This window comes from Electrophorus electricus, chromosome 4 (genome assembly GCF_013358815.1).
Source record: "Electrophorus electricus isolate fEleEle1 chromosome 4, fEleEle1.pri, whole genome shotgun sequence".
NCBI lineage: Eukaryota > Metazoa > Chordata > Actinopteri > Gymnotiformes > Gymnotidae > Electrophorus > Electrophorus electricus.
This window is the reverse complement of record NC_049538.1, coordinates 28,723,665-28,849,360: the sequence shown is the minus strand read 5'-3', so window position 1 is coordinate 28,849,360 and position 125,696 is coordinate 28,723,665. Positions and strand designations below refer to the sequence as shown.

Sequence of the window (125,696 nt, the reverse complement as noted above, 5' to 3'; positions counted from 1 at the left end):
GAGAGAGAGAGAGAGAGAGAGAGAGAGAGAGAGAGAGAGAGAGAGAGAAGTGGGGAGGGAGAAGGAGGGCCTGGCTGTCTATTTACAAAGACATGTTTCAGTGCACATGGATTTGATGGTAAAACATAACTAGGGAATGAAATCTTGGTTTGATGGTAAAACCAACCCTCAGACAGAAATATTAGTTTTTACTGCCTGGATTCTCATTAGGCAAATTATTTGTAAGATCAGAGTGGCTCAATGGTGCCTCAGGAGCTAATGAATCTCACACCTACTACAGATTTAAACCATTTCAGTTCCATCTTGTTCAACGCATAAGCCAAGCAGCAGGTGCGCTTGGTTACAGTGTTGCAACCAATGCGAGCCAAGACAGCTTAAGTGGGCCAATGCAAATCCATCATGGAAAGCCCCACCTGGAGAAATGGACCAGAACACAAAAATATAATCATCGGAACTCTACAGACAAAAAGGGCAACGGCTTCTCCTCCCGTTTATTTGGTGTCCGGTCCCGTGAGGGTGTTATATTTGGAAATGACTGATATCTCTTTGGCTTCATCCCATGAAAACAAATAGGACTGCATTCACATTGACCGCAAGCATACACTGGTATTGTAGGACCATCCCGCTATTTGTGTTACCATGTGTGGTCCTGGCCATACGTGACGGCAACAGTAACAGCGTAAAGTTCTCCTGCAGAGTCCAGAAGGTTAACTCTTCCTGCGGGCAAGCATGATGTCATGATCGACAATCTGATACTGGCTATCAGAAACGCAATCTGTAATTGAAAACAATGACCTTCTGGCTGCAGTTTGGCTACATGACACGTGACCAACAATAATAATTTGTGCTGGCGGACAAAATGGAGAACAGAAGGGATGGAATCAGCAGCCTACCTGCAGTAATAACATTTAAGTTGCATTCATTGCAGGCTACTGAATGTTTCTGTCCCATGTCACATAAATGTTATCAATTACAAATTAACACACAGGTAAGATTCTGTGGCCACTGTAAAGGCTAAAGATGGTGTCCAGAAAAAGGATCTGTGCCATTTAAATTAAAAATGCTCAATGCATTTTAACACAGCATATCACACTGGGAAATTGAAATTATGCCCGTTCATTAACCAGGGTCACTGAAAAAAAAAAAAAAAAGATTCTTGATTAGCCAATTAGCCTAAATCAATTTTTAATAATAAAAATGTAACAGAATCAGGAGGTAAGGCATTCAAACTTGGGGGAGAGAGGTTCAGTAGTACTGTTCAACCACTCCAAAAACTAGAAACGACTGGATTCTATTTATTTATTATTTCTTTAATTTGTGCAAATTGTGCAAAATTAGGCCAGCAACCACTTCCATTATGAGCATGCACTTAAAACCACAGCAACCTGCTCAATGTATTAAGAAGGACAGGCTTAATTTAACCCCTATAGATTTTGCAGATTAACTCACCTAATATTCAACCCAAGTCCATATCCTGGAGTGAGGCTGAAGTGATTAACTCTGTATGAACATCAGGGATGTGCCATAAATGCGGCACGTCGTATCCGTGACACTCTGGGTCCTTAGTTCATGATGATTCTGCACAGTTATCACCAGCAGACTACATCATCTCTGAACCCTGGCAGCATAACCTCTTGGATATGTGAATATTCAGGAAAAAGAACAAAGTTCAGCTATGATCAGTGGACTATGGGAAAACAAAACTGTAGCTAACTGAAACTGTTGACTTTACAAATCAAACTAATAATACAGTTTCAGTATTAGTTTTGTTTTTTCCAGGATGTTTTATTCTTAAGGTAGGTAAGCAAAGTAGGTTTGGCATTGCATTAGGTTAAGGTTAGCTATGCCAGTTATATGATGATGCATTGGCAACAGATGTCTTTGTTTTATGCCTAAATCATAGCCATTGACATTTCTCACCTGGAGAAAATTTTTATCTTATTTTTATCTTATCAGACCCATAGCCAAATGTAATTCTTGTAACTATTCAAACCAATTTTAACCACTAGACAGTTTATGTCTTATATTTGAGTTTTTAAAGATTATAATGTTAATTTGCCACACACTCACTTTATTAGGTACAACTTGCTATTACTGGGTTGGAACTTTTGCTGTCAGAACTAACTTAATTCTCCATGGCATAGATTCAACAAGGTGCTGGAATCTCCCCAGAGGTTTTGGTCCATATTGACATGATGGCATCACACAGTTGCTAGAGATTTATAAGCTGCAAATCCATGATGCAAATCTCCTGTTCCACCACATTGTAAAGGTGCTCTATTGGATTGAGATCTGGTGACTGTGGATGCCATCTGAGTACAGTGAACTCATTGTCATGTTCAAGAAACCAGTTTGAGATGATCTGAGCTTTGTGACATGGAACGTTATCCTACTGGAAGTAGCCATCAGAAGATGGGCACACTGTGGTCACAACGCGATGGACATGGTCAGCAACAATACTCAGATAGGCAGTAGTGTTTAAATGATGCTGAATTTATATTAATAGGCCAAAAGTGTGCCAAGAAAATATCTCCTACACCACCACCAGCCTGAATCCATGATTCAAGGCATGATGGAGCCATGCTTTCATGTTGTTTATGGCAAATTCTGACCCTACCATCTGAACGCCACAGTAGAGCAGACCAGGCACTGTTTTTCCAGTCTTCTATTTTCCAATTCTGGTGAGCCCATGTGAATTGTTCTTAGCTGACAAGAGTGGCACCCAGTGTAGTCTTCTGCTACTGTAGTCCATCTGCTTCAAGGTTCGACGTTTCCAGAGATCCTCCTCTGCATACCTCAGTTGTAATGAGTGCTTATTGGAGTTACTGTTGTCTTTCTATCTGGGCATTCAGTCTGGGCATTCTCCACTGACCTCCGGCATCAACAAGGCATTTTCGCCCAGAGACCTGCAGCTTACTGGATATTTTCTCTTCTTTAGACCATACTCTGTAAACCATAGAGATGGTTGTGTGTGAAAATCCCAGTAGATCAGTTTCTGAAATGCTCAGACTAGCCTGTCTAGCACCAACAACCATGCCACGTTCAAAGTCACTGAAATCACTTTTCTTTCTGTTGTTGTTTTTTTTTTACTTCAGCAGCTCATCTTGACCATGTCTACATGCCTAAAGCATTGAGTTGCAGTCATGTGATTGGCTGATTAGATATTTACATTAATAAGCAGTTGAATAGTTGTACTTAATAAAGTTGCCAGCAAGCGTATATCTATGGTTTTGTTTATTTATTTATTTTTCATGTTCTTGTCATCATGTAATAATTTTTAGCTAGAATGCTGGCTAGGTTTTAACTCATTTGAAATGATTTAATGTGCGTTTTCAAGCCAGCAATATTACATAGCGCTCTGTGTAGTTAAATTGAACCATTTTTATACATGCAACATATTATATACATATTACGTATGTTCTTTTATTTATTTTAGTCATGGTCAACGTTTGTTTAAATAGCTCTTTTAACAACACATGCTGTCACAAAGCAACTTTACAAACGTGTGGGGCCAGATCTCTAACGAGCCATCTGAAGGTGACAATGGCAAGGAAAAACCCTGGTGGCATTAAGAAAGAAACCTTGGGAGGACCAAGATTCACAAGGGAACCTAACCTACATTGGGTCGGCCAGCCAGTAACCGAGCCATGTTATTTTTAGTTCAAGTAGCCACTTCAGTGTAGATGTGGTGCCTCCGTTACTCCAGTGGGTCTAGAGTGGGTGGGCTGTTTCTGACATGGCAACATCAGTTCATCTACAGGCAGGACCAGGACTTTTCTTAGATGCACCAATGAGCAGGTCTAGTCCAAATTTAACATCATCTCTGCAATAGCATGCAAATAAATCAGAAAGATGCAGGTTACATCTGTAAAGATGAACACCACATGGATAGTCCATATAGAGTACATCTGCTAGTGATTAGGATGTAGCTTTGGCAGGACTATCTGTAACAGCAGAGCTAAAAGGGAGGGCCAGAGGATGAGTATAGTCCTGAGGACTATGTGAGACATTGCATTCCACCCATATCATCATTACAAATCTGAGGTGAACACATGAAGTGGCTGGACAACAGCATCAACATCTTAGATCACCAGAAACACCACAACTGGAGCCCAGGCTCTGTACCTTTATATTATGCAATGTATATAATATTGCCTGGCATGGAAATCTTTTTAAATGAGCAATGACCAACACATGGCAAATGAATTATAAAAAAAACATAACTAGACAAAATCAATCTTACTAACAATATCTGTCATAAATGACATTATTATTTATATTTAAAATGGCACATTATTTATATGTATTATTTTTTAAAACCTTTTTGTTTAGCACACTCATTTGGACTAAAAAAAAATGCAGTGGTAATTTATAGTTCTAATATTATTTAGTAAAATCTTGCAGTTATATTTGATTACACTTATTTAAGATGTTGACATGAACATAGTAGTGTGATATGTTAGCCTGGTTAGCTTTCTTGAAAAAGCCATCCTAATTTTCTTTTGATGAAGGTGGTTTGAAAGTGAACTTTCTATTCTTCTTCTCACACAAAATTCCAACAGCCTCTCCTACTACAGCCTTTAAGTTAAGCTTTGCACACAGCTTCTAGCTCAGCTGGCTTGGGATGCTTTCTGTCTTTTTTTTTGCTGGTATTATCTATAGTGTTTGAAAAAAGAGAGCTTTATACAACCTTTTCCTCATTGAAATACACGGCAGAATGCGGAGAAAGGAGACGTTCTAACTGCTGCAGCTAAAGTCATAATGGCTTATGCACCGAAGTGAACTGACATCTTTAAACTAATCTTTGCTGCCTTAGTCCTCTTTATTCACCAATTTCATTCTACCTGTGCTAGTTCCCCCACTTTACCTTGCTTTTCTATTCTTCCATTCATCTAGCGTCACCATGGTAACCCCATATAGCTTATCCCGCTCTCATCCTATTGATTTCAATTTCTTTTCCAAATTTTGACAAATGTTCCACTTTTCAGTTAACAGCCACCATACTTTATAGGACTTGATAGCATGTTAACGAACACTCATTGCAAGACATCCTGGACACCTCTTTCTCTCCATCTCTGTATTTCCCTATCTGTCTCAAGATCCTCTGTGATGTCCTCAGGCAGACTACCCCACACCAGCACCCAGGTCCACACAGTTCTACTGAAATCTTCCACCCCTGCTCTCCTCTAAAGACGTTATAGCAGCTACTAAATATTCCCCCACTACTTTAAGTATTCCCCACTATCACCCATGTGTTCCACCCTCTTTTATTCATTTTCCTTATTTACTTGCATCACTCTTGATTTACAAGGGCTCTTTTACTCCATGAAGGCTTGAGATACCGTCACCACACTGTCACCATACATCATATTATACTTAGGATGATGTAATCCAACATTCATAGTAAAACAACCAAGTCCTCAGCCCACTTTTTGACACCCTTTCATCTTTCCTTCCCCCATTTACTTAAGTTCATTTTCTTAACTACGCCTGTTCTTTTACTGTTTAAATAAATGCCATTATATTTCTTACAATACTTGTGGACATATCACCTACAATACTCATTCAGTGACTTAAGCTGGGTCATCTCTTCTATCTTTTTCATCTCTCTTTCCTTCTATTAATTTCATATACAAATGAATGCCATATCACCTAAAGCATGTTGAAAGGCATCTAAGATATTCAAGATTTCCCCCACATATCATTAGTGCTGAATGCCATAGACATGGGTCACACAGCTCTAAAAGAACCAGTATACTGATCTCCTCCTCTTCTGCTCTGCTCTACAGTAACTAACTCTAAAGTTAAACACTATGCGTTCATGTTCCCGCTACCATTCTTTCATTTTATTTATTTACTTCCATCCCTATTGATTTACAAGGGTCCCCACTCCCAGAACACACAATCTCTCTCCCTTTCTCTCGCTCTGCATTACCCTTATCAAGCCATACAGTTCTACCTATAGTAAACCTTCCAATCTTTGTCATAGTACCTATACAAATTTTTTGGTTTTGTTTTGTTTACTGAAGATAAACTGCAAAGCCGATTTGCAAATATTTGGCTTTTTCAAATCAACTTGTTTTTCTCTCCCTTTCAATCTAGATTAAATATAAATTATTTGAAAAAATAGTTAATAATGATTAGCATTTGAACAAAAAATATGCTAAATATTAACAATTATTTTAAAATGATAAAAACAGCTGTTAAAGAAATAAATATACAAGCAATATTCCAGGGAGCACACAATTTAAAATGGGAATGGAAACAGTGATGACAGTGATAATATTGATGCTGATTTGTATGACAGTGATGCTAAAGTCAACAGTATATAAAGAATAAACATTGTTGAAGTTCTAACGGCTGACTTACACAAGCATTCTCTGATTAGATTTTGATATTGATATAGATGTTTTCCTTTTCCTGATAATGTTCTTTTTTTAGGTTTCTTTGGTTTGTGTCTTGCTGGTCAAAGATAATTTGAATGTCCTTTAACTAGGTCTAAGTAGTCATATTTTTCAAGTAACCTTAGAAAGATTCATGGTCAACATCCACGGAGATCTAGGAGTCTCAACAAAAGAAAAATGGGGCAATGAACAACTGCATGCAAGGGAAGGAGGGAGGTAGACAGAGACAGAGAGTGTTACAGTCTCATCTAGGCTTAAGCAATAACACAAAGAAGAGAAACGGAAACAGGAGTCGCAGTTAAAAAAGTGATACATATAAAGTATATGTGTGGCAAGGGATTTAGCTTCAGGTCTAAACATAATACACAGAACCCAAAGCTAGTTCGAACAGACCAGGTCTACCTAACTTAGCTGAAAACTACCCTAACTCTCAGAAATAGCAACCAGACCCTGTGCCCCACTGATGTGGTCTTTACACAAATACAAAGTGAGTGTTGGAGCAAAGGTGGCTATTTACAAATATATTCTGTAAGAAGTACAAGTGTCCAAAGGGCAACCCTAGACAGAGTCAAACATATGACAAGCCATTAAGCAAACAATGACAAGAAACCATGTCAATCAAAATGACCCCCCCCCCCACACACACAAAACTAAACAAAACAAAACAAACAAAAATAAGTTGAACAAGCAGTAACTTAGAAGGCCACAGCAGTCCTTTTATACCCCACATCAGGTCATGTTACACCAGTCATGTGACACCAGTTGGAATAGCTGCAGGGAACAACCGGACAGGAGTAGATTGATTGGCCTGAGACAACCTGCAGTACACGCATAAACACACAAGAGATCGGCAAAGAAGGAGAAAGAGAGACTGAGGGAGAGGAAGAGAAAAACAGAGAGATATGCAGTACAATGCAGTACAGTTCATGTACTGTGTATTGCATATTGTATTTGTGCGTGTGTGTGTGTATACATTATATACCATACAGTATAGGGTATATACTGTATATACTGCTGTTTATTGCTCTGTTCTTCATCTGTGTTTGTATACATGTTACTGTCCGTGTACATGTTACTTCTGTTTATCATTTTCTGTAAATGCTTTGGCAATACAATATGATTTTGTTATGCCAATAAAAAAAATGTAATTTAAAATTGGAAATTGAGAGAGACAGCGATAGAATGAGAGAGAATGACAGAGAGAGAGAGAGGGGGCACCTTAGGAATGGTTAGTTAAATAGCAAGAATTAGAAATGTATTCAGCTGAATATACAGTACCTGAGAAAGAGAGAGAGAGAGAGAAAGAGAGAGAGAGAGAGAGAGAGAGAGGGAGAGAGGGAGAGAGGGAGAATGTGTTATATGGCATCTGTTATATGACCTTGCATGTTTGCTGCAGTGCCAGGAGAAAACTGGAAGTGTGTTCAGACAAGTTGCCCCTACAGATGTGGGTCCAGTGTGCAGGTTGCCATATGAGGCTCCACAGAGATGGGTAGGGGGTTGCTTTTTGCCTGCTGCAAATGTGAATGAAATAAAGTCCTGGAAGGCAGAGTGGGAGAGAAAGCTCTTAATGATTTGCATTATTAGACCTTATTTCAGTTTCTGTTCAGTTTTTTTATGACTATTTTTTTAAATGAAAATGTTTTTATAAACTTTACTTAATATATGTAATTGCAATTTAACAATTTGATTTACGATTTTTTGTTTTACCTGTTTGTGTTTTCTAGTCTCAGACCATAAGGCCAGTTATAACATCTGACCACTTTTTTTTTCTGAGGCATCTTGTGCTCTTCATATTTGAAGCAAATATGAGGTTAAATAACATAGTTGATAAAGAAAGTGCTATAGCTGTCTCCCTAAATGCTCAAAACATAACGTGTGGTCACCACAAGAAATTTAACTGATTTTTAGCAGACTACTGAGTAAATTAAAAGGGTAGTTAAATTTCATAATTTATGATTCATCTGCTGAAGAATTTATATTTAATGTTATTTCATCCTGAAAAGCTGGTATAGCTCTCAGCACATATTTGAAATTCTGGACTTGAAATCAGGCACAGACACGAAAACATTGTGCACAGGTACATTCACTGGCACTGATGCAAAAGGGGAAATCACTCATCCGACACCAATCTTCCCCGATCCCCTTCACCCATACATTGTGGTCTAAAATGGTAGTTGTGATGACCTGAAAATGGCAGCAAGCAGGTTCAAAACATATATATGTATTAAAAATAATTTATATTAGCATTTACAAATAGTTGGATAAAAATAACACACACTCAGATTTTACAGCAAATTTCTTATGTTCACATTGCTAGAGGTGTTCTTTCTAGTCATTGCAGCTAATGCAGAGAATGACTGTTTGTTGGACTTCTGGGGCTGAGAGAGATAATGGAAGCTAATTGTTATGTTGTTTGAAAAATAACATATATGTCACATAATAACATATATGACATATAATAACATATATGTCACATAATAACATATATGACATATAATAACATATATGACATGTAATAACATATATGTCAAAATGGATGTACCAATATCTTTACAAGCAAACTGTCTCCTTGATATTATGAGTTGAGCTAACTCATCTATCAAAGGAACAGCATCATTTATTTTATTTATTGGTAATGAAGACAAGTTTAATAGTACCTCCCTGCCGGTAGCCTTGGTTATACAGCGTTGGCTTTGCACGTGGCTTTGTTTATGTTTTTTGTCTGTTGTTGCACAGTTCTGCCTGTGTTGATTGTTGCCATGCTGCCCTCAGGTGGTGTGTGTTGTGCCTCATTTGTCACACCACCTAAGGGTTGTTATGTTGTTATGTTATGTCCTTTAAAAGCCCTCTGTGTTTTGTGACCATTTGCCCGTCATTTAATGTTATGTTGGCTTCTTCTGTTCTTGTTAGTGCAGTTTCATGTTCGGTTTGTTGTTTGTCATTCGTTTCATTAAAGTCTTCCGTTGGAGACTTGTGTTTGCTTCCTCCTTTTTCCTGCACATTTTATGCCCGTGACAGAATGGCCATCTCTGTTTTGTTTTTTCTCCCTTTTTCCCTTTTGTGTGTCTGCATGTTGTTGGCTCTTCTCTCTCCATTTCAGTCATTACTCGGCAGCCCTGTGTGGTGTTCCTCTGAGTTTGTTGGGAGCTCATTCTGCCCTGAAGCTCTCTGTGTGGGATCTCCGTCCAGCTCTCTGTCCAGGAGTTCCCGGGAACCCCAAAGATACCTGGAAGATGTTGGCACCACCTCCACCTCATGCCAGGAGATGTGTTACAGCTTCTTTGTCTGAGGCAGCAAGAAAGCCGCAACCCAAGTATCGCTTGAGCGAGAAGAGCCCACACCAAAGTCTTCAGTAGTCTGTCATGGATGACCTAAGGCTGAGGTTTTTGATCCTCTCTCAGCTCTGGGAGGGGTTCCCCCAAGAAACTTTTTTGGGGGCTAGTAGGCCCCTGGGCTTTGCTCACCCGCTGCAGACCGCTGCAGACACCTGATCACTATGTTGGCAGGCTGGTCAGTCTGGAGGCCGCCCCGAGGCATTATAATGTGCTTTTAATGTTTGCAGGCATGCTCATGGTAGTGTCACTCGGTCAACAAGGGAGCGCCGTCGATGCAGACAGGTGTTGGCTCTACGTCCAGCTAATGAAAGGGGGTAGAAGGCTGAGAAGGCTGATATTCCCACGCAATGTCTGCATGAAGGAGTCCCCACCGATGTAATGGGGAACCTGATCAATGGAAGGGGCCCTGATGATGAAAGGGGGCGCCGTCTCCATGCCCACTGACAAAGAGGGCCCAAGAGAGGCTTCATCAAGGGAATATGGCACTGTTTCTGCATCACTATGTGCAGCCACCCCAGAGGGCCTTGTCGAAGGCATCGTCCTCCTGCCTCCTCTAGTCCACTAGAGGGGATCCCATCAAGGAATAAGGTGGACGCTATGCTCTGAGCATGTGCTGCCTTGCCTTGGGAGACGTGGTGTCCTCTATGTTCCAGGCTCCAGATAGCGTGATGCTCTACATGACCTCGGCACGAGTGGGCATGGTACCTGCTGTGTCCTCTTTTTCATATACTGCCACTGCCGCGTTTTGGTGGAGATACCGCAACAGCGTCTCCCTGCCAGTAGCAGTGGCGTTCCATGTTGCTTTGTTTATGTTTTCATCTGTTGTTGCACGTTTCTGCGTGTGGTGATTTGTTGCAATGCCACCCTCAGGTGTTGTGTGTTGTGCTTCATTCACTACACCACCTGAGGGTTGTTATGTTATGTCCTTTAAAAGCCCTCTGTGTTTGTGACTGTTTGACAGTAATTGAATGTTATGTTGGCTTCTTTTGTTCTCATTACTCCACTTTTATGTTCAATTTTATTTTCGTTCATTTCATTGCAAACTTCAGTTGGAGACTCATGTTTGTTTCCTCTTTTTTTCCTGCACTTACTACACCCATGACATGTAGTTACATCCTATGATGCAATATTCAGTTTTCTGGGGATCTAATGCCATTAATCACATGTAGGCCAACTTTGACAGAAGAATATGTGCAGTGGAATTTCATATAACTTGTTCTGTATAGCACACAATTTGAGAAGTAAGTGATTAAGGTATGTGATTTGTAATTGGATGGTTTCCAGTTCAAGCCCCACCACTGCCAAGCTGCTACTGTTGGGCCCCTGAGCAAGGCCCATAACCCCCAATTGTTCAAGTTATATTCAGTCATAATTGTAAGTAGCTTTGGATAAAAGCATCATCTAAATGCTGTAAATGTAAACTTGAGATGTGGACTATTAGACAATATAGTCTGAATGCAGTAAAATGCTTCTGTGTCTAAACACGATTTGAGCTATTACATTTAACTAAGAAAGAAAGCTAATATTTTGCTGCACAACAATTTTGGTCACTCTAATTTAAAAAATCTAGCAGTAGGAAAATCAGTTCCTCCAGTTTTCTGGAGGGTTAAAAGAAAATATATGCAACAACATTATCAGTGAAAAAAGCAAGTAACATCAATGGGTCAAAGGCTGAAACTTTCAGTCAGATTTAGTGGCTTGTGCCTGATGCTTGAAAATGAAAGGGGTAGCAAATAAACCTCATTACATAAGATAATGGAAGCACGAAAGGAACGATAGCGGGATAAGAGGAGTGCTATTGAAATGGACAACAGTAAGATGCATATGGGCAAAGTCTGAAAACGCATGGCTGCTCTGGTACACCTGTGCATGTTGGACATTTAGTAAAGGGCAGGGACTGTGTCATCTGCAGAAGCTGCTGTAGCTGCAGACTGTCAAACTGACACCAAGCTGGTGCACATGCAATACAACTAATCAACTGCATATGAATTATTGTCTTATTTAATACTTAGTCTACAGGGCATTTACATTTTTAGTTAGGCTTTTAAGGTTATTGAATGTTTTGGCCAAAAATCAGCTTTGCACAACGATGAACAATTGGTGGACCAAATGTTATTGTGTTACTGAGGGAACCTTCGCCAAAATATATTCAAAATCATGCAAGGATAAATATGTTCACAAAAATGAAAAAAGTAAAATCCTTTTGTTTTAAATTGAAAATAGCCCATTTGATGCAAATATTCTATCCTTATCAATGATCCAAAAATATATATTTCTGTAGCCCAGGTTTGCCATTACCAGAAAAAACTTAACACTATGAATGCTACTGTTAGTTCACATATTTTTACTTCTGTGTTTAAAAAGTGTTTTAGCCATTTCTTAAGAAACTTGTTCTCTCTTTCTCTTGAAAGTTTTACTTGGTCTGTTAACATTCTTACCCAGCAGTAAGGAGAATCACAGAAGCATGTAGTTCACATTGCAGAGAAAGTGAAGGCCCAGTATACTGGCTACTTCCTACAGCCCTTTCAAACAGGAGTTCAGGACAGTTTTTTTTTATCTTCCCCATGAGGTAGGATCAAATGCTCAACTGCTCACAACAATCTGTTGTTCAGCTTCAGATTACGCAGTGGAGTTTCATATGTTGGTAGAATGGATGGAATAAGACTGCCTTATTGGTTGCATATTGCAATGGTCTACAAACTGACATTCTGTTTGAATTTGCCTGTAAGGATGAGGGGATGGACTTGGAGAAGCTAATCACCCTCACTATTCCCTTGGATCACATCCTTTCTGCTCAGAAACAAAGAAGAACAAAAGATTCCCTGCTCTCATCATTCTGCCAGATCCAGCCTTCAGCACACACCGGTGCGCCATCACTCAGAGTCCATGGAATCCGACTATCAGTCAGATGCCATGATTGTTGATTCGTTCCATTTGTCTCATGAGGAAAGACTCCACAGACTACATAGTAGTCTCTCTCTCTACTGTGGTGAACTGCGGCACTCCTGCCTGAACGTGGATCAAGGTCACTCCGTCATCATGCGCCAACCCCTGGGCAGCACATGGAACATGCTCCATGTGCTAATGTGGTGAGTTTCTCAACCAAGGGATTGTCTCGAAGTCGTTTGTAACCACAATTAAATTGTACAGCCATAATTCTGTCTTTTAGCTTTGATTGACTTTGGTGCTGAATGGAACTCCATGACCAATTCATCCACCAACTTGGTATTCCAGTGGATCCTTTAAACACTCCCATGAGACTGTCAACTCTGGATGGAGAAATGGTGCGAGAGGGAGTTGTCTCTTCTGACACAAGTCTGAAGGGACTTCAGTGTGGCAGTGTGCTCTACTTCGAACTCATCTAATTCTTTGTTTTTGACTCTTCCAGTTATTCAGTTATTCTGGGACTCCCCTGGTTGCAGAACCATGATCCCGCCATGATCCCTCCATTATCCTTAGATAATGTTATTTAGCCCACTTTAGATATTGTTACTTGGTCACCTTATTGTTTTGAGAACTGTCTGACTCGCCCTTCTGTGCAATTAAATCCACTTCTGTAGAGAACCCCCTGTCCTATCTTGTAGACAAAGTGCCTCCAGAATACTCCAATCTCACATAAGTTTTTACTAAGACTAACAACACAAAGCTCCTTCCAAATTATCCTTGCAATAGTGCTAACAACCTTTTAGGAGGCACTATTTCACTCAAGTCTAGAGTTTATACCCATCCCCTGACACAAACAGAACAAAAGGCCATGGATGCTTACATCCACGAGGCATTAGCCCAGAGCTTCATTCAGCCATGCACATCTCCAGCAGCAGCAGGCTTTTTGATTTGTTAGTAAGAAGGACTGTGGTCTCCTTCTGTGTATAGATTATTGTGGCTTGAATGCTGTCACTAATAGATACATCCATATTCCCTGCCTCTGGTCCTGGAAGCATTAAAACAATTTCATGGAGCAAAGTGCTTCAGTCAGTTAAATCTCCACAGTACTTATATTCTTGTCAAGGAGGGTGATGAGTGGAAAACTGCATTTGTGACAACATCTGGATATTAAGAATATTTGGTTATGCATTTTGGCCTGTGTAATGCCCCATCCAGCTTCCTAAGATGATGTACTCCATAATATGTTAGGTAGATTTGTGACCTACATAGCCTTACATTTTGGTTTATTTTCCTGACTTGAAAACCCATATCAAACACATCCACCAAGTTTTCAATAAGATGTTAGAAGATAAATTCTACATTAAGGAAGGGAAGTTTGTTTCATTTGCAAAAGATTGCTTTCCTTGGTTATGTCATTGGTTCTGACGATGTGGTCATGGATGATAGAAAGATAGATGCAGTAGCTAAGTGGCCTATCTCTATCAAGGAGCAACAGCAATTTCTTGGCTTTGCTAATTTGTATCAGAGATTTATCCAGGATTATAGTAGTATACTGACCGTTCTCCTTCAGTGAGCTCCTAAAAGCATGTGCTGGAATCTCTAGACTGAAATTATGCTTGACTTGCAAGAGGTGTTCACTTCTGTTCCCATACATAAATGTCTGAATCCCTCTGAGCATTTTGTGGTAGAGAAAGACACCTCCAATGTAGGGGTAGAAGCAATTATAGTCCAGGATACTCTAAAGCTCCTGGCTGCCTTTTCTCATGAGTTGACTCCCAAAGAAAGAAATTGGCATTGGTGACCACAAATTCCTTGCCATCAAGCTAGCACTTGGGAGACGTCTGGGAGTCTGGTCTAGGAGAATACTTACCAGTGCATTGAACACATCCTCCAGTGACACAAGGAGCAAGCTGACTGATGCCATCAGGAGGCCCCCCTCCTACAAGCCAGGTGTCTGGATCTGGCAGGAAGCTGCAGCCCAAGTACACAGGCCCATTCAAGATCAAGGTATGTCACATGACTCACCTGCTCAGTACTGAGGGATGGTTATGGTATTGAGGAGAGGTGCTTGGTCCTGGTATGGGATGTTCTGGTTGCTGACTACCACCGACTCCATCCCGGAAGGCCACTCTCATGCTCCTTCCAAAACCTAACATCAACCTCTCCCCTGCCTCAAACTCTGTTACCAGCATTCTCCTGCCAGCAACTTGTCAGTCACACGTGTTCATTAGTATCTGCAAGCATCTTGTTAGTGTTTGTTTTGTTACAATGAAAAAAAAGTGCATCAGTAAATGTGCAATCAGTAAATGTTTTCACTTCTGTAATTTGTAAAAAAAAAATTGATTGAACATTTGAAAATGGTAATTTTGCAAAATTCGTATTTTTACGTACATGTATGACATTCTAAACTAGCTTTTCTTCAGCCACAAAAAGACAAATTATCTACATTCATGAATAATTTTTTAAACCCCGTAAGTATTTATATTATATTAACTAAAATCTACTCTTGCATCTGCAGTGCTTGGCTTACTGTTCTTCTACTGTTCTTTGTTGACTCTTCATGTTTGTTTATGCCTACTGACTATAAAAGCAGTTGTCAGACTACAATGGATCATACCTAGTGTTTGTGTATATTCAATCAGTGCATCCTGATTGAAGATAGCAAATTGCCCCTGTACTTATGTTGCCTTAAATGGGTGTGGATAATTGCAGAATGTTTGTGATGGGACAGACAAAGTTTAAATACATCCACTTAAAGGATGCATTCTTAATGTTTGTCTCATTTTTATTTATAATTGAAAAATATCCATGGATTTAGTACACAGGTATTGGGGAGTATGCTAGCAATGGCTGTGACACTGCTCACTCAATAGTAGTGCAGAATATATAGTGTGTCATGTATATAGCTGCTCAGTTGAGCAGTGGTATCCTATATGTGGTTTGCCAGTTGTGACAATTCATGAATAGGGCTTTTATATGAAAATCAGTGTAGTAGAGGTTCAGTGTTTTGGGGAATGTTTGATGGTTCAGAATTGTGGGTAAATATGTGCATGTTTAAACTGACTTTAAAACATTAAATGACTAAATCACTTTTGAGCTTATTTTTTCATTCCAGCATATCTATTTAAAATAAGATCCTCTGCAGCTGTACTTCTTACATTTGCTAACAGTAAGAAAACTTTAGAAAAATAATAATTTTCTGGTCACTTACTATCCAAATAGCGCTTTCTGCTTATTATATTCAGTTTCAGTTTTCAGCTGATTAATAGTGTGGTTACACAAATGATCTTGGCCTTCTCTTCGTCGTCTATGTCTTCAAATTATTTTCCAAAACTTCTCCCCATGACTACACTCTGCAGCAGACTTCAGGTTATGGCAGTTCTGTGGTGCTGCTTTTGATATGTTTATTCACTAACTACCAGCTTTCAGGCTGCAAGCCTTTGAATCCAATTCAAAAATTCAGTCCATCCTTTCCTTCTTTATTCCCTACATCTTACAAAGAGACTTTGAGAAGTAGGTCATCTCCATCTCCTAGTAAGAGTCTTGATTCCACACAAAACTGAAACTAGATGAATTAATCTTAATGTGGAACAGAATTTTTATTTTTTTTTATCTGAAAGGCATGTCAATAAAAGCTTCATATTCCAAAAAAAAGAAGGCTTTGTCTAATAGTCTGCCTGCTTTCTCTAATAGTTCTTTGTGAAGCAACCTTGGGTACAAGAAAGGCACTATATAGGTTGAACAATTAAATAAATAAAATAAATAAATAATCCAGCCTATGAAGATCTGCCCCAAGTTATATCTCTCACACCTCATGTAACTAATCACAGGTTTTAGGACAATACTAGGTCAAATGTAATATTTAGCCATAACTAAACTCTGCAAGATACAGATTGGTGGCCATTAGTGTTAGTTTATCTCTTCCTAAAACCTTCTTTCCCCAAAAACCTGTGAGTTATAAACACGACACTTAAAAGAGCCTCAATAGGTGTTTATTGTTTTGTTTAAGTGAGTTGTTAATTTAGTTGAACTTTCACCTAGATTTTTAATTTGTTATAATTTTCTGTATTGTTACAACCTTGGTCACCAATCCTTCTTCTGCAGAAACAAGTTTATTAGGGCTTGTCCTCCATTAACACATGCTGATTCATACAATAAAAGTGCTGAATTAACACAGATGGTGTTAAAGACCCTGCACAATATTTTTTCCTCCTTACTCAAAATAAATTAGCAGGAAGTATGTGATTATCTTCATACTTCTGCTTCAGTCCAACATTTACTGGGTGCTGCAGAGTGCATAAAATAATCTTTTTTTTTTTTTTTTTTTTTTTTTGTATACTGCCCCCTAACCACCGTTTAGGATTAACACTTTATTTCGTGTGATTTTAGACATCATAGATAACATTGACTAAGCTACCTTATATTGCATATTCATGAACTGTGAAATCAACTCAGATTTCTTTCTGGGGTTGAAGTGACAACCAATACCAGAGTTTGTAGCAGGTATTTTACTGTGGACTCATTTGAAAATTGGGGTCAGTACAGGTCTGGATTTGCCAGCAGGCTCAAGCTGAAATCAACCGCTTTCCCGGCACTTACTGGAGGCAAAGTGGATGTTAAATTGTTAAGTCTTTATTTTTAAATAATAACCATTGTTTTATTCAATATTATAGCAGGCAATAAGACCGTAACACAATTTGCAGGTACCAATTTGCTAATTTTATAATGTAATTAGCTCAGCTACAAATGCATTTTTATAACGTTACATACACTGACATTTTTTAAACTGCCAATAGTCATTGACTTTCCCACATTAAGCTCTTTTGTGCATATTCAAACCCTGTTAGCTGGACCTGGTTAACCAGACAAATATAAACTAGCTAACGTTAGCTAACATAATGCCTTTACTGTAAAATTGATCAGTATGTAACAAATGCACATGCAAAGATGATGCCACTATAAAAAAGTTCTTAAAATATGAATTGTTAAATTCTCTGATTTATCTATCCTTTCACCTCTTCTGGTGCAGACAAGTAAAGCTGCGTTGATACGAGCCGATTTCACCCTGCGTCATTACTGACTAGGGTGGTTAAGTTTGACACTGAGGCTGTCAATCAATCCCCCACAAAGCAGAATGGTAAAAGATGACAGAGAAAAAAGAACATTCAAAACATTGCTTATTATGTCATTTTAGGAGGACATTAAATGTAACTGGAATATATAACATTATTTGCAGTAATAATTATTTTTCACAGATGTTAAAGAAATGTGTAAGACCTTTAAGTTACCAGTGTTCAGAGTTTTCATTTATGTCCAGATGGGCTTGTATAAACACTGTAGACTGTACATAATGATAAACACAGTGATGAGGTAACAGGAGAAACTAAGACCAGGAATAAAGACTTTGTAGTGCAATACCGCATGAAGACCAGAAGCAAACAAGAGAAAATAAGTCCACAAAGAAGATAGAGGTGTAGATGGGAATTAGCAAGAGGAACCAGCTTCTAACAACAACAGCAGCAGCAACAACAACAACAATAATAATAACAACAACAACAACAACAATAATAATAATAGTCAGAGTAGTTCAGAGTCTATTAGCTCTGATCTGTCAACCTACTTGTGTTGTTATACTTTTAATAGTTTTCAACAGCATTGCAGTGGTAGTGCTTTCAAACTGCTTAATATTATTAATGTAATCTTAATATAATCTTATTAAATCACTCCCTTTCAATGTTAAGACTCTCCCACTCTAGTGTTAAGCATCCTGTTCAAGCTGTTTCCAACATACAAATTTGTTAGCACTTTTTGGAATGGATGGAAGAATATTTAGCCTGAGAAAAATATAACTCGATTAAATGACCACATATTGCAATGGCAGTAAAAGCTCAGTGGTGAACCCTAATGTTATTTGGACCAGAATAACTGACATTTGTTGAATGCCTTAATTCATCAGAACACCCAAAGAACTCTCAGCTGGTACATATGAGATTGTTCATGATACTCACAACACATGCTAAAAAATTGTGTGATTCAGTAGAGGACTCATCGCAGCACTCTGTACTATCATTATCGCAAAACTCAATACTGCAGTAACAATTAGGAAATTATATATTATGCAGTCCCAGTTGATACACTGTGTCAAATTGATACAAAAGTTTGTATTTTATAATTATATGCTATTGTAATAATGTAAGGTGCATTAAGACAACAAACACTGCTGACAAATATTTTTTCCTTCTTTTTATTGGACTGAAATAACATTGCTTACAATTTTTCCCTGTAAAACTTTACGACTTTGTCAGATCTATGCTTGTCCTCCAATGGCTATTCTACATGTTTCTCGCAGAGTAAAGGCTTGGCAGTCTGTGCTGTCCTTGACTGCTCATTGGTGCTTCAGCCTCAGAGTGCAGATCACCCCTGTGATGGATGTGCTGATACTATGAGCACCTTTTTATAGCTGTCTGTTTCTCTGCACTGAAACTAGCCTGGACCCACATTGGTTTCAGTACTACGTTGCACTGCTGTGGTGTTAGTTCTTATTCAGGGCAGGTGGGCCCTTGACCACCTAGGATATTGTGTTTTCCATGTTTTTCTGGATAAAGCATTGGGCATGAAGCTACACTGCCCAAACATAGTGATGAGAAATACTCAGTGCTCAACTATAGCCCTCACATCCAAACACAGATACAGGTCTTCAAGGTCAAGGTCAAGGTCCTACAGATTTTCCACCCTTCCTTTATTTAGGAGTCAGATGATAATGTGGCCAACCATTCTTTAATTACCAGTGATTAATTACGAAATCCAGAACTGGATTTGGATTTGAAGATCAGGATCGAACACCATTGCTGTGTAATATGTGTGTTTATGTGTGCCATTGCTGTATTTACTGCATGCAGGAAAACACTGTTTACTACTGTCATGGAGACCTTGCTCCTGACCTAGATTAAAGCCTCAGCCTCTTCACAGATGCAACCTCAGACACCCCATGTATCTGACATCTTCTCAATATTTCCTACTGCTGCTGAAAATCCTGGCCAGAGCTGGCAGTGAAACATTTCTCCACACTGTGGGCAATTAGTTTAATCTAGACCTCTCCAAATCTCAAGCCCAAAACTTGATTCTTTTCTAAATGGTAGTGCTAGTGAAGGGTGATAAACAAGTTACTCATAATGGAAGAAGCTTTCACCTTGACATATCTAGGGTTCTGACCTTAATGCTTTAACATCACCACCTGCATGCTAGAAGGCTTTCACTGTGTCTAGGCACTGTCCAATGGCATCCACTCAGATTGTATGAAACCGCAGATGCATTCATAACTCAGGGGTCGGACCCTGTAAACAGCCAAGCAATGTTGAAATTGTAGTCCTCATAACAGGAGCCCTTTTACTACTGCACTAATGTTAGTGAAGTGGTTAGTGCTTCAACGTCAGACAATAGGTTTGGGGTTAACAGCTATCTAGAGGAAGCCTCTCAACAGACTTCCCAGACCTTTAACTAACTTGGGCTTCGGTCTGAAATTTCCTTGCAAAGTGAAATGCATTTGAATAATTTTACACTTTTCAAATATAATGCTGCCAATTATGATTATCTGCTTGCTACATTCACATAATTTAATGTAATATTAAAATTTTCAGAGATTAAGGCACAGATCCAAAATATTATATAACTTCATTGTGATTTACTCCTATTAAGCCCAGAGGACATAAAAAAATATATTACTTTTGTGCTTAGTTCATGACTGGATGTTATTTCCAAATTGGCATGAAAGTCAGAAATGTATGATGGACATGGAATGGTAGATAAAAATAAATAAAAATAAAACAAATGTACTGTACTGTAAATGTAAATGCCATTTCAAGTAAACCCCAATAGCCTTTGATCAATCCTAGTTACTCTTCTTTAAAAATGGGTCTCACTTCTGAACTATAACTAAGTATGAGAAAACCGCAGTGCAAAGAATACTTCCACTAGATGGCAATATTTAACTCCAGACTCTCTCTCTCTCTCTCTCTCTCTCTCTCTCTCTCTCTCTCTCTCTCTCTCTCTCTCTCTCTCTCTCTCTCTCTCAGTACGTCTGTTGTTCTCTCGGTTATGCTGTCATTAATATTGCTTATGGACCATCATAGAGTGGGAAGTGAGGGGAGGTGGGGTTAAAATAACTCAAGCCTTGAGGTGTGTTTGCAACACTTTCAAATCTGATGGAAATCTGCTTAATATATTGTGCATATCTGTGCATGGTTTAGCCACAAGATGGCAGCAGAAATACATAAATATAGATAGATATCTGAACTGACGTGTAGAGCTCTGATCAAACTCTGCTCTGATCTCTTATAACAAATTGCACATTACTTATCTATTCACAGATTCAAAGCATTACACACAGTAAAGTTTCTGCAGTATCACAGCAGATTCAATAACATCCCATCGAGTGAATTTTGAAGGCCTACAAAGTCTCACAAAACCAACAAATGTAACACATTAAGCAAAAACACCAATTCCTAGGCTCTGCTCTAAAACATTTCCTCAGAGTTTCTTTTTCAACTATAATGAATTATGTGGCTGATGTGTTCAAGTTTAAATGGAAGTTGTGAAGTGGCTGCATAAATAGCTCTATCAGTGTTAGACAAATGCCGCTTTGCCAATGAAGGCTAATGTTGTTTACCACTTTCAGTAAGCCCTCGAACAGCTTCACCAAAGCATGGTCACCTGAAATGTGCTTTATTGCTTTATTGTTCTCCAACCTTAAAATACAGAGCAGTAGTGAATGTGTGTACAGTCAGTGTTGCCCACTGTTGACTCCACCTCTCTCTGCTCCCAGTAGATCTTTTGACTGTTCTGGACTAAGAGTTATTGGAATCCTGAAGTCATGCTGCTTATGCAATACAGACACTCCCAGCTCTGCACATGTACATGCACGCAGACACACACACACACCACACACACACACACACACACACACACACACACACACACACACACACACACACACACACACACAGAGAGAGAGAGAGAGAGAGAGAGAGAGAGAGACATATATGCGTGCCCCACACACGCATGCACAAACACACACACATGCACACTCACACAGGTACACATGCACAAACACACACACAAATGTGCTTATGCTTAACAAAAGGCTTGCTAGCAGCGATTTGGATGGTTTTTGAAGGGCAAGAGCAAACACGCTTCAGAGCTGCAAGGTAATGCCTTACATACGTGGAAGAGAAAAAAACCCTCCAGATGTGAGCAAACCTCATCATCTGTCCACAACCTCATATTTTGGTGTTTGGTGTTTTTTTCTCCTCTTTCATTTGTTGTTGTCATTATGTCATCAGTACAGAGGTTGCATGTGCATGTAGAATGCGCTTGTGGAAATTATGGTCAATTATTTGAAGCACTGATTCACTAAATCATCACTGTAAAATATGTGAAGTGGTTTATTGCAAAGCATTATCGTTGGAAGTGACAGCTAGTGGTGACTTGTTGGTAGTAGCTGTCAGTGCCAAACCAAAAGCCCAGCTTTCCCCTGAGAAGCGCTCATGTCAGCTGACCTCATGCTCATCCATACTTGAAGGAAAAGAAAAGTCAGCATTATATGCAGCCTTCACATTATTTTTAGAACACTTTACAAATATGCAAGGGCAAATGTATAGCCACACATGCATTCTTCAACTCTGATCCATCTGGCTTTTTATGATATTAATTAGCCCAGCCAGGTGCAGCATACCAAGTCATCTGTGAACCTGCAGAGCTTGTGGTTTGTGTGCTACAGTCTGAGAGCACCAGACCAAGCTGGGCTCTCTCAAAATGTAGGCCAGAGGGCCAGGTGTTTCAGGGAGCCAACAAAGCTGGAAGGTCTCGCTGGTTCTGAGGCCAGGCACACTCGCTGTATAGGAACCGTGGAATTTCCTGACTTTGGCTTGTGCCTGATGCCGACAGACCTGCCTGGATGTGTTCAAAGTAAAACTTTACTGCAGGGTCAAGTCACTTGAAGTACAATTCACTGTATTTATGTGCATCTCTCATTCAGTGGGCATGAGGCCATAAATTACATTATTAAAACTGCATGTTTTGTCAAATTATTCATTTCTATCCTTCCATCATGGAACAGAATGATCATCTTAATCATGAATTGTCACATTTCTATACAGTCTAACAACACATGACCAAGATCCTTGAGGCTATGAGCTGCTATTCATTTTCAACAGAAGGGTGGGATGTGAGGAAACATCACCCAACCAGCTGAAGTAAGATAGAAGTGTTAGAAAAGCACTATATTGGACACACTTTTACTTAAATAGTTAAGCCACAACCAATTGTGTAGCCATAATTATACATTCTTTTCACACTAACAGGACAATGGATATTCCAGATATAGAGTGCAGATACTCAGATGAATGGGTTTGATGGAACTGCTCTAAGCATTTTGCTTCATGGCACCCATATCCTCTCAGTTTACTTGGTTAATTAACAAGTCTGCCGAGCTGATTGTTTGGACTGCTTTGCTGAAGTGATTTGTGAGACATGCCTATGGAATTATGATTTCTAACAGAAGCTGCATGCCACAAAAGGAGTTTTTAGTGTAAATGGAAAAAAAAGTGCTATAGGTTTTAAAAGAGACTTTCAGTGAGAATGCTAAGATTGCCAACAGTGAATAAAACCGAATTCAAATTTGCATATGCATTAACAAATGACATCGAGGTAGTTCTGGTTTAAATTCATCATCAATCATGTGAGAATGTTTCGCAAAATTAATCATTTTAAGCATTGAACATGAACATTGTCTCTCTTGCTCCTGTTTAAGTCATACAGTTTATTGACCTTGGAAAAGTACAGACTGCCCCGTAACTCTGTAGATATGGAACATGGTGAGTTTTGTTTGGAACACAGTAAGTTCTGTTCTGTTCCTAGGTTACAGTTTCACTTACATAGATGTAGGCCTGATGATGCAACCTTTGATTGGTTGCAGTCAAATGCTGTCAATAATAGTTCCCAGTGCCATGTTTCCCAGTAGAATAAATTAACATGGAAGACAAATGATTACTGAATGTGTCTTTTTTTTCATGATGTTTCCATTGTATTTGTGCATAAAAACCTTTTTCATTAGACTAGATTTTCACTGCAATTACATTAGACTAAATTAGATTTTCACTGCAGTTACACTAGACTAGATTAGATTTTCACTGCAGTTACACTAGACTAGATTAGATTTTCACTGCAATCACAGAGAGAAGAAAACAAGCAAAACAAAAGAAAACACCCCAGCAGACTCACACCAGGAGCTGGCTATGGCAAGTTGTTCACCAGCTGTCTTCTTCATAGACTGCGTGTTACTTCAAAACTCTCTCATCACGACAATTTCTATCCTCTCATGATGCCTTTATTTGTTTCATTTGAAGGAGCTTGGACTTAATTTAAATCTACTTATGTGTTGTCTAATGTGAATCATAACTGGCACTACTGTCACCTCATGATGACATGAAACAGCTAAACTTAAAGGACATACCAGGTCCACACTCTCTCAGTCCACTGTAACTGAATCAGCGTGAACCACAGAAACCCATGTGTGCAGATGTTGAAGATTCGTGAACATTCGTGAGTCATCTTGCTCACCCTGGGCTCACCCATATTGACTTAATAAACACAGACACAGTGTTTACTAGAAGGCACTGAGAATAAAACACACTTTCAGTTATTTTCCGAAAGGTGCGCCCTCCCATTCTGTTGAGCTCTTCTGCATGAAAACGGGCAGACGGAGCTAAAATATGATTTGTAAGTAATGCCAAACATTAGAGGAGCCGCAGGACAACTAGCTCGTGATCTGCGTCCACACAATGTGGAATCCAAGGCTTGTGTAGTTTAGGTATTTGAAGTGTTAGGTCTGCTTGCTCCTTGCGTTTCCCCAAATGTTTTGGATAGAATGAATTTTGGGTGTGTTGAACAAATTAGAAATGTTTCTTTAGTCAATTGCAAGCATATGCAAAACATAAATATTGCTGTTCTACTACATACAGTTTGTGCCTTTTTCAAAGAACAAAGTGGGAAAACGATTTTATAAAAAAATACTTTTTTGTCTAGAAATCTTTAACATGAGGCATTTTTGTCTAAAAGTCAGTATTCTAATATATTTAGCACATATTTATCATATTAGAATAATGACTCAGTGTTATTTTCTGCTGCCTGAAGAGACTGCAGTTTAGCAGTCCCTTAAAAGTTGTTGGGTCTTCACAGTCTGATCTGGCAACAATAAACATTGAATTCTTCTGCATTCCTGTCCTCCTCTGGCCTAGCTGGAGTAATGCATGGAGGTGGCGGTTGAAAGAGTGTTCTGCTCTCTGCAGGTGTTCCATCACAGCCCAGAGCTTCTACAGATGCCCGCACGGATCACCGGCTGTGTCCCTGCCATGACGAAAGAATGTGGGATAGATGGTGTATTGCCGCGATCAATTCATTTCCTTTCACCGCCTCTTAACTGAGAGTCTGCCAAATATAAAGTCGGCTGTGAATTTTTCCTGATTTTGCTCTCCTCTATGGACCGAGGGCATCCTCTGAGACGTGCCTACGCTGTTGGGTTCATTATAAAGCAGCGTCCCACAGCTTTGGCATGGCCTAAATCAAGGCCATGCTCATTAGGGCTTGGTAGCTTTGACACTTCCCCCCGCAGCTGTGTGCTGCTCAGGTTCTTTGCGTTAAAGGTCAGTCTCTGGCACTCCAGCTGGCCCCCGCACCACCCTCCGCGCTGTGAAAGGCCCTTTTGTGGCAGAGCAGAGGAGGCGCAGGGCCCTGAGAAACACTGCCGCTACCTGTGCCCCTGTGTGAGTGCGGGGGCGTCTCGGCATACCCGGATGGCCGCTTCATTCCCCGGTTAGCACGCAGTGGTCTGCTTTCTGTGAAATGTGAAATGTGGACACAGTTATAATTCAAAAGAGTGGATTATTTTCTTTTAACTGAGCTTTTTTTTTATTAGGGTTTAACAGCATGACTTCATGCGTATACAGGAAGTCTGTCCAAATGTGTGGTGTATAAATGCATAAGAATGCATTTTTGTGTAGGCTGGGGAAGGATCCCTATGTTCACTTATTGAGCCTTTTCCTAGAGAGCCAATCAGTTAAGGCATCCTGAAAGTGAAGACTGAAGTGATACCCAATGCACTTGTACATCACTGAAAAGCCTTACTGTGCAGGCACACGTGGAAGTCTCCCACCATTTGGAGAAGTTGAAGCCAGGTGCGGCCCTTCTGGTTTTGGGCAAGTACTGAGAAACGCATTCTCTAATATGAGAAATTAAACAGCTAGAGTGAACTTGTGAAAAGCTGCTATGACAGGTTATTTGCGAAGGAACAGTAAAGCAAGTTTCCACGAACCTATCCATGTAATTTAATCTGCTTGTTAATTCCTCTGTGCGTCTCTGTGTTTGGCATATTCAAGGGATTCAAGTCTTCAAGTCTTGTCTTGTCTTATGTCAGTGCATAGCGTCCTGCGTAATTCATTAACATTAGCTCATCGTGTTGCATGTCATTCATGGTGCATGCTGGGTCGTGGCTCTACAGGAGTAAAAGAGCTGATTACACTCTGCAGAAGAAGGTCAGCAGAGATCCTGTCAGGGGGCACATACTTTATGAGAAGTTTACCACTGATCCTGAGCTGGCACTGTGGGTCCTAGGCCACAGCTCGAAAGCCCTGCACTGTAATCACTGCCGACTTTAACATTTTCTGTAATGACAGAATTTAGCTGGATAACCAGATTGTTTACACAAGCACAGTGCTTGCAGATCTAGACTCTAGAATTTTAAAGGTCTCTGATTTGCTGATGTAGCAGTCCCCTTTACCTTTCTTTTGGAGAAAGAGTCCTGTTCCAAAGTGCCTCAGGATATGGGGGAAGCTTTGTGGGCTTTCTTAGAAGTGTATTTGATCATATTATTCACCTGAGAGAGAATCCATGAATTCAGATTTCATGTTGTGAATATTATCTCAAAGTCAAGTCTTACCTTTTTATTTATAAAAAATGGCCAATATAAAGTGTTTTATACTGTTTGCTTCCCAGCATTGTCAAATGTGTTTCAGGAGTTTAAATATTCCATCCATCAGACCTGCCCCCCCTTCCCCCAAAAAGGCGTACCATAGGAAGTGTGGCCAGCTACGTGACTGATCACTTAAATGTTTGCTGTCAGGTGCCCATGAAGGTTTCCATGGCAATCTAATGGCCATTTCATCTGTAAGAGGCCACCTGACTCCCTCAGAGAACCCAACATGTGCAGAGTGCTTTTCTCTGTGCATTTCTTCTCCTCAGCCCTGCTCTGTCTATGAGATTAAATAGATTACACATGAGAGAAATGTCACCTATATATACAGTAAGATATATATTTTAAAACTTTACACGAATCCCCCTCTCCCCAAAATAGTAATGCTTTATTACTTAGATAATATTAATGTATCAGTCATAGATAATAAACCATTTATTATCAAAACAAATAATACATTAAATAACATTAATAAAACAAAGTAAATTGAACAGATCATCTGATAAAACGGTATAACATTGATTAATAATTTACATATAACTAGTGTTTAAAAAACATGCTGATTTCACTTTTTACAGCATGTACAGTGACACTAACTCTATTATATTGATCACTTCCATCTTCAACTTAATGACAGGACACAGTGTATCGATTGGCATCTGCAACAAACCCTGTTAGCTACTGACAGACTCCCTAGCATGTCAATGACTGTCCTCCTGGTCAGTCCAGTGTCTCACCAGCCAGCACTGCCAGCCAGGCAGAGAAACAGAGAGCAGATGTGGACTGAGCCATGGTTTCCGATTAAATGACTGAAAGAATCTAAGATGGTTTAGACTGACCTATGACTAAACTTGACTTAAATAATGCTTTCCTTTCTATATATGCCTTACAAAATGAGTGAGAATTTCTGAATAAAAGTAATTTAATGAACTAGCATGGCAATAAAATATAACAGAGCAGAATGAGCCAGTGTGTCTAGGTGTTACCAATTTGTCTTTGCAGTGTACCATTAAAGTAAAACTAGGCTTGATGAGACTATCTAATAAGCCACAGTATCATTTCATCATATAAAGAAACCGAACATGGATCAGGAATGCTAATTAACATACTGGCTATGTTTAGACCTTACAAAAAAACCTCAAAGTACAACTTGTAATGTGTAGTCTCATTATACACTTCTTCTGAGTCATATAAACCAGACAAGTCCCACATGATGCATGTGTAGGACTGATAATGAAACAATTACCCATGTAGATAACACTCTCCAGACCTGTAGCACTACCAGTGGGATGTAGCATCGTGTCACAGTATTTGTGTAGGAAGAAGATTGGGGTCTATAGAGTGGTGATATATTCAGATCTAGGTTTAATTTCCATAAACTCTGCTGACAAGCAGCAAGTTGTGACACAGCCTATGAGGTCTGAAACCTGGTGTCAGCCCAAGCCCTGTACCAGTAGTGCTCAGAAGGGCAGCGGCTCCCTATCGTGGCTGACTCCTCGCTATGCCTCAAATGTGTGACACTTACAGGCAGCTGTGCCCGTGATGCCAGGCGTAGCTGCCCAGCACAGGCACATCTAAGGAGCACTCAGAAAAAAAACCTTTCATAAACACAGACCTAACCCTGGGCTCATGGAGCAACACGTGGCACTATATGCCACGCAAGGTCATGGGAGTAAAGCATGCAGCGTGGTCCGGGCTTTAAAAATAACAGGGCTAGCTGAGGACTTTCTTAGGGCAGACAGTATGACAGCTGTGACTGACTGAACTAGCCTCTAAGAGGCCTTGAGCCAAATGTGAGATCAGAGCTTGTGAAGGAAGATGAGGCAAAATAAATCACAGATTTCTATTGTGTTTATGAACAAATTGAACTTAGCCGCATCCAGACAAAACTAAAAGGAGTAAAAATAAAGTTGCCACATTATGTCTTAGACTGTAATAATTACATTTTGCTGTCCCATTTCAGTGAACCGCGGGTTAGAGGATAGGTCAAGCAGGAATCGCCTCTCTGCTCGGTGTTGTATGAGGTACCTTTTCTCTCTATAACCCCTCCCTCTGGACCATGACCAACAACCAGTTCAGTAATAAAATCTCCTGATTCATGTGTCTGTCTGCCTGGTTTGGATGAGACGTATAACAAAGGGACTTTGAGAAAGCGTAGTCTTCATGCAGTCATGTGCCAGTAAGTGACTGTAAGAAGTTTCTAGGTGCCATGGGTCAGTGCAATGACTATAGCGTAAAGAGTTTAATGTTGTGCTGTCTGAACAATTAACAGATTTCCCAGAAACAAGAGGAAACAAAGAGTCATCTGAGCATGTCTGCTCCTGTCTGTTGACGCAGAAACCCCTGTAGACGTGCTGATAAAACTGCCACACAGAACAGCAGGATCATACAACACTGACCTGGTTATTTTCCACAGCACCATTCACTTTAATTATTGGAAACGGCCTTCATATGGCCATTTGGCACAATCTAATCTGCAATAGGAACAGTTCCAGTTGTGCATAGATCAATAAAAGACAACTGCTTGAAGTTTTTGTACTTTGTGAATCTAGATATTAAATAAGAGCTTGCCGTTTTATTCTTCCTGGCAATGTCTCGTAGCCTATTGAGTTCTAGTCTTTTCTCAAACTAGGGATTCACGTGGAATAGCCACCTTGCTGATATTGTGTAATGCATCAGTCCTCAGGGACCATGCTGGTTCTAAACAGTCTTGGCATAATCTTAATAGAGAATTTTAAAAACAATCAATTGTATTTATTGCTATATTGACATGTGGCATTGCAGTACCTCTTTCTCCCTCTCTCCGTCTCTCTCCCTTCCTGCCCCCTCTCTCTCTCTCTCTCTCTCTCTCTCTCTCTCTCTCTCTTTCTCTCTCTCTCTCTCTCTCTCGTTCTCTCTCTCTCTTCTCTCTCTCTCTCTCTCTCTCTCTCTCTCTCTCTCTCTCTCTCTCTCTCTCTCTCTCTACTCTCCATCCCACTCTTGCCCTCTGTGTTGACAGCGGGATGTAAAAGCTCCCAGTCAGCAGTGTGACTGCACAGATAATGTGGGGAATAATAACTCTGTCTCAGCTGTCACGTCCAATCTGTGTGCAGAACCGTGTAAAGTGTGGGGAAACTAGTGAGAAAAAAAAAAGCTCTGGGGTCCACTGCACAAATAAACCGCTCATGGGCAGCGTGAGCAAGATATCGGCACCTGCATAGGCAATAGACTTCCAGGCTTCTATTTTTACCGATGCACCATGAAGCAGTACTGTTCATGGAGCTTGTCTGGCTGGGTTGGTTGAGTGCGTGACTGTGTGGGAGTCAAGGGGCTCCGATTTTTCTTCTCTTGAAAAATGTACATTGATCGAAAGATCTAGTGCTACTTGTAGGTTTAAGATTTTGAGGAAAATGTTAAAGAAGTAGGTGCAGCAGACGCATAGCTCAAGCTCCTGTGCTTAAATATGTCTGGGCAGATTGTAATTTCAGCATTAGTTGAATCCTTTTAATCCCCTCCTCTTTGCCTAGGCCAAAGAATGTCTAGAAAGAACATCTATTGTTACTGTTTATAAAGATGCTTATATTGTACATTTTGCATAAGTGTTGTGTAAGTGTACATTTTACATAAATATTACTAATTGTTCACAGTTTTTTTTAAATTCAAACAGATGTCTGTATGGCTGGGAAAATAGCACTTTTTCAAAATTTTAAAAAGGTGCTTTTTGGACTTTCTTTGTACAGTACAACCTCAGATCTCAAAGTCTTCTCAAACATTCTTGTTTATGTACACTCAATAAGTGGTTTATCATCTTAAGTACAAAGTCTGCTGAACTCTCATAATACTCTCCATCACTGCTCTACTCAGCCAATAGGTGCATATAGGATCTGATTGATTTCTTTCCACAGAGCCTAAGAGTCACTAAAACTTCAAAAAACAAAACAAAGCAAAAAAACCCCCCAACAACCTCTGTGTGATAGGCAGGCCTATAACTTCCTACTTTGAGGATACACTAAAATTGCAGAAGATATTGTATATAGATCACTGTGGTTCACCTACAGTCAGAAGCTGGTGGTATGATTTTATGGTGTTCTTGTGGAAGTAAGCATGTTTTTAAGAGGTCTACAGAGTGAGACAGAGAGTACATTCTAAACTCTTATCGTGGTATAAATCAATATTGCAATAGAAGTATAAAAGGACATTTTATCACTGCATTTTACCACAATATGTCAGGAGAACAGCAATATGTTCTAACATTACTAATAGTTGTTTGTGCTTACTAAAGTCCACCCATTTACATTTACATTTACAGCATTTAGCTGACCCATTTCACAGTAGGACAGCTGAACTAGCCTTTCCTCAGGCCTTTCCTGAATAGAATGATTCAGGAAATAGAATAGAATGATTAGACAGGCTTGTTTTGTTTTGTTTTTTGTCTAAAAGAAACCTTTTTTGCTCCTTGTTAGTAGTTAGCCCCACACTTTTTTTCCCCCTTAAACCTTCCTCAGACTTTCTTCAAACTTCCAAGAATGTTACTTTGCACAAGCCAGGAACATTTGTCTTTGGCTGTGCTCAGGGCCAGGGGAGGAGGTGTTTGTTGTAAGAAAGCCATTATAGCCAAATGATTGTCAAATGATTATTTACATGTTCAGTGGAATTATGGGGGTGTGCGGATGAACTAGCTGTTCTCTGCAGTACAAGTAAGACGTCTTTGATGGAGAAATCACTTGGCTCCCTAAAGCGCTTGTCAAAGTAGAGAATATCGTGGACAGATTTGGGGGGAATCACAGCTCATGCAGAAGCTTGCCCAGAAAGACTTTTTGTCTTTTTTTTTTCCTTTTCCCTCTTTTTTTTGTTGTTAAAAAATTATACTATAGCAACAGTTAATGAACTAATGCAACAGCAGTACATGCAATGGTGGAACATGCAAATGCAACGTGAAATTAAGAATATCATTTGTTATTTTCAATGAGTCATATGAAGTTTTTATGGAACTCAAGTGTAGTTGTTTTGCAAATGTGCTAAGCTTGTTATGGGCTCTATGACACCTGGGTGGAGCTCTTGGAAAATCATCAGAATCAATCCCATTTTTCCCCAGTGGCTATCTTTGTTCAGCAGACCAGGTTCCAACCCGTGCTTTATGCCTACAGCAAACCTTTATCCATCTTGCTAGTGTGTTCAAGCAAGTCACTCCAAGCCATGTGTTCACCAAATAGAGACAAAGAGACACTGTCCGCTTCTTTCGTATCCTGTTAGCCTGCCACCCTGAGTCACTAAAGAAAAGGACCTCTTTGATAAACCAGATGACCATCAGAGTTCTCTAACCAGCCAAAAGCCACACGTTTTGCCCCCAGCTTCCTTTTGGGCACATTTAACCCTTGCTCCCAGCCTAAGAGGGTGAGTAAACTGGCCACAAGTAGCTCCCTTGCCAGAGTGGTGCGAAAGAGCAGGGTCTGTCCAACAACAACCATTGATGCAGTTAAGTACTGGTCGCCAGGGTGCTCGGAGGCTGCAGAAGTTAATGTAATGCTCATGTGGATATGCAACTCTCTGAAAGACATAGCATTTTCTAACACCTGGCTATGGTGTTGATGATGTCAACTGAATATTAAATTCCAGAATCAGTTTTATTTGCCAGTAAAAACAGATACATAATAGATTACAGTAAAACTGCTATATAATAGAACTAAGGTAGAGAGACACATGCCACATTGTTACCTACATATAATACATATATACAGTTTATTACTGAGAGAAATGGACATTTGTGCATAGATACAGTGCTAGCTGGAATGAGACAGATGACATATTTGACTAATGTGCAGTCCTGATTATATGATGGAGTTTGACTCATTCCTATGAGGTGGAAAAGCAAACCAAATTATTATATAGGAGGTGAGGATGGAGTCATTGCTGCAATTGCAGTATAGAACTGAATCACCAGAGCCTCTAGAATGTCTTCAGCTGCCTTACAAAAGCATCATCTGCTGTATTCTCTTGGAGATGGAGACCATGCTGTCCTCAGAGTTTAGGGCCATGGGTATGGTGGTGCCAGGGAATGTGAACGAATCCACAGTCAAAAACTACAGAACCGCTGTACAGATGAGGGGGAGTCAGGAGGGGGCATTCCATCTAAAGTCTACAGAAACAGAAAATAGAAATGGAATACAGAATTTTCAATTCTTGTAGCCTGTGTCCTTCAGATTTTGAGATATTTTTTTCTTAGTTGATCCATCTGTTCTGTAAACTACCAATAATTAGAAATCTCAGATCAAAGGTATAGCATTAAGACATCCCATAATGCACCAATAATTAGAAATCTCAGATCAAAAGTATAGTAAGATAACCCATAATGCTTTGCATGTAACTAAGAATGTTAGACTGTGATGTACTACAGCAGGACTTTGTTAACAATCGTAAATAACTTCAATAATGAGTGGCATTAAAGTATGGAACATAGCAGCACAAATAGATTGGCAATGTTGCTATACATGTCATTTAACACCAAACTCACTTGCCCTTGATCTCAGGAATCCCACACTGACATTAGTTTCCACTGATTCATCAGTGCAGGTGCTATTCCCCTCAAAGAATGTGTTGTCTTTGATGTTCTGAAAAAGATATTTGATGAGTCCAGAAGGGGGAAAAGGAACACTACATTTAGCTGGAAACTAACCTGGATCATATTAGGTTACCTGATAGGCTTGGCGGAGTACTCACTGTGGCAGTTTTCATTCATTCCCTTTGATAGTAATCTGATCTGTCCTCAAATCACGTTGTCAAATGTGACCAGAAACTCATGTATGTTCCTTTCAGATGTTTCAACACCTACCATTTGCTTATAAAAAAAATGTGAAACAAAAAAACAAACAAACAAACAAAAACAGCCCCCACACCTCATGTGAATCCAGAGGATTCCAGGATCTGTTTCTACTGTTACTACTGTTACTTCTCATGTGGAGGTTGACATTTAGCCAAGTTGCAGCTCGGACCCTCATGGGCTGAAGTGGCGGAATGCAGAGATCGCTGTCGATTTCTGCAAGGCCTTTCAGTACTGGCTGAGAGGTGTACAGGCACGTTGATGTAATTGCAGAACTTTGTGCTTGATGTGGTGGAATCAAAAGCTTAGTCACTTTTTGAGCCAGCTTCTTAGCCTTCATTTGAGATGTTTCAGCAGCCCCTAGCCCCCACAATACTAGAAGGCATGAGAGGGATTCAACAATCCACGACTGCAGATATTGCCTAATAAAGAACAGTGAAACTTCTTGTACTTTGTACTTTGTGTATGTTTGAAATGGAAGGCTGCATCTTGGGTTGAGCAGCTTCATGTAGCTATCATCCCTCACACTTTTTTGTGTGAGTATCCCAGAGCAACATAAACAACGTTCTGTCTCTTTTTCATTTCTTATTTCTTGGCATCTTACCTGGCCTCATTCTTCCTCCCTTCAGATTTGATTAACTGTTTTTCTCCTTTTCTGACTGGAAAGCCTGTTGAGATCTTACTGGTCCCTTGTCATTGTCCCTTAACGGTGATTAAGATTAGAGGATCCCATTGTAGTTCTTGTGATTGTCTAATTCTCTTTTCCTGTGGTGTTATCTTTCTTTTTGTGTCTTTTTTCACACCTTAGAAGCCATCTGTTTCAGAAGCACAGTCATCATACTGAATAAAGCTCACAGTGAAATGCCTCTCTGGATTAGCTCCTTCATAAGGAGAGCCATGTGTTTTTAAACACCTCATTCACGCCTACCCAGGCCTTGCCAGAAGGTTCCTGTTGATTCATGGCCAGACAAAACGTCAGGAACTCCTGGGTGGTGTTGTGCCTGTCTGACAGGGTGGGGTTCAGCTAGCACTCACCCTCCTCCAGATGGGCTAGCTCCTGACGTTTTGTGTTGTTCTGGATAGTGCTGAGGCAATAGCAGGGCCACTACACACCCAGCACTGACGCGACTCGTTTCTCTTCCACTTTTACTAATTCCCACTTGGCCATCCAGCTGCAATAACAAGTTGTAATGCAAAAAGGTCTGAACACGTCATGTTCAGCCCTCTGCGTGGGACAGCTGAGCACGATTACGGAAAGAGAAAAGAAAATACGTGTGCATGTAAGTGTGCACGTTTTTGGGGCTTGTTCCACTGTAACTTCTGGGAAGAACTGCTGAACAAGTCTTGTCATATGTCTTTTTGAGGACTCTGGTGTTCTAGAAGTGAAGTGTGGAGAAATCGTGTTAGTGAAAATAAGATTAAGATGGATCTTTCTGGGGAGGGTAAGCAGATTTGTGGCCAGATTTACAGAACAAAAGGAATTAAGATTTGCACGCTAAAGGCGGCCATACATACATGTTTAATTATACCATATGAAGTCAGTGCTACAGGGTAAGGAAGACAAAGAAAGAATTCACCTCAAATTAAACAAGGACTATAGTCTTAGAGAATATCTTTCAAACCATCGAGGGGATATTCTAGAAAAAGACCCAAGCCCTTATCGAAACAGGTGTAGCCCTAAGTTGCCAAATTAAACATGCTTTAATCAAACCATCCTGAAAAGCACAGGAGATGAGGCGATAATGTGGTTGGCGTCCGTTAGACAGACAGAAAATAGGCCCTGGATCACAGCATGTCTGTGAAGGCTCAGTTTTGACAGTTTTTCTCTCAAAAGCTTCTCTAGTGAGTCACCGAGTCCCTCTTTCCCTTCCTCCGCAGCTGTCGTTTCACACTTATGATGCCGATGTAATAGTGTGCTTTGTGCTTTACTTCACTGAAGGTAAAGGACACCACAGACTTTGGCCTTATTTGTAAAATAATTTGTAAAATGATTGCTATTGCAGAGAGTTCTGTATGTGGGACAAGATTGTGTAGACTGAGCTGTAAGTTCTGTAGCTATATATTTCCAGGGTATGCTTAGTGACAAATAACATAAGTAAAGTTCCTTTTTTGTAACCACTTGCCCTACTGTTAACGTGTTTTAGTCTTCTTAGTTCAAAATATGTATTTTCTTAAATGTGCTTTTTTTTGTAGATACTGTTCTAACACCTTCAAATACATTAGGAATTTGCTGTATTAAATGAATACTTATGACATTTATGCTTGTACTTTTATAAGCCAAATTATAAAAAGAAAATAGAAAAGCTAAAACTGCCTGTTATAAATATATGCTGCTGTTGTTAAGTATTGCACATCTTCAATATGTTGCACAACTTCAACTTTAATGCAACTAGACAGTGTGCATTTTAGCCCCATTCCTGTTATTCCAACTTTACACCTTACACTCTTCTGCTTATTCTTATTTAGCGTTATTTATTATTTATTAATAAAGGATGGACTAAGATGAAACATTACATACCCAATTCCAGAAAGATTAGTTTTGTAAAGATTTAAAGTTTTATGTAGTTCTAAGAAACTAAATTTTGGTTTATGCTGACTAAGTTCTCCATACTTTTTGTAATTGGTTTAAAACTATATATATATATATATATATATATATATATATATATATATATATATATATATATATATATATATATATATATATATATATGTTAGCATACATCTTTAGAATTATTTTTCCTCACGAGCTTAATTATAAAGAGTATTTATTTCGTTTTTTTTTTATTTCTTAAGTAAATTCAGCCCATGTTAAATTGGAATTACAATATCATGTTAGCATGTTAGCAATGTATGTCTGTTGTTCCACTTTGTGTCAACAGTTTATTCTATGACCCCTTTGTAGAGCACATTTCACAGAGGTTGCCTCCACAGACAATGTTCGTCTTTGTTCAAGTGTATGTGCACAGTGTTATTGTTGTGGGGTAGATACACTAATGAGCTTTGTCCTTCCCTTCCTAACCTATAAAGCCCCTTTTGATCAATGTGATTTGTTGTGGGCCAAAAACTCAATTTCAAAACCTCAAAAAACGTTCAGCAACCTTTTTATGTCTATTGCACAGTGGCGTAGAGAATAAGTGTATAAGCTTTGTCTCTGTTGTTTAGCTGTATCCAGCAGAATTACACTAGCCAACATAAATAAATTGATGAATGTTGAAATTTTGACTTATGTTTAAGATACAGCATTGTCAAAGGACAACTACAGTGGGGGTCTCCTACTCAGCCATGAATTTGGCTTGCAATTAAATTTTTTTTTTTGCTTGATATACATGTAAAATGATTAACCTTAGAAGATGAAAAGCTGCTTGCAGCGGTTCATGCATGTTATATGTGCTCTATCTGCTGAGGGACCACCTGGCTCAGCAGAGCAGGCTCAGATTACAAATGCTTATGTGTCAATGTTCATTGGCATGCACCTGCATGGAAGCCTTTGAAGCAGGAAATGCTATGGCATCTATTTCCTTCCCGTAGCATTAGCCAGATAGAGCAGCCCTAGACATGATTCTCTGCAATGGGCCAGATCACACAGTCCCTATTTCCTTGTGTGATGTAACACAAATTACGCATAGTTAAACAGGTGAAGTTCTTGCAAAATCATATGAATTCAAGATCTCTGTAATCTTGTGCAACAACAATTATGCGGTAATGGCCTAGTTCCAGCAATTGCATAATAGATAAATTAACTTACATCTTCAGTTTGAATGGTAACACTGAAGTTTTTTCCCTTATGAGAATGCCACCCTTGTACTTTGCCTTGTACTTTGAAGTACATGGCAATTTTTTTGTGCATTTATTCACACATTTATGTATATGAGTTTGAAGCTCTTCACAGAACTTTGAAGCTCTTGACACCCTTGGATGGCTGACATCATAAGCAAAACAATAACACATTTCCTGAAACTGAGAATGTGTGTCTCTTTACTGGCAAACAGAGTCAATGTGTGCAGATTTGTAGAACTCACACAGAGAGTTCCCCTCATGCACACTTTCACAGAAGCTCACCGCCCCCGGCATGACCGGCAGGGTGTCTAATAGATCAAACTCAGTCTCCACCAAGCCTCATCAGCAGTCTGTTCTTATCATGTCATGCTCCAGTGAACTGACCTATAATGACATGGTTAGGACATGGAAAGGTTTGGTGTCGCTGCTATTGTCATGAGAAAGTAACCATGAGCTCCACATTTAGAAATTTTTCCCTGCCAGAATACTTATTTTCTGCGATACTTTTTCCTTTTTTCTTTTGCTGGGTACATCACAGAAGCTCACCTTTGTGTGAAGCTCTATTGAGTCCCTTTGACCACTCATAAAAAATGTTCTGTACTTGACTTTGAAAAAGGATATGCTTGGTAGTATGAAGGTTTTAATAGATGACATGAAGCTGACTCACGGTGTGTTTCATGTTACCTCATGGCATTGTCTCAATGCCTCTTTAACATGTGTAAAATGATCCATGAGAAAAGATCAGTCAAGTGTGCATCAGTTAGAATGAGCCATAACTTTTTGCTGTCAACCCTGAGACGCAAGGACATGAAGCTGTCATGCGCAAGTGGAGCCCTAGCTGATTAACACTGCATCTATATTCAAGCCATGTTTTTATTCTCCCATTTTTTATTCTTCCTATTCTCACACTGTAAAACCTGCCTCAGCTCAGACATTCCAATACAACATTCGTTGGCAGGGCTGAGTCATAGCTTTTCCAGTTCGGCTGTGCCGAACTTCCGTGCGCTCAGCTTGGAGTGACTTCAGTGCTGCTTTTTAGGATCTTTTCCTTCAGTCCCAGCAGATGCCGACAGATTAGAACTGTTGACACAGAGTCCTTCTATCCACGGTCCTGCTCCTGGAATGCGAGCAGTTGTCCAGAATCCTTGAGTCTTTGAAGGAGACCCATGTGACATGGAGCAGGCCAAATACTTGCTCCGTTTCCACCTGTATGTCATGCCAGGCTATGTTTAGTACACCAGGAGTCTGGGTCATAGTGGATGTTGCCAGCTGAAGGATCTAGTCATATTATTAGGTTCTGATCTGAGGCCTCTCGCCAAAGCAAAGACGAGCCACACCTTTGCTGCTTGGCCCCTTCAGTCTCTGCTAAAGTCATTCCTCACTACCTAAGTTACTAGCATGTAGGCTGTAAGTTAATGGTTGTGTTGCTTAAGTTACTATATATATATATATATATATATATATATATATATATATATATATATATATATATATATATATATATATATATAGAGAGAGAGAGAGAGAGAGAGAGAGAGAGAGAGAGAGAGAGAGAGTAACTTAAGTTTTAATGTATGAAATGTATCTGTTGGTAGAAAAGAATATTGCTGACCAGCAACATGGAACAGGCTATCATGCACTACACTTCACTTTAATGGTTACTGCTTTTATTCTTGAACAGACGATATTAATAGTTGATTTATTCTTAAAACGAAATATTATATATATATGCTGCTGTTGTTAAGTATTGCACATCTTCAATATGTTGCACAACTTCAACTTTAATGCAACTAGACAGTGTGCATTTTAGCCCCATTCCTGTTATTCCAACTTTACACCTTACACTCTTCTGCTTATTCTTATTTAGCATTATTTATTATTTATTAATAAAGGATGGACTAAGATGAAACATTACATACCCAATTCCAGAAAGATTAGTTTTGTAAAGATTTAAAGTTTTATGTAGTTCTAAGAAACTAAATTTTGGTTTATGCTGACTAAGTTCTCCATACTTTTTGTAATTGGTTTAAAACTATATATATATATATATATATATATATATATATATATATATATATATATATATATATGTTAGCATTTATTTAGATTTATTCTTAAAACGAAATATTTCCTGTAAGCGTTTGTCAGTCTGTGTTTAGAATGATTTCTAATTTTGCCATTTCAATTTTAGCTGGAGTTAAACTGATTAAAGGAGATGTCAGTGACTTGTGTTCTCAAATGCACTTTTTTTTCTAAAGGTCAAGATCTTGGCCATCCACCATAGCGTGTATGCTGGTTGGAATACTAACTGAAAAGTGATTGGTCTTGGTCTGGGTGCAGGAGACCCTCTTGTGATCTCCTGGCTGTTCAGCTAACAGTGAGGGAAAGATGGTGGCTAATGTGTCAGCAGCTGCTTGTATAATTGCTATTTCTCCTGAGGCATCACAAACACATCTGCCTTCTCCCACGCCTCAGCTCTGAGATGGAGAGTGTAAGATGCACACACAGACAGAGAGAGAGAGAGAGAGAGAGAGAGAGAGAGAGAGAGCGAGCGCAAATGAGCTTCTCCATAAAAAACGGAAAACTACGTGTTTATCTAGAATACTGACGCAAATGCTGCTCATAAGTCTTCAGTGACAAATCTCCATGTTGTGACCAGCCGTGTCTCATCTAGTCAAGTCTCTCATAGACATTAATGATCACCCTGGTGACACACCATTAAATCAATGCCTTCTTTGCACTGCCTTGAGTCAGTACAAAGAAGGAACATACAATTTGCTCTTTCCTTCAGTACATTCCAAACCACAGGAGTCTCCATATAGGTGCTGATATTACAACATAGAGGTGTCCCAATGTTTTAAACATAGGATCCTTTCATATTTTTTTTCCAAGGCAAAGCTCTGCTTTTGCAGTTTTACCTTTTCATCAGTATCACTGAGTATATGTAAATTTCAAGCTATAATATGGACTTATAGACCTCATAGTAGAAAACAGTGGCACATGTGGGGAGCTCTAAGACCACAATGTGGGTGCAAGTGTGTATAAAGATTTACCTATGGCAGCAATGCAGAATTAGGTAAATAAAATCAATTTTTTTTTAATTATTATTGTTAAATGCACATGCTGATGAAGTTTACAATTTAAAGACAATTTACAGTTAAGACTAATATAGGATTAAAAGGCCAAATCTTCGAAAATGTTCAGTTTAAAATCAAAAGCTCAATGACAGAAATGTTCTCTAAAAGTCCCTCTAATATGCAAAAGCATTTCATGTGAAGGAGAAAATAAGCAGTTTCTTTGGTATTGGCAGGTAAGAAGATTCCAGGTGAGTGTGTCTATCTATCTATCTATCTATCTATCTATCTATCTATCTATCTATCTATCTATCTATCTATCTATCTATCTATCTATCTATCTATCTATCTATCTATCTATCTATCTATCTATCTACATGTATATATGCATATATGTATAAATATATATCAGTATGCCAGTGATCATGTTCTACACCATCCTATTTCTCCTGCATGTGCTAATGAGGAAGTATGCATGTTTGACACTTCTAACATTTCAGAGCAGCTTTTCAAAGCATGGCCTATTCATTCGTTCAGCTGTTCAGAGAACTGCTCCTGTAAGCCACTGGGCGAACTTTTGTGCACCACAAGAACCAAATATAGACACAAAATTCCCCGCCTGGAATCTTCAAACAGCGTCTCACTGTGTGTGCAGAGAGCTAGGAATAAAGCAAGGTGTTTTACCCAATTAGCACTTCAGAGTCACTGGGAGTGAACGGGGAACTCATTTTGGCAGCTGAGAAGCAACACTGTACATAAGAGCGTCATCGCTCGAAATCACACCGAAAGCTGAGGATTTCCTGTTTTGTGCCTAATGCTCCTATGTAGTTACAGCTTAAAGCACTTTGGTTCTAATCTTATGATGTACTTTGCTTACAAAAGTAGGTGTGCAGTTTACCTGGCAAAAACGTCAAATGCTTATTCTAGTCAGTTTTTTTTCTCCAAATGTACAGTAGTTAGAACAAAAGAAAATGCCACTTCACAGCACTTTCAGCAATATGTTTATCATAGCTTAATCAGAATATCCAGACATTTAAAATTCAAATATAGTTCTGCTCCTGTTCCTGGACAAACAAAGAAAAGCTAAAATCATCCACTCGCTCCTTTGGTCGGCTGCGGCAGACTCTGAACGCTGGGTGCATGACTACTATTACACCTCCCCTGTCACCTCCTGGGCTGCCATGCTCAAGATGTTGCCGAGGCCTGAGCAGCAATCACAGCTTCCTGACGGAGGCTTCTGTCCCTCCCCTGGGTGGTGCAGGGTGCTACTACACAGCTTCTGCACTGCAGAAGCCCCTGGACTGAGAAGACTCGTGCTCATGCATAGCATCTGCACAAGTCTCTGAAGTGCAGCAGTATTGTTAATGTCCAGGCTGGGCTGCAACACAGCCAGAGGTCTCAGGGATAAGTGCACCATGTTCCCTGCCAACTGGAAATATGGAATTTTATGTCTTGAGATACAAGTGAGTAACATTTTTTATTTTATTAAGCCTTTTTTTCTTAGAAGAGATGCAGTGAGAATTCTCTTTTAATTTCCCCCTGCTTATCACTTTTCAGGGCACAAAAGCCTGTAAGCTACAGCCTTGTGAATGTCCGATAAAAGCCCCACTTCTCATCTGTAATTAGTCAGCAGCCCTAACCTCTGATACCATTTCAACGATCCTGATGGTATTGGTTTCTGTTTTGTCCTCCCATTTTAAAATCTTTAGTGCATAATGGATTATGTCAATAAAATCTAAATATCCCAATGAATATAATAAATCAGATAATAAATTGGAATTCTACAGGATCCAGACACAGCTCTCCAATGTTTCTTTTTGTACACATTTCAGCGCTACAAGAAACCCGGCCTTTGAGTTCTGAAGAGGCCTTCAGGCTTGCATGCGATTTCATGGGTCACACTGCACATGCACTCAGCTAGCTGTACACAGCTACACTACACATGCACTCAGCTGGCTGTATGTACCCACACTGCACATACACTCAGCTGGCTGTACACAGCTACACTGCACAAACACTTAGCTACACTACGCATACACTCAGCTATCTGTACGCAGCTACACTGCACATGCACTCAGCCACACTGCACATACACTCAGCTGGCTGTACACAGCTACACTGCACAAACACTTAGCTACACTACGCATACACTCAGCTATCTGTACGCAGCTACACTGCACATGCACGCAGCCACACTGCACATACACTCAGATGGCTGTACACAGCTACACTGCACAAACACTTAGCTACACTACGCATACACTCAGCTATCTGTACGCAGCTACACTGCACATGCACGCAGCCACACTGCACATACACTCAGCTGGCTGTACACAGCTACACTGCACAAACACTTAGCTACACTGCACATACACTCAGCTATCTGTACGCAGCTACACTGCACATGCACTCAGCCACACTGCACATGCACTCAGCCACACTGGATGTGCACCCATTCTTTACTTCCATCCCAAAAATGATGGCCTCTTAAGCAATCCCCCCCTGTCCTGTCTGAGAGCCAAACCCCAGTAATCACCAGATCGCTTGTCACCTGGGTCAGTTTGACAATGCTGCCAGCCACACTGTGTAAAGTGCCTAGTTTCTGCTTTCTTCATTAATTCAGTCTTTAATGTTATCCTGGTGTAATACTGCAAAAGATGAAGTAGAGGTGATGTGAAGGAGAACCGGCATGCCAGTGAAATCTCACTTGAATAACCATGGTGTGTCCTCTCCTCTGGGAGAGACCAGGCATCAGCAAGGTGTTCTCCCGACACCGTTTTCCTGGCTATTTAATATGTTCCCATGGCAACCGGGCTTCGCAATTAGGTGCAGCTTGTAGAAGGCATCATAGATAATATTTAAACATGCCCCTGCCCCCATACTGGGCAATAAAATAGATCAGCAACTACATTAAGCGGAATAAGGTGCTTTCTCTTTTGCCCCTAAGATATGACTCCTGAAGCCAGACCTTCTAAGGCTTTACCGCAGTTTCTTTAGGGGAACTCCATAAAATAAACAAAGCCTTCCCAAAGGCACTTCCCTTGTTGTGGTGTAATTTTTTTGCGTGCTTGTGTGTGTGTGCGTGCGTGTGTGCGCGTATGCACACGCACGCACATTTGTGTTTCCCAGCGTGGCTGACAGGACATCGAGCCATGTGTCTCTGCCCTCTAGGGCAAGTGAACACCGGCTGAATGGAGAGCAGAACATAACCGTCATGTTGCCAAGGTAACATGGAACAGTACACCGCAGAGAGAGGTGGGGGAGGAGAGAGGAGGCAGCACAGGTAGGAGTGAAACATGAGAATCGTGGTCAGCTTGTGCAGCTCCAGGACCAGTGGGCTGACTGAACACAAGCCCAGAAGGACATGTTCCCCGAGGTGAAGAAGGAGCATCTGAATAATCCAGTGTTTGGCCACAATCTGCCAGCGGTCCCAGCCTCTAGTCTCGGGATGCCATGTCCTATACATTCAGTGTGCGCATCTTTGATTAGAATCACACATCTAACGTGTGATTCAAAGGATCAACTAATTATCAAGCCCTTTTTAGTAAATAGAGAATCAGAGAAAACAGGGCAATTGACAGGAAAGGCTGGGGGAAGATTCTGAGACTGAAGACATATTAGACACATTTTTTTAAAGATGTTTTTACATATTTTACATTTTTTCCCCCCCCATGAATTTAGATGAGCTTACTTGGATGATCTTGTATATTACTGTCTATCTTGTCTAGTACACTGAGAATTTCTCAAGTGAATTCCTTTCAAGGGTACATAATGTTCAGGACTTGACCTCAAAGACATGATCTACTCATGTTAACTTTGTCCAACATCAAATTCTGGGAAATTATTGTGATGATGTGATGAAGATGTTTTTTGTGGCTAGATCAGAACAGAAATTATTACACATGCTGCTGATTTGTGCAAGTGTGTTCACTGTTTTCAAATTGCTAACAAGAAATGTCTTCAGAAACACCCCCCCCAGCATGGTATGGTTTCATTACTGATTTAATTCTTTAACATGCCACAGCTGTTTTCTCTTCCATTAATGCTATTCATAAACTTATTAACCTTTAATATATTTAGTATACTGCATTTCTATCTGTCTATAATAGATTTATTATGAGCATATGGCTTAGCTTTGTGTACACGGGGAAATCAAAGAGAGAAAAATTGCTTTTTTTAGCAGTTCAAAGGCATGGCTTTACTCCAGCTGCTGTTTTCTGATATGTTACTGGCAGGAACACATGTATGGCCAACAGATCAAGGGATATATCTCATAAGGAAAATTATAGCTTGACTATTTATAATTTTATAATATGATATTTTTTAGTACTCAACTTGATGTGTTGTACCAATGTTTGTACTAATGCTAGAAAAAAATGTAGGCAGATATTGTGAAGGGCTAAGTGGTGTGGGTGTACAAGTGGAAGTATCCTCTGTATCTGTAACTTCTATATTCATTTTGATTTTAAGGTTCATATTGTTTTTATAAATCTGAAAACAAGTATAAACCATTTTGCTTTTATTCTTAAACCAATTTGTTATGGTTTTGTAGTGTCAGGCTATTCTCCTGAACCAGATTAATATCGTTTAAATCAAAGCACTGCTTTGTCAGCTTACATTTTGAACACCCCACCTCTTACTCACATGTCCAAATGTAGGAACATAGCAGCAAACCTCCAAAGACCCGTGGTACCAGTTCAACTCAGTGACAGCTACTCTGATGTGCTTACATTGTACTAGTTGTTCTCTGTAGACATGCATGAACACAAAGCGTTGCTCTGTTACATGCCCGATCCTGGGAACCTAACCCCAGTGTGGACTCAAGATAGAACACTGCACGACAAGAGTTCATTATAATTTAGCTTTAACTCCAAGCTCGTTAAACTATCAGCAGCTGAACAACAGCCAAACGTCAGCAGAAGTTCCATATCACAATAAAATACTGATCTAGAGTGCATGGATGGGAATTGCTTAGTGGGAGGAACACCAGATAGCTCCTTTTTCCATATTAAGGAAATTTCCTCTGATAGGATTTAAAATAAAAGGCTAAGGTCATTTTTGTTTGTTTTTGAGGATAATGTCAAGAATGTCGGATCACTTGGGTTTATGCATTCAAAGGATGACTGAACAGAACACGATGTGGCTGTAATGCTGGAGGGTTAAACAGGATGCAGAGACGAGGCACGTCGATCAAAAACATACGTTTTAATTTACATATAACATTCACGACTCAACACACATACACCCTACTTGGGTCAAACACTGACAACCTCAACGATAAGACACGAGACTTATATACACATATGACAATTACACACAACAAGGATCAGGTGATCACACGAGAGGGCGTGGCAATACAGACAGACACACACACACAGATGTTTGAGGGGGAGGGGCCATACCGTGACAGTGTCTTCATTTCGACATGTTAATGCAATGCCCGTGTGGTTTCCGCGCTAAGCACTCTATGATGTTATTTTTAGAGCCGTCCTGTGTTAAACATCATTATTATACATTTATTACCTAGGTCAAGAGCTGCTTCTGCCATGGAGCTTGTAGGGATTGCATGAATGTAAAGTTATTTTAATTTGCTAGACTCTACACAGGAATTTCCCTTCATTTCTGTGTAGGGCCCTCTTCAGCACCTGAGTATCTTGGAAGAAAAGAATGAAAAAACAGGAAGAAAAAATAAATTCACGTTTGCAGCTCTGGCGATTCAGTTCTGTTGGAGAGGCTACTTTTTAAAAACTGTTTTCCCCCTATTCTCATCTGACAATGTTTTGACTAATGTTGGCAGCCATGGAATGTTGAAAAAACAGAAACATAGAATGAAAGAATCCAAAGTAAACAGGCTGCAAAAGTTTAGAAGTGATGGATCACATGCGACTTTAGTGGAGACATAGAACAGCATGGGCTACATGCTGTTTATTTGGTGTGAGGTCAACACTATGCTGCAGTGGGATGAAATCGTCTGTGATGACAGGTCACTTAAAGTAGGCTGCTTTTGGGAGGGTGCTATGATGCACATATGGCTGCACATGCTGTGATACACATTCTAGCTAAACCTTGAGATTTATTGAAACCTGTATATTTCCTGATTGCTCTCTGAAGGAAGGAACAATACATTTGCTCCGTGCTTCATTCCACAGCTCAGGTCAACAAAAGGTCTTGGCTATATTTTGAATCAGTTAGATGAAGTGTCCGATCTGTAATACTGGAGCCTGTCTCTGTGATGCAGGACAGGGGCTCTTCTCCATATGAATGCAGGGCACAACCCAACAACCTTTTCCTCATCTTAAAGAGGTCATCATACACACAGGCCAATTGTTGTATGGCCAGATTTGGCTTGGATTGTTTAATGAACACAGAAAGACCCAGTCCATGACCTTTGACTCAAGAATTAGTAAAGTGCTCTCTGGTGAGGGCAGTCCCACTGCCAGCAATAAACATGATCAATCAGCATCATATGTCAAGCCGTCTTCCCATTGGACTTCTGTCCTGTCGTAATTACCAGCATATTAGCAGGGCTTTAAAATATTCTGAGGCTGTTTAAAGTGTTTTATGGGAATCATTATGAAACATTTTGGAATAGTTAGTATTGTTTGATAAGTGTTCATTAAAAATGTTAATTTAATGCATAAATGCAATGCATAAAATGATTCTATTCAAGGCTGCTTGGCATCATTTTGTTGGATCATGCCTCACTCTCCCACTTATCTCCCACTTAAACATCTTTGTTTTTCCATTCTTCACACAAGGCAGTGCTAAGATTCATGTGTAGCCATTCAAGACAGCAATAGCAGAAATCAGCATTTTCGTTGCAGGGGAGAAAAATGCCATGCCTTCTGTTCTGCTTAAACCTCAGTGGGCGGCTGCGTGCCCACCTCCAGCCCCCTGCCAGCCTGGAGAGACGAATCCTGGAGAGACGGAGGTCAGGTTCGCGTGGAGGGCTCGCGTGGAGTGCTGTTTGTGTTCGGGGAACCTCTTTCTTGCCTGGGGCCTTGCCCTCTGCAGTAGAGTTCTCAGCCGCGCTGGACAACGGCGCAGTCTGCCCTGATGTTTCCCCTGCATTCCAGTCGACCTACGATGTGCAGCGTGGTCGGAATGTCATTCACTGGCTTCCAGCGACAGCACGGGCCTCACAAAAGGCCGCAGAGAGTGACTTCTTTCCCTCATGGTCATACTTATTAAGTCCAACATGAAACAGACAAGGCTTCTTTATTTCCTACTTTGGACATACACACACAATGCTGTTCTTTGCTGGTTTGATGTGGTGAAGGGCTCATCTGGGATTTTTGATGAACTGTCACATAGAAGGCTGGCTGTTAATGAAACACAATAAAGGTTAGTCTTGTACAAAGGGGAATCACTGAAACATGTTTGGACATTTTGTATTTATGGATGGTTCCACATTTGTCCTGACAAAATTAACCCAAAATTAAAGAGTCATATCCTACAGACCCTGTTATAAAGTCTAAGGCAGCTTCATTTCTGCGATGCCCAGATCCGTATCTGTTTTCATGATGTTACCTTTGAAAGTAATGATTACAAAGGCCCAGAGGGCCTCATGTTGCATCATAGGCCCAGCAGGTAATTATTTCTCCTTTACAACCAAACGAGTGTTTTTGAAACCACTTTTTAATCATATCCATGGCATGCCACTGCCAGACCTAGACACTCATTACAGGTAGCACCTCCAGTCATTTACTGCATCAGCAAGCTTGAAAGCAAGCATTGCACAAAAAATGTACACAAGCTTTAAAGTCGGCAAGTGTTTTGATTGTATTTTTTATCTTCATATCTTCTTTCTTGGCAATGGTGGCCAGGTCATTTCTAAATACTACTAAAGGAGCACTACCACAAGACTATGATTTCCCCTGCAGGTTTCCATGAAGCAACAGCTGCCAGTACTGGGTCACATCTTTGGTATCAAGTACCAGGGGAAACAACATGCTCCATTCATCAGAAACAGAGCTACTTTATTTGTCTGGAAGATTTTGCTAGCCATGAATCAGTGGCTTCTTGCAAAGTGTCGAACTGGCACAAATAAATCACGATCGCTTAGTTAGGTCTGCTCCAGCACAGAGATGACTCTGTCTCCACAGGCTGCCCTGATTTGGCGGTCCAGACAGCAAGCCTGGGTTGTTATTGCACTTTTTAAATGGCCAGTGCTTGTATATCATTGCAAAACCTGCCTAGGACGAGCTGAAAACGTTAATGTGGCACAAACAACCCTGGCTCCAGTGAGACCAAAAGCCAAACCGGAGCTCAGAGATGACATTAAATGAGAGAAAATGGCAGGAGAGCCCCTTCCTTTGCACAGGTATCGATTTAGTTCTGCAATGGTTGTGCTCCAGTTGTGGATCAATACAAGGCAGGGGACAGAAGATACAGAGAAATGTGAAAGTATCAATGCTTCTCTGCAATCAGAAGTTATTAATAGAGGCAGACTTAGGAATAGAGAGAATGGGCCAATAGCAGTAAGATTGCTCCTGCTGAGAGAGAAAGTTCTTGTGTCATCTGTGAAAAGGTGCTGTGTCAGGGCTCTCCTACATCCTCTGCCTCTCTTTGATGGCCTGCTTCTGGAAGGAGGTGACGCAGATAGGATTACAAAAGTGGATCATCTATGTATGTGAGTAAGTGCATGTCTCCTGCATGTTAAAAAATACATACTCGGTTCCTGTGTCAGTGATTTATTTTCTACAAGCGGTATACTTTAACCTTTAAAAGGGCTGAGGGTCTTAGACTCAACTTAGACTTAGTATGTGTATGGTAGTGGATGAGGGTGTTGGGCTAGAGGAATGTGTGTGGTGGTGGGTGAGGATGTTGGGCTGTAGGGATGCGTGTGGTATGGGTGAGGGTGTTGGGCTGTATGGATACATGTGGTATGGGTGAGGGTGTTGGGCTGTAGGGATGCGTGTGGTATGGGTGAGGGTGTTGGGCTGTATGGACACGTGTGGTATGGGTGAGGGTGTTGGGCTGTATGGACACGTGTGGTATGGGTGAGGGTGTTGGGCTGTATGGATGCGTGTGGCATGGGTGAGGGTGTTGGGCTGTATGGACGCGTGTGGTATGGGTGAGGGTCTTGGGCTGTATGGACGCGTGTGGTATGGGTGAGGGTGTTGGGCTGTAGGGATGCGTGCGGTAGAAAGTAACAGCAGCATGTGTAGAAGGCTCAGCCACAGTGACCAGACCACACTGCCGCCAGAACACTCCCATGCTGCCCCCACACTTCCTTTGCCTCCAAACGTCACCGTTCGCGGAAAGTGCGTGACTGCAGTTTTCATGCGGCTTTTCCAGATGTCTGAAATGTGTGCAATAACAATACTACTATCCACTGACTATGTCTTCTGATTCTTCTGCTGAATATTTTATAAATTACCATTGTTCAGCCAAAATTTTTATCTGAATAGTTCCTGTTTTTGGTTCTTTTGTGATTACCAAATGATGATGTCTGGTTGCATCACATGAGTGAATGTGCAGTGGTTGAAGGGATGGCCGCAGACTCGAGCTGCAGTCAGTTTTCATCAGTGTGCATGTTGGCGTGGCTGTTTGGCGGTCTGCGATGCATTTTCCTGTCTGCTGGCTCTGCAGGAGGTGTAAAGGGGGAGTGCCTCCTGTTTGCTCTCCAGCCCAGCCTTCTTAGGAGCGGAGAGGAATGATGTAATGCTCCTGGCTGCCTCAGAATGAGCAAACCTACCCCCCTCCCCCGGCTGCTTTTCCCCCCTCTCTCTCTCTCTCTCTCTCTCTCTCTCTCTCTCTCTCTCTCTCTCTCTCTCTCTCTCTCTGTCTCTCTCTCACTCTTTCTCTACCCCCTACCCCTCCCATTCCCTGCTGCTGCTGTTCATAGTGGCTGGTGACTGTCGGAGTGCTTCTCCGTGCAAGTGTTAGCTGCAGCCCCGGGTGTCTCTTGGGATCCCCGCAGAGTTGCCGCTCCTCTTCCCCTCAATGCGTGACAACCAGAGCTGCTGCCGCCAGAGGAGAGACCTGCGCATTTGTCAGCCAAGGTAATTACTCACGCGCCAGACAAAAGGAGTGCACTGCAGATAGCGGGAGGAGCGGATGGTTCCAGGGAGGTGTGGAAAGAATGAGAAAGGGCAGGAGTTAGGGTCCGGGGGTCTTGAGCACAGCGGAAAAGAATAGGGCAGCCTGGGGGAATCACAAGCAATGCCGTCACCATAGCGGCAGGTGCCATGGCAATAGATTGAATTTGGTTCCCCGTGGCTGCCGCTATCCCCCTTGTCTCTTACTCTCTCTCTCTCTTCCATTTCTCTCTCTATCCTTCTCTCTCTGGTGTGCTGCCTGTAGTAAGGTGATGGTTACCATGGTTAGCAAGGGATGAATTCCTGTGCTGACTCCCAGCTTGTCCAGCAAGTCTCCTGAAAAGAAGATCCTTCTGAAAAGGAGATTCCCTCTATGAATTGAACCTTTCCTCCAGCTTGACAGTAAGAATTTCTTTCCATTTCTTTGGCTGGATGGCAGAGCAGATAAACTTGTTGCAAAGGTTTTGTTTCCTCAGTCTGTTACTCATACTTTCGGTTATTGTTATTATTATTTTGGCTCTTATTTTTCCTTGTGGCATGTATGAGGCGGTTTCAGCGTGGATAGATGTATAGATTGATTTGCGTGCATGACGGGTGGGGGGATGACTATGATGGAGCAGCTGCTTCGCCTGCATGCTCGGTACTCCGTGCTTACGATGCGCTACTCCCTCGTGCATCCACTCTTGTCTTCCTCCTTCACGGTGGTTAATAATATTTGAGCTTTGAACCGTTGTTACATTTTGTAATAGCTACATGCATATAACGAATGAGCCACTCCTAACTGTTTCCACGCATTGCAGTGCTTAATCCCACTTATTTGAATAGGAGGGATTGCCCTTTATTCTCCAGCAGTTGTCCTCTGTAAAGTCTGTCATAATTTGTCTGTTGCAGTGTTAATATTTAATACATCTCGTCTGCTGTGTGTAGAGGTGGTCATAACTAATTTATGAACAGGATTCCCCTCTTATTTCAGGGAAGGAAAATGTCTGTACCCAGCTCAGTAATCTTACAAAATTAATCGTTTTGAGTGGTTATCACACATAGGACATTTAAGAATTGGCCTCCTATAGGTTGTGCCTCGTGTAGTCATGCCAGGCAAGATTATTTCTGTCATTTTTGGAGGCCAATGTAAATTTCCACTGATCTGACCACTTATACCTATTAATTAGCCTGGAATATTTATAACACAAAAAGAAACCGGTAGATCCTACCGGCTCATATCATGTGGGTGCATTTGTGGGGAAATTTGAAAGCTGCAGCCTTGAGAAAAATGGCTTGCTCTGATTGGTGGAATGAGATCACATGGGCATGTCAGGGATCAATTTATGATATCCCAGTAGGGAGGAGGTCGTGTTTACCCTGCCTAAATGTCGCGGCCGGCTCCCGCAGTCGCCATGCTTTATGCACGTAGGCACCACTGTTAATATTCCATTCTATTATTAAATGGGCAAGGAGATTGACTTTTTGGTATCTAAAAGAGGCAACCTAATCCTAGTCTTTGTATATAAGATAAGGAAACAGTTTTTGTCCCAGTGACCTTCAAGAACACAACCCAATAGGTGAGAAATTAAATGGGCGTTGGCCTGAGGGCCTCCAAAGATTTGCTTGTGTAATGCCAAGAAAGGCAGTTTTCTCATGAGGTGTTTTCTTTATTGATCCCCCCTCTGGCAGACTTTGAGCAGTAATTAAAGCATGAGGAGAGCTTGTCAGTTCTGTTTCATTACTGTGTCATCCAGCAAACACCTCCACCTTTCCCTCATAGGGAATGACAATACTTCTCCTCAGAGACTTACCTACATTTCCCAGTACTCCTCATAGAGGTTCAAATGACAAATGTTAGGATTTGCCCCTTATTCTTGCCCAGTATTACTCTGTGGGAGTAGGTGTTCTTCAGCCTGTGGTAGTGTTCTGATAGCGACAATCAGAAGAGCATTTTCCAGTTACAGAGTGAGAAGGGAGAGAGGACCATCCTTAGAGACACTACAGCAAGAATCTGTGTCCTTGACAGTACACATCACTACCTCATCTCTTTAGAACTGCTACTTACAATGCTATCTATATAACATCTGTCCAATCAGCCCGTGTGTGTGTGTGTGTGTCTGTCAGTGTGTTTTTCCTTTTTTTTATGAAATCCCCACTTACATCTACACACAGAGAGAGAGAGAGAGAGAGAGAGAGAGAGAGAGAGAGAGAGAGAGACTGAGAGAGAGAGAAACAATAAGGAAAAAAGGCCAAATGGTTCTGAAATGACAGCAGCATTCAACAAACTCATTTTGGGTTTCAGTACTGACTAAGGAGAACTGAATTTGTTATTTGATGTCTTAAACCCTGCACCCTGCAGTCCTGGGGTTAGCTGTAGCTCTAACCAGTCCATCTGATGCAGGGGAACCAAGGCCACATGTTGCACTAAATAGCATAGGAAGGTATTTTAGATTAGAGTTAGACAAACTGACTTTTAAAGAGCTGGTGTTGGAGATTCATGATTGGAGTGTGATAGAAGAAGGCCCCTTTTGGCCTTTTGTTTGTTCTGTAAAACTACCATGAATAAAAAATATGGGATTTCCCCAGTTGCAAATGTGTTGTACTTAGACATGTTTTGCAATGATGAAAATAAAAGAAGCTTTTCAAATCTCAAAATTTCCCTGGCACTGTTCTCTGTTCTTCTGGCAACACCATTGTCTTAATGTTTGCTATTGTGTCTGAATTAAGTCACATTATATGGTAATGATTTCAACTAAATATTTGCAAAAATAAAGAATGGCTAAGACAACTAATGTTGATGATTTTCTTGGAAACCAGTTGTATTTCATTATAGAACTGTTGCCAGATGATGCTGGATGTCTGCAGACCAAACCAGTGTTTGCAAGGAGGGAAGTCACTGCTGTCACATAGATATGCTTTGATTTGCTTTGTTTTGTTTTTCACCTATGTGCCCTTCTTTGCAGGTAGCATTAAGAACATGTATTGACTCAGTGCAAATGTTGGTTCACGACCTGTCCAGATCTGTTATTCCCACCTGAACTGAAATAAAACAGATGCTCCTTTTACAAGCTCAGCAGCCTGAGAACTGAAAATAATGCCTGCCTGCACACCTTTTTCTTTTTTCAGAAGATGTCCCAGTAATTTAAGTCTCCCTTTTCGTGGGAGGTGGGTTTTTTTGGTTTTGCCTCAGCCTTGTGTCAGAGGAGCCAAGACTAAGAAGAAAGGAAGCAGTTAGTCATTTTAGTTTCATTAGTCAGAGGTAATTAGTGTTTTATTGGATGGTCCCCAGAGAGCTGGCTCCAAAGAGAGAGCTCTGTTGGGTCTGGTAGCCACTGAGTCAGTGCTTCTGATTTTTATTTATTTATTTAGTTATTTAGTTATTTGGGGGGACTTTGGGGTAACCCACACCAGGATGATAGATTTATCACCCAGTGGAACAAACCAGTTATACACCCAGTGCAAGTATCTATAAAAGGATTCACAGGTTGCAGTACAAATATGTGGGATTTCATAAAACTGACCAGGATTTTTTGCTCAATCTGAATAAGTTGTAATGCATTTTTTTCATTTGAACATTTCTCATCTGAAATGAGGGTGAATATCAGCAAAGTCTCCTGCAGTATCACATAGCTGGTAATAAAATAGGAGAGATTCAACCTGACACCGGTATTGTCTACTTAATTATCTTTACCCTCCTTGTCAGCAGGGGGGAGTTGGAGGTGGGCAGACGACAAACGATACTCTGCACACTGGCAGCCGTAGCACAGACATGAAAGGAAGCCTCTGCTTTGATATGGGCACACAGAGGCACCTGAGGAGCAGGCTGGGTTTTCGCTGGGTGCCAACGGCTTGCTAAACTCAGCACGTCTATTCTCTACCTCATTGGAGAGAAGACATCGTGTTCCAGCTCTCTGCAGTTCAAGAACCTTCCAAATTTTGGCCCTAAAAACCCATAGTTGTTTAATTTTGGTTGTTCCTCTGGCAGACATCATCAGTAAAGACAATGTCCATCTGCTCCACTTGTAAGAATCACTTTCCTCAGCTTCTTTATAATACATATGAGGAAGTATGTTTTGGACTGGATCCTAAGCATTTTTAAATGTCACTTTTCTCACTGCATCACTCCTTTGAAGGTTAATTGTTATCTGTCCCTAAGATAGCTACAGGATTATTTTAATCTGTTTTTTGTTCTTGGGTCTTACCAGTTTTGGGCCTTAACAAATTTGCATTTTGTGAACATATGAGGTAATTTTGTTGTTTTCTTCTTTTTAATTTAATCACATCCAGACCTGCTGTTTTTGATTTATACTTGGCTTATGCTCTACTGTATTATCCCTGCTTGACTTAGTTTAACTTTTAGCTTCATGATGGCCTTGTTTAATAGCACTTTAGTGGTCCTCATGTTGGGAGTCACCTACAACAGACTTCAGATGTAAATGCCACTTGTATAATGAACCCTAAAGCAAAGGTTATCTTTTTCACACATAATCATGCCAATAATGCAACCACACACCACTGACCGAGAAACAATAGGCAGTCTCAGCTTGCTTACAGCTAAATGCTGTAAATGTTGTCAGGTGGTCTTCTGAAACTGTAGGGCTATGGTTCCTACACAATTTAGCCAATACAATGTAAATACTTGTGAATTAAGGACATTCTGTACTTTAACCTCTTATTATTTCAAGGCCATTGTGCTGTAGTGTAGAACCAAAAAACTAAATTTGTGTCATTGTGTAATTACTTTTGGACTGCCTAATGGATATGGGGAGTAGACTGGATTAGGCTATAGGCATGGACAAAGCTCGGGACTGATGACCGTTTCAGATGTATTTTTAGAAAGAAGACAGCTCAACACATCAGAAACCTTATGAGTCAGTATTATAATGTAATGGGTTAAAGCAAGCAAGCAAGCAAACACACAAATGTTTTTGGGGATAAGTGTGTGCATCCATTTGACTGAGCTACCTCTGAATTGTGTCTGAATGTATATTTTATGCTGCGTACAAACAGGAAATGCTAATGAATTGCAACACCAAATGCTGAATCTTTCTGAAAAGCATTTCCCTGCCGGCTTGAAACTCTTCATTTTGCCAGCCAGAGCAGAATTTCAGCAACATGCCGTAAGAAAAAGATGCTGCTATATGCTTGAAAAATAAATGCTCACTCTCCATCAAAAGAAGAAAGAAAAGTCCCTGATAGAAATCTTTAGTTCTGTGGCTGAATCACCAAAGACTGACTCTGAGGAAAAATGATAGAGGCTCCAAAGAAGTGGACTGACGTTCCTAAAGATTTAATGCTATGAAATCATTGCATACCACAACAGGTTGATATAATGTTCTCAAAAGACCACAACATAAAAAAGGTTTTATCTACAGAAGATCATACAAACTGATGTATGTTTATTAAATAGCTTTACACAGATACTCACCTGAGATAAATATCTCATTTTCAGTTAGGCCCCATAAATATATTTTATAAATTAGAGTTAATAATATATTCAAATGCAAATAACAACTAATAAAATGACCAAACCCCCTCCAAAAAAAATAAGACTTGCTCAGTATTGTCTTCATTTGAGATGCAAATACAAATCATTACAGAACATTACATTTAAATATTAGGACAATAGCATATATGAACACAAACAAGCTATATAAGCTTTCAAACATAGCGGTGTCATTAGTTGCAGTTTGAAAATCAGGACTTACTGAGAAATACAACAGTACAGTCTGATTCACCATCACTATTATTATTGTTCATGGTTTTTAAAATGCTTTACTCATTCATTGGGAAATGTTTCTTTTCTTTTCTTTCTTTTCACAATCTATGTTATCTTTTGTTCTCCTCAACAATGAGGAGAACATCATCTACATCCAGCCAGAACATCGTGAGCTGCTAATGCTGACATTTAAGCCAGGTGCTCAGGGCCTGTGGGCGCATCTCACCACACTTGAAGTAGAGCCTGGAGATGATTCACTTCGATTAAAGCAAACTCAAGAAGACAAGTGGGAGCTCTCCAGCCAGTGAGAAGATCATCTGCTCCTGCGTGGATATGTGCTTGCCAAAGTGCCACACCAGCAGACCGATGGCAGCATTTGCAGAGCTAACTTAGCCTGTTTGCATATTGTGCAAGAAATCTCAGTACCATTCTGAAGTACGTGAGAAATGTCACCGCAGCCAGGACATGTTACAAACTTCCATTCCACAGTGGCTAGTACAGCACATCAGTGCAGTATTCTGTGAGTGTTGTCTATTTGTACTTCACAAATCTTGACCTTCTCTTCACGAATATTGACCTGTTGTGCACTAAACAAATCTTAACAGTAAATGCTGGCCTTTCTACATAATATAACTTTCTACATAATATGGCAGAGTTTTGAAATGTTCACTCAGACACCTTAGTCTGCTTGGTCAGGATGACCTGATTTCAAATAAAATCTCATTCAGTGTGCTCAACTGTTAGCAACCTGGCAACAGTATTAACGTTCATTTGTGTGTGACCGAGCCAGGGACATACAAAGTCAGAGAGGTCTGTGCTTCTCTCCTCTGCCATTATGGATGTCAGTGACAGGAAAGCATATCCACTTGACATGGTCCAGTATCCAGCAGTCTCTCCACAACTAGGTGAAATATCCTTCATGATGATGACTCAGTATGCCGTAGTGTTGGCTCAGTGTGCAACTTTAAGATAGCAGCTGTGTCAGCTAGGGATAAAATGTTTGTTATGTGGTTTATTTTGCTTTTAGAGAAAACTAGATTTTTTTTACAGTTGCCTGGTTGCAATGCACATTCTAATCTATAGAGGTCAGAATGAGCACTTTGCCTGAGACAGCACTATTGTCTGATAATACTTTTACATGTTCAGTCCTCTTGTTGAGGTCAGTTCACCTATGCAAACCATCATATCTGGGTGCCTTTTGAATTTGAGGCAATGTGAAAATGTCCCTTTGACCAATGAAACCCTCCAGAAGCAGACAAATAATCTGTGAATAATATGAGCAACACTAATCCATGTTTTGATTTGGGGGATTACACGCCCCCTGTAGTGTGAAAAAAAGAGAGCAAGGATGTTTTGAACCAGTGTTTCACTCTGCTGTGTACCCATGGAGCCTGGGGAGGTCTCCTTTTAGATGATAGACTGCCAATGAGGTGGGGGGGGGTCTTTGCAAAATATGTCTAAAATATTCAAAATATTCTTGCCAAATCATTCTTCGTTGAAGCCACATATAAGGACTGAGGCTAGGGTAGTATTTTTTGGAGGTCAAATCCCAGCCTATCCTGTGTGTTTGTGTGTGTGTGTGTGTGTGTGTGTGTGTGTGCTATGCAGAATCCAGGCAGTCAGTCTGCCGAGGGTTAAGATTTGAGACGAGACAAGCCAACTCGCCTGTTTGCCTATTGTCCTGTTAAATGACACGAGACACGAGCCAGGGGATGACTGTCTGCTGTTTGTCTGCTCAGCTAATGTGTGATATAAACATAGCTCTCTTAGCTGTCATGGCAGATAATTAATGTATATAAACTGACCTATTGGTTGCTCCTGCAGGTTTTGTGATACAGGCTGACCTGAATTTATTGCATTCTAGATTTTAAACCGTATTATTCTGTGTAGTTCTATGTAGCATTTAATAGACTTTCTAAATGCAAAATTCCTCTTTTTTTCAATTTCTGGGAGTGACTATGAGCAATATGGAAATAAACAGAAGCACTCTTTTTAAATTGTTAGTGTTGCTAGCTAGCTGATCTCAGCATTGTTGAGTTTTATGGCTTTTATTGAACTACTGGGAAAAGGAAGCGTTGAAGCTTTTCATCAGGGGTCAAAAGGAACTTTATTCTATTTAAATTTGAAATTTGGAATATAACCATTTTAAGTAAAATTCCAGTAAAAATCCAAATTCCCCCAAACTTAATTTCATTTATGTTTAGTCCCACTTTGGCATGTTTATGTCTATAGACTGCTGAAGTAAAAAGTTTCAGTGGATCACTTGAACTTGTTTTACTATTATTATTATTATTATTATTATTATTATTATTATTATTATTATTGGAAGCAAGTTTTTGAAATGATTAAGTGATTATTCACTTAAGTGACTATTTTTGTAAAATGAGTAGCATAATCTCTTTGTGGTTATTGAAATTGTTGTGTAGATTAGAGTGAGTTACATAAATACAAACATACAAAGATTTTTTCCTACTTTCCATCTTTATAATCCACAGTTCACCCCTGTGTTTTCCAGTGTTAGACACTCCATTTCACCCGTTTTCCAGTGTCCAACACTTCAGCTCACCCAAGTTCTCACTTGCGCCGGGACATTTTTAATTTGGATTCTCTTTTCTAAATATAGTCTGCAGCAGTTCCTTTACCAGGAAGAAAAGCTTCCTTAGTTTGGCTGGAGTTGTCAGTAACACATCAGTAAAGCACAGGCTCCAGTGTTGAGGTCAGCATCTTGGGTAAGCCAGACATTTGCTGAGTGACCCAGCACTAGAGCCTAAGTCATGTGACCTGGTGGCATCTCAGGCTTGCCTGGTTCCCAGCGATAGATGGTGAAGCATTCCAGAGCCTGACACCTAAGCTCTTATTCCTCCTGACTGCATAGCATTGCTCCTTCAATACATAATTAGCCAGAATCCTGGGGGTTCTCCTCTGAGGCAGCTTCTCTCTGCCTTCTCCCGGTCATCATGACAGTTTCTTTTGTCTGACGATTTGTTGCTGAGAACTTTCAGCTCTCCATGCTTTCTGTTGATGTGAACTTGATTCAGATTTGACAGCCTGGATGTTTTTCTCATTTCTTGTTAAAAAAAAAAATAGCCAGAGAGAGTGCTGCCTGATGGCACGGCACCCAACCCCTCTTCATGCGCTAATGGAGGGCTGTCTCACAGCTAAGAGCGCGGGATGACAGTCATGAATCCAGTTTCCAACTTGCTGGAAGGTGCTTGTCACAGACCCAGGGATAACATTCATTAATACTGTTTCATTTTGAGCCAAGTTCATGCTGTGTGCATAGACCACTAGGAGTATGCAGCTTCATCCTGACACACAAGGCTCTTTTCAGCGTATTAAACAGCGTCTTGGCCCTAATAGGAGTGCCAATGAAGGCTAGCTGGCATCCACACAACAGCACGGACTGCAGTTTTGTTCTAGGCAGCCTTAGGTTTTGTTCGAAAACCATGCCTATGGATCTGTGAATACTCACAATGGTGGTGTCACCTCATCAAGTAAAATTCAGACAGTTCTTTCTTTTCTTTCTTTCTCTCTTACTTTCTTTCTTTATAAGATTCTTTTTGCTGGTGCTATTGATTCAGCTTTCCTCAAACAAAGTGGAGATGTAATGCTGATTGGTATTTCCTGACCTTAGAAATTTCTATTAATGAGTGCTGAAACAGGTTAGTTCTAACTCCAGCATAAGTAAGTTAACTCTAGTCACCAAATGCTAAAACAAAAGCTAAAAGCAAGATGTGACATCTGGTAATCTTCTCTCCACTTCTCTCCTCTACGTTTTAGAATCTTTAAACCACCAAAGGAATTGTGTCTCCTGCCTACCCCCTTTCTGGCCGCGTGTTAGAGGCGGGGCAATAGATTACACCAGAGGCACTACACCAGTGCGTCAAATGTACTCTACACTCTCCCTCGCTCACATATACACACACGCACTCAAGCAGAGCACACACGAGAGAAAGAGTAGACTCTGCTCTTCTCCACCCTTCAGAATACAGCACAACAAATGCTGGATACTATAGTCTACTGTACTGTACTTTACTGTACTACACGGGCATCCTGTTCCTGCCTTAAAGGAAATTATTACACTTTGGTTTCTTCTTCAACAAAAAGGAATTTTTTGATCACTCCTTTTTGAGGATTCTTTTCCTTTTCCTTCTGTGTAGAGTGCGCAGGAAACCTGAGGAAGCCCCGAGCAGAGTGAGTACTCACAGCTGCGACAGCCTTGTGTCGAGTGCTTCATTAACTGACAGCTGTTAATGATTGATCTTGGTCCACAGGGTGTTTGTTTAGTGTGTTGAATGGAGGGTTTAAGAGGCAGTCCTTCTCCTGTTACGACCTGCCGGAGGAGGGCTGTAGCTCCTGCTACGTTTGTTGTCGTGAAGGTCCACTTTAAATCCAGAGTGGGGAGGGGGGTTAGTGGCTCTGACATGAGCCAGCCTCCCTGTAGTAAGACTGGTAAGACCTTATCTGCAAGGTGATAGGACCACAGGACGGTGAGCGCAGCTAGCGTCTGTGGGAGTACGGGTGCGCACATGGGGGTCGCAGTGGGGGGGTTGTGGCACTACCACACCAGCTCCTTATGTGAGAAAGCTGCAATTTACCAGGGTGTGTTAGAGTTGACACAGGCTCCTCTACAGTATAGTGGTGGTGTTACTGCCAGAGACAGAGCTGTCTTGCTGCCTGAGCTAGCAGAGACACGCACACACAAACACATCCACAGGGCTTACCCTCCGGCCGGGGCCTGAGCCAGCAGACAGGAGTGAGCATGCCAGCCACTATGCTGCAGCTTACTCGCAGAGCTGCGGAACTTTCCACAAACTCCTGGTGACGATGTGACTTCACGCACACACATGGGGGGGGGGGGGAGTGAGTGCCTTAAACTTCGCCACGCTGAGCTTGCTTTACTTCGGGTGGCTGTGCTGTCTCCAGGCTGACTGTTTGGGGTTAAGCCACCACAGGATGTCTGTCTGTGTGTGTGTGTCTGTGGCAGGGGTGTGTGTGTGTATGTGTGTGTATATAAGTGGATCCAGGTATTAGTAGAAAAAGCTTTGCCAATTACTGAAGCGCACAGATAAAACTCCATGCGCTATATCTGCATGTATGGTAATAAGATTCCTCGAAAGGGTTACCACTTTTTTCATTTAATTCTGACTACATGAGATAATATTCCCAGTAAACTGAATACTTCAGGAAGTTCACTGGAATAAAACCGGAATAGAGTTAATGAATAAGTTGAGTAACTTTAGTTTGGATTTATTTTATTTATTTATTTGTATTCTTCATGACTGGTGATAAGTATGAGCATTAAATTCAATCTCAGGGAATCTCCAGGCTGATGTTACTTTTTCTGCCTGATGGTTATTCTGGTATTTTTATTTGGACAGCTGGCCATGGACGACCTGTCAGTAGGCTGTAAACTATAGGGACCTGTACCAAATGCTAAGAGCAGATAGATAGCATTTGTCCTCGACGAGACACTACTAAAAAGATCTTCACATAGATGTGGAAAAAGCACGTCTAGTGTGTTCATTTTGGAAGAAAAGATGTAAGGGGGAAACATAGGAAAGCAGAGCACAGCAGAAAAGATCAGAGCAGTGGAAATGTAGAGAAAGTGAGAGAGCGAGAGAGAGAGAGTGAGTGAGTGCAAGAGAGAAAGACAGACAGACAGACAGACAGACAGAGAGAGAGAGAGAGAGAGAGAGAGAAAGAGGGAGAGCACTGATAGCTTTGCCCATGTGTTTTTCTTGGGTCTTGCCAATAAAAAAAACAAAAAACAAACAAACAAACAAAAAAAACAAATGGCTATAGAATTGTAGTTCTAGGAGCCTGGACAATGCTCTCACCTGTATGAGGCTCTCAGAAAGGCTTTGGCAGGTGGTTAGAAGATGATGCCAGCTTGGTCAGTAAATCTATGGATACAGCCCCTCTCTCTCATGTGCATAGTAGTCCCAGTGCTGTGAGAAGAGAGAACCTTTAGAGATGGGGAGAGGTTTATAATGGAGCACTGTGTAATACTGAAACCTAGTGACAGCTATTTATAGATATTAATGACCAGAACCAGAGTCAGGCTGTTGTATATAGTATGTAGGGAAGACTGTCAGCCCTCTTTGTTTCTGTACTTCCAGCCATTGCACATCATTGATTTAGCTGGGGTACAAGAAGTGCACTTAGCTTTATCTCTGGCTAGCATCTAAATGCAGCGTGAAGCTTCACACGTCCTGGCCTCTCCACCCCCTGTGTTCACACCTGGTCTCTGTTTCCCCAGAATGGATTCCCAGCTTTGTCTTTGCTTCTCCTCTGTGCACGAGTGTGTCCTCCATTTACGCGCCTTTCTTTGCGTTTGCTGCAAGAGAGATAAAAAAAATCGGATCGACAAACTAGGTCGGAAAGATCCAGGAGTGCAACGAAGCATGGGTCGGCCCTGGCTTCAGTTCCCTCGGGCCTGAATTCTGCCCGAGGTAGGATGCTCCTCTCCCCCGACCTGTTAACTGCTGGCAGCTGTAAGTAACCACAATCTATCCAGCCGTGCTTGCTTTTTTTAAGTGAGCACGTCATCACGTCGCCCTGCCCTGCAAACTGGATGAAATAGTAGTGTTACCGACAAAGGGATGTGAAGAGTCAGATCAAGCAACACTCAGCTTCAGCTTGGCAGACGATGAGAACTAAAAGGGTGGGACGAGAGAAGGGTAGGCAGGGCCAAATGGCAGTCCCATCTCTGGGTGCACATGGGTCAGGCTCCTGGCTCCGAGGGCGGGGGCTCTGTGCACTGGCTGCTGGGAACCGGGCAAACAGGCGTGCTGTTGGGACATCAGAGCCGAGGCCTCCTCTGGGTTTTTAAGTACAGTCCCACAGCAGTGGGATATGGGAAACGATCTCAGACTGCTGGAGCAGGGCCAAACTCCGGAGCTTGGAATCAGTATGCTTGCCTTTCTGTAATGAGTGCTGACATCACAATCCCAGAGGCTTTGACATTATGAACCCTCGTCCTTATTTGAATTGTACCCAAGCATCTAGAGTCAATTGTTTAAGGAGGAAAAATGTTTATCAAATACAATGTGCTCAGATTTCTCATGTTTGTGCCTAGACAATTTACATTCTGTGTTCCACTTCTTGTTACAGACACTTATATTCCATCTTACACCTGCTCCACTTGCATGGCCATGAAACTTGATTTATTAAGATCTGTTTTTGGCTTTTGGAATGTCAGTAACCAGTGTCCAAGTCTTTCATGTGTGTACGTGCATGAATGTGTGTGCGCCTGTGTGCGTTTGCTTGCATATGAATGTGGTGTGCAGTGATCTGATATCTCAGAGTATTCTGTGTCCTTTGCTCTTCATATGGCTCCATGACCCTGGCATGCTCCCTCACTTTGCCCATGGGGTGATACACAACGCACAGCCAGTTTGCTCGGCCATGCCTCCTCTGATCTACCGACTTGTTTCTTTTTATTTAATCTAAGCCAGCAGGCCCCAGTTCAGTTCTATTGGACAGGCCCTGTGATTTAGAGCATGTGCAATCCATGACAACACATGAGATGAGAAGGAGAGTGTGCCTCTGTCATGTGATCATGTGTTAGGAAACCCTGCTGATAGCAGGCGGGGGGGGGGGGGGGGGCAGAGGAACAGCAGAGGGAACTTTGGAATTGGGAGTTATATTTATATAGAGAAGGAATTGAGGGTGGAATGTCTCTTTCTCTCGCTCTCTCGCCAGTACGATTTTGATTTATGGAATCCCCGGCCATTCCTAATATCGCCTTCAAACCCTAAGTAACAAGATATTCATTTAAGGAATATACTATAAAAATACTTAGATTTATAATATTAAGATTCCTGCTATAAATTTGAGTATATCTGTGATTTTGTATCTGGCAGATATGGTGTACTGTTTTGGAAACTGAGCATGTTGAGTTTCTTTAAGGGAATTGATTGTCAAATGTCAATTTTAGCATCTGTGCAGCTGGTGCATCTGTGCAACCTCTCATTTACTGTCCCTTGATAATGCAAAACTATGTAAATATATATGTAAAACTGTTATATTTAGCCACCCAAGATGCAGTGTCATCTGCAAAGAGAGGTTTTATAAGTTACTATAGAAAGAATTCAACTTCTTCCTTTCTCTGTCTCCTGTCTCTGTCTCTCTCTCTCTCATGACATCAATGGCTTTCTCATTAGCAGTACTTCCTCTCAGTGTTGGCAGTACGACCCAGAACTGGGTTGTAATATTTTACGGCTCACAGTCCAAATGGAGGCCCCTGCAAGCCCATCATGAAGCCTCTTCCAGCTCTTTTTTTTATGGCAGTGCTGTCCCACCATAGCTCCAGACTCTAGTGCAGTGCAGTTCAGTTAGCTGAACTGAAGTGATGTGAAGTGCAGTGCAGTTCAGTTGAGATCAGTCCAGTGCAATTCAATGAAGTGCAGTGCAATACAGTGTTCAGTGCAGTTCAATGTTTTGCAGATCAGTTCAATACAATGCGTTACAGTTCAGTGAAGTGCAGTGCAATACAGTGCAGTTCAGTGGAGTTCAGTTTGGTGCAGTGCAGGACAGTGAGTCCAGCAGTTCCAGATTGTGCTCTTATCTCTTTGTATGGCACTGCAGTCCTTTATTACTTTACCTATGCCGAAGAATCTACCTTACAGCAGGGACGGCTGGTGAAGCCAGCTGCAACTCCATGTCTAAGGTTGGCAATGATCTAAAAGCTTCTTGTGCTAAAAGAAAAGTGAGCAGTTGCCACAAGTGTTTGGAGAAAGAGAGCGAAAGGGTAAGGGTACATGCTGAAAAATTTATTGCAACATATCAGAGATATGACGTGTTTAGGCCCAGGGGCTGAGGGCCTTTGCCCCGGTTTGACATACGGAATAGCTGTTTTTTTTTTTTGTTTGTTTTTTTGAGCAGTTTTCCTGAAGGGTGACAGTTTTTTTCTTCTTTTTTTATTGAGAATTACTAGATCCTGGTGAGGAAAGATTTATCATCATGTTGATATTTTGATTGACATTGTAATTGGATTCAATTGAGCTCCAGGAAGCTATTACATTACCAGGCAGTTATTTAAAATCATATATTTTCATTATTTTCTTTATTTTTATCATTATCACAAAGCACCATCAACATTTTTAAATCATTGAAATGCTCTGTCCTTCTAAGACACTTATTTAACCAGAACGTAATGTACTGTAGTGGGTGTTTCCCCATGTCTCTAGTTTGCAGGGTAAACTCTTACAGTCTGCGTTTTTGCTCCTTATAGTGATCCTCTTCTGCCAGCCTTATTCCAGCTTACAGTCTTAAAATTTCTCGTTACATTTCGAATTAGCAAAGTGATGGCTGATGCCCTCCAACCCCCGCACTGCTGTGGGGCTTCACAGTCCCCAGGTCAAATCATGCATACATGTGTTTTGCTGGCTGAAACACACCTCTTTTGTCTGCTGTGGACAGTACTGCAAGAGTGCCATTTCGCTTTTGATCTAGCTTGTGCCTACCAGATGAGGGACGGACTGACACAACCTAGTTTGGGGTTTTAGGTGAAGAAAAGCTCCTTACAAGATGAAGAATCAAATGTTCAAATGCTTTTTGGATTAACCTCCAAAATGTGCACCAGAGGGACAAATGGGACCCGTCAGTCTTAGGCCAGGGACATACTGACCCCACTGTACGCTGTGAGATGGCATCAGGCTGTTGGAAGGCGTAGGTGACTGACCGTTACCCATACTCAGTGCGGTGTGTTCTGCACCATTTGCTCTAGCTGGTGTAGGTGTAGAGTTTTGTGATTGGCTGTTCAGTCTAAATTTGACTCAAAATGAGATCATATAGTCATAAACTGCATAAGGGTTTTCTGTCACATTGTGGCTTGATCTACTGAGGCAGTGTGCTAAGCTAACAGTACATTTTGCTACATGGAAAATAGACTTTCTGGATTAAATATGTAGAGAACAGGTTATTAACTTGACATTACCTTATGCAATTTTATGGAAGGGCACAAGAAGAGGTAGGAGTCACTCAGAAATCAGTATATTCATTACAAAAAAGTACTCATTTTGGAGGTAGATGTTTTCTTTTGAGTTATTTTCTTTTGAATTGTATTTTTTTTTGTACACACACAGAATATGTGTGTAGTTCATCAGCAATTGTCTGTTTGATGTTTTCAAGTGTGACCAAGGACAACAGTGATCTGATGGAAGGCGATCACCAGTCACTCGCAGTTAGCGCTAGTTCTTCAGTGTCAGTTTGGTGTGTCCCTAGCCTTACATGCTCATATGGTTGACCTTGTTTTTAAAGTCACTCAAGGACCACATGCCATGAAAAGACCAGCTATGTTGCCTGACTTACCATAAATTCCACATGTTCCCACTTGATGTGATAGTTTAGATAGTCCTGTTATCAGCAGGGACTTCATTTCCGATTCTGGCAAAATTGGGTGAAGTAGTTTGAACGGCGAGACAATTCTGCATGTTAAACGATAGGCCAGGTTAATGCTGAGCCTGCCTTTAACACATCATCGTATTCCCATCTATCCGTGTCATCAGTTCCCACCTGCGTGTACACGGCCCAGAAACGCTGTGTGGACATGACTAGGGTCAAACTCTACAGGGAGCATGACAAGTAATGCTAGCTTCCTCATGGTTAAAAATGAATGGGCAGAAGTCCCAGGCCATTGAGCAAGGCTTAATTCAACCAAATCTTCACCCTTTTGAAGGTGCGAATGAAAAGTAGTTCACTTTTTGAGCTGGTGTTTTTCCAAGTGGAAGGGGGTTAGGGTGCAATTTATTGTTCCAAAAAGGATAGAATGGCTTTCAACTTCATCAAGTTTCAGCTTGTGCTGATCGCACCTTCCAAAGCAAGAGTTCACTGATTTCAGATCAGTCCTTAGTGGCAGTGTCTGCCAGGCAGAGCTATCCGATATGCTGCAAATCCCTTCTTTGAGACTGCCTGGTGAAATAGAGAGGCAGTCAGCCTTCTAATTTGTCTCACCTTACAGATCAATATGACCATCTCACATTTCCAAACTTCTACAATTTGAGCACGAATGCCTCAGAGCCCCTTTAGATTGTTTTGAATGGATTGTATAATTTTTTGTGAAATATCTTTGAAAAACGCTAGGTAGCAAAGTAATAGGTCATAGATTCCCTTTTTTGCATGACAAGACTTGAATTGTACATTTTCTTGTTGGCAGAAGCACAGTGAGTTAGGCAAGCTGTCACTCTGATTGACATGACCCATACTGGCCTGATTAATTATGGGGCAGACAACTCTCTGGGGTCACTGCCCGTTGTCTAGGATACAAATGCATGAACAGCAGAATTGTCTTAAAAATGTAAAAGTAGCAAAGGACTATTAGGATCACAGGCATGGCTGAGATGCCATCTCCACGGTAACTTCACATGCCCTAGAATGTGCACCCTACTACTGATCCACCCACGTTTGTATGGGGGCCAGTCAGCCGCTTCAGTTATGGAGGGATAATTGGCCCAAACGCCCTTGAGCAAGAGAAATGCATGAAGAATCAGCAGCTCAAAAACGGCTGCTTGCCCATCTAGCGGTGTGCACAGTGTTTGCACAGTGCAGCAGATGTGTTTCGCCTGCATATTTAAAGGACACAACCACAGATGTGAAACATTCAAAGGAGTAAAGAAGATTCAAAGTTGCAATCTTTGCACCCTGTAGTAGATATTTGGCCTCTGTGTGTCTGAAAGCTGTGGGTGTGTCTCATCCCAGCAGACTGCCAAGATTGAGCGCACTCACCATTCCTAGCACAGACTAATTGTGGTGTCAGGACTCCTAGCCACAGAATCGCTGCTACACTCCTTTTCTTCACACTTCTCCTCTGCATTGCTTTATTGTGTAATCTACACGGTTTAATGTGTGATGGCATTAAATACAGTATTGAGACATTCTTGGCTAACTTTCAGCATGCATGTCAACAGTGAACCCACCATATAAAAAATCCTTGTGATAGATGTTATAATTAAATTTTTGATAGTCATTTTCAAAAGAGCAAAAACTCATTTTATATTCTTTTTTTGTGTTTGGTGAATTTAATGTAGAAGTGATGTTCAAGCTTTAAAAAAAAGTACAAGTACTGGCTTGCTAGACAGCTCAAATTCCACTTCTGGTAGAACTCCACTTACTAATTGGTGCTCTTGAAGATTCCCTTCAGGGAATATCATTTGGCTTTATATTGGTATTATATTGGACCTATATTGAGCCAAGGACAATTGTTAAAGTGTTTAAGTTTATTAATTAATGGAGGTTAACACAGGGTCAAAGGTACAATGAAATGTATGGATGAGAGCAGATCAGATCAGCAATAAAAGCACTGGCCATTTGAATATATAATATATAAGGCTGGGAGAAAAATAGAGATGGAATATAAATAAACATGTGTGTGTGTGTGTGTGTGTGTGTGTGTCCATATGTTCTTAAATATCTCTAATATCTCTAAAATGTACAATGTGTTTCAATATATAATCACTGTAAGCTTGAATTAATTCAACCTAAATCATCTCACACATACATTTATAATAGTGATCGAGTTGATATTAGGCTGAAAAGCAAATTTATGTTTCATTCTTTCAAATTTATGTTTCAATTTATGTATCAGTCAAGTTTCAAACCGATATCGCTGTTAGAACAAGGTCAAAAACCCAGGGATCAGGGAATAACTACCACAAGACTGAGGTTCTCAGCCAAGTGCAGGAAGTGGTGTATAACAGCAATGTCTGCCTTTGTGAGAGGACACTGATGACTGAACATCAGTGCTGAAAATGTCACCTACCTAAGTTCAAGTTTCTAGACTAGTTATGATCTAGATTTCAATAAATGTACCAAACAATTAAAAAATTTGAGCTGTTACCACAGTCACAGCTAATAATTTCATCTTTCATTACCTTTTTATTTTAATACACCAACTGTTGGTATATACTCATTTTCTGTGTGCTGCGTGCATATATGGTTTCCTTTCCTTTCATATTTGCGTGTAAGACACAGGGGCTTTCCTCTGTCATGTGCTTAATGAAGGGTCTGTGCTGTGCTTGTCACAGACAAGGTCTGAAAGAATGGTGGCTGCTAAAGGAAGACTTCTGGGAGCTAGATTGCTGCTAACATCAGAGGCAAAAGTCCATGTGTTCATGTGCAGGGCAGTGGGAATACTGGAGGAGACACAAACTATCGTTGGTTGGGTTACGTGCGTTGAGACCCCGCCCACATTCCCTACACACTCTTGGTCTTTTGCTACGATTGATAGCATTAGCATGCTCCCCAGCACCCTGTGTTAGCCAGCATCTCTATTAGCCATTTTGGGCAGGAATTCCGGCATTCTCCACCCTGCTGGACATCAATAGCAAGCAAACCTGTGTGCTTTGTTTTCAATGAATGCAAGCCATGGCTAATGATCCAGAAACAAAAAAATTAGGCATGCGTTCATGTCAGTGAGATGCTAGCATTTATTGTTTGAGAGATTTACTAACGAAAGTGAATCCTTATGATGTCAGTGCTGTTCTTAAAAAACTAGAAAGAGAGGGGAAAACATTATTCACATAATATAAGTCAACGACAAAGGCATAACAGGAAGCGATGAAAATATGCACATGAGCTGATTGGAGCAGCCCATATTAGCCTATCAGGCCTGCCCTGCACTACATATACATCCAGACCGCCACAGCGAGATAAAAGTGAGGAATGAGAGTGGAGTGGTAAAGCAGTCTGACCTACTTTCAGACCAGTCTCTGTTTAGAGCTCCTCTCACCTGTACCATACCCCATACAGATGGAACCATGGCAGACTGCTTAAACAGCCTTTGGCAAAGCTGATGCCAACCTGTGGAATTGTTATTGCAGCGCACTGCTTTGTGTACTTTTAAGCGAAAATTGTTTGCTGGGATAGATCAGTTTTCTTGGACTGAGATCTTGTGAAAAACTCTAACGGTAAAAGGAGGCCGAGGTTCACTCCTCAGCCATCTCAGATGAACTGGAAAGAATGCAGATCGTTTGGCTTTGATCCTCAAGCAGTTCTCAAAATTAAACAAACTGACAGCTATTTAGAAATATTAGTTGTGCCAGTGTGATCGCTATTATGGTCTGTGGCTAATGAAATGGTTCATTTGTTCCAGTGTAAGTAGGTGTTGTTTTTGGTGTTGTTGCACTATGGTAGTCCAACTATGCCTTCTGGCACCCTTCCACATAGGTTGTTCTTGTAATTACTCCAGGTTTCCTTTAGGATCTTGAGCAGAAAGTGGCCCCCTGGTAGCCATTATAATAACTCATTTCTTTATGGCTTCTCTGGGAAGTGGATGGATTGAACTGACCTGCTGGCTTTATGCTTCCAGTGTCAGAGATTAAATCATGGATGCCTGTGTAATTAGCCAGTATAAGTCTGTCGAGCTGACGTTAGGATAAGGAAAGACCTTTGCTGAGAATTTCAGTCTATACTGAAGTGAAAATGTTGGTACAGATTCTGAAGCACTTATCTTTGGTTCTAGTATTGCTTTTAAAACTGAAATGGAAATTGTCCACTGTCTTCAATCATTTTGCATCTTTGGCAACAACAGTAATGAAAAAGAAAACTTTAGTTTTTTTGGCTCCATGATGCAAGAAGTCCTTGTGACTTCAAAGGTAAAAATGTTAGACATTGTTGCTGTTTCTATTGCCCCTGCAAACACTAGAGATTTTGTTATCGTTTGTATTATGGAACTAACTTTGAGGGCACCAGAAAAGAGCATGTTATGAGCATAACTGTAAGCCTATAATACACTGGATGATTTGAAATCAAACTAATTTCAGAATTAGAAATAGCCTTCACATGTAACACAGATTCAAACTTTACATTATCTTAAGCCCACTCATTCCTTTGAATCCTTTTGTCCAAACATGTTTTTCAAAGTTGCAAACAATATAATTATATGCCGTAGAGTGTAGATGTCAAAGCAAAATGTCAGCTTGCAATATTTGATTACTTATTCTGGATCTTTTTATGCCAGCTACCCCAGGAAGCAAGAACACTTAATGTTCACAGAATAAACATACAATGTGAGACAGGAATTGACAAAGGAAGCCATATATAATATCACTCCTCATAGCACTTACAGACCTCCTTATTCTCCAAGATATGATCTGTGACTTCCTCTGTTCATTGTAACTATAGATCTGTGTATACAATGCTTATTGAATAGTCAACGCCCATAGCATGTAGTGTATTTATTTAGAGGTATAGTGTAGCTTACTGTTTGAGATAATTATGTGGCATCATCATTATAGCACTATAGCTTTGCCAAAGTCTGTTCACGTAAAAAAGCTTCAGCCATGCTTGCCAAGGCCTGTTCATTTGATCTGAAGGTGTGGTTAATAAAGACGGCTTTTTTAAAGACGATATACAGAACACAACTTCTGTCTTCAGTTACAGCTTGATATAGAGCACATCAAGTCTCTGAGAGTCTTATTTTGTACAAATGGACAAGGTGAATCAAAGTTTTGATACTTCCTTTGTGCAATTGGAGCTGTGCAAAGCTGCAACATATAAAAAAGGATTCAGGGTACCTTAAGAGAATCACCAGGCCTTTTTGCTTAGTTTCAGTAGTGGTTAATAAAAAGTGGTAAACTAAAAAACAGTCCTTTATCCATCTGTTAGAGAATTTACTGTGAATATTAGTGTGGTATGACACTCACTACAGGGCAACACACAGAAGGTTTCACTTTAAGGTTTTAATCCCTGGCTGATATGTTTTGCCACTGGCAGGTTAAGGACAGGTGGACACTACTGAAGAAGTTGGAGACAGAGTCCTTACTGAGGAACATGTGCTTAAGATGATGCTCCACTAATGACTCTTCCAAACGTCCCAGGCTAGAGGAGTATTTTACATGGTGAAAACACACGTCATGAAAAGTTGATGACTTTATTTTTTTATGATGTCACTTCCTGAAATGCCTAATCACTGTTTGTTTTATTGCTTTCGACTGGTCTCTTTGTGATTTTCATTGAAGTGTTTAAGAGGTATTTCACAAGGCAATATCTGTTTGTTTTCTGTGAAATGAAAGGAAAACTGATTTAAGTTCTGATAAGGCATTTTATATATGGATTACCTTTATGGATTTTTTTATGGATTACCTATTGCCTCTCACATGGTAGTAAATATGGCAAAACAGATCCAGTGCACACAAGACCTGAAGTATTACTCTAAAGCAGTTCATCCTACAAAATGTGACCTTGCTATTTTTTTAAACGATTAATAATTGTGGAAATGATTTAATTCAAAGTTAATTCAAAATATTTTTTGTGGGTGTATGTACTTTGCAGATTTCTTTAAATTACTAATTCCTTTTTTAACCCTCTAAACCGCTATCCAGTAAATGTGTGCTAAGAAGCCATTCTGATCCAGAAACAGGGTTAGCAGTCTGGTCGCTTTTAACCTCCTAGGAGCTAATGGCAGTTGAAGGGCTTTCCTTAGACACTCCAAAGTCAAAGTCGACTTTTTATCTGCTCGTACCCATATCTGCTATGAAATTTCTAACGGGAATGAAATGCAACTTTATTTGAAATATTTGCACATCTGAAGACTTCTCGTTTTCAAGCAGCATTGGATTGAAGAGGCATGGAAGATATTTTTGTCACTTTTTGTCATATTTTGCATTTATGCAATTCTAAGACCCTTTCATTTCATTAAGATAATATTTAAAGGCTCTCTTCCAGAGAGTGCCCTTCATAAAATAAATCTGTTGCTCATGGGAGTTTCCAGAGTAAAGCTACTTTTTCTTCATTTTCAAATTGCAGATCAAGCCCTGGTCCAAGAAGTCTTTCCATTTTGATTTGGCTCTTTAATAAGATTTTAATTATACAATTAAAGGCCTTTGAAGGAGCATATGAAGGTAATTAGCACTGGCCAGATCACCCAGGAAGGAGTGGGCTATTAATTACTCTAAGATGGGTCCAGGGAGCATTGTGGAGAAGCTGAGGACAGGAGAAGACACAGTCATGGATTCCACTGTCACTGAATCACAGTTTCCACACAGCATGACATGAGAAGAGCATGCTTCTGAGTGCTTAAGGGAGTTAGGGAAACACTCAAAAATCTCTGTCACTGGAGTCACATTCAGCTAATGAAAGTTCAACCAGGAAGTGCTTTGATCTCATCTGACCCAGGTACCTGTGGAGCTCAGTGAGTGCTAATTTATGTGCCAGACGTTTTCATCACCAGCGCTTAAAAAAATCAATGAGTCATCTTTCTGGCCCACATTTATAGCTGAGTCTTCGTAGTCCTCTGTGTTCTGATGGATGACACCAGATGCCTTTCTCTCTGGCACACACACACACACACACACACACAAAAGCACATGCATACACACCTGTAACCTTTGTACTGGGTGATGAACAAGGTGACGTGGATAAAGACAAGCAGTGTGCATCACAAATAGCCCTCCCCACCCTACTATCAAAGATCTTAAAGACAGGTGTCCTACTATCTGTATTTACAGCTGCCTTCCCTCAGATGACATATTTGCCAGGAAGTCGTTATTTACCAGTTAGAAAGTCTCTGTGTTAGACTTCAGTAGGGAAATGTTCTACTTCCCCATAAGTGTTATGACCTATGTCATGTGGATGACTGACAGACCTTCAGTTTGTTACTGATAGACACAGCAGAAAGCTCACATCCATCATCTCCAGAGTGCATCAGTTCTCATGTAGACTCCTTAAAAAAGAGCTTGGCCTTCAACTGTCCCATGAGTAGCTATATTATCATAAACATCTGAAGTATTCATTAAAGTGGGGGTGGGGGTAAGGGATAAGGCAAGAACTGAGGACAAAGCCTTTGCTTTTTCATGGCTACACATTTTCACTGTCCCAGAAGTCTTGCTGAATGCTCGACTTCTTCATCCAGTTTCCTTATCAAACCACTGGCAGAGTTTTGTTCCAATTTACAAAACTCAAGAGATGAAGCTCAACCCAAGAATTACACAATGATGTTGATATCACTTGGACAAAAAGTGAGTTGTGATGTTTCCATTTAAGGGAAAATGGACTTCATCACAAAGTTGAGCAAAGTGATTCATCTTTGATGTTTGTTCGCCAGGGTCTCTAATGTCAGGATCACATAGCGTCTGGCTGTTCTTCACTGGAAAGACTTGAGAAGAATACTGACAAGACAATAAGTTAAATCATCACCGTAGGATTATTCTGGCTATTGAAAAAGAAATATCATACATACTGAATAATAAAAATTGCTCTGATAACCAACAAATCTTACTACAGCTCTGCAACTCTCTATGTTCACCATCTTGTCCAAATTAGTAAAGGTAGTATTAAGTAATTTGTTCACTTTCAAAGTGCATAGGAATGCACTGGCATTGGTCATTTGGAATATCAAAGCAGCCTTGTGTATTGAGAGCTAATGATCCTTTTAGCTTGAAACTCCACAACCAATATGGCTGAGCCTACAGCTGTGACCAGAGCAGAGCACTTTTCAACCTCAGCATATGGATGGTGGCTGGGAGTGTTGACCCTGTAGACTGTGCTTGTGGTACTGGTAGGAGGTTGAGTACCAGAGCTGCATTCATTTGGCACAGTGCAGGTGTTAAATAATTGATGGCATTGTGGCGAATCTGCTGCAGTTGGTCAAACTTCACCTTTCAGAAAATATTAAAATTATTAATTAAAACACTTTTATAGTTCCAGGTGGTCTTTGTTAATGTGCCAATGATAAACTTGAACCTAGTGGACAGCATTGCAATCCAAGTTCTGTATTACAAAGTTCTTTCCAGTCACTTCTTCTGTCAGTGAACTAGTCCTTCCACTCTTTCACACAGCCTTAGGCTGGCTCATAAATACACAATGGGTCATGCAGTGATATGTATTTTAAACTTCAACGTCTTCCCTGACACTGATAGATCTGTCAACACTAATTCAGTTGGTCTTGTAAATACAGGCTGGGTGCCTGTGGTAGAAGAAACTAAATAATAACAGACTATAAAAGCACAGAGAGCATTCAATATGGCATATTCAGAGTCCTGTTTCCTCTTGGGGTTATTTTGGAGAGTCACACTGAAGCCTTTACTTTTTTAAGTAAAAGTGTAAAACAGTCCATACTTAACACATTGGCGATAACATTTTTTAAAATTCTGTAATTGAGCCAGTCTACTCTCTAGACTTGGGGACTTGAGTATGGAAAGGCAGAAACAGTATAACTGGTTTCTTAATCCACAAGGGCATGCTTACAATCTTTGTGCCTTAATTATTTCTTTTTATTGTGAGATTTAATTTTGGTTATAAAGAAAAGATACCTATTTGTTTTGCTCCAACTGCAGCTAAGACCACATTCTATTTGTTAGTATTTTAGTGCTGACAGTTTGTAAAAGCAGTCATCTAATTATAATTCAGCTTTGTATTAAACATCTAACTTCAAATGGGTGGAATGTGATTATCCTTATAGTTGCACTTAAAAAGCTGGCCTTAAAGGCAGCTCTAATGGAAAGTGCTTCAGCACTATGCTGATGATGAATTGGCATGACAACAAGATCACTTTCCAGCCTGTAACTAAATAACCCCTATCCTATGCTGTGCTATTTGAATTATTTACAATCCATTTAATTTGCCTTATGGTAAAGCACTGTGAATATGCTTGGTGATATGAGACTCACTAAGGAAATGTTGTATTGGTGGAATTCTATACCCTAAAGCCATTGGGTTTTTCTTTAAAGAATAGGATATAACATAAAATAATATCTTACCTTTGGTACACTACTGTTTTAGATAATAAGGGAAATGAGAATATGGCAGTTTGATAACCTCAAAGTGTTTGCTACATTACATCCAAATGTACAATAGTACACATTTGTGTAATCCTTGTTGTGAACAATCTAGGAAGCACCTATTCCAGGAAATAATGTACCCTGCCTCCCTCCTCCCCCCCCCCCCCACACACACACACAAACAAGCAAGCAAACATGTCTCCATGTAACCTAATCTCAATAGCTGCAAAGTGAAAATGCACAGTAGAATTGCTGTCCTTAAGTTGTTCCTTTTTAGCTGCATATGCAGGTGTTCATTCATGAATACTGCATTAAGAAAAACATGAAACATGAGAAGACTTTGCAGTGACTAATGTTCCTCTGAATTAGTACTAGTACCTCTAAACATACATATATCATAATGAAATCTGTGACCATATGCATCAATAATCCTAGATTAGAAAGTCTGATTGTGGACTAGCTGCACCATGCTCATAAGTATGTTGATTAGGACCTGAATAATCCAAAACTGGGGCCTAAACGGATGATAAAACGCCACCTCGTCTCCTTGCTGGGGCATGACTAACCTGGCGTCTGCCTTGTGTCCTCCCTACAGGATTTCTGATGGTCCAAACCCATGGAGGCTGACATGAGCATAACGTCTGTCCTAGGAGGCTCGTCTGTTCACAGAGGGACGCTGTCGTGAAGTAGGGTGGTCACCTTCAGCTCCTGCTTTCTGCCTCTACAGCATACAGCTCTGCAGTCCAGAGGAGCATAAGGCTCCATTGGGGGAATCAGGGAAGGAGGTGAACAGTAGAGAAAAGACATTCTTCATGCGTTCTGCAAGCTCCTGAGGGTTAAAGAAGAAGAATCTCAGAGGAACAGCATGCGGACAGCAAGTGCAGCGTGGCCTTTTTCCGTGTCCTGCTTCCTACTCTTCCTCTTCCTCCACCCCCTCCAAGTGGCAACAGCACACAGAGCAGAGGATGACGTAACGCCACGCTTAAGCTTTGCCTATGGTAAGTATAGCACTACACACACCTTGAGGAGCTAATGAACATGGCTGTGCACAGCCTTCTTCTGTGTTTTTCCTATGGTGTAGCTGGGCAGTTAGGAATCTCCATGCATCCTTACGGGTACTGTTCTTGGACAAGCCTCTCATAAACTCATATTTTATCCTTGATGATTATTGAACAAAATGTAACTTTTCTCAAATCAGCAGTCACTGACAGTTTGTAGCAGTGCTAGAAGTGTAACTGTAGAGATGGATTGCTATGTTTACTCAGTGGCAACATCTCTTCCACTGATGCATGTGTGTAGATCATCCATTTGCTGAAAAGCATGTTAGAGCTCCAGCTCCCAACTCTTGTGGCTGTTGTCGTGCTATAAATAATGTCTGGTCTGGGGCTGATCTCCCTCAGCTGGGCTACTGGGTGCTTTGAAACAGGCAGCACTGTATAGTCTTCTAGACCACCGCAAGGCTTCTCGCATGGACAGTTGCACTTGCTGAGGTGATGATAAAACAGGAGAGAGTCCTCCCAGTTGCCTTGACAATGAAGGCAAAGAAATGCCTTCCGCAACGTGTACTTGTGAGTGTGTAAGCACGTGCATACGAGTGTGCGTGTTTTTAGCGCAGAAACAAAACGTTGCTTTACATAACCAACAGGCTCCTCAGATGCTGTGCTCTTCCTTTCTACTCCTTTACTTCCATTAGTACTAATCAGTTGTGAAAAACTTTCTCTGTGCAAAGAAAAGTGAAGAGTCTTGCTGTGGAGGAATTCTCTGAAGGCATATGGAACTTGGGCCCCACCCCTTTGCGTGTTCAGCTCCACTCATTCTTAGCCATGTATCACACTACTTCTAGACTGCAGTTGCACTAAAGCCTGCTTAATTCCACTCTATTGATGGTGGGTTCTTAAGGGTAGGTCCATTCAGGTCCTGGCTGGTCAGAGTGGATTGCTAAGGCAGCTAGTGTATTGTAATCTGATTTATTCTCAACAATGCAAGATGTCGCTTGTAAACATCAGCCACTATAGCAACTTTTGTGTTGGCTGTGTTAGTAGTGTGTTAATGGTTTTCATTAGGAAGGCAATATGAACAGCATTTGTGAGTGAGGTTGTGTTATTTGTGGAAAATATCTGCCTTTGTCTGTAATAGTTAGACCTTTAAGTTTGGCTTCCAGAACACAGAATATGTCCTAAAAAAGTTAATTAGGAAATACCACAGCCTACATAATTTAATCCAGAGTTTTGTCTCATGTCCTTTGCCTAAGGGGCTAGTCAACAGTGTTTGTTTCTAGTAGGTGAATATGTGTAACACTGTACTATACTACACAAGTAAATGCAAAGGGAATCTGGAAAGGAATTTCTGTCCCAAAGGAAAGGCAAATGTATATGATCTAGGGCTAATGGAAGCATGGTTTTATTCTTTAAATTTAGTAGTGGACTTTGATTCAAATTATTATCTTTTTATAACTGCTGAATTGCAGTGCTACTGTTATGCATCCTCAATCGGACACATTGGACAATAAAGCCCAGATGGTGCTGCCACAATATTAGCCTGCACCTTTTTCTACTCTTGCTCCCAATCATGGATTAAAATCAGTGAGAGAAGCCAAGAATTGTGCCTGTCTGCACAAGCCTACTGCTTCTTTGAGGATCTGTAATGGTAATCTCTTTCACATGCCATTTTCATACAAACAACGGGCTGTACCATGCTGATGGAGCATTTCAAACACCATAAATCATAACTTCACTCTGCTCCACTCTTCTCTTCTCTTCTCTTCTCTTCTCCAAGAAGGAAAATTGTTGACTTCCAAATGGATTCTTCATTCTTGTGGAGCACTGTTACAATCTAAAAACAAATGTCAAAGTGTTTTATTTTATTGAGACCTTCTTGTCTCTGTTAAAGCTAGAGAAATCCTCCTGTTTCATTACTTTTTGTCAGTGGGTGATTGGCTGTTTGCTTGGATCATCTATCTTGTGTAAAATCTAACCTGACCTTTGTGAGGACTTGTAGATGGATATCCACATCTGTGGATGTAATTATATCGCTAAGAATGCCATTTGCACTAAATGTTATGCAGATACGCTTGCAGGAAGAGATCTGGTACACTATGAAGGACCTTCTTCATGTTTAAGAAATGTCACATGAAGAACATAACCCTATATGCTGATGGTAAAACACACTTGCAGCTGCTGTGGTTTTTAAAATGCCACTATAATATGCACCACTATAATAAGCTTCCTTTACTACATGAAAGGCTTTGGTTACCCACACAAAACTGTTCCAGGGCTGAAGCACTCATGTTTAGGAAACTACTCAAGTCGCACTGACTCCCTGGATCAGGGAGTCAAACAAAGTCACACAGAGTACTGTCAAGGAATGATTTCAAGAGCCAACAATACCATGGACTCTTTTCTTGTCTGTGCTTGTGTGTGTGTGTATATATGCTACAGTTTGCGACAAGTCTCCACCCGACCACTCACCCAACACAACATGCGCACACAGATGTGCCTTCGAGATCATCTCTCAGCTGCCTGGCCATAGAGCCACGTAAATAGCTCCAGAACATACGGTAGGCATGTGCCTTCATCCCAGCAGCATAGAGCAGGTCTGAGGATTTTGGTTCATCCCCCTTTCCCTCTACCTCCCTGCCTAATGAAGAGACTAATCTAGCGTGAATAATGAATGGGTAGTTCTGTGTGTGTGTGTGTTTGTGTGTGTGCGCGTTTGCGTTTGTGTGTGTGTATGTGTGTGTGTGTGTGTGTGTGTCATGGTGTGAACTGGCTTGTTCCCCATTATGTGCCTATCACGGATCAGAGATTCATTGAAGAGAAACTGCTCCGCCTCCTGTTCCTCTTTATAATATGCCCCAGTGCAGCGAAGCTTGTCACACGCTAGGAGCCTATTGAAAAACAGACCCAGGAGGCACATTACACCAAGGCACATGGCCTACCCAGCCATCTCTCTCTGTGCTGAAGCCAGAGTCGCAGCATGACATGTGCCTCACCGGGGCCAAAAGCACCTACTATCCCCGACCTGTCCACACGTTGCGCTCCATCCGTGACCTATTTGGTGCCTCTTGATTTAGTGTGGCGGAAATGAATCAAAATGACAGCTGGGTCGAATAGAGGACGGTTTTCCAGTGCATATGCTGTAAGGTGAACTGACACAGCGCATACGTCGAGCGTGATGCAGCGTGCGTGTGCGTGGCATGTACCAGAGCTGGCTGCTTCTCAGAGGGCTTCAGCCAGGGTAGTTCAGATGTGCTCTGGCAAAGCCTCTGGCAGGCTTCGGAGTGCATAGGCTTTCTGGCCAGCAGCCAGATGGTACTGCTTTGGCTGGAATGAGCCACATTCCTGAAAAGATGGATGCGCTGGAACTCAGTTGGCTGCAGCACGCGGCACACCACAACACGAGGAAAAAAGAATCTCTCTTGTTTACCTTCTTGGAAGTACTGTTTTGTTAACCCTAAAGCAGAGGTCACAAATCATAGCTTGCAACAGTACTTATATGGAGTTCTGGGTTAGATGTTGTTTTCTGATGTTATGCAATAGCAGCGAGGGGCTGGCCAATTAAAGTTATCTATAGGGCTCAAAATCAATTCAGTTTTTTTTTCACTATGTTGCTTTAATTCTCTTGATCTTGACATTGGTAAAGTGGCCAAGAAGTTCAGAGAAAAATAGTATGCATATAGCTCTAGTACTGATTTCCTGTGTGTTTTTGTGTGTGTGCACGTATGTCAGATAGTAGAAACAAGCTCATATGTTCTATGTGTGTGTGTCCTTAGATGCATTCTCATAAAAGTATGCATGGTAGGTTGTGACTTCACCACAGAACATTTACATCTAATTTACAGCATGATTTAAAGCAGTATTACTCAATCCCCTTCAGTTCATGAACAATTAACTGATTGACTAATGATTCTGATTCATTGGACTTCACAGTGTATGAAAACATTACATTGCACAATCTAAGGTGTTTCCAGGATCTGTATTTTATTGGGAAAAATTGTGTTACCCATTTAAATAGCAAAAACATTTCAGCACTTACACAAACCTGAAACTTGCCAAGAACATTCTCCATGCCTACAGGATAGGAAGTATACATACCCACATGCTGCAATTAATAACTTTTAGCAACTTCCCACATAAAATGCTGATGCAATATTGCCATGTTGCTCATGAAATTTGTAACTTTACCCTCTTGGCATATTGAGGCCATTTAACTTTTTGTTTTGACCCTTGGACAGTTTTTGTTGGCAATAACTACATTCACCCTGCTTGGGCCCTGAGTGTTTGTCTCTCACCTGTCTTTGAGACATGCTCGGACTGCCTATAAAATGTTCTGCTCATCAAGCTTTGCCCTACCCAGAACTTCAGTCATCACTAGAGCTTCAGTGCTCGCATCCAGTTTTCCCTGCTAATAAGCCGATCCCCATGAGCAGCTCCTAAGCAAACACGAGCACCTCATAGCTCATCTAACCAATCTCCTGACGAACCCTACCCCCCTGCATCTGATGGCTTAATGCCTGCCAGATGTTTCTGCACCCCCCCCCCCCCCCCCGGCATCACGCTGCTCTTCCATTCTCACATTTATATTTCATATCATTGCTTTTTTTTGTCTCCCTTGAGACAAGTAGAGACACCATTACAGCAGGTGGACGAATATTTAATTTCGTTTAATTTTTTTTTACAACTGCAGACTAAACCTTGTTTCCTTTGTCGTACCAAAGGCTGTAGAGTAGTTCCTCCATTTCTGTGGTGTGTGGGAGCAAGCGAGAGTACTGAGGGAGGAGCTTGTCCTGCCCTCCCAAGCCACACTCCCCCTGGAGAAGTGTGGCTTCCCCTCAACTGGGTGAGGTACTTGCTCAGCTCTGCATTAGAGGTTACGGTTTACCCACAGCACTTAGCTGACCACTTCCTCTGGATGGTCTGCACAAAAACGATGAAGGACAGCATACAGTGTGGGTTCCATTTGTTTTCTTTGGCCAAGGGCAGGAGATTTGGAGGGAAGGGAGTTTTGGTGGCGATAATGTCAATGTGCAAGGATTTTTAAGCATAAGCAAAAGTTTGGAGTGGATCCATTTGGAGCATATCAGAGATGGTGTTTCATGCAGGTCCAGGCATATAGTCACGTGGACGATTAAACAATGTTCAGACCTTTTGAGACTGCATCTCAAGTGCTGAAAGCCATGGATGTATGAAACACCACTTTCTGCTTTACTCTAGCGCACCCCTATTCTCTAGGTTTCACAGTGTTGTACAGTTTAATTAACTTGGCTTATGAAACAGTGCTTATAGAGTTTAGAAGCCAAGCACATCATTGGGTTTTCTCATGGAACCAAGCAGAATTCATAGCTCTAAGGATTTGATTTTTTTTTTTTTTTTAAACCTAGGTGAATCAAAGTAAAAAAAAGAAAAAGTTGTTTATTTCTAGAGCTGTTAAAACATGGATGAAACTGCCTCCCTGGCCATCTGGAGGCAGTTAGATGATAGGTCTGTGTGGATGTAATGCATCCCAGAAGTTTGGAGTCTTCTCTGAGTCGTGTTGGCTTGCTTAAACAGAGAATTCCACAACCTCAGAGAATTCCTCAAATAAATCTTCTCCATCCTCATCCTCAGCACGACAAAAACCTTCTGCTGGGGATAGGATCCATGCCATCTCACAAGGTCATCTTCTGGACAGGGTCACAGGACCGTCACCTGTTAAAATGCTGATGTCTGCTATGACTATTCTCTGTAATGATTTCTGTCTCTCTGTCTCTTGGCATCCTCAACCCAAAAGCTTATAGCTCGGTTTCATAACTAAAGCTTACAGATGGTCTTTCACTACTGCCCATGTGCTCAGTAAATCATTATCACCAGGGTTTCTTAGTACATTTGTTTCTATTGCATTTACTATATGAGTGCATGTGACTTTGACAAGCTTTCTTTTGCATTGCAACATGATCAAATATGTCCCCTTGTGTTAGAATCATCCCTGGAGAATAAAGCCACTGGATATCACAGAGAGTTTTACATTACAGTTAAGGTATAGATAGAATAGGGCCTTGTGTTAAACCACATGTTAGAATTTCCTACAAGGAGAATGCTTTTCTGTATACATCTCTCCTTTTGAACACCTTTTATTCTAATATGAGAAGCTCTTCAAGCAAACCGGTTAAAACCTGTTTGCTAGTTTAAGTCTCTAGTTGCTGTTCTCTGTTGAAGGAAAATTCTGTGATAGAACACACATCTGCTTAAGTTCCTTTTTAATGTTCCACTATAATCTTCCATTACATGATCTTGTATTACTGTTTTGTCCTTATATGGTATATTAATACTGTATATTTTACTGTTTAGTCTCCAAACTTGCTGCTTGTTTTGTCTTGAGAATATGCTAATCTCTAAATGATTCTGCTTTTTTACACATATACTCTCATGAGGAAACAAACTGCTCATGTTTCTCAGTATCTTTGACTCCATGTCGGTTGTCCTGAGACGTGTGCCCCAGGGCCCTGAGGGGGAGCAACCAGACCAGCAGTGGCTGAAGAAGGGACAAAAGGGGAGGACAGGTTCAGGAAAACTGGGATTTTTTTTCCAAACAAAACAGTTCAGAATTTACAGAAAACAGCAGTGCTACTTTAACACTGTGAATTGTGGACAGAGCTGGAGGTCAGTAAAGCTTTGACGCAACTCCTGAATGGTTCCTGACTCTGGCCTTAAGATGACTGAAAATATAGGCCATATTTACTCTGCAGCTGGGAATGGGCTCTATAACTTTCCCTTAAAAGGTGACATCAGAATTCTTAAGTAATGTTTGGCTGGGGAGGCAAAGGATGAAATCTTTTTTTTTTCTTTTCTCAAGCCTATTGAAACAATATTAGCAGTTATTCAAGCAGATAGAACTTTTTATTTAAGTCAGCAGGGGATTGGCATTGTTTTGACACCTGGTGGTGACTTTCCTGCTTCTTCACTTGCTCTGGAGGTGAGAGATGAGGGGAAACTCCGCTGAAAAGGGTTTGCTTTTCTCATTTCCCCGTGACACCTATTTTTAATTTTTTTTACTTTTACTCATCATCTCAGTCATGTCCATCATGTTCCCACACGCAGATTTATCTTTCCTCCAACAGCTATTGGTCTTGCAACATAACTGACTCTGTGAGTTGAGTCACTAGTGACTGTTTTCTCTTGATGCTGTGAGGACAGCATGAATGGAAGTGTGCGTGTGTGTGTGTGTGTGTGTGTGTGTGTGTGTGTGTGCTTGCTTGTGCATCTTTGTGCGTGCATGCATGTCAGATAGGAGAAACAAGCTTTTATGTTCTAAGTGTCCCATTGTTGAAAGCTGATATAATCAAAAGCAATAGTCATTTACTTAAATGAGCTAACCATTCAGATGTCTGACCTAAGAGCTCTGACCCAGTGATGGCCAGATCACCCTGCACTGGGCTACACTGCCCCACTCTTGCTCTGATTTCCAGTGAGATGCTCTTTGTCTCTAATTAACTTTGGCCACGCAACAGCAGAGGAACCATTAGGAATTCTACTCTGCCAAACTCCAACTAAGAACGTTCCCTAAAAGGCCACATAATTAATTTCCCCCTAAATGGATTAGTGAAGAGAGCTCAGAGGATACAACAATCCATTCTGCAGTGGCACTTACTGGAAAAAAAGAGAACGACTTCTAATTGCATAGTGGTAGTAATGATCTTATATTGCTTGTGCTGCCTCAGGGTTTTAATATTATGTAATTTTGTGTATGTGTGTGTATGTGTGTAAGGGGTTTTGTAATAATGAAAGTTCTTTCTGTGACACAGTGTTTCTCTTTCCTTATGCTTCGATCCCACACCCCACCTCTATTCCTCAGTGAACTAGAGGATAAAGCTATGAGAGCTCCTGTAGAGAGTTTAGTGCCAAGCCAACAGGCCTGACATCAGGATGACAATCGTTGACTGCAAAACAGACCCTGTCAACCTGTGCCTGTTCAGACACCACATCTCTGTAAACCACAGAGCCCAGCGGCGAGGCTGGAGGTGAATAAAGTGAGCAGCTGGCCTTCTGCATGCTGCTTCTCTTGAAGCTTGTACCCTTGACATCAGGATATTTGAAATACACAGTGGTGTCCTTCTGGGGGGCCATGCCCTGGATCCAGTCTCCAATCAGCACAGTTGCATTGTGTATTCCAGAAAGAACTACACTGAAAGATGCAGTGCAAGAATATACCTTACCTCACAGGAGTTATATACTTAATAGGCTTTCGTAAGCCACAGACTATATAAAGGCACCTCATTCTGCAAAACCAGGCCTATAAAATGTGTCCTTCAAATAAGATATATCATTTAGGCTACATTCAGGAAACCTGGTAAAGATAGAGCAGCAGGTTTATGTTCAGATGCTAAATCTTGTAAATCTGAGGCTTGTATCCAGTAAGCCCACTTCACTTCCCAAGGACTCGGTAATTGCACAGAGATATGTGTGACGGGCCTGAAGAGCCTCTTTGAAGTGCTAAAGGCAAGACAGAGAGAGAGAGAGAGAGAGAGAGAGAGAGAGAGAGAGAGAGAGAGAGAGAGAGAGAGAGAGCAGACCAGACCGGAGAGAGAGAGAGAGAGAGAGAGAGAGAGAGAGAGAGAGAGAGAGAGAGAGAGAGAGAGAGAGAGAGAGCAGACCAGACCAGACCAGACCAGAGAGAGGGAGAGCAGACCAGACCAGACCAGAGAGAGGAGAGCAGACCAGACAAGACCAAAAAGAGGGAGAGCAGACCAGACCAGAGAGAGAGAGCAGACCAGACCAGACCAGAGAGAGAGGGAGAGAAAAGCAGAAGGAAGGGAGGCTGGGATTGACAAGATCAAACCAGATATGATATGTTGTGCCTCTTCAGCGTAGACCAAACCCACTTGTCTCCTAATCACCCCCTCACCCCTGCAGGCTCCAGTCTCCACTCAGCCCACTCTTCTGAGTGGGAACATGAGAAGCCTTTTTCCCAGAGTGCATCACTGCAACACTTTTGGAGGCCCCAAGAGGCAGATGCCATTGTCATGGAATCGCCCTCAGGGAGCCGACCTCAGTCATTCCAACCGTAATAACACATGCATTCAGAGAGACGAGAGAGAAATAAAGGGAGATGTTTGTGTGTGTGTGTGTGTGTGTGTGTGTGTGTGTGTGTGTGTGTGTGTGTATGCGTGCGTGTGTGTTTGTGTTCGTGTTTGTGTGAATGTGTGTGTTTTGGGAGCTAGTGAGACATGTGGAGTGTGCATGGGGGTAATGATACTTGGTTTCGAGTGGGGAAAGAAAGCCCTGCGAAATGGAGACCAGAGGGGGACTCTCTCTGTGTCTATTACAAATACTGCCTCATCAGGCCCACCACACACAGCTTTTAAATTCTTATGTTTCTGCAGAATTGGTTTAAATGGCTGAAGTCTTAGTATCCAACATCTGCTTGGAGATTTCACTTACCATTTTCCACTAGGCTTGGAATAGAAAGTCCAAATCTGCACAAATGGCTTGTGCAGTGCATTTAAAGTCTGCAATCAGGATCTGCTGCATCAGTACCAAGCCTGCGGGCTTTACATACAGAACACAATAAGAAACAAATGGCACGTTGGAGTAGTAGTGTTTTTGTTGTTGTTGTTGTTGTTGTTGTTTTCATTTTTCTTTTTTTTTCTTTTTTACTTTGTGATAGTACAGTATCAACACCTGGTCTACCACTTCTAGCAATGCCCTAGCAGAATACACAACATAGCAATTTCCATAAGTCTAGGATTTTATTTTATTATTTATTTTATTGATTTATTTGCATACACAATGGAAAGAAAGATACAAAATTTAATTTATCATGTCACCAGATCTGCTTTAGGCTGAAATTCCATCATGTTTGCAGGCATGGTCTGACTTTGATTAGTGCTGCTCCAATCAGAGATGTTTGGGAGCATGCGCTCAGATTCCACTGTGCAGCCGGGTTTTTTCATTCATCGGCCAAAATGCCTTAAAGCCTAATATATAACGGCTTTCTTAACATATGATGGATGACATAGAAGACGATATCAGAAAGTTCTAGACAATATATTTTTTATAAGTTTATATGTTTTATTACAGCTGCTTACACAATTCCTGGGTTTGGACATGCACATGAAATAAAAATGTAGCAGTTCAAGGTAAACCAGATGCATGCTGGAACAAATATTTATATGAGCTTGGTGATAATCCAGGTCACTCACATTTTGTCTTGTCCTGCTAATCAGTGCTAAAGCAAGTCGGTACTCACTGGTACGCAGTACTGGCACTTCTACATTTTACTCTTTGGCGTATCGTGACTTTTTCTTGACTTTTTCAGTAGCTACTGCTACCACAGGCAACAATCAGTAAAGATGAATGGCCCAGTTGTTGGTCAAAGGATCAAATCATGCATTTTTGTGCACACACACACACAACAGTATACAATGCATAATGTATGGTATCATACAGATATTACCTTTTTAAAATATTCTATATTATTTTTATATATGATCAAATTAATAGCTTGGCAAATGGTTGTCACTTTGAGTAAATAAATTGGGGAACATCAGTGATATCTTCTATAGTATAGTTCTATAGTATAGTCACTAGAAATTTAGGATGTAATACTTGATGATTTGCGAAACACATGCCAACATGTGCATAAAGGGAGGCCCGGTACTTTTTTCCACTTCAAACGCTGCCGTTAATAGCATGTTTGGCGGCCCTTTGACCTTGGTACCAGCATGACATTGAAAAAACAATTATAGCACATGTAAGAGAAGCAGACAGACAAGAATAAAACACATTCATTCTTGCATGAGCTTCTCTTAATGGAGCCCAATTCCCCACCTCACTATGGGCACTACTGGGGGTGAGGAGAGGCCTGGTGGAGCTACTCTGGAGAATAACTGGCTGAGCTGCTCCTTTTGCTGCAAATCCCAGCAAAGCCCCTGCTTTGGTTTCTGCCATGCTGTTTGTCTTTGCCTCGCTAAATCTCCGTTAAATCTCCCTCAAGCCTAGCGTGGCCAATGCATGCCAGCATGGAGCAGAGCTTTGTTTCCTTCTGAGGAGGGAGAGGGGGACCCAGACTCCTATCACCACACGATATATCTGTATATCTTCCTACACCCACAAACACACCCCCTCAGCGCCATCAAAGAAAACATCACCTTCATAATATAACTCCGTACACGCTCTCAAAACCACAACTCAAAATGATAGACAAAATCCACCAAAATTAATACATTAATAACTGATAAATTAGAATGGTGTAAACCATTGAACAAAGAATACATTTTGTTTATCTGATTAGAATTAAAGAAAAACATGCCTTAATAATGTACTGTACTGCCTCCTCCCCAGGGTCTCCAGAAGTGAGCAAGTCGATCTTCATCACCAAACCGCCGCGCCACTCCCCTCAACCTCCACCCCAACCCCCATCCCTCGATCCCCAACTCCAACCCTAAGCCCCTTCACCCCCCTCACCCCTGCTATGAGGACAGGCAGAGGAAGCTGTTTGCAGACTCTTGGCAGGCTTCACAGTGCCAAATATGGCACCTTCCCTCTACAGATCCAAGTAACACGCAGAGGACTAATCACCATGCAGCCCTGCTGGTTACCAGAAAACAGCTACAGCTATGCATGTCAGAGCCAAGAGAGTAAGATTATGCTGAGCTGCTCAAATTACTGAGGTCAATGAATCATGAAAGACCCTCATGGCAAATAGGTTAACAAGTAAACTCCAATCAGTCTGCGATATAAGGTGGAGAGGACATGACTGTAATGTGCTGTGGAGTCCACACACCTGTTGTAAACGTCTTTCAACTGTAAACTCTATTTATAGTGAGTCCAGTAACTTAATATAGTTCATGCAGCCACAGAAAGGGAAGTAGTTCCAGTAGAGGTGGCAGCTATTACTAGCATCATATTGAATTGCAACTTTATTATAGTGGGATTTATTGGTGATTAAAGTGAGACATGCTTTCCAGTTGTGCTTTTAGTCAAGGACTGTTATTTAAGTGAATAGCCTCAAATGATAACATCAGAAATGAATTAAACATAATACAAGGCAGTTAGCATATTATTTGAATTAGGATAGCTGGGCCCTACAAAAACATTTATTTACTATTATGTTCTATAGTATATAGTATATCTTCTGGGACAATACAGCTCTCCTAGTGGTTGTCAGGAAAACTAGCCTATTGGAGATGGCAAAATTGTTGTCATGGAAACAGAGAAACAACCTGCAGGAACCGTGTATGAGCTAGAGAGCAGCAGTGTCTTTGATTAAGAGGTGAACATCTGTTTCTGAGCTCCGCATGACCACACGCATATGCGCTCATTTAAATAAGGGAAGGATTTCACAACAGGTTTTTATTTGTTGCTGTGGTGTTTGTGCTTGTTTTTCTTAACATGCCAGAATGCATTGCATGTCAGTTTCAAGGGCAGCGCCGATCTTCGCCAGAAGGAAGCGCCTTAATATGTCGAACTCTTTTATGCATCCGCATTTTGGCTTTCTCTGAATGCGTCTCGGTCACTATAATTACGGACGCTCATCTCATCTTCTGAATCTCTGGCCCTGCATTGTGTTCTCTATCTGTACTTCCAGACGCAAAGGAAAGGTCGGCCAAGAGGTTCTCGGCTGATGGAGTCTTCAATTACACCTCTCTGCTGCTCAGTCCGGAAGATAACGCGCTATACGTAGGCGCGCGAGAGGCTCTCTTTGCGCTCAATCTCAGCGATATCAGCAGACCGCAACTGCAGCGCAATGTAAGTGTGTGTGTGTGTGTGTGTGTATTTGCACTGGAATGTTATGCATGAGTGCTTGCATTGTCACGTGCCTAAGATGCACGTGTGTGTCTGTGTCTGTCGCTTATACAACTGCCCTAGTTTACATTCCTTAACAATAACAAGTATAGTAGTACGTACTGAGTCTGTATATGACCACGGCGTTGTTACATATACATATTCATCTTGCTACATATACATCTTGGAGCTTAATCCATAAACATTTTCATTCAAATACTGGTAAACATTACTACTCGGTATGAATGTTCAGATATTGACTCACGTGGTCCGTATCACTATAACTAAGTGATCAGTGTGTAGCAGATGTTCTGTTGGCAGCATGGTCAGAATAGAAGTCTATGCACACTCTATTGTCTCCTTTAATACCGTGAGTGGCACATGAGGAAAACCACTGCCTTCCTGTAACAAACTCAGAAGTCCTGGAGGTGGGATTCATGTTCAGATATCATCTATGCCATGTGCTGTCTAGTAGTGGTTTCCTTGACAACATGCCTGAAGCCCAGTGAGGTCCCCCTGCTCTCTGGGAGCTTGCCAGTCAATTAGGTCTTTGTTTGCTCATTCCCTTCTTTTCTGTTTCCACTGAGTGCACTGAGTTTCAGAAGTTGCTACAGCAAACGGATCAAAGGAAGGGTTATTTAAGCCCATGCCCTCCAAGATTGTTCGTGCGTGGGCTGATAATTAAGTTGGAAATAACTATCAAATAACTAATTAAGTGAACTAAAGAATCTTATATGTGTTTTTCACAGTCATTATTTCTTGAACAAGCATGTTTTAAATATTACACTGATTTTTCTTTATCGATTTTGCAGTTCACATGGAGCACGCCGGAAAAGAAGCGAGATGAGTGCAGCTTCAAAGGCAAAAATTTGCACGTGAGTGTACCATCAAACCTGCTGAATCTCAGAGGTGGGAAATACCCACATTATGCTATAAATAAATTAGAATCCCACAGAAAGAAATTGTCCCATAAGTGACCAAACTGGCCCCTAATAGAATTAAAGAGCTGTGGCCAGTGGGTGAAGCTGTTCTAATTTTTAGATCCTGGCTCTCACCACTCTGACACCTCCCCACTGTAATTTTCCTAGAAGTTTGACATTGCAAGAAGGCTGTTATTAGATTAATAATTGGCATGCCTAATTTAATGCCTGATTGATTTGCCTGGAGAGCAAAGCTTAGACAGAGTTCTGGTCTTCATGAGACAGTGTAATAGGTGCTGTGGCCTTACACAGATGACACATTGCTGCCAAAAGCCTGCTCCAGTTCAAGAAAATTACAGGTATTAGGGGAGGTAGGGCCATGTGCAAAGGAGTTTTGAAGGACAGTTTGAGTATCTGCTAAGCAGGTTCACGTACTGTCTTAATGTACTTTTGTTTGCTTCATTTATGAGAACTGAAACTGACAGAAAACATTGACTGCTATCTCACTCTCTCTATCTCTCTCTCTCTATCTCTCTATCTCTATCTCTATGTCTCTCATGTTTTCTCCCTCTTGTTGTCATCCAAGCAGACTGACTGCTTCAACTACATCAAGATATTGCTACGTATCAACTCTACCCATCTGTATGTGTGTGGGACGTATGCCTTCAGCCCTATCTGTGCTTACATTGTAAGTGGGCATTAACTTTTTCAGCCCTTTTTCAGCTGTGAGTAAACTGCAGAAGTGGGCAGTTGAGCACACTTGGTGAGTGTGCGTCTTGTTTTCAGCCCTGTCTGGGCATGCCTCATAGGTGAGCGTTGGGGTTTTTTGCTTCCTCTTCGTCTTCCTCCTTCATGCTTTTAGCAGGCAGCAGGGGAGTGATGAATTATTCATGTAATTTACTCAGTCAATCAATTTGGCCCCCTCCTTCAGAAAGCGAGTGATGTCAGAATGAGAAATGATCTGCAGTAGTGCTGCACCTGCAGAACTAAGACTGCCTCAAATTTTTGTAAATGGATTTTAACATTTGACATGCACATATTTGACATTTAACATGTTTTTTTCTAATTATCTGTAAGAATCAGACATACATTGTCTAAGTAGCGACAGTGTTTAGCAGTGTACCACCATAAGCAAAGCAGCATTCATGGTGTGTCCCCGACACACATGGTGTGGCCCCGGCAGGTTTCAAGTCCTTACATACAGTAAAGTTGTTAGCCTTGATTGTTTAATTTTTCTAATTCAAACCTTGGCCCTGCATCAAAACCTTCTTTGTTGCATTGAGTCTTTCTACCTGATTCTGACTGTTGCCATGTAAACAAAATAACAAGCCGATCCTGAAACAGAGGTCCTCTGTCGGGAAGCTTTGCTTCTGAATAACCCTCCCTGCACATCACAGAGCAAGCCAGCGAGGATGTAGCGCAGCAAGATGTCCTGACGTGATTTTGCATTCCAAACCAGGACCATCCACTGCTTATCAAGAGCCCTTATCAGAAGCCCACACCCAGGACATATTCAGAGTGCATGCAGGATGGGCTCTGGGCCAGCTATCTGCTCCTCTCTCAATCTCTCCAGCCTGATCTCTGTAATACTGAATCCTGTCGGGTTGTATCACGCTCACCGTTTAGATCGGAGGGGAAAAAGGAATACTGGACATGATATATGTTGTCTTTGGCTTAGCGATGTGTGCAATTTTTTGCAGAGCACGGTGGACTTCTCGCTGGTCCGCACCGAGGCAGGGGAGATTGTGACAGAGGATGGACGCAGTCGCTGCCCTTTTAACCCGGAGTACAAGTCCACCGCAATCATGGCTGGTAGGTGCACCATCAGCAAAGACATTCGCCATGAAATAGCATTTAATCATAGGCAAACTTGTAATTGCTTAAGAATATGAGATATATGAGAGCAACCTTATTTCAACTTTAATGATTGCTGCAGATATGGTTGATACTGATGCATGTATCAACTGAACTTTGATCAAAATCATGTTCTGAGTGACTAAACCTGCTAACTTCAATTGGTGTCACTGTTGGTTGTACCTTACAATAATACAGATAACATGTGGAATGAGTGCTTTCCACACCAGCTTTCTGCTAATCCTGGCCTAAAAACACTAACAGATGACAGAATTCAGCTTTGTTGTCAGCTCTGAAACTATGATGTGTCTGTAGATGGCGAGCTGTATGCTGGCACGGTCAGTAACTTCCAAGGAAATGAACCCATCATTTACAAGAGCCTTGGTCAGGGCACTGCCTTAAAGACAGAGAATTCACTAAACTGGCTTCAAGGTAAGAGCCAAGACCCTCTGCTGCTCTGAATCCCCACTACCCTTGCTACCCCCACGCACTATCCTTCCTTAGGGAGACTGCCTGTTTCAAGCCATCAGTTACAGTTATATTTCACACTTGTCTCAGTACCATGTCCACTTTTTCAAAACACGTAACACATTCACCATATAAATAGATTATGTGACCTAAACTTTCGATACATTTGCATTGTTTTGATACAAAAGGCATGTGATTGCCACTTCTTCAAAAATTTATGACTGTCTCTCAATGTTAACCACCAGCATAAGTCTGTTGCAGACTTTTGCAGACATTTACACCTACCTAGGTTACATTTGTTTGGATGACATGTATAGTGACAGACAAGCCAGTAGATCAAAAGTTTCTTTAGCTGGCTTGAAATATTTGTCGATGCAAAAATAGAGGATAAGGAAACACATAGTATACGTATTTTGCAATGTTACAAGTTGTGTTTTGAAGTTCATTGTACATTGAGTGACAAAGCAGTGTTGTGGGAGAAAGCATATGTTATAGTTATGCTATAGTTATGGCTGTGTGAGTCACCTTTGGATGAAATGTGAAGTGTTTTGGTGGTTGAAGTGCATTTTGCACTAAAGGTTGACTGATGAGCTGAGGTGCGTGTTTCAAAAGCATACTGTGTGAAGAGTTTAGAAGAAGTGCACATGGTACTGAGATAAGTGTGAAAATGATTGAAAAAACTGCAAAAGGCTTTAAGCAATATCTCTCTGCACACGCTGAATTAATATTGCCACAGTTCAGGCTAAAAATATCCATAGAAGGACAGAACTATAGGAACTTTTCTGCTCCTCTCTGTTTACTTTTGCTGGTTTCCTTTAGAGCAATGAGGCACTGGTGTATAGCAGGTTTTTCATGTTAAATAACAGTACCAGGTTAGCAGAGTATGAATAGATGCTTTGTCTGTCCTAAAATCATATAGCGGAATGGCAGCTGGAATGGAGCACTGAGTGGCACTTGGACTGAACAGAGCTGATAAACTGGTTAGAGGAATGGAGAGTAATGTTCATATAATGTTCCACTTCTTTCTCCAGACCCAGCTTTTGTAGGATCAGCATACATCCAGGAGAGTCTGCCTAGAGGCAGCGCGGTGGGAGATGATGACAAGATTTACTTCTTCTTCAGTGAAGCAGGGAAAGAGTTTGACTTCTTCGACAACACGATTGTGTCACGCATTGCTCGCGTGTGTAAGGTGAGGGATTCTTCTGTGGAGACAGTGTACATGAAGGGCTGCTGTTGTTCCTTCCAGGAATAGACTACACACACACACACACACACACACACACACACACACACACACACACACACTAGCAGAATCCCATAGTACACCCGTTTAAATGTACCACCACAATATAGTCATGGTTTTGGAACCTATTAAGGGGGTATTACAGTTTTTTACAATTGATTTTACATTTGTCTCAATACCATGTCTATGTTTTCAAAACACTTAACACATTCACCATATCAGTAGACCATGTGAACTGGACTGTCTATACTTTTGCATTGCTTTGGAACAACATGATTCAATCACCACTCATTCCAAAATTCACAAATGCCTCTCTCAGTGTTCACCACCAGTAAAAGTCTTTACGAATACAGCAATTTTGCAGACATTTAGATACTCTGTTCAAAACAGTAAACTTTCAGTTCAAAATCCAACAAAATTCTGATCACTGTGAATGGAAATATGTTGCATTTTGACCGACAAATAAAAATATACATTTGAAATATGTAAGATGGATTATTCTGGTTTTAGCAGAATTTTAGTTAATTCAATTTCAATTTTTTGCTTGCAGCCATGTTACCATCAATACAAAAGTGTTCATAGCTGCATTGAAATGTGAATGCATACAAGGAAAATATAGATTAAGTTATTACTGAAGAGATTTTTCCACTAATTCTGCATTACATGTGCTGCTGAAACACCTGGCTGTCATTTCAGACTTACCCAGATAACATTCAGTGTGATGTTGGGGAAATGCAAATGCAGTGGACAGGATGGATGGAGCAGGCCAACAGTAGACATCTGATACTGATAGACAGACAAACATATGAATTACTATATGTAGTAAAATATTGATTTAATATTACTGTATTTGTTATTGATTGTATACATTCTTCTTTTCTAAGATACAGTATATTACACTGTGAGAGCAGATTACAAAATGCAGTAAACCCACTGAAGACTAGTGTGAGTTTTTTTTTTTTAATTCTTTATCATATATTGTTTTACATGATACAGTAAATATTGTTATTCTGGGTTTACAATACAGTAAAACATTCATTCATTTATAGTTTACTGTAAATTTACTGTAATACACCCAGTCATGACATGTATAGTGACAGACAAGCCAGTAGATCAAAAGTTTCTTTAGCTGGCTTGAAATATTTGTCGATGCAAAAATAGAGGATAAGGAAACACATAGTATGTGTATTTTGCAATGTTACAAGTTGTGTTTTGAAGTTCATTGTACATTGAGTGACAAAGCAGTGTTGTGGGAGAAAGCATATGTTATAGTTATGTTATAGTTATGGCTGCGTGAGTCACTTTTGGATGAAATGTGAAGTGTTTTGGTGGTTGGAAGTGCATTTTGCACTAAAGGTTGACTGATGAGCTGAGGTGTGTGCTTCAAAAGCATACTGTGTGAAGAGTTTAGAAGAAGTGGACATGGTACTGAGACAAGTGTGAAAACTGAAGCGTGATGTGCATGTATATTTTTGTTTGTGTGTCTGTATGCATTTATGTGTGAGTGTGTTTTTGTGTGCGCACGCGTGTGTATGTGCGCGCGTGTGTGTGTTTGTGCGTGTGCATGTGTACGCCTGTGTTCATGCAGCTGCATGCATGTTCGTCTTGTGTGATGATTATATGTGTTACCCTGCTAGTAGAGGTCTGCAGAACTTCAGGAGGCCACAGTGGCTCCTATTTCAGAAACACATTCCTCTAACGTTCACTCCTGCTGTCTGTCCACCATGCTCCCACACCCCCACTACAAATATTAGCATGCAGATTCAGTGTCCAGTCTAAAATGCCCCCCATTGAGGCAGACACACACACGCACACTCACATAAACAAACACACACACACACACACACACACACACACAATTCCCACTACACATTCGGTTTAGTTTTTAGAGAAAGCAAGAGGAATATTGGAACATTCTTGGTGTCCCACAGATCAATCTTAGGACAACCCTCTCTGCCTGTAATAACCATAGACGCTAGCATAATGCTTGAGCAGGTAATTGGGACAGCTCTTTTTTATCAGAGGCACAATCTCATAGAGATGTATGCTTCCATGTCTGATGGACGTGGCAGACTCTTTTGGTGCGGGGTATCATATGGATTATCTCAGCAGCTCCGTGAAATGCTGCCTGACAGTTTAATGGCCATCACCCCCCATATTGTTCAAGCTCTTTATTCTTAGCAGCCAGTATCTTGGGAAGTAGCCTAGTTAATTTGCATTTTGTAATATAAATATTCCTTTTGCTTGCTTTTTTTTTTTTAAGAATATCTCATATGACTTTTATGGCCCTGTTAATATGAGTGTTTAAATGAGTTGATGTCTGAGAATGCATCAGACCTCTCTATTTCTTTTAGACGAAACGACAAACATGCTGAATCCAACCAAGCCTATTATCAGGCTAATTATACTGTGTTAGCCGCGGTACGTCAGGAGCCAAAGGACCCCCAGGAGCATTCCCTTCGTCTTGTCAGTGGATTTGGTGAAATGAATTTGTCTTGTGCTGTCCGGCGGGGCTCGTGTGCAAAAGCTGTGCTCTGCATTTCAACAAGGCTGCCCGGAAGTCCAGCGAGGAACGCGTCTGGGTTTTTTTTTTTTTTTTTTTGCAGAGCTTGTGCATGATGCCAATCATCCTCGCCGGTCTCTTTGTCTCTGAAGCTGCAGGTGCCGCTGAGAACAGGCAAGGGCAGGGAGATTAAAGGCACGCTTCACCCCAAAACACTGACGTGGATGATAAAAGCCAGCAGCAACAGATGGGCATGGTGGGATTTGTGTTAATGCTAACTGGTTTCCACCGGTTTTGTGCTATAACAGACAGAAGCAAGAAATTACTCTCGGTGTAAGACATTGAGTAATAGGCTAGTGTTGATGACAGTGGCAATTGAAACTGATAAGCTGTTCCTTACAGGCTACTAAAAAATAAGGTTGGAAAGAAAACTGCTTGTAATTAGGCTATTTGTAGAGTGACCTGATAGTACCCTTTTTGTTAGCTTTCTTCCTGGAATTTCTGATCATAACAAGGCCACATCTAAGCAAACAAGCACTCTGGACAATAAATGATGCCTTCAAGCATGCTGGCACTCATGATTTTATACAGTAACTACCTGTCCTTTTCAGAGAGAGCGAGGTCATCTGTCAAGCCAACCCTAAATGTTTTATAGCCCATTTAGGCTGTGTATAATCCACATGTAGAACTGAAACACTAAAATAGCTGAATAAGTCCCCTTAGGGCACAGAGCTGACAGAAATCACATCACACAGAACTACTACAGAGAAGAGTAGCCACACCTAGACAAGAGTTGGAGATGAAGATTTGTCAAAATAAAATTAAACCAATTCTGATTGAATTTCCTCTTCACAATTTACAGTCAGTTCAGTGTAATATCCATTTATGCAGGTTACCTCATCTGTTTACTGTGCTTAGTATAAATGAAATTAGGAAATTGAGTGGGCTTTTGTGTTTGTCCAACTTTCTTGATATATTGTGGTGAAGTTTGTGAATCACTGCTGTACAGTAGTGGGTGGCACTATGGACGCTTTAGAAAGACTGCATAGCACTAATGCATTAAGGCCTCTATTCATAAATGAAAGCTCCATAACACAGTTGAACTCATTGCTGCTGTCATGCAATGTTTCACAGTTTAAACTTGTTTATTTAAAAAAAAATTTAAAGTCTTCAAGTGGAATGTTTTGCTGCCGTCTTTCGAAAGGCCAGGTCAATGGCCAGAGTGCTTCCCTCCAGTATTATAATAACAGTGAGGCATGTTGGTTTTGGAGGAAGGCTCTTCTCTCTTTTATGTAAGAGGCAGCTTAGCATCTCACCTCACACTCCCATGTGTCTTCCATTTACCCTTCTGTCTCTTCTTTCTCTTCTTTTCCCTTTTTCTTTTTTAATCCGCAGCTCAGTTACACACCCCATTCTGTTGTTTGTTCAGGTGTTTGATAAAAGTTCTGCTCAAGTGAAGCGTCTTCAGGAATAGTAAACAACCACTCTGGGTTTCCAGAGACACATGGGGGGGGGGGGGGTTCATAGGAAAGCTATATCGCCTGTGTTCTCAGTTTAATTATAGAATATATCATTTTTATATCTATCCTTTAATTCTCAAGTTCTGTATTTTTCTTCTTTTTGTTTACTCTCTTGAATGCTCCTCTTTTTTTGCATGTTTTTAAGAGTTAGGTTCCACAGATCGTGCAGAGGGGATTGGTTAGGCAGTTCTCCACATTCAGGTATTCAAAGATAACAAGCTCCGGCTGGGAGGGAGCAGAAGGGAGGGTCTACGCTGCTTGAGTTAGCAAAGCAAGTAATAGCCTCAGAAACCTGAGTATTAGTCACGTGTCATTTGGCTTTGTGTCCAGCAGTGTCATTCCCGCCAATGAAAAAGGGGGGTCGAGGTGGACTCCAGAGAGCAAGCCACATCCCAAGTGCGCCGCAGTTTAGTCTTTATTAAAAAAGCCTGTATTTAGGTCTGATGTATTTGCACTGCCTTCTGGGTAAATCATGGCTCTTTGTGTTTTCTTGTGAATTTGTTGAAAGCAGATATTTGTTTCTTCTTGCTGTGGTGCATAGCAGCTGTTTTGCACTGGACAGCATGCTTGAATAACTCGGTGCATGCTGAATTTGGTCAGCATGTGCTGCTCTATTCCCGTGCTAATTAAAGTCACTACAGCAAGCATGCAGACACTAGCTGCCGGTGAACGCTTGACCACTGGCACCCATTTGAAGTGCTGAAGTTAATGTGGCCATATTAGCCATGTATAGAGCCCTTTTCTCACTGATTGAAAAGCACTTGGTCCTTCCAACAACCTGTAGTGCTTCTCTTCCCTCAGCTTGCGGCGCATGGTTCTCTGTCCTAGAAGTACACGTTTCCAAACCCCTGTAAGCTTTGGATTAATTCAGCTCACATGCCCTCACCGGCACAGTCCATCGTAATGCGTGGCATGCAGCAACGCTAGCCGTCCTGGCTGCCGGGCCCTGCCAGCTGACCTTCATCACTGTGGACTTTCTGTGCAGCCTGTGAATCTCCAGTTAGACCTCCTGATTGTCACTTAGTGAACTTGTCTCCCTCTAGTGAATCAGTGTGTAAATAGCAGGCATATACATCTATTTTCCTTTTACAAAAGCCGTGTGTGTGTGTGTGTGTGTGTGTGTGTGTGTGTGTGTGTGTGTGTGTGTGTGTGTGTGTGTGTGTGTGTGTGTGTGTGTGTGTGTGTGTGCGTGTGTGGCCCTACAGGGTGATAAGGGAGGAGAGAGGGTCCTGCAGAAGAAATGGACCACTTTCCTAAAAGCCCAGCTCTTATGCTCCCTGCCTGATGATGGGTTCCCTTTCAATATCATTCAGGACATGTTCGTCCTCACCCCTAAAAAAGACGACTGGAAGAGCACAGTGTTTTATGGAGTCTTCACCTCCCAGTGGTAGGGCTCGAGCCGTTTTGAAGACATATGAGCGAACAGTCCCTGACTTGCAATAGTGAACAACACTAATGAATGTTTAATGTGTTATTGGAATGAAAATAAGTTTGATTGTAAGAATTGTGGTATTTACTGTGTATTTAACACATATTCACAGTCATCCAGTTATATGGTTATATAGTGTATTTATTCTGGTGTATTGTAACATGTTTAATGTTTAACTATGTTTAGTTTCTCATTATATTTGTTCCACTACATTTCTTAAGAACACAAGCAGGAGTCCTGGGTAAACAAAAAGCTTTCGGTTCACTCCCAGTTCATCGGGACTTGCTGACCTGTAGCCAGTTGCCTGGGTGGTTTGGTTATTGATTGGGTGTGTTACAACAGGGTGATGCTCAGGTTATATAGGATCACCCAGGGGCCTTAGCTGACAGGGCAGACTCAGAATGAAAGCTTCAGAGTCTCAGAACTGAAGCACACAGAGCACTCTCTTACACACAGGCTCTGCTCAGTCTCATTATTTGTAATACCGAACGTGCTGTCATGTGCTTCCGAGGTGTGAAGTAGTTAAGCTGTGTATTTACTAGGAGTGGTCAGCAATGCCTGAGAAGTGTGTCACATGAGATGGCCGTGTGTGTTTCTGTGTGTCTATGTGTGTGCGTGCGTGTGTATTCATAGGTATAAAGGGGCGTCTGGCAGCTCTGCGGTATGTGCCTTCACCATGGACCAGGTGGAGGAGGCGTTTAATGGCCGTTACCGGGAGGTTAACAGGGAAACTCAGCAGTGGTACACCTATAACCACCCTGTGCCAGAGCCCAGACCTGGGGCGGTACGTATGGTCCCCAGTACCACCCCTCAGTCAAAACAAGCATTCAGCTCTCATCCTCAGACTCTTTGGACACAAGAGTCATGTTTTCCCTCTCCACTACAGAGAATGAGCATGCATTAACCAGCATTCTGAACTACCTGGCTGCAGACATGTGTTTACGCTATTTTCTCTGCCAATATTAGATGTAGCCAATAACCACCTGCTAATGGTCCCTCCAGTTGTAGCATAACTACCAGCTGAAGGCAGTGGAGGGGTGGCGTGGTGTTGCTGAGGGTGAGGGTTAACATCTGCTTCCACATCTTCTGGGATGCTAGTAACTGCCATTTGAGCAGCAGCCCAAGACAGCAGAATGAGCTTGAGGGAGAAGGCTCTCTGCTCGGACCTGACGAGGGTAGCATCAGTGTATATCACCAGGAAGGCTGGACAAACGCCCTCCATACACAGTGAAAGCAGTGAGGGTGAGCTTGTATCTCATGGGCTCCTTGTCACCATCAACTGCATCATCGGTGCAGTTCATAATGAGGTCTTGGGGACTGAGCTCAGCATTTGAAACACGCATGCATTTGTATGAAACAAATGTTGCTGTAGTAGTCATAACATAGATCTCTGAACATCTTGAAGGAGTTGGGGCGCAGACCCAGCCTGGTCTCCAGACACTTTCTAGACCGTGGTGGCCTTGAAGAGCGTGTCCTGCCTGGGTAAAAACCAGACGGCTCTTCAGTGATTGCACCAATCTGGACAGGGCATCAGTGCAGGGCTGATGGCTGACTCAGGCTGCTGCCCACCAGCTCTGATCCTTATCACTGTACCCTTCTGCATTCGTTCACCCACCATTCAGTCACACAGTGATGAGTATGTACAGCATGATTTGAAATGGAGACTAATGGACTGACTGTGTGGATATTCATTACATTCATTTGCCAAAAAGATGTAACTAGTACAGGGAAGGGGAAAGAACTGAAAGACTGTGGGCGATAGAGCGCACTGCTCTGCTCTGCTCACTACACTCCTGGGAAGGTGATAGAAACTCCAGAAAATCAGAAAGTGAGCGGGATCGAACCAGAGGCTGTTAGCACATTAACCAGGTCACTACAGAGGAGCTATGTGAAACAGAAAGACAAAACAACTGATAGAACAGAAAACTCTCCCTAGAAAACAGCTTGAGACATACACACACACAGAGGGTAGACTGTCCCTCAGAGAACAGGTCAGAGAGTGACAGAACACTCTCCAAGTCAATACCAATTACCAGCAAGCTTAGCACATGTCTCACACCAAGGCTTCTCAAAGAGTTACCTTTGCGAAGCTTTTATATAGGGTGAGGCTACCAGGCTAACGAGCCCTGATTAGCTCCTGCCGTATGGTCTCCCTCTGGTGGCCGCTCACTGGCATTGTGAGCCACTCGTTAGAGAGAGAGAACATGTTTGTGTATATCCATCATATGAAAAACCAGAAGGTGTCGTCTATATGTACACTTACACTGAATCATTATGACAAGAATTGTGTATGTATAAGCACATGTACATGTGTGGGCATGAAAGTTGCCCTCATATTGCCACCCCCCCCACCCTCCCTCTCTGCAGTGCACTACCAACGCAGCCCGGGCACAGGGCATCTCCTCCTCCCTTCAAATGCCCGACAAGGTGCTGAACTTCGTCAAGGACCACTTCCTGATGGACAACGTGATCCGCAGCCAGCCTCTGCTGCTCAAACGCAGCGTTCGCTACACACAAATCGCAGTGCACCATGTCCAGGCTGTGCACCAGGCCTACAGTGTGCTTTTCATCGGTTTAGGTAAGCCTGTAGCCAGGAAGTGCACTCCGTGAGTTTCAAACGGGACTCTGCATGAGGCTTAGTGCTGTCCATAGTCCAAGAACCGAGTCAATGAAACATAACCAGGATACAAACTAGAAACATAAGCTAAGCCAAGAACACAAAACGAAGCACTAAGATAATGAAATGAAAAGAGCAACGCAAAATGCACAATACAACACTAAACCAAGTAAGCTTTTCAAGAGATCTGCAACAACAACAAATTCATAATAACAAGGAAAAAACATAAAATCAAGAAATCTACAAAAATACATTTCCAACAGTGACCAACAATAGTGACAAAAGAACAAAAGGTATAAATACACATCAAGGGAAACAAGACATAGCTGAGACCAATACATGGTAGAGATACACAATACAAGATACAAGGGCAGAGAAAGAAACCAAAACAACCATGTGGCGACATGGCCATGGGAATCAAAATGAAAATAAAAACAAACACAATATGGCACTCAGTACCATGGGAACCCCAACACCAGAAGGGGAAACCTTGATCGGTAGCAGCTATAAAATGTGAATCAAATAATTGGGCTGCTGAAATACGGCTGGGTATTTTTTTTTTTTTTTTTTTTTTTTTTTTTTGAACATCACTAATATCCCAATGTTCTTTGTTCATTCTGGAAGTTTGAAATGCAAAAATGCAAAAGCACATATATTAAATGAATATAAAGAGGCTGGTCTTGCTTGCTTCAAAATAGCTTCCTAGGCATTTTACCAAAATGACTTTGGATTAATGGTTCTCTAAACAGAGTTTGGCAGTAGCCCCTATGACAACAATTACTTAACAAAGTATGCCTGGCTGGAATCTTGGAGATTTATCAAGTCTGTCTTGCACTACGATGAGCTTTGTATGGAAAATTCCCCCTTGAAACCAACTGATCCAAGATGGGAGCTAATTGTGACAAACCTTTACTGCAAGTCTAAATCTTCTTTGCTTTATAGCGCACACAGTGGATGCGTTTAAGTAATGTAGATATTGCACAGTACTGCGTATGTAGATCACAAGATGTACATAGTGGCTAGATTACATAAAGTATTCAGATCCACACCCTTTCCAGTAACCCCTTTTATGTCCAATCTCTTCCAGATGATGGCAGGCTTCACAAGGCAATCAATGCCAAGGGCAAGATGCACATCATCGAAGAGCTGATGCTCTTCCCCAAACCTCAGCCTGTGCAGCACATTGAGCTAGACACCGAAAAGGTAGGCACTTGAGGCAGCAGTGGTAAATGAATCATGGGACTGATGTTGCAACAGGCTTAGGACCTGGAACTGGATCTGGGTTCTTGCTGAGATAATTACATCCTGGCATCCTCTCTGGGGAGTGATGGGACACATGGGAAACAAACAGCAGACAGTCCATCGCTCTTCCTGAATTACAGGAAGATGACTCCTTATTCAGTCGTGTACAGTGTCATAAGAATGCTCATATTTAAACAGTGCTAAGACTAATACACACAGACATATACACACTCGAGCTTTATTGGTGTAAATGTCCCCATTGACTGTGTTGTCTCCTCTGAATCAGGGTCTGCTGTTTGTGTCATCCTACTCTGGATTGGTGGAGATCCCTGTTGCTAACTGCTCCAACTACCAGAGCTGTGGGGAGTGCATCCTGTCCAGAGACCCTTACTGTGCCTGGACAGGGAGACAGTGTATAGATGTCAGGAAAGCTCTTCCTAAAACGTAAACAGAAGTTCCTCATTTCACTGGGCCCATGACAAAAAGTCATTTGCTAGTTACAACATAATGTATACATCTACTATAGTATTTGTTTTGTAACTAGACTCTTAATTAGTAAGCAAGCAGAATCTGGTAATCTTTGTGTCTAATAGCACTTTTGTTCTTTTTTTATAGTAAATTACTGCAAGACGTGGAAGATGCCAACACAGCGTTGTGTGATAAGACATCGGTCACGTCCCGCTTCGCCCGCCTCCCTTCCACGCGTGAGTGCCAGGCCTACTCCAAAACACCTGACGCAGATTAAGCCAAGCCTGGCTAAAATAACAGGCACAGACTGAAGTACTACAGTAGTGTGCAAAACAGAAAATAGTCCCAAACTATACCTCAGAGTAGCTTTAATAAGGACTAATTGTGTATTCTTTTATTCCCAGGGGAATTGATTTAATTCTGTAGAAATATTTGAATTATTAATAATTAATACAATTTTTCATCCTCAGGTTTCCCATCATGTCAGGTCATTTTAATCCCAGCAAACACCTTTCGAGTGCTACCCTGTAAACTGCGCTCTAATTTAGCTGAAAGGCGGTGGGAGTACAGTGAGAGTGCTGGGCGTTTCCTTTACCCTAGCCCTGATGGAGGTCTAGTGGTAGTAGCCCAAGCAGACAGGGAGGAGTCCTATGAATGCTGGTCAGTGGAGAAGGGCTTCCGGCAACTCCTGGCCAATTACTGTGTGAAGGCAGAGCCCCAACATGAGAGCACCACCCCAATAGGCCGCTCCCGCACTCCCATGGTGCCCAAGGAGGAACCAATGATCCTTCCGGGTGAGGCTCGCTCGCCGCAGATGGAAACCAAGACCTACTGGAATGAGCTGATCGTGGTGTGTGCTCTGCTCGGCTTCTCCCTGGTGGTTTTCTCTTTGTTCGTGGTCTATCGGAACCGGGACCGGATGAAGTCCATGCTGAAAGAGGGTGAGTGCCCCAACATGCAGCAAAAGAAGGCGCGCATAGCAAGCAAGCCCACTGAGAGCCTGCCGCTGAACGGCAACAACATCCCACCCTCCGTGTCAGACCATAAAGGCTACCAAACACTCCACGACAACTACTTTTGCAGTACGCCCACCCAGGAGTGCTCCTCGCCTGAGAACAGCAAGAGCTTCTCTGAGTCTGAGAAACGGCCACTGAACCTGAAGGAGAGCCACGTGGAGATCTCGCCCACCTGCCCACGGCCTCGGGTGCGCCTTGGTTCTGAGATCAAAGACTCCATCGTTTGAGACCATGTACGTGAACATCTATGGAGATGACGATACAGTGCTGCGTTAAGGCTACAGACAACACTGAGGAAAGGGGCACACTGAAAAGACTACAAACTCAACACCATTGGACGTTTTTATACCATCTGTTTTTTTGTTTTTTTTTTTTTAATTGTTGTTAATATTGCACTTTCGTCCATTGTTTTGTCTTTGGTGGTCTGTCCACATTTTCCTCTCAGTCCCTGGTAGTTCTGGAGTGCCTACAACAGCACAACAGACAGAATGAACAATACTCACACTCTTAAGACATGTGCTTATATGTGTCCAGGATGAGAGCAGGAAATACAGCAAGCTCTGGGAAGACAGTGACATAATGGCCAATACTAAGTCAGCCATGTTCTTAGCCCCATTCCGTCCTAGACATCTGATGTCATCATTGTTGACATTAGATGTCATTAGAGATTACTAAGCTCCCACCCTCCCATTTGCATCACTGGTCATGCCATTGGATCATTCATTTTCACCATTACACTGATCACCTCTCAATGGTTGATGGACCCAGAGGGACTACAAATTCAGGTGTGGACCATAAAGAAGCAGAGCCGTCTGCCAAGTATGGCACCTAAAGATCGGAGGGCGAGCCTATGTTTAATAGGCTAGTAAACCAGAACAGCCTGTGTAAGTGGTACAATGTGAACAAGCTTGATAAAAGCCTCGTGATATATATGCAAGGCCTGTAGTTGTAAATTATCGCGACCTCAGCACACAGCAGGCAGGCGTACTATGCAAAGCACTGGGATTTTAGCAGGAAATGGAATTCCATCTAGAAAAGCTAATGTAGAGCACACAGCAATCCTGCTAGACTAACCAGAAGCCACGTCTCCAGTATTGCTACTCAGAGATACAACACATACAATCAAGTATGCAGGTGAGACTGAGAGGCTGTTGCAATGATGGAGTCCAAATTAGGGCTCCGCATGGGCACGGCCCAAGAAGGCAATGATGTGAGGAGTTTTGGGAAGTAAGCAGGGAGAAGAGGCCTTAAGAGTTGAAGGACTGCACAGTCCAGGTATCCTTTGGCCATCATCTGAAGAGCTTATCTTAGGGAGAACAGCAATGATATAGTGGTTTACAGAACAAAATTTGTAGTCTACTGTGCCAAATATTCACACAATAAATTTCTAAATCTCACATTGGCATAGAAAATGGCACTAGTGGTCTAAAAATCTTCAAAGGGCCAAACTTGAAATAAATGTTTTATTATCACCCACAGAAGTGATACGTACTTCATTTATGCTAAAGGTAATAACTTTTATTCTTGTGAGTTCAACATACATTGCTGGAGATTCATTTACATTTAGAAGGCATGAGCATCATTATTTACACTTCATGTAAATGCGTGTGCTTAGTGCTTTACATTTCTGTTTCTGTTAATACGAAATGCCACGTTTATCACATTAGAGCCAAGGATAAGTCGAACACAGTTCTATTGGATGAGTGTACGGGTGAAATTACATTTCAGTTACTGGCTGGTGTGTTTCAAAATTTGGACTGGATTTTGGCAGCTGCAGAATAAAGCGCGAGAGAACTGCGTAAATAATAAATAATAAAAACATGTAATAACAAAACATTAATACCATATGTCATGAGCAAAATACATGTATAGTTAATAATACAAAGGTCTTCAAGGTTTAAAAAATTCAATTTTTAGTGATTATTCTTGGACATTGTGACCTAATAATTTTCCAAAGATGGACATCATTTTTGCACCACTGGGGGTACAATGAATGAACTCCATGGAACTGCTCCTGTAAGGGCATGCAAGCAGACATTTGTTTTGTGGAATGTAGTGACAAAACTTCATTGAAAGTATTCCAAATCTATTCTTTAAGTAAAAAAAAAAAAGTTATTTATGTTTTAGCCTAGATGTTTTTTTTTTGTTTTTTTTTATGTGAGAGATCTAATTTGAAACATTTTGACAAAGTAGCCATGCATTAAGTCTGCTACTGTGCTACTGATGGACTGCCATTGTGGTCATGTATATATGTAAATATCTATGATATTTGTGTGGGGCTGGTTGAAGGGTTTCGATGTTGTGTCTGAATACAAAACAAGGCACAGTGGCTGCTTCTTTCACAGAATGTTGAAAAGCCTTAGCTAAAGTCGAATGGGGCTGTAATTCTTTTGACAATTATGTAGCAAGTTTTAGAGATTTTATGTTACACTTTAAGGCTACATTTTGTGAATCAAAGATGGTGGTTTTTTTTGTTTGTTTTTTTTGTTTTTTTTAACATGTGACATGTATACTGGTAGCCATTCTCTGGCAACTCTCCATAAAACGTATAGACTACAAACCTTACACACACACGACTCCTCTGATGGATGACACCGTCAAATTCACACTAGCATGCTCATTTCAAAAAATAATAATTCAGGATTGATTGAAGGCCTTATGACTGAGACCAGTAACTGAAAAATATATTGAAATGGACAACATCATTTTGTCATGCAGTATCCAGACATGTCGAAACCACTGAATGATGAATAGTCATTTGTACACCACTTTACCACTGGAGTATGCTTCTACTGTGGAAAGGTTATCTAAACAGGTCTATAAAGGGCAGCCAATAATCTCTCTCTCTCTCACACACACACACACACACACACACACACTCTCTCTCTCTCTCTCACTCTCTTTCTCTCTCTCACTCTGGCACTCTCTATCTCTCTCCCTCTCTTTCACTGCCTTTCTATTACCTACACATGTATGTACTGTTTTTAAAAATAAAAGTTTTATGAAAATACCACAATTTGACACATTTCTAGAAGGTTTCATTTTCAAAGGTACTTGGAAGAATAATTGTCATGAACAAAATCACTGTTTTCCAGTGCTCTTTAACAGAGTAACAAATGTGAATACACCCAGTTTTTTTTATTTTGTCTCAGTACTGGAGTTAGAGCTTCAGTCAACTATACTCTTAAATGCTCCAAATCCATTCGATATAACAGTTTACCAGGTCACTCTGACTTATTGTAAGTTAACGTCTTGTGAACGTTGTAAAGGTGTATTTGTAAAGTTCGCTGCCAATGTAAAAAAAAGAAAAAAAAGAACAAATGTTGTGAAATGTACTTTTTGTATTATACTTCAACTACTGTTTCTGTTTTTATTATACTGTACATAAAAGTGCACTTTATTTTAATTTTATAAATAAAAGTAATAAAACAGAATTGTTTTGAATCAAAGTTCCTCTTGGGGCATCATATTATTTTTAAAAGTTAATAGGAATGTTGTTCATTGAGCACTGATTTTTGGTTGATGTAACGTTGCCCGAGTATTTCTAAAATGTCACATAAATGAAAATGTATTAGAAGGGACATACTCATTTTATAATTAGAACATGTATTAGAGGGGATATTTTATTTCACAGACTGATCTACATTAGATCTACATTAAAATCTAAAAATAATCATAAAATAATGTACAATAGAATAAAATAAATCTAGATCACTTGGTTTTGCTAGAAAGATTGTTTCTTAAATCAAAACATATAACACACTGTCATACACTGACTTTACGAGGTATTCCTGAGTTAACCAGATACAAGCAGTATACAAAATATTTTTTTTTAAACTGCAGTTTTGCAATGTATTATAATAACTCTGAAAAAAGTGAATTTCTCTGTCCATTGCATCTCTTCCTGCTGTTCTTTAAAGCATCAGGAAATGCCAAATTTCAGATATGCTCATGATCTACTATTAATGAATACAGCATTAAATTCCTACTTATTGTTTGTGTTCATGTTAACAGGAACCCACATTCTGAAGAAAAGAGGAAGTAGAGAAGAGAAAGGATTAAAAGCTGAAGCTCAGTAATAGACATAATAGCCAGAAAACACTAAAACATGGACTACATGATCATGGAACTGGATCCTCTGGTAGCTGTAGGTGTTGTTACAACTACTGAGCACAAAACTTTCAAAACATAATGTGGGCCCATCTCTCTACTACTGATGTGCTCATGCCTGGAGTTTTATATCACACTTGTATACCACAGGGTATTTCTGCCAATGGGTGATATGCCTGACCTCCCTGGAGATTTCATTTGAACAATTCTGCCATCATGTGGCATTTGTGTGCAATGCATTTCACATAAAATTTACTACTCTCTGTGACTTCAAGAAATATTAAAAAAAACTTCCACTGAATGAAGCCACAGCTTATGGGTTCAGTTATGGATATGGTCAAAAAAGTGAAAGAAAGCATCATGAGTGCTGCTGTGAATCTACGACAAAGACCTTTTCTTTATTTTTACCGTTAAATTACCTCTTTTTCATTTATACTCATATTCTAGCAATAAGGATTAGCATATTATCAGATGTTATATTATATTTGTTTTAGCATATTAGCCTGTAAACTTATTAATTTACTGTAGACTTTGTTGACTATATTGATGGGCACAATGAGAAATAAGAATTACTGCTTGTACTTTATACGTTATAATTAAAGGAATACCAGAACACAAAAGCAAATAAACAAGGCTTTTATTGAAAGAAGATTAAACAAAATGAAACAATAAAGCACTCAATGTTCTAAACTTAGCATGTTTACCTAACTATGACTCAATCACATCAGTTACATCTTTTAACCTAATGCTTCCATTACCAAAAATGGGCATTTAATCATTTAGTTTCCTTAGCATCATCCCTTTTTGCCTGGGTGTGGTTATCTCAAAAAGGTGAAAAGTTAACTATGGCTACATCTTTTGTACACACATCCCTTTGATATAGATTTGGGTGGAGCCCACTATTTGCACAGTGACTTGAAAACCTATGTCAGAAAGAGAGCCTTAAACAAAGGTCATAAGGACATAGGCCAAAATTAAATTATAGGACAGTCCAAGTCTTGGTTTTCTGAAGGTAGTGTGCTAATAAATATTCTGAGATGAAATGGTGAAGCACAAGGCATTTAGAGGAAAGAGGAAGTATCCTGTAACTTCATAGGTGGAGCTGCACAAATAACTTGCCAACAAAAGACAGGGAGCTAGAGATAAGGAGCAGTCCACACCTGAAAGGGAAATAAAGTAATTGCCAAATGTGATGACTGAAGTAGCAGTATACAGGTGTTATGTATGCGATGTTACCGTGACAACAGTTGTTGCCTGTATGTTTATGTGTATGGCTACTACATGAATGCTAACAACAGGGATGTGGGCTTTTGAATATGTCATATATGAACTTGTGGGATTTCAGCCTCAAGGGCCCTCTGGCTGCCCATGTAATCCTACTGCTCACGTCCCACGTTTTAAGTCCTTTATGTGCCTGAATGAAATCTAAATGTAGGGTTACATATTTCAGTATGGCTCACAATTCCGTTCTAGAGGGGAAAAAGAAACACCAGATAACCTTTCTGTGTAGATGACCTTTCACTTTGCAACCTTAGATAGACATATCGAGAAAATGTGTCTTTTGACATGTTAAAATGTATATAATGGTTGCAATCAAGTGATGCGGCTTCAGCAGACAGTAATCATCAGAGTGACTCATTTTATTAGATACAGCTATTCTATAGGTGTACCTATTGGCTTTTGGTCAGTTCAATGTAGTGAGAAGCTGATGGTAACTTGTTCGACTTGTTCACGCCCCCCTTCACTGCCAACCAATCGCAGTTTCAGAGGAACACTCGATGCGAGGTAATAATTGCCGGCCTGTCTAATGCGTTCGCTTCAATTCACTTACTCCACGCCAGTTTTGTGATTATATGTCTGTGAGTTTTTACTTCTTTTTTTTATGTCTACTGGATGGAAGAGGAGCTAGTTTTATTCATATGCGCTTTGTTATAGTCACGAAAAGTATCCCATTCAGTCTTTTCTTGTAAAGGGGGGAAAATAATCGTGTTCTCCCGTTCAGTGGGGATTCCCAATGTCGTCGGGTACATGTTGACCGCATCAGGCTAACCTAGTAAAACGAAGTGGAAATATGGATACACCTGACCTTCGTAGGCTGTTTTCCGCATGTGATGGAAATAAGTCGGGAAGAATTGAATATGAGGATTTCACGACTGTTTGCCGAGAGCTTAATGTACCAGCCGGAGAGATAAGAACTTTGTTCAGCAAATTTGATGTGGACGGAGACGGATGCATTAATTACAGCGATTTTTGTTCAAGCTTCCACGAAGCATCTGAAACTCTCAATTTGGCCTCACTGGGCCACAGTTGTCAGTCCCATGGAAATGCTTGGGATGAGTTTGAAAATACCATGGACGGAGACGTGGCCTACTATTTGGGAAGGTATGTTTGAGCTTTATCACTAAAAAGAGAACGAGGCGCTTACTAACACTGAACAGGGTTCATCAACTTAAATTTACACTCTTCATTCAAACATTTATACTAACACTATAATTTGGTCCGGCTCAGCAATTACCAATTTACCTAGTACGCTTGAATCGCATGGTCACGTATTGGCTACAACAGTCAACCTATTTAGTTTATTCTAAAGTAACACGCATCAAGCACGCCAGTGTGAAAGGGGCGTGGTATGAGTTTCCCTCCTCAAACATGGGCTTCAACTCCAGGCTGTAGTGCCCAAAGCCTAATATCTTGGAATTAGAAGCCTGCACAGTTCATTTTCCATGGTCATACCTGGAATGGAACCAGGCAAATAACCTGTTTTACCCACCACTACTGCCTCAACTTGTTTCTTTGTTCTAAGCAAATTGGGAGGGGGGTATTGTTGCATTAAAGCCAGAACTGCATGTTTTTTGCATTTAGAGTAGAGATAAAGTTAAAGAAGCTACATTATTCTTTATGTACTTTTATTTGTGAGAACTGTAATTTACTTATAGTTCAACTTTTATCATTCACTGTCCTAGTACTTGGGGATGTCTGCATGGTCACTCTGCCCCTTTTGTGTTTCTTGTGTGCTGTAGGTTATGGGATCCTCTGAGCGAGCTGTACCAGCAGATCCATGCTTTGTCAGACATGCTGCTGCTACAGCAGTATGAGGATCTGATCAAAGCCCTGGTGGTAGAGAGCAGAGAGCACCGGCTGGAGAGTGACCAGCTGGAAACCAGCCTGAGACGGTGAGTCTGTTTGGCTAGAATGGGTTGGAGCACAGGCTTTCCAAAAGTTATTCCACCAGATTTTAACTTATGGGTGACATTACATCCAGAACCCCCCCCCCCCCCCCCCCCCAAAGAGGTTGGAGGACTATAGTGATCGAGATGCACCAAGTTCAAAATTAAGCTTTGACCCCAGTTTAGGGTAGATTTGTAATGAAAGATTTTGCCTTTACAACCATATTTTCAGTGTTTTTTGGAATCATACAGATTCCAAAGAGGGTTTCCCTTGAGGAATGAATAAAAACGATTCAAACTCGAGCCTGGTGGAAGTCCATTTTGTACTTTCCACTCATAAGGGTTAAGTCTGGTGTCTGGATGCCATGGAAGGTGTTTGACATCATGAAATCTTTCTTGAATCAGTTTAGGAGCGTATATGTTAGGCAGGTTTCCATCACATGCAGAACTTCATGTTGGTGCTTACACTGCTTCTGTGAAATGGTTGTTTATTCCTTGTGTGTTGCATGACTAGGTTTAGGGTCATAACCTGCAGTTTTTGAGACTGGCTGACAAGAGGCATCGTGAATGACAGTATGAAAATTGTGTAGCCTATTTCACATGCTAAAGTGAGGGGATATAGTAGGGGCTAGTTTAGATCATTAGTTAAAATGAACTTAAAGGTAATTCAGTCTATTGCAGTTCATTCTACCTTCTAGTAGATGGTGATGAGGAAATCCTATTAAAGTCAATAAAAATGTAAAGTTTACCAGCAATAAGGAATCTTTTTTTTTTTTTTTTTTTTAATATTGTGTTGACCATAGACAATGGCAATATACTTTTTTTTAAGGATCACCTCAAAATTCAATGAATACATTCGACCTTGGATAAAAGATTCATATGACTTGTTCCAGTCTATAAAAGCATTATGCATTCTTATTTGTGTCACTGACACATTGGAAATATTCAGTGAAATCACTGCAAGTCAGCATATTTACACTGGAAGGTTGTTGTTTTGCACCCTTTATTGATGGGTGAAGACTCAAAGTAGGAGCTGTAGGATGTCTATCTGTAAGCCTTACTCATCCAAATTACATCACTGTGGTAAAATTAACATAACGAATAGCTTTCTCTACTAGATCATGTTTACCTATCATGTTAAGCTCCAGAGCAGGTTTTCAAATAGAGGTTATGAGGAAGAAAGAAGCATAAAATTGGTGTCAAATTGCCAAACTGGCTTTTCTGTAGGAATTTGAATGGAATTGGCACATTATGGAGAATATTTTTAGTTTTCCTAACATATCCTAAGAGCCATTTTTCATTTTATTTTTGCTGCAATCAATGGGACTATAGTTAAAAATGTGAACAGGGACAGGGTTGTTACTATGCAAGTATGTGCATAGTCAGTGCAGAGGTTATACATTTAGCATTGCAGTACTTCTGTGTTTAGCTGGTCGTATTTGTGAGGTGTCCAGATGATATTCATCTTCATGTTCTGATTTGTAGGGAAATGGCAAGACAGCAGGATTGTCAAGCTTCTGGCCTTGAAGCAGTTAGATGCTTCACATCTGGTGACACTTGCCTGAGGATGCTAATTACTGATATCAATTTCTTGGTCCCGTTGACCAAGCATCTTAAACAAAAACTGTCTCTGGTTTCATCACTGTTTGCCTCATCAAACAGAATAGTCCGTTGTTTATAGTTGAGGTCTGCTGATGTACAGAGATGGTGTCATGTGGTGTGTTTGAAGACCATTGGTTGAGAAGTTGTCAGTGACCAGGTACTGTGTACAGATCTCTTGCTGTATGGACTGTTCATTATCTTGCTTGACAATGGGGCTCAGAATGGACGTGTGTGCTACAAACCACATTTCAGTCAGGAACCACATAAGGCATGACCGTCTAATTATTTTGCTGTTTAATCAACAAGCTGATATGCCACACGTGTTAGGTGAATGGGTTAATTTTGAAAAGCATTTTGTGTACATAGAAAAAACATGGATCTGTTTTTAATCTCATGAAACGTAGGACAAAAACGTAGGACATGTTGCATTTAAAATGTGAATGCACCTCTACCTTTTTTATATATATATATATGTGTGTGTGTGTTGGGGTGTGTGTGTGTGTGTGTGTTGGGGTGTGTGTGTGTGTGTGTGTGTGTGTGTATACATACATATATATATATTATATGCATGCGCGCGCTCTGAATACGCATTTGATGAGCAGAGAAGCAAATTGATTATTAGTTGAATTATCATTTGACGGGCAGAGGCGATGTCTCATTTGCACCAACAGGACGGAGGAAATGGCGAGCACCCAGCTGGCGGAGATGGAGGAAGACCTTCAGCAGCAGCTGAACCATGCGGAGCAGAGAGTCCGGGAGGAGGTGAGAGTCCACCACAACTCACTTGGTTACCATATATTGCATTATAACTTATTTCATTGCTAGAATTGGGTGAATTTTCCCAAGTCTTGGAAAATGCTGATTTGGAGAAGGGCAAAGCAGTGTGATTATTTTGCATCTTTTAGTCCAATATGGAACAGTTCTGAAGACTGTCAATGTTGCGTGTAAGATTATGCGATTTCGGCCCAAATCTCTATATACCAGTGTGAATGCTAAAATGGTGCATTTCAGCAAGATTCTTCATTTGGTGAATTAAAAGTTTATTAAGAATGGTTTTCAGGGGGAAGAGTTTCTAAATAGGCATATATACATCCCATGAAGTTCTTGCTGGCTGCATTCATTTTTCACTTTAATGCAATGGTTTACCTGCATTCCTGTTGCTCAGAGGAGATTTAAGAGGAGTGCCAGCAAGCTGGGTTACTCCCTTACAAAGGCCCCTTTATGGAGGTTTGTAAAGGTCTCTTTATTAGACTTGTGTATGAGAGAAACGGGCTTCTCGGCTTTCTTGGATACAGGAGCAAAAGAAAACAGACAGCACTATTGCCACGATCCAGATCAAGCACAAGAATGAATTGGCAGACCTGCAGTCAGCAGTGGAGAAGCTTACACAGGTATAAAAGAAAAAAAAAACTCAGCTTCTCAATGTTGCAGAATTGCACGAACAACACACATTGTTCTTCTGTTGTGTGGACTTTTGACTGTGTATCTTTTGCCCAAATTCACACTGTGTACTGTAGCTATTGAACTGAAGGACAATCATTTTATTTAGCATCAAGAGGAGGCTGAGCTGAACAGCCCTAGAGGTGAAGTCATCAAATATAGGAATGAAATCCAAGAGCTGACTCAGGTATGGGGATGTCTGTGTCGAAAAGTAGTGCTAGAGAAGTGTTTTTGTTTTTTACATGCCTTCATTTCATGTGATTCACTCAAATGTTATTTGTTAGTCTTTAGTTTTTAAACAAATTGTCATATTGGACCATTCTTCCATTTGCAACCTGTACTGTAATGTGTGTAGTGGTAGTGAGGCCTACCACTGTAATAAACTACTGATTGTCTGAGTCCACTCTTTCTGTGTGCTTTGTAAACTTTTCACTTTCCTGAAAACAAACCTGAGTACTTCCTTGTGTATATAACACTTCATATTAACATAAATAATCGATCACTGTGAAGCATACAATTGTACTGTTAAAAAGAAGTGTGATTAAATAATGGTATACCAGTTGTTTTCATTTTTGTGATCCCCACCAAATCTTTCTGTAGGAGAATGAAGAGCTGAGGTGTTCTCTGCTGAAGGCTCAAATGAGGGTCTCTGTCCTGCAGGTTGAATTGGACAAACTGAAGAACGCATATGCTGATGAGAAGCTTCAGCATGAGAGGTGATGGATTGCTCCTTGGGTAATTGGGCCTGTATGAGCCACTGTTGAAATGAACATGGGTGTCTATCCATCTAAATGATGGACATGAACTGCTTAGCAGTGAACACAACTATAAACATCTTGTTGCCTGTTGAGGGTGATTGTTGTTCACCCATTTAATCAAGTAGATAGTTACATGGGTGGATTACATTCAAGAATTATTTACATCAATGTTCATCAGTGGCTTAGTTGGATATTGTTGTAGCTAACTTGAATGATAACTAGCTGGAATATAATGCATTTGTGTGTTGAGGTTAATGATTAAGGTTACTGTAATTATTGCTGATATACTTTGAGTGTAAAAATGAAAAAATAGGACTTTCTGAAAAGTTCCAAGTGTCTGATGCCATACTGTTCACTCTTGCATGAGAAAGTGAGTGCAGTGATTGGAGGTGACTATGTACAATGAACAGGTCCCCTGTGTAGGGACACATTTCCTGTGGATTGGTCCTTCAGCATGGGCCCATTGTCATCTTAAATTCCAAGCAAAACACCCCACAATCTAACATGCGATTCCTTTTATTGAAGCTTGTTTGCAAAAATCTGGGGGAAAATAACTTCATAATTAATATTGCAAAGTGATAGCATAAGGGAATGTATGTCCCTCAAAATTCATCAAGTTTTAACCAGTATATGTTGTGCTTCATGACCTTTGAACTCCATTGTAAGTTTAATATGTATTATCTGTCATTTTTCTTCCCACAGAGAAAGTAATGACCTTAAAAAGATGGTCATCGAGTACCAGTCTTACCCTGACCATATTGAATTCCTTCAGTAAGTAAATGATCATCTAATTGATCGTAGCTTAGCAGCTATGCTGTTGAAATGCATCTCGTGGGCCTGCATGTTGACTAATTGTATTATTTTCCTACTTTCTGGTATCTCAGAGAAATGAATAAGAAGTTATATGACAGCAATGATGGTTTACGGTCTGCTCTGGCTAAAAACACTAGTTCTTCCAAGAGGCGTGTAAGTATTGCCTGAAAAGTCTGATTTTGAATGTTTGGTTTCAAATGATGTTAGTGTGTGTAGCTAAATAAACTTTTGGGATGCACCCAGTTTATACATTGGGCCACGAACAAGGTTTGTATGTTTGTACCCTCCTCTTCTGGATGGTGACGCTTGTAAATGGCCACTGCACATAAATGCATAGGTTCCTGGATGTCCCCGCAGTTTTAAATGATAAATGCAGATAGTAACGAGCTCAGTATCTGTCTGGTTTTCTGCAGCTTTCCCCCAGAAATGAAATCCCCCCTAGGAAACTGAAGCCTCTTCGACAGAGTACAATAAATCACAACAGGTACTGACGGTCACTACTGTTAGTACTCTCTCAGATTTCAAAACGGAGCCTAATTTGTTAGCACAAGAGCATACCTCACATGTTGTTTCCCTCAAGCATGGTCAGTGAGGAAGATGACATGTCTGTGGACCCCTCCAAAGAGAAGTTCTCCCTTGTGGAACGCTGGGCAGATAAATATCTGGACAGTGGGGTTTCCTTACAGACAGATACAGACCGGATGTCGTGCACCAATTATGATAGTGATGACAGCCATGAGTCTGTGGAGACTGTACATCATAGCTACTCCTATGTTCAGTCTGAAATGGAGGTAAAGTCAGCTTAAAATATGTCAACTACTTGGTTCTATGCAGTTGTATTTTAACTACATTAGTTGGTCAGTGTTTTAGAAGTACATTTCATACTTCGAGCATACTTGGAGGACATGCTTAGAGCATTTTGTGATAGTTTGGCATATCTACATATCGGGTAAACCCTGTAGGCTTGTAGCGTGTTCTAAGGTTGTGTGTGTTTTGAATGCCTTTTATCCTGTTTCAGATGTCAGATCTGAAGTCTGACATGAACATGTCAATAGCTCACAGCAAAGTTAGCTCGTTAGCCTCCTCTCTGCGTCGACGGCTGTCAGCTTTTCCGATAAAGGTATTTCCAGCATCGATTCAAAATCATGTGATTTCTGAAAACTAACCTTTTTCTGACACTTAAGTGAATTTTCCTGATTTGCAGCACACTGAATCGGACACGTTTGATTTTGATGAGTCTGTTCCAATGTACCGCCTGGTGCTGGCAGGTGATGCAGGATCTGGCAAATCAAGCTTCTTACTGCGTCTAAGTCTCAATGAGTTCCGAGGAGACATGCAAACCACGCTTGGTAAGACTGCACAAGCCAGCTCTTTTAAAGCATGCTTATAAGATTCACAAACATTTTATTGCATTCATTTGCATACTCATGTGGCTGTCAATATAATATGCTCATTAAATAACAGAATGTCACTGTAGGGGTTGACTTTCAAATGAAGAAGATGCTCGTGGATGGAGAGAAGACAAACCTTCAGATCTGGGACACTGCAGGGCAGGAAAGGTAATTCATTTTAATTAATTTTTTTGGAAGTTCACAAGCTGGTGACGCACGTGCCAGAAATGTTTGTGTATGTGAATGTTGCTAACGGCAGACACTGGTTAGTAGTTTCAAGTGATGAAATAAATACTTTCTCTAACTAAAGTCTGCTTCAATATTTGAACACTTTTGGAGACTAACTGCAGTGATGCACAGCTTCATTATGGCATCATCTTTAGCCCCTCTGAGGCTACACTTGAGCCTAGTATGCTTCGGGGGTGCCGGAATTTTAATAAGCCCCCTTATAAATCCACTGCCATTGCACTAAGTCAAATAAAAATGACCTTTCTCGCACTGAAGGTTCTTTTTTACATAAAATGGGATGTATTCAATTCCCCATTTTGAACAGGTTTCGAAGCATTGCCCGATCTTACTTCCGCAAAGCCCATGGGGTGTTGCTACTTTATGACGTCACATCGGAGAGCAGCTTCTTAAATGTTCGAGAGTGGATGGAACAGATTCAGGTACCTGTGTGCACTTTTTAGCCTTTCACGTCAGACTCATCCTTTTTTTTATTGCCTTCTCCCATCGCTCAAATAAAACAGTCCCTGTGTCTCCCAGGAGTCCACAGACAGGAGCATGCCCTTGTGTGTGATTGGGAACAAAGTGGACCTGAGGGCAGAGAGGCCACAGGGCACCTGTGTGAGTTCTGCCCATGGAGAGAAACTTGCCATGGTGAGTCCCAATATGTGCTGTGTGTTTGTTTTTTTGGGGGGGGTTATCACACCTGTTTTCTTAATCACTGTTTGTGACCACAGACTTACAATGCCTTGTTCTGTGAGACAAGTGCCAAGGAGGGTACCAATGTAGTGGAGGCAGTTCTGCATTTAGCAAGGTAAGCTGCTGGAGCAGTTTTTCTGCTTGAAGGTATGCTTTATATAAACATGCTAATATATACTTAGAATTAATGAAGGCAAGTATGTTGCAGCAAGCACTAGCATTGCGAAAATACAATTATGAATTGGTAATCTGTGTTTTGTTTGTTTGTTTGTTTGTTTTAAATTTGTTCTTGGGGGGGGATTGCCTTTAATAAATAAGGATATAAATAATTTTGGTTCTGAGGCTTGGTGTGTCTCTTGCAGAGAGGTAAAGAAACATGCCAAGGCCAGACGACCATCAGAGTCCCAGATTAAACTGAGTCTGGGTAGCGGGAAGAAGACACTGAGTACCTGCTGTAGAGTGTAAACGTGACCACTTCCCACCCAGCTATGCACAGGAAAACAGAGCAGTGTTCACATACATATTCATTCGGCTTAAAGTCAAACATGCTATGTGTATAAGTTGCTGTTCTTGCACCTGCCATTGACTGAGATCCACATAATTCTCCTTTCCTCTATATTTGGACATGATTTTGTCATAATGCTCAGTGAAATGTTTTAATAGAATACATTTTTAACATTTTGAATACGTTAAGCACTTTGATGGTTTAAGACTTTCACTTGTCATTCTCATTATATATATATATATATATATGTATATATAATGTGTGTGTGTGTGTGTGTGTGTGTGTGAAGAAATTCATTTCCACCTTCACTTTAGGATGGGGTCAGTATTTATTGGAGTTTTGGTCACTTTTTATATGTTGTAATTTTAAATGTACCTTTGTATTAATATTTTTGATTAGGCTGATATGACAAATAAAAGCTATTTTGATCATACTTGTTGAATTATAGAGATCTTTGAAAACCTTGTACCCATATGCTCTTTCTTGTGCCGTGTTTATATAAACAAAGACAGTGGAACCTTTGTGTACATATATATTTTTCCCCCCCACTTACTCATCTTTCCAAATGCTAAAGCCATAGAACTTCGTTCTGTTTCCAGTAAATAGATCACCTGTACCTACCCCCACGAGGGCCTCTGCATCATCTCCATTGACCTTCTCAGCTATTCAGATTCCTAGCATGCTCCTATTTGTACTAGCATTCTGAATGAATTTATGGTGTCTGAAGGTGACCTGCTGAAGACACAGCAACATTCTCACTACTGGAGTTTGCAAAGAAAGTGAACTCATGACATTAGGTTGTAAAGTCTTAACCTAATACTAAAAGTAATTCTTAGTGCTGAAAAAGCTAAGTCATTAGCTTCTAAAATAAGGGAAGTATGTCTTTTTTGTGAAATTGAAATGATTGTTTAGGTATTTTTCATTCCAACAATTCTCCAGAGCCTTTTAAAAAGCATTTGCAATTGGAGTTGTAAATGTTGAGTGCCTCTCTGTAATATTTTAACTTTTTAAAAATGTCCTTAAGTGTACACAGCAATATTTTACTCCAGTAGCCTCTGAATTTACAGTAGCTTACATGTTCTGATAAACATGCCTAGGGCAGAGTGAAATGGGAGAATGTCATTGGTTTGAGTAGAACCTTTCTGACTTGAAAGCTAATTTGTAAACCCATTGAAGTTGCATTTAATTTCAACATAAAGGGATCCTAAGTTGTGATCTAATCATCTACAGTGCTGCATCTTTGAGTGTTTTAACCAATCAAGTCCAGTAACTGTCAAGTAACTGTGAACTCATATGTAATAATTAATGAAAGCACCCTTATTTGTAATCATCTCAAATGCACAGAATTCAGCAATAGCTACTTAATGTTAGAACATATGGTCCAATCCTCTAAGCAGAACAGTCAGGTAATATTTGCTTAAACATCTTTCTTCAGATTTCACTAAAGCATTTTAGGCCAGGACTCCTAACTTGCCCTTTCGTACATCTCACATTTGCTGTTTAACTTGTTTTTGATTTCCATGTTGCATGACCTATTCTGAGTTTTAGACATATGGTCATACATTAGGAACCAAAAGGAAACTGCACACTTTCTAAAAGCAAGTCAAGATCAGCTCCCTGTTAAATTTCAATTAGCATGAACATTTTTTTAATATCTAAACTTATTGCAACATTCACAATTTTAGCCCATCAATGACTCAACCATCTTACCAGAACTAAGTTTTACACATTTGGCACCAGTCCAATCTGAGCATTTCATTATGCTGTGCCTACTTCATAAATTTGAAATTAAAGTGAAATGCAATCAGTATGATGCAGGGGTACTTGGAAAATGTATTTTTAATCACCTCACTCCTCCAAGTATGAGACACTACATGCAAAAATAAAAGTAGTAAACATCCAGTCTCTGACACTAAACCAACATGCCAATAAAATCACTTTTTTTGGTAGGGGTCTTGATTTTAGCTAGACAAACAAAAACACTCGTGTCATTACATTTCAGCACAAAAAAAACTAATCCATATGAGCTCAGAAGTTTGTTTATTCAGTAATTTACAGTAAATGGATTAAGTATAAAAATACAAGTTCATGGTTCAAAGCCACATGATCTGTAATTCTTGCATTTTACATTGTAAATAATGATTACAAAAAGTGAGACCATGGTGAAGCATAGAACTAAATTCACATTTAAAATGATTCATCATGAAGCCATACATCAAAATGTCCCATCAGAGAATACAAGTACAGTCATGGCAAAAAGTTGAGACTGATTTGTTTTCACAAAAGTTCACTGCCTCAGGTTTTTTTTTTTTATCCTTTTGTCAGATGTTTATATGGTATAGTGAAATAAGTGATAGGCAGTTCATTACTAACATTTTATTGACAAGTAGATCCAGTTATAGCAAACACTTAATATTTACAGTGTTGACCCTTCTTTAAGACTTAAAGGCAATTCACCTTGGCATGCTGGAGGTCAGCTTCAGGGCAAAATCTTGACTTATGGCAGCCCATACTTGCCTAATCAGTGTTTGGAGTTGATCACAGTTTCTGTGATTTTGTTTGTCCACCCTATTTGAGGACTGACTACAGGTTCTCAATAAGCTTGAGATCTGGAGATGAATGGTCCCAGGATGCCTCACTGTTGGCATGACACAGGACTTAAGGTAGCGCTGACCGTTTTCTTCTCCGGACAATCATTTGTCCAGACGTCCCAAAGTCTGAAGGGGGCTTCCTCAGAAAAAATAACTTTACCCCAGTCCTCTGCAGTCCAATCCCTATACTTCCTGCAGAATGTTAGTCTGTCCTTGATATTTTCTTGGAGAGAAGTGGCTTCTTTGCTTCCCTTCTTGGCACCAAGCCATCCTCCAAAGGCCTTCGCCTCAGTGTGCAGATGCACTCACACCCGCCTTCTGCTATTTCTTAGCAAACTATGCACTGGTGGTGACCGGATCCCGTAGCAGCATCCTCTTTAGGAGATGGTCCTGGCGCTTGCTTGACTTTCTTGGGTGCCCTGAAGCCTTCTTCACTGCAATTGAACCTCTCTCCTTGAAGTTCTTGATGATTCGATAAATGATAGCACCTAAATCAATCTTATGAGCAGCAATGTCCTTGCCTGTGAAGCCCCTTTTGATGCAATGCAATGATGACTACACATTTCCTTGGAGGTGACCATGGTGAACAGAAGAAAACAAAACACTACCACCCTTTTAAAGCAACCAATCTGCTCTTCTAATCAGCATGACAGAGTGATATCAGCTGCCTTGTCCTCGTTAACACTTTCTCCTGAGCTAACGAGATCACTGAAATGACGTTAGCAGGTCATTTTGTGGCAGGGCTGAACGGCAATAATTTTTGCAGTCAAGTTCATTTTCATGGCAAGGAATGACTCTGCAATTAATTGCAATTCATCTGATCGCTCTTCACAACCTAAAGTTAATGCAAATTGTCACCATAAAAACCAAAGCAGCAAACTTTGTGAAAACCAAAATGTGCACTAGTCTCAACTTTTGTCCACAACTGTACTCTGGAAACAAAGAAAATCCCAATGCAACCTTACACTTTTACTAAGAACAATCTGAGTGTGACGGGCTTGCTTTGACCTCTTTGAAGCTATTTGGGTTTATCTTCAGCTTTTTCATTTGCCTTTTTTTGCTTCTGTTGCATTATCTCTGCATCCCTACAGAAGAAGGGGAGACTAGTATCACTAACGGTAAAACAAAAAAGTTAATATAGAGACAAAATATAGACATCTGTTCTAATAAAGATGACTTTCCTGTAACTACTGAAGCCTTTTTTTTGTTTGTTTCTATAAAGGTGGGTTAAGTATGTTTGTAGGTGGCCCTTTGCAAGGAATTTAACTGTCCACAACTTTGATCCATCAATAAAAATGTGCAAGTACATTTATTTCTCACACACCCACAAACACACCTCATATTTCAGTACAATACCAATACTAGACCAAGATGATTAAGTAACACTTGAATAAGTTTACCAATACAGCTAATACATTTTTTCTAATGAAACATGGCTAAGATCCATTATGTTTTTGCCAGTGGGCGGGGCCAACCTCGACAGCCAATTCTGGACTTGGCTAGTTATAGTTTCAGAACTTTCTTCAAGACTACAGCTAGCTACTGCCCTCCCTCAACATTTGCACGATCCTATATTGTTTACTGGATAAAACATAAGAAATTAATATTACTTGCTGCCGACGAAGTAGCTAGCTAGTTTAACCTACTGTACCTTTGCTTCCTAGCAGCAGCAGACAACCCATCATCATTTCTTTTGCCCTTGTGCATGTCGGTTTGCTTCTTTGCATTTCTCTGACGGGCAAGTTCACGCTGATTTCCCCCTAAAAGGAACACAGATGTAGTAAATCTGAATTCAGCGGGCTCTGACTTGGCAGCTGGATGGGTATCTAACTAACGCTAGCTAACTAGCTACAGATAGCTATGGGCTGAGGGAATTGGCTAGCTAGCTAACCAGCCAAGCGATTTCTAGCATCAAGCAAGACACTGCACGAGTTACATACCAGTGAGCTACACGGCAACAGTTAAATTTCAGGTTATGAATCACGTAACAGACTGTATGAAAATCAGTGACATGTAATATGAGATAGCCAGCTAGCGAACCCATATGTGTTAAGCAGATAAACAACTGGGCGTCTCCACCTTCTACCCTACAGCTAATGTCAGCAAGCTAAAACATAGGTGACAGGACATAGATCAATTTCAACATAACTGGGACGGTGATTTCATCATCGTTATTACGTTTTAATATAAAATAACCGCTTCGATTTCTCGGATTAATCGTGTCGTTGATGCACCGGTAAGCGCAAGAAGCTTAGCTAGTGTTAGCGGTTAGCTAGTCAGCTGATAGTCAACAACAGACCTGCCGGACTCTCTCGTTATAAGGCCTAACAAAGTAAGTAGAGTTTTCATGAAAGGCATTCCACGCATACTCACTTGTCATTTTTGATAAACACCGCCTTGTTTCCAGATAAGCTCACCCAAAGGGCCGCTCTTTTCCCCCCGAAAAAAACCGTTCACGTTGCTTTTGATCGTCAAATCTCCTCCAGAAACTGACATCAAACCAGCCCCTCGCGAGAAATATGTCCTACACGCGCGAAACGCGATTGGCGGGAATACGTCGACGCCGAGTGTTTTCCGCGCTTTCATTGGTCGTTTTTCTCCAACCTTGTACACAGCCACAATGGAACGTGCCCAGACTGAATGTTCTCGAGCTGGTGTGGCATTTACGTTCCTCGAATGGTCCTTTAGTTTTTTTGTGGATAAATTTCAGATATAAGGCTCTATACATCTATTTACCTATCAAAACAAATAAAAATGCCTTTAATTGTCATTGGACATTATGCAACGAAATTATGTTTCCCAGTGAATACACATTACTTAAAAATACAAACACACATAGTTAACACCTAAAAAGGAGGCAATCAATAAATAAAAAACAATTATTAGCAAAATCAATAATATAAATAATATAAATCACTCCACCGTATACCTTTATTTGAAAAGATACAAATTAGTGCAAAAATACATTTCAGAAATTTCTCATAATAAAATTCCATAATCCACCTTTAAATCAAAATATATAATGCTGCATGAGTCATCCTACATTTTACTTAAAACAGTATACATTCATTGTGAGATTAAACGTCATACACTGGATTGGTATGTAATTGAAATTATATATTATTTTGGATGGACTTTTAAAGTAAATTTTAAACTGCATTAGTCAGCGAATTTAGAATTTTCATGTAAAGCTAGAACTGAGTAAAGTAGTGTGGAATGTGGAATGCAGGATCAGTGTGAGGATCAATGGAACCACGGTGGAGAGAGTAGATAGTTTCAGGTACCTTGGAGTTCACATCTCACAGGACCTGTCCTGGTCCCGCCACACCAACTCCCTGGCAAAGAAGGCTCGTCAGCGTCTTTTCCACCTCAGACGCCTAAGAGACTTAAGACCCCCCTCCAAGGTACTGCGGAAGTTCTACACCTGCACTATCGAGAGTATCCTCACGGGGAACATCACAGTCTGGTTTGGGAACAGCACCAAGCAGGACAGACAAGCACTCCAAAGGGTGCTGCGTTCAGCAGAGGGCATCACTCATACGGAACTTCCTGACCTGCAGACCATCAAGCGGTGCCAGACCAAGGCCAGGAG

At 40.8% G+C, this 125,696-nt stretch overlaps 3 protein-coding genes across 5 annotated transcripts; 2 read left to right on the top strand and 1 right to left on the bottom strand.

The window, feature by feature from the left end:
* The first annotated feature begins 50,134 nt into the window (after nucleotides 1–50,134).
* Nucleotides 50,135–108,170, top strand: sema4ba (sema domain, immunoglobulin domain (Ig), transmembrane domain (TM) and short cytoplasmic domain, (semaphorin) 4Ba). 3 transcript variants are annotated; one of them, XM_027004584.2, is made up of 16 exons: nucleotides 50,135–50,305; nucleotides 50,607–50,743; nucleotides 76,359–76,761; nucleotides 89,327–89,487; nucleotides 90,336–90,398; nucleotides 91,033–91,131; nucleotides 92,144–92,255; nucleotides 92,613–92,729; nucleotides 93,797–93,954; nucleotides 99,237–99,418; nucleotides 100,094–100,244; nucleotides 101,828–102,038; nucleotides 103,165–103,280; nucleotides 103,606–103,763; nucleotides 103,935–104,023; nucleotides 104,258–108,170. In XM_027004584.2, exons 3-16 carry the CDS (start codon nucleotides 76,629–76,631, stop codon nucleotides 105,028–105,030), a joined length of 2,523 nt encoding a protein of 840 aa, XP_026860385.2. In that variant the 5' UTR covers nucleotides 50,135–50,305; nucleotides 50,607–50,743; nucleotides 76,359–76,628; the 3' UTR covers nucleotides 105,031–108,170. The 3 variants fall into 3 exon arrangements, with proteins under 3 accessions (XP_026860385.2, XP_026860386.2, XP_026860384.2); XM_027004585.2 differs by lacking the exon at nucleotides 50,607–50,743; XM_027004583.2 differs by lacking the exons at nucleotides 50,135–50,305; nucleotides 50,607–50,743 and adding an exon at nucleotides 59,966–60,236.
* A 2,742-nt stretch (nucleotides 108,171–110,912) lies between these two features.
* zgc:162879 (ras and EF-hand domain-containing protein) lies at nucleotides 110,913–119,513 on the top strand. Its single transcript, XM_027004613.2, has 17 exons — nucleotides 110,913–111,295; nucleotides 111,934–112,086; nucleotides 114,354–114,444; nucleotides 114,978–115,073; nucleotides 115,232–115,309; nucleotides 115,723–115,838; nucleotides 116,583–116,651; nucleotides 116,765–116,846; nucleotides 117,107–117,177; nucleotides 117,274–117,484; nucleotides 117,712–117,813; nucleotides 117,898–118,042; nucleotides 118,171–118,252; nucleotides 118,638–118,752; nucleotides 118,850–118,963; nucleotides 119,047–119,123; nucleotides 119,371–119,513. Exons 1-17 carry the CDS (start codon nucleotides 110,985–110,987, stop codon nucleotides 119,471–119,473), a joined length of 2,016 nt encoding a protein of 671 aa, XP_026860414.2. The 5' UTR covers nucleotides 110,913–110,984; the 3' UTR covers nucleotides 119,474–119,513.
* Nucleotides 119,514–123,100: 3,587 nt separating this feature from the next.
* si:ch211-39k3.2 (uncharacterized protein LOC100149345 homolog) lies at nucleotides 123,101–124,616 on the bottom strand. The gene is made up of 3 exons (XM_027004600.2): nucleotides 124,478–124,616; nucleotides 123,756–123,864; nucleotides 123,101–123,189 (listed from the first exon to the last, which is right to left on the bottom strand). The coding sequence occupies exons 1-3, from the start codon at nucleotides 124,482–124,484 to the stop codon at nucleotides 123,123–123,125; spliced, it is 183 nt and encodes a 60-aa protein (XP_026860401.1). The 5' UTR covers nucleotides 124,485–124,616; the 3' UTR covers nucleotides 123,101–123,122.
* Between the last annotated feature and the right edge of the window lie 1,080 nt (nucleotides 124,617–125,696).

Bases quoted from the DNA above. Each gene is read 5' to 3' on its own strand.
- sema4ba (XM_027004585.2), top strand. From the start codon at position 76,629: ATGCGGACAGCAAGTGCAGCGTGGCCTTTTTCCGTGTCCTGCTTCCTA. The intron at 76,762-89,326 runs GTAAGTATAGCA...CTGTACTTCCAG, and splicing joins ACGCTTAAGCTTTGCCTATG to ACGCAAAGGAAAGGTCGGCC. The intron at 103,764-103,934 runs GTAAACAGAAGT...CTTTTTTTATAG, and splicing joins AGGAAAGCTCTTCCTAAAAC to TAAATTACTGCAAGACGTGG.
- zgc:162879 (XM_027004613.2), top strand. From the start codon at position 110,985: ATGGATACACCTGACCTTCGTAGGCTGTTTTCCGCATGTGATGGAAAT. The intron at 117,178-117,273 runs GTACTGACGGTC...GTTTCCCTCAAG, and splicing joins AGTACAATAAATCACAACAG to CATGGTCAGTGAGGAAGATG. The intron at 118,043-118,170 runs GTAAGACTGCAC...ATGTCACTGTAG, and splicing joins AGACATGCAAACCACGCTTG to GGGTTGACTTTCAAATGAAG.
- si:ch211-39k3.2 (XM_027004600.2), bottom strand. The intron at 123,190-123,755 runs GTACAGTAGGTT...CTTCTTCTGTAG, and splicing joins GCTGCTGCTAGGAAGCAAAG to GGATGCAGAGATAATGCAAC.